At 36.5% G+C, this 138,168-nt stretch overlaps 1 protein-coding gene across 1 annotated transcript; it reads right to left on the bottom strand.

Moving 5' to 3' along the window:
* Positions 1-16,535: 16,535 nt before the first annotated feature.
* On the bottom strand, positions 16,536-130,816 carry LOC123531414 (protein AF-10-like). Its single transcript, XM_045312347.2, has 18 exons — positions 130,469-130,816; positions 106,035-106,114; positions 103,676-103,730; positions 99,819-99,928; positions 98,895-99,001; positions 89,789-89,882; positions 84,846-84,938; positions 80,764-80,965; positions 80,003-80,172; positions 73,474-73,592; positions 55,466-55,693; positions 52,197-52,270; positions 51,144-51,233; positions 43,796-43,892; positions 41,592-41,680; positions 33,378-33,646; positions 27,911-28,021; positions 16,536-23,649 (listed from the first exon to the last, which is right to left on the bottom strand). Exons 1-18 carry the CDS (start codon positions 130,575-130,577, stop codon positions 23,569-23,571), a joined length of 2,178 nt encoding a protein of 725 aa, XP_045168282.1. The 5' UTR covers positions 130,578-130,816; the 3' UTR covers positions 16,536-23,568.
* Between the last annotated feature and the right edge of the window lie 7,352 nt (positions 130,817-138,168).

The following is a 138,168-nucleotide window of genomic DNA, read 5'->3' as shown; positions in this document are numbered from 1 at the left end:
TTAGTTAGATTTCTTGTGCAAAAGTGCACGTGATCTTATTTGCAAACAAATGTTATTAGTTATATTTCTTGTCCAAAGTGCGCCTGATCTCATTTGAAACAAATGTTATTTAGTTATATTTTTGTGCAAAGGTGCACGTGATCTGATTTGAAAACAAATGTTATTAATTATATTTTCTTGTGAAAATTACATTTTGTGCAAAGGTGCGCATGATCTTATTTGAAACTAATGTCATTTAGTTATTTTTTGTGCAAAGGTGCACATAATCTTATTTGGAAACGAATGTTAATAGTTAGATTTCTTGTGCAAAAGTGCACGTGATCGTATTTGAAGACAAACCTTATTCGGTAACTGTTTATTGTGTGTAATGAAAACAAATGTTATTACTTAGATTTTTTTGTGCAAATGTGCACGTGATCGTATTTGAAAATAAACGTTATTAGATAGATTTCTTGTGCAAAAGTGCACGTGATCGTATTTGAAAACAAATGTTTTAGTTAGATTTCTTGTGCAAAAGGGCACGTTATTGTATTTGAAAACAAATATTTTAGTTAGATTTCTTGTGCAAAAGTGCACGTGATCGTATTTGAAAACAAATGTTTTAGTTAGATTTCTTGTGCAAAAGTGCATTTGGTCGTATTTGAAAACAAATGTTTTAGTAAGATTTCTTGTGCAAAAGTGCACGTGATCGTATTTGAAAACAAATGTTTTAGTTAGATTTCTTGTGCAAAAGGGCACTTGATCGTATTTGAAAACAAATGTTTTAGTTAGATTTCTTGTGCAAAAGTGCACGTTATCGTATTTAAAAACAAATGTTTTAGTTAGATTTCTTGTGCAAAAGGGCACGTTATCGTATTTGAAAACAAACATTTTTCGGTAAATGTTCTTGTGTATAATGATGAGTGCGATCATCTTTCATGTGCCAGGATGCACGTGTCAAAATTTGGAAACAAAAAATTACTATTGTGTGCAATCATGCACCTGCAAAACCAAAAAAAAAAATCAAGTGCAGTGGTACGCGTGGTCTTGTTTGCAGATTAATGGTTGCAGATGTCTGGTGAAGCGATGGACGTGGCCATATGTCTACTTTAATGGAAAACGTGATCATATCTTAAAATAATAAATAAATAAAAAGCAAACGAGAATTTCGGCTGCAGATTTCTGTCTGTTACAGTGAAAGACGTCATTACATTTGCAACAAAACAATGAATTTTCAGTTGCAGGTTATTTGTGCAACGCTGAACATGGAAGTGAAGGCAAACTATGAACTTGCAGCGACCAAGATTTTGTTGCAATGTTGCATATGGTGTTATTTCAAAGAAAACGTTTTTTTTTCTCATTTACAAATGTCTTGTGCAAAGATGCACGTGATCATATTTCTAGTGCAATGATGCACGTAATCATATCTCTTGTGCAAAGATGTAAGATATCTTCTTGAAAAGAAAAATCAGTGTTGAATTCCTGGTGATATGATGCACGTGGTCATGGTGATAAAAGAAAACAACAAAAATACTAAGAACAAAAAATCAGAAAAACAAATTTCTCGGCGACAGATATTTTGTGTTATGATGCACGTGAATGTATTTGCAAATCTTGTGCAGACGCGTACGTCATTGTCATATTTGAAAAAAAAAATCAATAAACTTCTTTTGCAATGATGAACACGGGATCACATTTCTTTTAGAATGACAAACGTGGTCGTGTTTGAAAACAGAATACTTGTGCAAAAAGAAACAATGTTGTGCAATTATGCTCATGATTATATGTACAGGAAATAAATTCTGAATTAGAAATTCATTGTGCAATGATGCACGTGATCATATTTGAAAGGAAAATAATTTTCAATAAGAAATTTCTTGTGAAATAGCGCATGTGATCAAGTTTTTTTTTTTTTTTTTTTGCACAGTAATATATTTTATCGGAATTACATCTTTTCAGTCAAGGGTTTCTTATGCAGCGATGGGCGTGATTAAGTTTGCCAAAAAGTGTTTTCAGTACTGGTTTCTTGTAAAATGATGCAAGTGATCATTTGTGCAAAGTTCTTGCGCAATAGTAATCAAAATTGTTAAGACGAATTTTCAGTTACATATTTTCTATCAATGATTCACGATGATGTTTAATGATGTACAGTTTTCGTGGAAAGACGAGTTTTCGTTTGCAAATTTCTTATGCGGTGGCGGACATGATCATATTTGTCAATAAAAAAACAAAACAAAAAAAAAAACAAATGGAAAAACGGGTATCAGCCAGTTTTACATTATCTGCACATGATTTAATAGTGTAGGGAAAGTATGCACAGGAAAGTTCTTGTGAAGCAATTCTGTGGTGAATGTCTTGTGCAGAGATGCACGTGAAAAACTAAAATTCCTTTGAATATTTTTGTGAAAGGATGTTGCAGGGAGAGCTTTTGGTAACATTTCCTTGTCCGGGATGCACATTATAGAAATTGGAGATCTGAGGCAAAATTTTCAATCACAGAGGTTGGATTGTGCTGAGTTCAAGTGGTAAAATTTAAATGTCTTGTTCGAGGATATGCATAGTGATTCATAGTTTATACATATACATTTAAGTAAGAAGTGTGTGATATTGTAAGTACAGTGGTAAGAATGCACCATTTAGCAAGGATTTAGCGTCGAATCAAGTTTGCTAAATATTTGTGTACAAAGAGTATGGGCAAGATATGATGCTTTAAAGACATATGTCATAAATGGCCTGGGAAAGTATCCTGTTTCAAGATGCAATCAATTTGTGTATAAAGTATTGCAGCTGTATAAACATGACTGGATTAAAAATGATCAGTTTGGTTGATGTAGAATATTCCCAGGTTAAGATAACCATTACGTGGTTGCACATGTTGATAGTATATGATTCCAGTCTCTGGTATATGATTATTCATTGTGATTGTGACTGTATGACAATGTCCGTTATAAAATAGTTGAGATTAATGTTTATTTACAGTCTCAGATGTTGGAGACCAAAGTTCAAAATAACAAGTGTATAACATTACCAAGATCAAGATAGATCAAGATGTGTAGAGAATAACTTCAAAGTGTGGCAATTAATGACAGTGAAAGCCACGTATGTTGTGAAGAAAATGCAAAAACGAGAGAAAATTTTATCTAATTTGATTATTTTATCCAGCGTCTGAAAATGAATAAGTTTTCCTTATGTTCAGTTATAATGGTAAACATAACGAAACAATAAAATTTGACAATGAAGAGACACTGAGCAGGACTTTGTAAAGATGCAGCAGAATTAAAGTTTTCAGTTAACTTACATCATCTTAAATAGAGGAGTTGTACAGGGAGACCACAACCACTAATGCTGGTCCCGTGACTGTCAATGACCTCTCCCTTTATACAAAATTTTAATAACTAGATAATGCATGCGGCAAGACTGAACTGAATATTTGCGTGTGTATAAAGCAATTAAAGAATGTTATTTTATGCTGATGCTGTCTTTCATAAAATGCTAAAGATTAATAAGAGGTGGCATTCAACTGAGAATATTCATGTTTTTTAGTCAAATGATGAACAACTTCATATTTTTATAGTCAGAATTATAATGATTTCATTCAGTTGTTTTCTTCTGTGTGATGTGAGAAACTTGCTATTTATCTGACAAAATATATGCAGTATACTTAACAGTCAGTATGTATGTTGTAAGGACAGCCTAAGTTACGGGTCCATTGACACTTTTGTTAAATTTTTAGAAGTTCAAATAGAAAACCTTTATTTGAAGAATTTCTGGAATTAACAGTGAATATTTGACATGTTAAAAAACCAGCCAGGCTATAAATTTAGTCGCGGTACTTCTGGGCCATCGGCTTAGCATTTGTTTTCATCCAAGGCTCTAGAGGGAGCGTTAATGGGAGTTATATTGCTTTGATGTAATCGAAATTATATGGGTGATTTTTATCGAATATCACTTATTAAATAAAACTGATTTTGACTTGCTGTTTTGGTGAAAGGGTTTATTGTTTGTGAATCATTATTGATAGTGTTCAAATGGTGGACCTGTAAACACACGGAATGGAAGAATGAAGTAGTCCAATTCATTGTCAGAAGAAAACAAAACAAGGGAAGTCTTATTTGGGACCTTCATTGCGGTGATGATAAGTGTGACCTTGTATAGAATATATACTGTTGCTGCCATGCTCAATTCAAGTTTTAGCATTGAACTAACTACCATCAGTCAATATGGTTTACTGTTGTTTCAGGAAATAAACACTCGTTTATCTATCATGGGAACTGAAAAGATTTTGGCTGATTGTAAGAGATTATCACATATTTGATCAAAGATTACGTGACAAGTGATAAACAAATAGATACAGAATATATTATTTAACTTTGTACTGTAATTCTGCAAGAGATGAATGACTTAGCTGATAGCAAATGATAACTTATTAAACAGACAATGTTTGCTTATTGTAAGAATGTTACATAATAAATCACAGTACAAAAGTTATTTAAAGGATAGATGAATATCATGTCTACCATTAATTTACAAATGTGTTGGATCCGCAAAATTAGCACATTTTTGATGTATTGGTAGCTCACACAGTTGTGTATTCAATGAATATATGAGTTTTATGTGGTATGCAACTTGAACTGGGGCATGCGGTTGTACACTTGATTGTGGGACTTGCTTTTTGTGAGTATTGGATGTATAGGAGGGTCAAGGGAGAGTTGTAATATAGGATGAATGTTGCACTGTCATTGTAAAGGGAATTCACAGTTTTCTTATATCCAATACTATAATATGAGGGGAAAGAGAGGACACTTGAAATAGAATACTATTTCAAGTGCCCTCTATGTGCCCCGATTATGATAAGCCACTTGGTCAGTTGTTTACTGGACATGCATGATGAAGTCAGATGTTCATGAGCGTAGCCTAGGTGTAAAGTAGCTATCCAGCCTATGTTGAAGTTTTGGATATATATATATTTTTTTTTTCTTTAAAAAAAAAAAAGGAAGAAATAGAAATATGTCAGTGCATGTGTTGATAACACATTGTTATTGTGTCTTTCTCCTTTCCCTCTAACATTTTAAGAAAGCTCACAGTTTTCTTATATCCAATACTATAATATGAGGGGAAAGAGAGGACACTTGAAATAGAATACTATCCCCATTTGTAACAAAATAGCAGGAGACCTTACGATATTGTTACACATCGAGTTTGATAAAAATCCATTACATTTTAGTGGTTAATGCGAAGAAAGGCATATCTACTTTTAGCTATAGTGGTCCCTAATAGGGCCCAAGTTCCTATATAAATAAATTTGGAAGAGGACCTTATAATGATGCTCCAGACCAAGTATGACAAAGATCCACCAAGCTGTTCATGAGACGCTGTATAAAGGCATTTCTAGTTTTAGCTCTAGCAGCCCCTAAAAGGGGTCTAATGTCCCAGCTGAACAAAATTGGCTGCGGGCCTAATAAAGATGCTACAAATCAAGTTTGATTAGAATACATGAGAAAAAATCAATTAAAGGTTTTTTTATTTATTATTTTTATTTTTTTCTAAAATAGGCCAACTGATCCCGCTTTAACAAATGCATATTCGCTATTCGTGAATCTTTGGACAATGACGTCACACCTATAAAAAGTGAAGGTCAAGCAAAACATACAATTATTATTATTTCAATATTTCTGTTTCATAAGCAAATTATGACCGCATAAGCAAAGTTTGACCGTAGTTATATCACATAGATAAACTGTATGCAACGTACCTTCATTTCAGTGTAAAATGAGATTCAGTCATTATATAGCATATATATAATGAAACAGATTTCGACTGAGTTCAATACTTGCATACAATACTAAAAAAAATATTCATATATAACAAATCAGTTAAATAATTTGTAACAAATATATCAAAGCAAACAAGTATTCATTTTAATATGCAAACTGAATAAGTCACAAAAGCAGAAACCTTTTCATATACAGACGACAATTGTAACAAGGAAAATCTTGACCGTATTCAGCTCTTTCTTTAATTTGATATATGTTGGTATTTGAACAGGTTTTTATCATATTTATTAAACTTACTTATTATTTTGAGATATATCAATATTCTTGCTAAATATACTGAGCTAAAGTTGGCTTTAAAACTGTGAGCAGCGTCGTTTAGGATAAACGCTTTGTCTACATTTCACTCAGCGTAGCACAGTCAACAGAGTGAAAGAAATTGACAAATTCGTCCAATCAGGCAGAGTGTTGCATAAATCTTCCGTTTTGATAAGTTATCTATAATGCGTTATCAAGTACTTTGATTGGCAAACTGAAGTCACGTGGCATAGGAAAACGAAAACGAATTTAGACGGCGTCGCCGAAAAATGACGGATGCAAGGTTCGAACCATCAAAACGATCACTACAGAATTATTATATGTCTATCCACTGAACCTACTGCGCCATCAAGCCAACTATTGATCTTACTTCCAATATATTTTGTTTTAAAAGAATTCGCCAAGTACTGATTGTTTATTTACATGTTGCTAAAAATAAAAACGCCATAATACTGTGCGGTACTTATATCAGTCAAATCGAGTCTGCAATATTTACTATTAGTTTTGTCCTCGTTGTCATTAATCATGTTACAATCTAAATATTTTAAGATTTTGTACCAATTGCAAATTAGCTCAGTGGTAAAACATACAGTCCATGTTAAACAAATCTTTTACCGTGTGGGTTCGAAACTCACCATCGACATTATTTTTTTTCTCGTAAACATTTAGATTCCTTCATGAACTATGTGACAACACAACAGAGAAGTATCATAAGCCGATATGGCAGGTAAGAAAAGTTTACCATTATATCAAAGATGATATTGACTAAATGCATGCATTTAAGCAATGCAAATAATAAACATACTGTTGTTTTATATAAAGGCATACATACAAATACAAACCATCAAAGAAAGAAACAAAAATATGGGAATGAAAATGAAAACGAAAAGAAAAAACACAACACACACACACACACACACAAAGACAAAACATGAAAAAAAACTCACGTAGATTCGACCCCACAAAATGATTACGCGCAAGACCAAGACCCCTAGCTCCAAGATCAAGTTTACACTTAGAAGTCAAATGAAATGTTAAAAGGGTATGTTTCATATCCGGTTCGTAACTCTGTCATTAATCAAGAAATTTCGAAATTAATTAGCAGAAATATTCCCCGATAACGAGAAAACGTGTCGTGCATAACAACCAGACCTCTAGCTCCACGATCGATGTCACATTTAGAGGTTAACGGTTTACATGGTGAGTTTCTTGTCAGTTCCATACCTATTTTGTCGATGAAGACATTTTAAAATTACATGGCATAAACGTTCCCTACATTAAAATGACGTGTCAGACGCAAGTCCAAAATCTCTAGTTTCAAAGTCAAAGTCAAACTTAGATTAAAAAGCTAACATTTATGTTTCTTGTCCAGTCAATAACTCTGCCATCATCAAACATTATTTGTCACAATTTTCCCTATGATGAGTTAGTGTGTCATGTTCAAGACCCAGACCCTAGCTCTAAGGTCAAGGTTACCTTCGGAGAATTTTTTTCTCTTGTCGAAAAATTAGTCATACCTTAACTATTCTGGCATATTTTACGCATCGAACTGTAGCATTCTTGGACAAACCTCGGGGGCGTTTGTCACTAATAGTGCCATTTCTTGTTTGAGCTTCAATTCTAACTTTGAGAGTTATATATATTTGTACTTATCCCTTTAAAATGTCAAGGTCAGTAGTGGCTATTGTCAAGTTACCTTAAAGACACACTACTAACTAACTGTAACCTTTTGTATTTCCATAATGCTGTCTGACTAAAGTACATCTCCTATTACGCTATACTTAAATCTGAAGACGTGCTATTGATAGCCTCGTTCTGACGACCATTCCGTTAGCCAGGCAGAAGGCTTACTTACTACATTTTGTAATAATAAAAAATCTGTAAGCGACTGGTCCCGGATTCGAGTCCCTGACAGCCTACACAATTTTACTTACTTACAACATTTTGTAAGAATAAAAAATCTATATTTAGACTGGGTTTTTGATAGTTACATTTTTTATGACGTAAAGTGTCAGCCGGTTAGCTCTGTCGGTAAAGCGTTAGCTCTGTCGGTAGAGCACTTGCTCTGTAAGCGACTGGTTTCGGATTCGAGTCCCCCTGACAGGCTACACATTTTTCTTAATCTTTGACATTCGAACAAATCGTCTCATTGGTTAAAATAAAAAAATAGAATTGCGAAAATAAAAAATAGCAATTCTGGAAATCAAAAATGTACAGAAGACGATTAAGAATGGGTCATTCTCGGATCTTCGTTTAGAAGACCAAGTACTTCAGTCAGATTGTTCCATAATTGTAATTATACATTTTTGTATGGAGAAATGAGAAATAACAAGTGTCTAATTACAGTTTGACAGTAACAGATATTAGGCTAAGACAATGTATTACTAAATATATCATTCAGTTAATGTAGTAGTATGCACGGTACTTCATGTATTTAGGTGAGTTTAGATCACACTTTGTTTCTATATACAGTGTAAGATAGTTATTATTCTATTTTTTTTTTTATAAAACCATACTGAGAAGAGAATGACTGAGTAAGTTTGCAGATGAAGTTATGAAAAACCAGACTGAGCTTGTCCACCTGTCATCTTGTAGAATAGTTGTATGATACCAGTATTACCAGAATTATTTGCACAAAATTCATGTGGGAGGAAAAGTAGACCACTAGGTATTGGTGGGTCCGAGTTTAACTCTTCTAACTTGTTAAATACCGATGGATAAAAATAAATGCTATAGCCTATAATTAACGGTCAATGCGAATACGTTAATGTTACACACCGATAGCCACACGAAAACTACATGCAGATATTTACTTGCCACAGTTCTCTACCGCGAAAATCTAAAGTGGTAATTTTGACCGGGAATTCACGGCATGATATTGAGGTTAAAACACATGTAACATTTGCATCAAGGAATTTCACTTCAAATGGTTTTAATCGACATAAGAGCAGGAAACATGATGTTGGCTTTTCTGGTTTTGCGCAGTTTTTAACTATGTTTCAGTTAAGTTTGGGTGGGCAGTTAACCTAACCGGAGATTCGGTACCCGTAGTAACCTGTTTTCCGTAAGTGCCAACTTCTCCAAATGAGTTGGGGGACAAATGATTTTAGACACGTCTTTTATCACATCGAAGACCGAAAGCCTCACCCGGAATCGAAGTCATAACCCTGCCATACGTAGATCTGCTCTCTCCCTTATCGTTCCTGTTAACTAGTAGTGCGACCTGTGTAGCAACATAACAGCAGGAAGACATCTTTATTTACTCTGACAAAAGAGTGTCCAAAAATGCAAGTTAAACTTCGCTAACAGCATTCCTTAAACATGAAATATTAGATTTGTGTAAATTCAGTCAATGGCATTGGTCAATGTTAGTCCAGAATTGCAAACGTCGCCCATTTATTTGTCTGCTAATTATATAATTATGCAAATCATACAGACCATTGTAACAGCGCGGTTTAAATTTTTTCCTCCTCATAATTACAATAACAGTTTCTAAGGTCCACTGTACCATTTGAACGTACAACAATACAATATGGGTGTTTCATTATCTCCGAGTCCAAATCATGGTCCCATTCTTCTCGATGTATTGTCCCATTCTTCTCGATGTATTATCATATTGTATCGAATAGCAATTTTGCTTTTTTCGAGAAAATTTATTCTTGTGTCATACTGAGCAATATCACAATTTCACATACCTCGATTTCGTTTTTCTATGCGTAGCACCGGCACCGGACGTCGCGCAACCCATTTCAAGCGTTTTCCCAGTATTTGAATTGCGTGTTTACCACCCGTGCTTTAGGTCACCTGAAAAATGACAAAAAAAAAAAACGAAAAACGATTTTCAACAAATTTCACCGTTCCCTGTCTTTTGTATCTCATAAAGACTCCAACGATGACCTAAGGTGTCCAAATCTTTAATAATGTCCATCGTTTCGGGGCAGAATACAGCAGTATCTAAACACCAAAACATGTTCCAATTTAATTATGAGGCCTTCTTTGAATGTCTGCCGTCGGCATCCTGAAAATCCGTCGTCAAAGTAATATGTACTATAATTTGGACAAACATACTGGCAATATACCCACATGGTTTTATTCATCTCCAAGCCCTCCTGGACGCTGTTGAATTAAAGCAGTAACAAGGATTCGGGCCTAGTTGCTGCTACAAAAAATTTCGCTCATATTCCACAATGTCGGTGCAGAGTACTGTAGCAGTATTTGAGCACCAAAACATGCGTCCAGAATATCCGCCGGCGTTGTAACATCTACTACTTTTATAATACCAGCAATATATCGACATCGTGCAAATGCATCCCACTTGAACGACCAGGTTAAATCAAGGGAAAAGCTTGTTAACGCTCTAGAGGTCACAATTTTGGCTTAATCTTAATGAAACTTGGTCAGAATGTTACCCTCAATAAAATCTTGGATGAGTTTGATATTGGGTCATCTAGGATCAAAAACTAGGTCACCAGGTCAAATCAAAGGAAAAGCTTGTTAACACTGTAGTGGCCACATTTATGACCTTATCTTAATGAAACTTGGTCTGAATGTTAATCTTGATGATCTATAGGTCGAGTTAAAATCTGGGTCAGGTGGGGTCAAAAACTAGGTCACTAGGTCAAATAAAAGGAAAAGCTTGTTAACACTCTAGAGGCCACATTTATGACTATATCTTCATGAAACTTAATCAGAATGTTGATCTTAATGATCTTTAGGTCAAGTTTGAATCTGGGTCATGTGGGGTCAAAAACTAGGTCACCGGGTCAAATCAAAGGAAAAGCTAGTTAACACTTTAGAGGCTACATTTATGACCATATCTTAATGAAACTTAGTCAGAATGTTGATCTTTAGATAACAATAGGTCAGGTGAGCGATACAGGGCCTTCATGGCCCTCTTGTTTCTTCTTCATTTCTTGTTTTCCATCAATATTTATTATCAACATGTGAAGTTTTGTACCCTCACCCATCATTGATGGAGTTATGTCCTCTTCCTCTTGCCTAAAAGTGGACATGGTGATGATACACAAGTATTGAAAGTTTCAAAGCTATAGGTCAGGTTTTGTCAAAATGTGGATTGGTATAAAAAACTTAACCAAGATGTGATGCAGACACCGTGGTGAGTAGGATAGCTCTACTTATTTTTCAAATGGCCAAACTAAAGATTGAATAAGCAAATTCGATGAATTGGTATCCCCCGCCGAAAGGGTTTGTGGTGAGGAATGGCAAAAAAATATATCTGGCAAAAAGTTGAGGATGTTACTAAGAAGCAAATAATTTCATTAATCAAAATCAGTTTAACAGAAAATGAATGCTATTTTTTGGGGGGAGGCAGGGGGAGGTGGGGGCAGCGGGTGTGACCGGTCAAGGGTACAAAACATCACATGTTGATCATAAATATTGATGGAAAATTAAAAAAAAAAAGGGGGTGGGGGGCAATGACTGGGTGGAGGAGTGAGGTGGGGGAACGGTACAACTTTGCATGTTGATAAATATTCATGGAAGGTTTGAAAAAAAAATAAAAAGGAATGAATTTTTTTTTTTTTTGGTGGGGAGGGGTTGGGAGGGGAAAGGGTGTGATCAAGGCAAGGTGGTGACCAGGTGAGGGTACACAACTTCACATGTTTATAATAAATGTTCATGGAAAAGAATGAAAGAAGTTTAATGAAATTCTACCAATTGGTTAGTTTAGTATGTACAAATCTGTAGATTTTTAAACAATTAAAGGGCAATAACTATCAAAAAAAAACTTGATGGGCATCATCGCAGTATGTTGGTTCATGTTTTAATTTTAAAATTTTCATGAAATTCTACCTGCTATTTACTGAGAAATGACTGCGGAGGGACGTTTTTGGGCATTTTTCATTAAATCAAGGGCAATAACTCTAAGGGAAATTGACCAATCCCAAAAAAAACTTGACGGGCATCATTGCAGTATGTTGGTTCATGTTTATTTCAAGTTTCATGAAATTCTACCAGCCAGTTACTGAGAAATGGCTGCGGACAGACACACGGACGGACGGACGTGACGGACGGACAATGCCATTTCAATATCCCCCTCCCGATTTCATCGACGGGGGATAAAAAAACCAAAAAAACTTCTCCTCACAAGTCACTTGATGGATCTTCACCAAACTTGGTCTAGCATCACTGTTTAGATCTCTCTCAAATATATTCTCATGGTTTTTCCCTATTTTGGAATGAAGTAGAAGTCTTTAAACATCTCTCCATTATTGATGAATGGCTTGGTTGATCTTCACTCAACTTGGTCTGTAGCATAATTGTTGTATGGACCTCCTCAAGTTTGTTCAAATTATTCCGCTAGGCTTACCCCGAGCTAAAAACAGAAAAATATCTAAACAACCTTTTCTCATGTTCTGTAGCATCCTTGCATAGACCTCTCTATAGTTACTTCAAATGGTGTCTGCTTGACCCCTTTTTAAGTTCACCAAAACTGTAAGTTGAAAAAACTTAATGTTCTCATGAACCACTTGACAGATCTTTTCCAAACATGGTCTGTACTCTGTAGCTCCCTTGTATAGACCTGACCCTAATTTAAAACAACCTTTTCTCATGAACTGAACAGTCAGCCCCATATTTTGAGAACAAAATTTAAACAACAAACCATAGAAAGAAAGGTTGTTTTAGATGAAAATTGAACAGCATATAAAAATGTACTATATTACTTTACAAACCAATCGTCAATTTACAGATACAGTCGAACTTATCATATGTGACTTTCCACGGGGACCATCCATAAAAGATCACATATGACAGGGAGTCTTTTAATTCAGGTTCACTAAATAGCAAGGTTAATTGTTTAATATAACTACATGTAAGCCATTTTTTGGATTCTATTATCTTTTATATGTTTAAGACATAAGATACTGTGTTATCAAATAATTTATTCTAAATTTAAAATATGTTTAAAAATAAATAAATACAATAAAAATATGTTGTGTTTGTATTAAATGACAAGAGTAATGTATAACAAGAGCTGTCCGTAAGACAGCCAAACTCGACTATTCGAAATATTGTCCCAGAAGCAGGAAAATATTACCCAAAAAGGTTAAATATCAAAAGAGTTTTAAGTTCAAAAGGGGGAATAATCTGACCAAAATGCATATCAGTTATGGGACTTGCTGCTATCAACTAGTTTTATAACCCCGAAGGCACATGTGAAGTTTCAATTCAATATCTGCATTAGTTTTGGAGATAATAACTTGCATGTAAAACTTTAACCAAAATTTTCTAAGTCTAAAAGGGGGCATAATTTGCTCAAAAAACATGTCAGAGTTATGGGACTTGACCCAGTGAGGTTGGTAATTGATCTAGAAAAAGAAAAAATAAGTTTCAAATCTATATGCCTTTTAGAAATAGCTGTATGTACTTGCACGCAAAACTTTAACCAGAATTTTCTAAGTCCAAAAGGGGGCATAATTTGGCCAAAATAAAGGTCAGAGTTATGGGACTTGCTGCTATCAACTAGATTTATAACCCTGAAGACACATGTGAAGTTTCAAATCAATATCTGCTTAGTTTTGGAGATAGTAACTTGCATGTAAAACTTTAACCAAAATTTTCTAAGTCTAAAAGGGGGCATAATTTGCTCAAAATACATGTCAGAGTTATGGGTCTTGACCCAGTGAGGTTGGTAATTGATCTAGAAAAAGAAAAAATAAGTTTCAAATCTATATGCCTTTTAGAAATAGCTGTATGTACTTGCACGCAAAACTTTAACCAGAATTTTCTAAGTCCAAAAGGGGGCATAATTTGGTTAAAATGAAAGTCAGAGTTATGGGACTTGCTGCTATCAACTAGTTTTATAACCCCAAAGACACATGTGAAGTTTCAATTCAATATCTGCATTAGTTTTGGAGATAGTAACTTGCATGTAAAACTTTAACCAAAATTTTCTAAGTCCAAAAGGGGGCATAATTTGCTCAAAATACATGTCAGAGTTATGGGACTTGACCCAAAGAGGTTGGTAATTGACCTAGAAAAAGAAAAAATAAGTTTCAAAGCTATATGCCTTTAATTGATGGCTGTATGTACTTGCATGCAAAAACTTAACCAAGGTGTGACGCCAGGGCGAGTAGAATAGCTAGACTATTCTTCAAATAGTCGAGCTAAAAAATCATGATTAAAACTCTGAATACATTGTACAAATGTACAGTCGAAAAGCCCGACACAATTCAACAGACAGCGTACAAACACCCAACAAGTAACCTGGTAACATCCACATTATCAGTTAAAAAAACTGTCATATCAAGTACCACAGTATTTACTTTCATTCACTTCATTGTCTACAGAAGAAGTCTATTTTTGGCATCGCAATATTACGCAATTTTTTGATGATCACTTTCCATTATATAAGGCCATAAATTACAATCCATCGTATACACAAATTGTTGTTTAGGGGAAATCCACATAAATCACGATGTCGTGTGACCTTCATGACCATATACATTTAAAAATATTTAGGTGTTTAATGGTTGTTATTGTTAGAACGAGGAAGGCCCCGCACACTGGCCAGCGGCAAGTAGTTTTCCTAGTAATTTTCCATGACGTAGTGTCGTGCATAGATTGGAAAAATCCCGTGTGAAATTACTCGATAAATTTTAATAGTAACCACATGAAGTTTTACGCAAATATTGATGACGAAATCCCATACTTTGATTAGTAAACATCCGGAATTCGTTTTAAAAATAAAGCGATAGATTATGAGACACGTGGAGAACTTTTTGTTCAAATGGCCAATAATCAAAAATATACATATCTATCCGGTAATCGAAAGACATGGGTCAATTAAATATAACGATGATATGTTTAGCAAACTCTGTGATATCGCTAATTGACTATACCATTACCTCCACTGGCTCCGAAGGCCTGAATCATAATGTAAATAAAGTTGAAAGTTAAAGGCTCCAGAGTCAAGGTTACGAGGTGCGAAAAACATTATTTGCAAACTTCTAGGCTGTGAAAAATGCCAAGGGTCGTTGAAATCAGCCATATAGTCGTCACGGGACGCAAAAATTACGGTCGTTTGTCGCGTCAGACAGGGAGTCGTTTAATTCAGTGACTTGATATAGTGATTTACATTGGGCGGTCTGGAACAGGGTCGTATACGACAGGAAGTCGTTTAATTCAGTGTGTCGCTATGACAAGTTTGACTGTTTATATATTGAATTGAAATGCATAAAGGCCAGGGCAACACTTTCAGGCAGTTCAATGCCTTTTAAAAACTCACTATTTTCATAGAACTGTTATGTATCTTTGCTTTGATGCATTAGCAATATTGTCCCAGTGCTAAAATTTCACATAACTAGGTGAAACGTAGGTTCCAGCGATTGTTTTTTTTTTTATTTCTTTACAAATGGCATTCGTTTTGAGAACATTTTAAAAATATATATTTGTATAGGACAGAACAATAGAACGTGTAGTTCACAGGTAGATTGTTGGTAAAGATGTTGTTTATTTAAGAAATAATATGTTCCCAGTTGTGGTTTATCGTAGAATAACCAGTGTTTTAGATCTTATGCGCAAGAGTATATCACGAAGGCCGTATATTCTTCCGCATAAGAACTCAAAACACGGGTTATTTTACGATAAATCACACTTTGGAACTGGTTATTTCGATTCCAACACGACATACTTGAAACAACAGTCTTAGAAAAAATGGTAACTACTTTTGATGCTCTGAACTACACTTAATGCTACGCACCTGGGTTTGGCTGTTGAAATTTCCTCCCACAAAACTGTAAAAGTTGCAGATTCATTCATAAAACTTTACATGCAGCGTGTAAATGGAATAGCCAAAACATGATGCGCACACAGCACAGTTCAAGGGTGGTTTTTTGCAGAATAACCAGAAATAGATTTTGCTCTACATGTATGTAGGTTATTCGCTGGTCGTGTTAGAATAATAAATATTTCTGTTTTGATGATACACTCTTAAACGTTAACACCAAACATAGTCTTCGGACGGTAAATGACTCTGCTTAACTGAAGTGAAGTGGATTAAGAGCTTCGAAAGAAAAACCTTGAAACAACTCTTGCATGTTTGCCAAACTTGGCCAAAGCATCTTAAAGAAGTGTAACTGATTGCACTAGACTGCCTCATTGAAGTCTTACTTGTCATCAGGATAACTGTTGCTTTATGTGATACAGTGTATTCAAGGCCAGTCAGGTGAGCATCTTTTGTGCTATTTAGCCAACTTTTACTAATGACTATATACTAGCAAGGAACCATACTGCAATGGAAGCACTGGCAAACGTTAGCTTCCTATTCTCTATAGCTAGTTTGAATATTTCACAATTGTTAGTACTGAAATATATTAATTTATTACCCTTAATCAGGCCCATTTAGAATTCTGTCTGACAACTAATCGGATATTTCATCATGACTCCATTCCTATAAAAGTCACAGGTATATCTAGCTTCAGGACAAACTGATGAGAAACAGTAATAGAAAAATCATCAATCGTTTTATTTCATTAATAGCACTAAATATTTTTTAATTTACATGATACAATACAAACGTAACACATGACAATAACAAATAGCATAAAATCAAAGGCAACATATAAAGAGGTCTGCCCTGAGTATTTTTGTACAATTAACTTTTATGCATAACTATTTTGGTCACTCATAAAATGATGTACATGTTATGTTTCCATTTTAAAAAACTAGAGGAGTGTTCATACGACACTGGTGCCCCCCAAATTTCTGTCACTGTATGGTCATGTTACTAAGTTCAAGTTTAACTATGTATATACTAGTTGCATTGTGTAAAATTTCTGTGTCTATTTCTGGGGACAGGGTAGGAGAGATTTAATGCAAGAAAAAATCATTTGAGCCTAACTTTACATCCGGGAACAACATTCCTGTAATGTTTTAAGACTCCAGGTCAAATACTTTTTGAGATACTAGCAACACAAACTTCTTTAAATGCATATTTTTGACTAAGTCATGGGTTATAACTTTGGTCTTGCAGAGTGAAATCCAAAGCAAACCAAAGGCACACAAATTCACAAATATTCCAATATGGTTTCAGGATTCTTAGTCAAATATTTTTATGAACTTAAAGGTCTTTATGCATATTTTACTAGGTCAAGGACAATAATGGATGGATGGACAGACATGAATGAGGGCAAATCTTAGTGCTCCATGAAAAATTTTGTGTGGGGTGGGGTACAAAAATACTTTTAAATGTCTAAATGATCAAAGGGTATTGCATGAAATACAAAAAACTTTGAAAGTATTACTTCACTGAATGAATACATCAGCCTGTTCTCTTGTCAGAAGAGAATGGGTCATTACAATCCAAACAAATATTCAAACAAGCAAATTCGATGAATTGGTATCTGCCGCCGAAAGGGATTGTGGTGAGGAATGGGAAAGCAGTATATCCGGCAATAAGTTAAGGATGTTACTAAGAGGCAAATAATTTCATTAGTCAAAATCAATTTAACAGAAAATGAATGCTATTTTTTGGTGTGGGCATGACTGGGTGGAGGAGTGAGGTGGGGGAACGGTACAACTTTGCATGTTGATAAATATTTATGGAAGGTTTGAAAAAAATACAAAGGAATGAAAAATTATCTTTTTTTTTTGGGTGGGGGGGGGGGGGGGGAGGTTACCAAGGCAAGGTGGTAAAAATGGTTGGTTTGTTATGTACAAATCTGTAGATTTTCAAACAATTAAAGGGGAATAACTCTAAGGAAAATTGACCAATTGAAAAAAAAAAAAGACAGACATCATCGAAGTATGTTGGTTCATATTTGTTTCAAGTTTCATGAAATTCTACCAGCTTGTTACTGAGAAATGACTGCAGACGTGGATTTTTCATTAAATCAAGGGCAATAACTCTCAGGGAAATTGACCAATCAAAAAAAACACTTGACGGGCATCATGGCAGTATGTTGGTTCATGTTTATTTCAAGTTTCATGAAATTCTACCTGCTAGTTACTGAGATATGGCTGCGGACGGACGCACACACACCTGGATGCACAACGCCATTTCAATACCCTCCTCCTGATTTCATCGACGGGGGATAACAATAAACTTTTGTTTGATCCACCTAGTCAATAATTGCATTTTATTATGATCAAAAATGAATTTTTCCCATTGCAAAAATTGGGCACTTTGCAAAATACCTTTTTAAAGAAATGTTTGCATGGAAATGCTGCTCTAATGCTAAGAGATTCTGAATGTCTTGTAAAAATCCACTCACAATAAAGTCAAAATTTATGTTTAGCTTTGATGTCAAGCGGCTGAAATTTTCAATGGAAGATACCCCATCTAAATAGTTTTAATGACAAATTCAAAACTACTCTAAATATTTTGAAAATTCAAAACCTATCTAATATCACCCTCTGAGTTCTTATATTATCAAAGGTTTGTTTTACATTTAAAGATAAAACTGAACAAGAGCTCCGCCAAGCAGGGCAATATACGCCCGAAGGGTTATATCAGAGAATGGATACAAAATTCAAAGAACTTGACTGTTGAAGCCCAAAGGACAGGAAGAACAAAGGGAAGAAATTCAAAAACAAATTTTAAGTGAACAAAAAAAAAATTCTCGGTTTTTTCCTACGGCCAATAATAAAAAAGTTAGAAAATAAGCTATTTATAGTAACATAAAAGGGAAGGAATTCAATATAAAATTATTGTAAGTGAACAAAAAAGTGATCTGCCAAATAAAAACAAGAGCACCACAATACAGAGCAATATACACATGAAACAAAGTCATATGACCTTTGACCCCTAAGTGTGACCTTGACCTTGAAGCAAGCCATCCGAAACATGCGCTCTGCATGTCGTCTTGATGTGGTGAACATTTGTGCCAACTTTCTTTAAAATCCTTCAAGCAGTTCAAGAGTTACAGAGCAGACACAAAACAAAGTCATATGACCTTTGACCCCTAAGTGTGACCTTGACCTTGAAGCGAGCCATACGAAACATTTGCTCTGCACATCGTCTCGATGTGGTGAACATTTGTGCCAAGTGTCTTAGAAATCCTTCAAGGGGTTCAAGAGTTACAGAGCGGACACGAAATTGCTAACGGACGGACACCGGCGTAAAAACATAATATGTCCCTTCGGGTATATAAAAAGTGGATTGACCAGTAAGTGCCATTGCTCGTCTGCAAGTGCTGGTCAGTAAGAAAAAGTGTTATAGTTCAGAACTTCTAAGTACAAAAAAAGGTGATAAGTCTGACAAAATGCAGGTTAGAGTTATGGTTCTTAGCAAACATAGTCGAGTAATAATGATAAACAAGTGTGTAAAGTTTCAAAGCTGTAACTCTTACAGTTTTTGATAAAAGGTGGACCTTAACAAAAATTTTAACCAAGAAACTCAAATTTTCTAAGTACAAAAAGAGCTATAATTCTGACAAAATGCATATCAGAGCTAATCATGTAATGATGATAAACAAGTGTACAAAGTTTCAAAGCTGTAGCCCTTACTGGTTGGGAACTATTTTCTGGACAGGACCAGTTTCCGGACACATGTAATATCCGCTTTATTTCTTTGTTATTCATGTAATTGTTTCATCTAGATCATTTAGATGTTTGTTCCTCATGTCTACAACAAACCACTATTTCATAAGGCTGTATCATGTTTTGGTTTTTGATGATAACTTACCTGCGTTTACAAAGTAACTTTCTGTCTTAACGGGGCATGAAGATAGCATTGCGCATGCGCAGTAGTTCACACATGCCGAGGTATCAAGTGGGGAAGAAATAATCAAACTACATAATGATTGTCTGCTGATAACATGTTCTACTTTTAATTTCATGCTAAAAGTTACTTAAGATGCAGGGCTGTCGATTTTTGCACTAATTTTATTCTATATCTATTGGAATTATCAAGAATTCGTATCAGACGAAATTCGAGTTTTTATAGTCAACCTCGGTTTGCTTTCGTAGCTGTTATTGACCGTCGGGTTATGTTTCATGTGCAATTTTGAAGAGATGAATGATAAAGAAATGTGTAGAAATAGTTTAATTACTTATTTTGATATCAAATTAACAACAAAACACCTTCAAAATATTTGTCCGGATACTGGTTTTCCTGACGGGAAAAATAACTTATTTTAGTGACCCCATTTGAAGCCCCATGGAACCCATATTTTACGTCATAACGCGATGCTGATTACTACATCGGATGTGGAAGGAGCTAAAGTTTGTGCAGTGTGGACTTCATTTATGTCAAATATTTTTTTAAGGGAATAATGGAGCCGAAATATGAAAATGTGTCCGGAAAATGGTTCCCAACCAGTATAGTTTTTGAGAAAAAGTGGACCTAAACAAAAATTTTAACTGGCCGACGATCAAGTGACGACAATACCGCCTAGATTTCAAAAAAAAACAAACAGACAAGCTAACAATGTCTAACAAGAGGGTCATGATGACCCTGGATCGCTCACCTGAGTAATGTGAGCTACATGTTTCAAATGTCAAACTGATGATTTTTAGAAATTTTTTGGAAGATTTTCCGATGTACAATCAAGTAACCCCTGGGGCGGGGCCTATTTCACCCCGGGGATCATGATTTGAATAAACTTTGTAGAAGTCTACTAGGCAATGTTACATATCAAATATCTAAGATCTAGGCCTTCTGGGGTTTTTTTAGCAAATTTATGAAGACTTCCCTATGTACAATCAAGTAACCCCTGGGGCTGGGTCAATTTGACACTGGGGGGGTCAAAATTTGAAAAAATTTTGTAGAGGTCCACTAGGCAATGCTACATGTCAAATATCTAAGCTCTAGGCCTTCTGGTTTATTTTTAGAAAATTTTGAAGATTTTTCTATGTACAATCAAGTAACCCCATGGGGCGGGGTCAATTTTGACCCCAGGGGTCACGATCTGAAGAAATTTTGTAGAGGTCCACTAGGCAATGCTACATGTTAAATATCTAAGCTCTAGGCCTTCTGGTTTATTTTTAGAAAATTTTGAAGATTTTTCTATGTACAATCAAGAAACACCATGGGGCGGGGTCAATTTGACCCCGGGGGTCATGATTTGAACAAATTTTGTAGAAGTCTATTAGGCAATGCTACATGTCAAATATCTAAGATCTAGGCCTTCTGGCTTATTTTTAGAAATTTTTTGAAGATTTTCCGATATAAAATCAAGTGACCCCTGGGGTGGTGTCAATTTTGACCCCGGGGGTCATGATTTGAACAAATTTTGTTGAGGTCCACTAGGCAATGCTACATGTCAAATATCTAAGCTCTACGCCTTCTGGTTTATTTTTTAAATTTTTTTAAAAGATTTTCCTATAGAAATCTATGTAAAATCAAGTGACCCCTGGGGCGGGGTCAATTTTGACCCCGGGGTCATGATTTGAACAAACTTGGTAGAGGTCCAGTAGGCAATGCTTCACACCAAATATCTAAGCTCTAGGGCTTCTTGTTTTTGAGATTTTTTAAATTTTTCCTTTCGGTTGCCATGGCAACTAGAGTTCTGCATGGAATTCAATTCTTTGAACAACTTTTGTAGAGGTTCACCCAAGGAACATTCCTGTGAAGTTTGGATGAAATTGGCCTAGCGGTTTATGAGGAGATGTCGTTTAAAGTAGAAGTTTACGGACGGATGCCGGACAGCGAGTGATCAGAATAGCTCACCCTGAGCCTTTGGCTCTGTTGAGCTAACAAAATAGAAATTCGCTTTCAGTCAGTTGTATAGATGCTGCAAGAAAACTTACATTATTTTGTTTGTACAATCCAGATTACATGTGTAAATCTGACTCATATCTTAGACTCTCCAACCTTTTACTGCATCCTATGTAAACAGAACTTGTGCACAACCAGCTGGCAGTATGAACATGTCTGCTCAAGCATATATAATGCTCACACATATCATGCTCATTAACATACTGTAACTCAATAATGTTTCCCAGTCACCTGCTATAAACTGTATGATTTCTCACACTGGAGTTGAACTGTTCAATTCAAAACTAGCAAGTTCCATGCACTTTTTCCCAATCAGTATTAAACAATACATACTTCTTGTGTTATGACTGGATACCATAAATACCCATGTACAATGCACATCCCCGATTTGTGCCTAAAATCTTGGTGGGGGTGGGAGGACGTTTTTAGTGAAAAAAAAACGAGCTGTCTGTAAGACAGCGCGCTCGACTTTTCTCAAGAGCTTTGCCAGTAAAAAAATTCCAAGTTAAAAAGGGACATAACTCTGTCAAAATTCAAATCAGAGTTATGGGAACTGTGTCTCCTGGTGTAGACTTTGATAGTAAATAACTATTTTGAGTTTCAAGTCAAAAGCTTTAATAGTAACAGAGATATTTGACTTTATCAAAAATTTTAACAAAAAATTCTAAGTTAAAAAGGGGCATAATTCTGTCAAAATTCAAATCAGAGTTATGGGGATTGTTTCTCCTGGTGTAGACTTTGATAGTAAATCACTATTTTAAGTTTCAAATAAAAAACTTTGATAGTAACAGAGATATTTGACTTAATCAAAAACTTCAACCAAAAATTCTAAGTGGCATAATTCTGTTAAAATTCAAATCAGAGTTATGGGGATTGTTTCTCCTGGTGTAGACTTTGATAGTAAATAACTATTTTAAGTTTCAAGTCAATAGCTTTGATAGTAACAGAGATATTTGACTTGATCAGAAATTTAACCAACAGCGACGCCGACGCCAGGGCGAGTACAATAGCTTTTTTTTCTTCGAAAAGTCGAGCTAAAAACATATATGAACTACAATATGCTTTAGTAGAAAAGCACATGTCTCCCACAATGCATAGTAGAAAGAGGCAATAAGTCAATAGGGGATAGGAGCATATGTCTAAAGACACCGATGGTTGGCTGCAATTGGGATTATCTACTCAGCATGTCCATCGTCTAAAGAATTTCAACATTCTGGGCCTAGTGGTTCTCAAGTTATGAACTGGAAATTGTTGTGACCTTGACCTTTGATCGAGCCACTCAAAAATCAATTATCATGTCATTTACTCAAATCATCCTATGAAGTTTCAACATTCTGGGCAAAGTGGTTCTCAAGTTACTGATCGGAAAGAGTTTCCATGTTCAGGCCATAATGAAAACATCCAGAGATCAAATTTACCAAGTTTGAACATGAACGACAATCTTTTCAAGTGTTCACTGTTTGGAGTTTACTAAATGTTCTGTGCCACATCCATGATATGGGGGTGTTTCCAGGAGTATAATATGTGGGAATCAATGGTAATGTTTTTTTTTTAAATAAACCTGGCAATTTACATGCAAAAATGTCAAAAGTATATGGAGAGCTATCCTGCTCAATACATACACAACTGTGCAGTGAAAATCGTCATTTAATGGAATTTTATTATTACTGTGCAACACAACAGTCTCTCCAGTTAAAAGAGTAGCTCTTTCATCAAAGAATCTTTACACTTTTAGTTCAATCAATCATTAAATATATTGCTGCCAAATGGAAATATAATATATATATATATATATATATATATATATGTGAACAAGTTGTTTCAAGTTTTATCCTTTGCTGTAGGATCTTTCACTGATGAACTGTTAGATGAGGTAGAGTTAGTCAGCTGTTCACTGCCATTCTGAAATTGATAAACAACACCCATTAAAATTTAAAACTTACATAAAGGCTTTTGTGTAAGTTCATGCTCGGATTGAAAAAACAAGCGGGCCAAGATGGCCCTTGGTCGCTCACCTGAGTAACACACCATAACAGTGTAATCATGTTTTACCTAGAGATTTCATGGAAACAAATATTCTGACCAATTTTCATTAAGATTGGACCAAAAAACGTGGCCTCTTGAGTGTTCACAAGACTTTCCCTTAATCTGGTCTAGTAACCTAGATTTTGATCCCACATGACCCAGTTTTGAACATTCTGACCAAGTTTCATAAAGATTGGTTCACAGCTGTCGCCTCTAGAGTGTTCACAAGGCGGACAACGTACGCCGGACGATGACCAGTCACAATACCTCACCTTAAAAAAATTGTGATTTCCTCAAAACATAATTTTCATATTACATTTTTATAAACAAATATACACTGTATTTGATCTTTAAATGAAACTATATTACTTGAACAAAACAAGAGCTATCAGTAAACCAATGTTTGCTTCGAAATATATTTTGGACATAGGAAGTGTGCTTATATTTGCATGAAGAACATAAATGAATAACCAAACAAACAATGGAAGTGCATGTTTTTCTGGTAACTAGTGCAGGTAAGGCTTACGTGTATTCAAACATCTATATTTTATAAAGTTTTATTCAATTTCAAGCTTCAAATGTATTAAATGAACAAGAGAGACAGGATGGTCCTTATTGATCAAAATAGCTCAAACATATCTGGAGCTATCACTAAAGGCTATTCATATCTCCTAATGCCACTTTGATTAGGAAAGTAAAAGGTCCTGACCTGAATCTACTGACTATAGGCCAAAGTAGTCTTCATAAATTGAGCAGAAACATATTTCATTCTCAAGGTCACTGTGACTTTTACTTTTTACCCACTAACACCTATAGACCATAGGTAATTATCTTTTTCAATTTTAAGACTGTAGGCCAAAGCAGTCTACTTACTGAGCTGAAACCGGTTTCAAAACTTTAATCAATGTATGGATGTGGAAGGACATGCACTCCATATTGAGCAGGATAGCTCTCCATATACTTTGTGGAGTCGAAAGGCTTTGCTGCACTAGTAACCAAATTATGTCAATAGTTTTATGTTATTAATGGATGGATGGATGGACCCAAAGACACTATGGCAACTATCTGCCCCCCTTTCCCACAATTTTGTAGTCCTGACGATTTGACATTGTGTCTGAAATCATTCCTCCTCTACCTCAGATTCACACTGGGAAGTTGGCAGTTACTTTACCTCTGACCCCTAAGTGTGACCTTGACCTTGAAGGATGCCATCCGAAACATGCGCTCTGCTTGTCATCTTGATGTGGTTAACATTTGTGCCAAGTTTCTTTAAAATCCTTAAAGCAGTTGAAGAGTTACAGAGCAGACACAAAACAAAGTCATATGACCTTTGACACCTAAGTGTGACCTTGACCTAGAAGCGAGTCATCCAAAACCTGTGCTCTGCACGTCGTCTTGATGTGGTGAACATTTGTGTCAAGTTTCCTCGAAATCGTTCAAGGGGTTCAAGCGTTACTGAGTGGACACAAAATTGCTTTGACTCCTAAGTGTGACCTTGACCTTGAAGCGAGCCATCGGAAACATGTGATATGCACATCGTCTCGATGTGGTGAACAAATTTTGTGTCAAGCTTCTTTAAAATCCTTCAAGCAGTTCAAGAGTTACAGAGCGGACTCAAAACAAAGTCATATGACCTTTGACACCTAAGTGTGATCTTGATGCCAGCCATCAAAAACATGTGCTCTGCATGTTGTCTAGATGTGGCAAACATTTGTGTCAAGTTTTTTCAAAATCCTTCAAGGAGTTACAGAGTGGACACGAAATTGCTAACGGACGGACGGACGGACAGGAGTCATAACATAATATGTCCCTTTGGGCGAATAAAAATGGTGTTAAACCCAAAACAAAACAAGAGCTCGTCGAACACGAAATGCCCCCTTTGATGCATTCAGTAATTGCACAAGGAACAGAAATTATATGCTCACTGAAATCAAGTTCTACCATTCTGGTTTAATCTGACCTTGACCTTTAACCTATTAACCTAACAAGAGATTACAGAGTGATCTTGGCACCATCCACTGAGCCATTTTTGAATGTTCCAAATTTCAAGACTAGCTCAAGGTCAAAATCAATGTCAAATTTCATTTCGGTACAAAACAATGTGTATGTGGTCCAAATTTGAAAGCTGTGGCTTGAGAAATGTGAAAGCAGGTCATTAGATCAATTTCAAGGTCAAAGTTCATTTCGGTAGACAGAACTATGCATGTGCTTCAAATTTGAAGGCTGTAACTTGAGAAATGTGAAAGTAGGTAATAGGTAAAAATCAATGTCAAATTTCAATTCAGAACACAAAAATATGCATGCGGTCCAAATTTGAAGCCTGTAGCTTCAGAAATGTGAAAGTAGGTCACTATGTCAATCTCAAGATCAAAGTTCATTTCGGTACACAAAACTATGCATGTGGTTCAAATCTGAAGGCTGTAGCTTGAGAAATGTGAAAGTAGGTCACTAGGCCAAAATCAAGGTCAAATTTTATTTCGGAACACAAAACTATGCAAGTGGTCCAAATTTGAAGCCTGTACCTTCAGAAATGTGAAAGTAGGTCACTAGGTCAATCTCAAGATCAAAGTTCATTTCAGTACACAAAACTATGCTTGTGGTTCAAATCTGAAGGCTGCAGCTTGAGAAATGTGAAAGTAGGTCACTAGGTCAAAATCAAGGTCAAATTTTATTTTGGAATAAAAAAACTATGCACATGGTCCAAATTTGAAGCCTGTACCTTCAAAAATGTGAAAGTAGGTCACTAGGTCAATAACAAGGTCAAAGTTTTTTTCGGTACACAAACCTATGCATGTGGTCCAAATTTGAAAGCTGTAGCTACAGAAATGTGAAAGTAGGTCACTAGGTCAAGATCAAGGTCAACTCATGTCAAGGTTCATCTTGCCACTCAAAACTATACATGTGGTCCAAATTTGAATGATGTAAGTTATGGACATGAGGGTTCTAAGTTTTTCCCTATATAAGTCTATATGAACCATATGACCCCTGGGGCAGGCCCATATTTGACCCTAGAGGGATAATTTGAACAAACTTGGTAGAGAACCACTAAATGATGCTACATTACAAAATATCAAAGCCATAGTCTTTGTGGTTTGGACAAGAAGATTTTCAAAGTTTTTCCCTATATAAGTCTATGTAAACCATTTGACCCCCAGGGCGGAGCAATATTTGACCCTAGGGGAATAATTTGAACAATCTTAGTAGAGGACCACTAGATGATGTCATATACAAAATATCAAAGCCCTAGGGCCTGTGGTTTTGGACAAGAGGTTTTTCAAAGTTTTTTCCTATATAAGTCTATATAAACCATGTGACCCCTGGGGTGGGGCCATATTTGACCCCAGGGAAATAATCTGAACAATCTTGGTAGAGGACCACTAGATTTTGCTACATACCAAATACCAAAGCCCTAGGCCCTATGGTTTTGGACAAGAAGATCAGAAATTGTTTTAACTGTTCCTGGCCAATGTGACCTTGACCTTTGACCTAATGACCTCAAAATCAATAGGGGTCATCTGCTGGTCATGGCCAACCTAACTATCAATTTTCCTGACAATAGGCCCAAGCGTTCTAGAGTTATTGCCTGGAAACCATTTTACTGTTCCTGGTCACTGTGACCTTGACCTTTGACATACTGACCTCAAAATCAATAGGGGTCATCTGCTGGTCATGAACAACCTCCCTATCAACTTTCATGACCCTAGGCCTAAGCGTTCTTGAGTTATCATCCGGAAACCGTTTTACTGTTCAGGGTCACTGTGACCTTGACCTTTAACATACTGACCTCAAAATCAATAGGGGACATCTGCTGGTCATTACCAACCTCCCAATCAACTTTCATGATCCTAAGCCCAAGGGTTCTTGAGTTATCATCCGGAAACCATTTTACTATTCAGGGTCACTGTGACCTTGACCTTTGACATACAGACCTCAAAATCAATAGGGGTCATCTGCTGGTGATGACCAACCTCCCTATCAACTTTCATGATCCTAGGCCCAAGCGTTCTTCAGTTATCATCTGGAAACGGATTGGTCTACATTCCGACCGACCTACTGACCGACATCTCCCCTCCTTCCCCTCCTTCTTCGAAGGGGGGGGGGGGGGGGGGGGGCATAATAATTTTCAAAAGATGTATACCTGTGGTATTAAGCCTGAGGGTGAGGAGAAAAGTTGATGCCGTAATGCTGAATCATGTGAACCATTGCCAACTACTGAGCTGTTTCTACAGTTAGTATCACCTGGTGGGTCCTATAAATATACAGAAATTTGAAAGTACAGCCTTCATTTTCAAAACTTTTTTTATACAATAACATCTGATACAAGAAATTCAACAAGATTAAAATATTATGTTCTTCCATTACCTTCATTCATTGTATCCAGGCAAAATACAAATACAAGTGGGACCAAGACAGGGATCAAGTATTAAAGTATATCAGCTACTGGTAATATTGATTTTTGTAGGGCCCAGACAGGGATTAAGTATCAAAGTATAACAGCAAATACTGGCTTTTGTGGGGGCCAAGACAGGGAGCAAGTATCAAAGTATAACAGCAAAAACTGGTTTTTATGGGGCCCAGACAGGGATTAAGTATCAAAGTATAACAGCAAATATGTTTTTTTGTGGGGCCAAGACAGGGAGTAAGTATCAAAATATAACAGCAAATACTGTTGCTTTTTTGTGGGGTCAAGGCAGGGATTAAGTATCAAAGTATAACAGCAAATACTGGTTTTTGTGGGGGCCCAGACAGAGAGCAAGTATCAAAGTATAACAGCATATACTGGTTTTTGTGGGGGCCCAGACAGGGATTAAGTATCAAAGTATAACAGCAAATACTGGTTTTTGTGGGGGCCCAGACAGGGATTAAGTATCAAAGTATAACAGCAAATACTGGTTTTTGTGGGGGCCCAGACAGGGAGCAAGTATCAAAGTATAACAGCATATACTGGTTTTTGTGGGGGCCCAGACAGGGAGCAAGTATCAAAGTATAACAGCAAATACTGGTTTTTGTGGGGGCCCAGACAGGGAGCAAGTATCAAAGTATAACAGCATATACTGGTTTTTGTGGGGGCCCAGACAGGGATTAAGTATCAAAGTTTAACAGCAAATACTGGTTTTTGTGGGGGCCCAGACAGGGATTAAGTATCAAAGTATAACAGCAAATACTGGTTTTTGTGGGGGCCCAGACAGGGAGCAAGTATCAAAGTATAACAGCATATACTGGTTTTTGTGGGGGCCCAGACAGGGATTAAGTATCAAAGTATAACAGCAAATACTGGTTTTTGTGGGGGCCCAGACAGGGATTAAGTATCAAAGTATAACAGCAAATACTGGTTTTTGTGGGGGCCCAGACAGGGAGCAAGTATCAAAGTATAACATCATATACTGGTTTTTGTGGGGCACAGACAGGGATTAAGTATCAAAGTATATCAGTAAACAGTGGTTTTACGGGGCTTAGACAGGGAGCAAGTACACTCGAAACCCTTTATAACGCTATTCGATATACTGTGGTATTCGGTATAATGCGGTACGCTCTTGGCTCCCAAATTTTCCAAGACCAAAAAAATAAATAAATAAAAAACTATAAAAAATCAGCGCTTGCGGAGGTAATTTATTTTGATCATAACCAGTTATAAAACTACCTGTTTATCTTAACACCTTTTCCATGACAATTGTGACAAAAATAAATAATCGTCTGCTAGCTTACTTGCTTGTGTAATGCCTTTGTTAAACTTTGAATACTGGTTTCAGACCAGTTTCCGATAAAAAATGAGGGTTTTCATTATATCTATTTTTAAATACAAATTGTTAACAAAACTAATCTACAAATCGTTAAACCCTAGTCTTTACTCTTCGCAAGGATGTAAACAATACCAGCCTTATCTGCGCATGCGTCCAAAAACAGGGGCTCCGAAAGGGCTATCTAATTAACGTTAATTGGTTTATCTACAGTACCAGTTTCCGATAAATGGTTTTTTAAGCAGCTTTAAAATTGTTTTGACTGAAAATCTTTTATAATTTTGATTTTAAGTTATGTAATTAACCTTTACTACTTTTCCCCATAAATCGTACAGGGTGTGGCTATCTTCCGTTCCGTTACGTACGGTACCGCACATCACCTGTACAATCATATTATGCAACACTTCAGACAAGCACCTTTCACATCGTGTATTTGTCTAGCTTGTAAACAATAGTTTATTTGATTACTGTATACATTGTACCCCCAGTATATGGGAGTTTTATATTGATTTTAAGTCCTTAAGCTGTGTTATATAGATTTTAAAAAAGTAATAAAGAAAAAGATAAAAGTTTAAGAGGAGGCTGGGATTCGAACCCACGACCTCTCACACCTGAAGCGAGCGCTCTACCTTGTAACTTAATATCCATGTGATGCAATAGCAATATAATTTTTATCTAATTATAAAGAGAGAGTAATTCTACAACGGAGTGCAAATCATAAGCTCAGGATTTACCTCCCTGGAATTGGACAAACATGGGTTTGTCTTCCGCGCATGTGTGTCATGTGGAATCCCTCAGATGTAAACAAAACAGAAAGTTGATTGCTTAATAAAGAAGGTAGAATTTCTCTGTAAACACTTGCCATTGATGAACGAAATTTCGCTTGATGCTTGCTTGTGAAACAGCCTTCCAAAACATATAGTACTCCCTTTATGAAGGGTTACATGAAAGGAGAAATTACGAGAATTCGGATACTGTTACTGTTCGGATACCGATCCGATACCAGTACATGTTTAAGGCATGTGTCAATTAGGCAATCAGGACTGTGTCAAAATTAGATTGTTGGCATAACACGTGTGTAAAATTGGTCAGTCAACTATCAAACCGTTTAAGTTTGCACCAATTAAGCGGGCAACATGAAAAATTGAGTGAATAAAAAGTAAAAAGCATGCCCATTTTTGCAATAAACTGCAGCTGTTTTCGTAATCATCCCATTCATACATTGGAACTAACGAAGATTCGATACACTGAAAAGCCATATTGAGATTGATTCTTTTATCCATTTTCTATTTTAACAATTTCTCTTTCTTATATTTTTATTTATATTCCATGTGTTTAAAAATCCCGCGCTATTGTACTTTTCACAACCGCATGCTTCTCACACAGTTTACATGTTTATTTCCGGGATTCAGAATTTCAACTTTCTTTCAGAATCACGACGAAATGGAAGGCTGACACAGCGTTACAATCTTTTTTTTTTCATATTCTTCAGTAGCATTATATGTTAAATAAATGTCCTGTTTATAAGCATAGAATTTCTCCAACAACATGAAGCAGCTTTCAAAATGCGTCTAATGCATTACAGGTGGGTGGGGTATCGCATATACCGCCAACCCGCGTTATAAATTTAACCCCGCTAAATCCGGGGGTCTCGAACCTTGGACCCCAACAACAGCGTTATAAAGGGGTCCCAGTATATTAAAGTGTAACAGCAAATACCGGTTTTGTGGGACCCAGACATGGATTTCAAGTATCAAAGCTGTATTTTTGGGCCCAGATACCTGTTTTGCAGGGCTCAGACACAGATTCAAGTATCGAAGTTGTATACAGAAAATACTTAATTTGTGGGGCCCAGATAGGGGTTTATTGTACCAAAGCAGTACTAGTACAGACAATACTGTTTTGTTTTGAGGCCCAGACTGGGATTCAAGTATCAAAGTTGTACAGAAAATACTGGATGTGCAGGGCCCAGACAAGGGTTTCAAGTATCAAAGTTGTACAGAAAATACTGGTTTTGCAGGGCCCAGATGGGTTTCAAGTATCAAAGTTGTATAGAAAATACTTGTTCTGCAGGGCCCTGACAGGGGCTTCAAGTATCAAAGTTGTACAGAAAATACTTGTTCTGCAGGGCCCAAACAGGGGTTTCAAGTATCGAAGTTGTACAGAAAATACTGAATTTGCAGGGCCCAGACAGGGGTTTCAAGTATCAAAATTGTACAGAAAATACTGGATTTGCAGGGCCCAGATAGGGGTTTCAAGTATCAAAGTTGTACAGAAAATACTTGTTCTGCAGGGCCCAAACAGGGGTTTCAAGTATCGAGGTTGTACAGAATCTGCAGGGCCCAGACAGGGGTTTCAAGTATCGAGGTTGTACAGAAAATATTTCTTCTGCAGGGCCCAGACAGGGGTTTCAAGTATCGAGGTTGTACAGAAAATACTTGTTCTGCAGGGCCCAGACAGGGGTTTCAAGTATCAAAGTTGTACAGAAAATACTTGTTCTGCAGGGCCCTGACAGGGGTTTCAAGTATCAAAGTTGTACAGAAAATACTTGTTCTGCAGGGCCAAAACAGGGGTTTCAAGTATCGAAGTTGTACAGAAAATACTTGTTCTGCAGGGCCCAGACAGGGGTTTCAAGTATCAAAGTTGTACAGAAAATACTTGTTCTGCAGGGCCCAGACACGGGTTTCAAGTATCGAGGTTGTACAGAAAATACTTGTTCTGCAGGGCCCAGACTGGGATTCAAGAATCAAAGTAGTACATAAAGTACTGCAAGAAAAGCCATATTTTAGCTCTTGATTCTAAAGGTTGAAAAACATCAAAATATTTGATAAATGACAATATACCATTGAATTATTCGATTAAGAGATAATATATCCCAAACAGTGATCTGTTTTTGAATAATATCAATGTTTGGGAGTTCAGATGCAAAAGAATATTATCACGAGGGCACAGCCCAAGTGATATAATAATACTCCTCTAAATGACAATGATTTTATTCAAGAGCAAATCACTGTTTGAGATTATATTAGTTTGATTCTAACACATTATCAATGATATTATGTACATCCTTTGTGTTGTTCTCTTTTCCATCACGCCACTGTGACGTTTGATGCTATGTCCTAATAACTGTGACTTACAACAATGAATTATTATATAATAACACACAGTTTTCAGTCTTCTTGTTTTAATAAGAAAATTGGGTTGTCTTAAAATAAATGATAATATACCTCTGAATTATTCAGCTATTGATAATATAATTCTGAATTTATCAATAAATGATAATATAACCATTGAATCACTCAATAAATGATATTATAATTTTATGACTTTAAAGTTCTGCTTATCTCCTTGGTCAGTAACTGGTCACTTGTAGGTCCACAGAAAGTGATATTCTTGTGAAGAAACTAAAAGGATGAACTATTCTTCAAAATAAACTCAAACAAAGCCAATCATATCTGGTTTCAAAAAACGCATAATCAGATCAGTATTCTTTTAACTTTCAATAAAACTGTGTACCTGCTGCCTGTAAACATTTTTACTTATGGACAATCTAACAGGTACCATCTGCACTGCTATTTTATAAGTGGTCATAAAATAAAAGCTTTACTGTAAGGTAACACTGGTGAATATCCAGGTCTACAGACCTGACCAACCTCATCATCTTACAATACCTGTTAAATATACCACTGAATTACTCAATAAATGATATTTTATGACACGGATTCTGCTGTCTAAATAGTTGGTAACTTGTCACGCTGTCCACAAAAAGTGATTCGCTCCAAAGAAAGTGATGCAGCCCCACTGAATATCATTTGTGTAAAATTCAATATTCACCTTATCATCATATAATTACTGTTTAAAACATACCACCACATTTATAGGACTATCATCATCATCTGAGATGTTATCTATCTTTGGTTCAACATGATCTGGAGTTGTCTCCCCTCTCCCCGCTACATCATTACTATCCCCTTGTGCTCCAGTCGAATTCGCACTTTCGTTCGAGTTGAATGGTAGAGACAGTCTAGCATTGACAGCAAGTAAGTGATCCCGCCGTGACATTAAATTCCGAACATATTCCTCTAGACGTGTGTTTTCTGTTTTTAACTGATGCAGGCAATTTAGTAATGATGCAACTGAAATAGTGGGATTCAAACAATAAGACAGCAGATTAGAAATCAGTAAGGATCCAACACCAAATTGTTACACTTTCACATTAATAGAGGTAACATGTTAAACATTGTAATTTAATAGTTAAACAAAGAATATTTTGTGTTTTGTTAGAACATTATTATTCCCCACTGAAATTGGAGGGATATAGTTTTGGCATTGTCCATCCATCTGTAAGTCTGTCCGTCCGAAACCATGTATGACATGATAGAGTTTTTAAATAAATCATGGTAGAAATGTTAACTGCTGTAGGGAAATGCCACCCTGCAAGTTTCAATCAGATTGCATGAGTAGGACAAGATTTATGGCCCATTTAACATACATTATATAGTGTTTTATTCCATTTTCTGTCCATCTGGAGTCATATCTCAGACAAGGATAGAAGGATTTCAATAAAACACGGTAGTAACGTTGACTGCTATAGGAAAATGTTGCCCTTCTAGTTTCATTTAGATTGGTAAAGGAAGACACGATTCATGACCCTTTGTACTTATAATATATATATTATATAAATAGACCATTTTCTGTCCATCCAGCCAAATACTTTTGAGCTATGAGCATCACAAACAAAAAATCCACTATTTTGGCTATTTCAAGGGCCATAACTCTGTAATAAGCGCAAAGATTCTCAACAAAAATGCCGAATGTGAAAGGCCACATCATGATAAAGACTCAAGCAAGGTTTCATGTATTTACATTAAATACTTTTTGAGCTAGGCACATAATTAGGTGAAAATGTGCATTTTTTTTTACTACTTCAGGGGCCATAACTTTAAAATAGGGGGTGGAGTCGTCCAAAAAACAAAAGGTGTGCAAGTTTATATCATGATAAAGACTTATGCAAGTTTTCAACCATTTACATTAAATACTTTTTGAGCTAGGTGCGTCAAAAGGTGAAAATGTGCATTTTTGACTATTTTAGGGGCCATAACTCTGAAAATAGGAGGCAGAGCAAGACAAAAAATAGGAGGTGCACAAGTTCACACCATGATTAAGACTCATTCAAGGTTTCATGAATCTATATAAAATACTTTTTAAGCTAGGCGTGTCACAAGGTGAAATGTGCATTTTTGACTATTTCAGGGGCCATAACTAAAATTAGGGGGTGGAGCCAGATGAAAAATAGGAGGTGTGCAAGTTCATATCATGATAACGACTCATGCAAGGTTTCATCAATTTATATCAAATACTTTTTGAGCTAGGCACGTCACGAACTTCAGACGGACGGACATGACCAAATCTATATGCCCCCCACCACTCATGGGGGGCACAAAAACAGAAAAGAGTTTTTCTCACAATAACTTTATATAGGAATGAGGTAAAACAACAAAACTTGGTAAATAGGTAGCTTTCACTGAGAACCATTTTTTTGTTTCATTTTAGGTAGGTTGGGTCAAGGTCATTGTTACTAAATATAGAACAGCTGTCAGATGACAGCGCGCTCGACTATTCTCAGTGCTTGATAGTATAATATAAGCTATGAGTAAAACTTTAACATTACAATAAGCATATTCCAAGTCGAAAAGGGGCCGTAATTCAGTCAAAATGCTTGATAGAGTTGCCTCCTCCTTTAACAGACTGGGGTCATGATGGTAAACAAGTATGCAAAATATGAAAGCAATATCTCAATGGACTTTAAAAATATTTGGGGTGGTACGCAAACTTTAACACTACAATAAGCATTCTAAGTCGAAAAGGGGCCATAATTCAGTCAAAATGCTTGATAGAGTTGCCTCCTCCTTTTTACAGACTGGGGTCATGATGGTAAACAAGTACGCAAAATATGAAAGCAATATCTCAATGGACTTTGAAAATATTTGGGGTGGTACGCAAACTTTAACATTACAATAAAGGGGCCATAATTCAGTCAAAATGCTTGACAGAGTTGCCTCCTCCTTTTTACAGACTGGGGTCATGACGGTAAACAAGTATACAAAATATGAAAGCAACATCTCAATGGACTTTGAAAATATTTGGGGTGGTACACAAACTTTAACATTACAATAAAGGGGCCATAATTCAGTCAAAATGCTTGATAGAGTTGCCTCCTCCTTTTTACAGACTAGGGTCATGATGGTAAACAAGTATACAAAATATGAAAGCAATATCTCAATGGACTTTGAAAATATTTGAGGTGGTACGCAAACTTTAACGTTTGTGTGACGCTCACGCCGACGCCGAGGCGAGTCAAAGGACAGCTCCCCTATTCTTTGAATAGTCAAGCTAAAAATGGTTTTCGATCAATAATTTAGAATGAATACCAGTAGCTTTCAAAAAGACTGAAATTCATTTGCATTTATTGCAAGTACTTTTTGCAGTCAGAGAATGCTTCTTCAAAGGTTAAACCTTTATCCTGTCTGGCGGGGGATACCAATTCACTAAATTTGCTTGTTTACTCTTTTACGGTTTGATAAAAATTTCTGTAATACTGTTTTTTTCTCTAATTCCCTTTTAATATCAAACAATATCATTCGCTTCAAACACCATTCCAAACTAGAAGATGCTTTTGTAGAAAAGTGCACGTCTCCCCCCACTGCATAGTCATATAGGCAAGAAGTCAATAGGGAACAAGAGCGAAAGTCATCTACTCTGCATGTCCAATCATCCTACTAAGTTTCAACATTCTGGGTCAAGTGGTTCTCAAGTTATTGACTGGAATGAGTTTTCTATGTTCAGGCCATAGGGGTCATCTACTCTGTAAGTCCTATCACCCTATGAAGTTTGAAGGCTGTAGGTCAAATGGTTCTCGTTATTGATCGGAAATGGAGTGTGATGGACAGATGGCCCCTGTGACATTGACATTTCATGGAGTGACCCCAAAAACATTAGGGGTCATCTACTCTGCAAGTCCAATCAAACTATGAAGTTTAAAGGTTCTAGGTCAGATGGTTCTCAAGTTATTGACCGAAAATGGATTTCCATGTTCAGGCCCCTGTGACCTTGACCTTTAACAGAGTGACCCCAAAATCAATAGGGGTCATCTACGATGCATGTCCAATCATCCTATGAAGTTTCAACATTCTGGTTCAAATGGTTCTAAAGTTATTGATCGGAAATGGTTTTCAATGTTCAGGCCCCTGTGATCTTTGATGAAGTGACCCCAAAAACAATAGGGGTCGTCTACTCCATATGCCCTGCCACCATATGAAGTCTGAAGGTTCTAGGTCAAATGGTTCTCCAGTTATTGATCGGAAATGAAGTGTGACGGACAGACGGACGGATGGACCGGGCAAAAACAGTATGTCTCCCCCAGGGGGGGCGAGACATAATTACTGAGAGGGTGGTAACAGGAACTTTTGATATCATTTAATTTTCAAATTATCACAAAAGCCAATAGCTTATTTCAGTTGCAACTTTCAGGTTATTTAGACATCAGCAAGTTTCTATTTAGACTTTATTTCTTGAAAGACCATTATATCTTAAAATTCAAACAATTTCAAGTACAACCCCAGGAAACCTATATATTGATGTATCACATAAACCTGAGTCTTGTCAAATAAAGCTGCAATTCATAAAAAATCCTCATTATGGACTTGATTAAACATTAAATTCACAACTTGTATTCAAATGAAACATCAGTACATATAAATCCTTGAAATAACATTTGATTTTTAAATTAACAATAAGAATGGTTTTAATATCCTTTCCGCACCTGTAACGTCATAATACGTATAAGTGTCTGATGGCCCTTTCACGCTTTCGTAGAATCAACATTACACAAAATTGATTTTGAAATTATTTCTGAAATGTCTAGGTCTGCAGCTCTAAAATACGGAAATATCTTACATCCGAGACATATACTGACACTTTCAGACAACATCAAAAAGGACCTTTTGAACGATTTGACGAAGTTCCAAAAATCTCCTTATACCCTTGCTCCGTTACAGACCCCTGTGGGATTTGTGTTTATTCCGAGTTGAAATATGTTTTTTCATAGATACAAAGCTGACATGTAGTGCTAAAGCCCAGGTAGTTTCAAATCGTTAGAAAGTGCTGAAAATTGACTCCCCTCTAGCAAAAGAAACAAGAGGACCATGATGGTCCTGAATCGCTCACCTCTTCCCACATGACCCAGTTTTGAGTATGACATCGTTTTTTCTATTATTTGACATAGTGACCTAGGTTTTGAGCTCATGTGACCCAGTTTTGAACTTGACCTAGATATTATCAAGATAAAAATTCTGACCAATTTTCATGAAGATCCATTGAAAAATATGGTCTCTAGAGAGGTCACAAGGTTTTTCTATTATTTGACCAATGGACCTAGTTTTTGAAGGTACGTGACCCTGTTTTGAACTTTACCTAGATATCATCAAGGTGAACATTCTCACTAATTTTCATGAAGATCTCATGAAAAATATGGCCTCTAGAGAGGTCACAAGGTTTTTCTATTTTTATACCTACTGACCTAGTTTTTGACCGCACGTGACCCAGTTTCGAAACTGATCTAGATATCATCAAGGTGAACATTCAGATCAATTTTCATGAAGATCCATTGAAAAATACGGCCTCTAGAGAGGTCAAAAGATTTAAATAATTTTAGACCTACTGACCTAGTTTTTGACCGCAGTTGACCCAGTTTCAAACCTGACCTAGATAACATCAAGATGAACATTCAGACCAACTTTCATACAGATCCCATGAAAAGTATGGCCTCTAGAGAAGTCACAAGGTTTTTTTATTATTTGACCTTCTGACCTAGTTTTTATGGCATGTGACCCAGTTTCAAACTTGACCTAGATATCATCAAGTTGAACTTTCTGACCAATTTTTATGGAGATCCATTCACAAGTATGGCCTCTAGAGAGGTCACAAGGTTTTTCTATTTTTAGACCTACTGACCTAGTTTTTGACCGCACATGACCCTGTTTCGAACTTGACTTAGATATCATCAAGACAAACATTCAGACCAATTTTCATACAGATCCAATGAAAAATATGGCCTTTAGAGAGGTCACAAGGTTTTTCTATTATTTGACCTACTGACCTAGTTTTTGATGGCACGTGACCCACTTTCGAACTTGACCTAGATATCATCAAGATGAACATTCAGATTAACTTTCATACAGATCCCATGAAAAATATGGCCTCTAGAGAGGTCACAAGGTTTTTCTATTATTTGACCTACTGACCTAGTTTTTGATGGTATGTGACCCACTTTCGAACTTGACCTAGATATCATCAAGGTGAACGTTCTGACCAATTTTCATGAAGATGTCATGAAATATATGGCCTCTAGAGAGGTCACAAGGTTTCTTTATTTTTAGACCTACTGACCTAATTTTTGACAGCACGTGACCCAGTTTCGAACTTGACCTAGATATCATCAAGATGAACATTCAGACCAACTTTCATACAGATCCCATGAAAAATATGGCCTTTAGAGAGGTCACAAGGTTTTTCTATTATTTGACCTACTGACTTAGTTTTTGATGGCATGTGACGGAGTTTCGAACTTGACCTAGATATCATCAAGGTGAACGTTCTGACCAATTTTCATGAAGATCTTGCGAAATATATGGCCTCTAGAGAGGTCACAAGGTTTTTCTATTTTTAGACCTACTGACCTAGTTTTTGATGGCACGTGACCCAGTTTCGAACTTGATCTAGATATATTCAAGGTGAATATTCTGACCAATTTTCATGAAGAAATTGTGAACTATATGGCCTCTAGAGAGGTCACAAGGTTTTTCTATTTTTATACCTACTGACCTAGTTTTTGACCGCACGTGACCCAGTTTCGAACTTGACCTAGATATCATCAAGATGAACATTCTGACCAACTTTCATAAAGATCCCATGAAAAATGTGACCTCTAGAGTGGTCACAAGCAAAAGTTTACGGACGGACGCACGACGGACGATGGACACCGCGCGATCACAAAAGCTCACCTTGTCACTTTGTGACAGGTGAGCTAAAAATAAAACAAAACAAGAGGACCATGATGGTCCTGAATCGCTCACCTATCCCCACATGACCCAGTGTTGAACCGAGTATGACGTCGTTATTTCTATTATTTGACAAAGTGACCTAGTTTTTCAGCACATGTGACATAGATATCATCAAGATAAAAAATTCTGACCAATTTTCATGAAGATCCATTGAAAAATATGGCCTCTAGAGAGGTCACAAGGTTTTTCTATTATTTGACCTAATGACCTAGTTTTTGAAGGCACGTGACCCACTTTTAAACTTGACCTAGATATCATCAAGGTGAACATTCTCACCAATTTTCATGAAGATCTCGTGAAAAATATGGCCTCTAGAGAGGTCACAAGGTTTTTCTATTTTTAGACCTACTGACCTAGTTTTTGACCGCATGTGACCCAGTTTCGAACTTGACCTAGATATCATCAAGGTGAACATTCTGATCAATTTTCATGAAGATCCATTGAGAAATATGGCCTCTAGAGAGGTCACAAGGTTTTTCTATTTTTAGACCTACTGACCTAGTTTTTGATCCCACATGACCCAGTATCGAACTTGACCTAGATATCATCAAGGTGAACATTCTGACCAATATTCATGAAGATCTCATGAAAAATATGGCCTCTAGAGAGGTCACAAGGTTTTTCTATTTTTAGACCTACTGACCTAGTTTTTGACCGCACGTGACCCAGTTTCGAACTTGACCTAGATATCATCAAGGTGAACATTCTGATCAATTTTCATGAAGATCCATTGAGAAATATGGCCTCTAGAGAGGTCACAAGGTTTTTCTATTTTTAGACCTACTGACCTAGTTTTTGATCCCACATGACCCAGTATCGAACTTGACCTAGATATCATCAAGGTGAACATTCTGACCAATATTCATGAAGATCTCATGAAAAATATGGCCTCTAGAGAGGTCACAAGGTTTTTCTATTTTTAGATCTACTGACCTAGTTTTTACCCCCACGTGACCCAGTTTCGAACTTGACCTAGATATCATCAAGCTGAACATTCTGACCATTTTCATGAAGATCCATTGAGAAATATGGCCTCAAGAGAGGTCACAAGGTTTTTCTATTTTTAGACCTAATGACCTAGTTTTTGACCCCACGTGACCCAGTTTCGAACTTGACCTAGATATCATCAAGGTGAACATTCTGACCAATACTCTGAAGATCTCATGAAAAATATGGCCTCTAGAGAGGTCACAAGGTTTTTCTATTTTTAGATCTATGACCTAGTTTTTGATCCCACGTGACCCAGTTTCAAAACTTGACCTAGATATCATCAAGGTGAACATTCTGACCAATATTCATGAAGATCCATTGAAAAATATGGCCTCTAGAGAGGTCACAAGGTTTTTCTATTTTTAGACCTACTGACCTAGTTTTTGACCCCACGTGACCCAGTTTCGAACTTGACCTAAATATCATCAAGGTGAACATTCTGACCAATTTTCATGAAGATCTTGTGAAATATATGGCCTCTAGAGAGGTCACAAGGTTTTTCTATTTTTAGACCTACTGACCTAGTTTTTGACGGCACGTGACCCAGTTTCGAACTTGACCTAGATATCATCAAGGTGAACATTCTGACCAATTTTCATAAAGATCCCATGAAAAATGTGACCTCTAGAGTGGTCACAAGCAAAAGTTTACGGACGCACGGACGGACGACGGACGCCGCGCGATCACAAAAGCTCACCTTGTCACTTTGTGACAGGTGAGCTAAAAAACAAGGTCCATGCGCAAACATTTAGACAGGGTGACTCCTGCGTGTGACCCCTGATTATCAACTAATGCAAATGCTTCTTTTGTTTTCAAGTTTGAACTGTCTTCTTTCATTTTCTTTACTTCTGGAAATAGCTGAAGGTCGAGTGACGTCATTTTCTGTGTTGTCAAAAACATACTTATGCCTGGCGGGATTGCATGAAAATGCCCAGTGTCCTAAGGATATACAAAGAATAACTTTACTTACTATCAAAATGTTGTCCTTGCTCCATAAGGAAGTTTGAGCCTTGTTCCCACTGCCTCTCTAGCAGTTCCTCCATACTACCTGGAGTCTCACTGTAATACAAGTCATATTATGCTCCAATAATCTCCTAACATTTCTTACAAGAACAGTTACCATTCTACAGTCGCATTTCAAATGGTTCAGATTAAGCTTTGCAAATATAAATGTGAATAATTTACTTTAACCATTTACCTGGCCTATTGTATATGAAGGTACAGTGTAAAAAGAGCTGGCAAAGGTCAAAAAGCTTAAATTCAAGTCTGCTCCCTACTGTCTCAAGTGCTTGGAAGATTTTCATAAAAGTAGCATCAATATTATTGTTTACCTCATCCAGACAAGATTAAGAGCACAAAACCCAAGTCACTAGGTCAAAAATCAAGGTTACACTTAGAGGTCAAAGGTCAAACAGCTTAACTTTGTGTCGACTCCATATAACCTAAACTGCTAAGCAGATTTTCATAAAACTGGCTTTAACTGTTTACCTCATCAAGGCAACATGCACAGCACATGACCCGGTTCAACAAGTCTAATGTCAAGGTCACATTAAGTGGTCAAAGATCAAATAGCTTAACTTGGTGTCTAGAATTCGTTTCATAATATTAGCAACAATCATCAAACCCATACAGATGACCTGCAGAGTGCACCTCCAGATCACCAGGTCCAAAGTGAAAGTCAATGAGATCAAAGGTCAATTAGCTCAAATCTATGTCCACTCTGTATCTTTTTAACTACTGGAAGAAAACAAGAGCTGTCCATAAGACAGCATGCTCGACTTTTCTCAGTGCTTGACTCTGAATTAGAGCTTTGCCAGTAAAAACTTTATAAGACTTTAACCAAAATATTCTAAGTTAAAAAGGGGCATAACTCTGTCAAATTTCAAACCAGAGTTAGTTAATATCTATTTTAAGTTTCAAGTCAAAAGCTTTGATAGTAACAGAGATATCTGACTTTATCAAAAACTTTAACCAAAAATTCTAAGTTAAAAAGAGGCATAACTCTGTCAAAATTCAAATCAGAGTTATGGGGATTTTTTCCTACTGTACACTTTGATAGTAAATAATTATTTAAGTTTCAAGTGAAAAGCTTGGATTGTAAAACAGAGATATTTGACTTTATCAAAAACTTTAACCAAAAATTCTAAGTTAAAAAGAGGCATAACTCCGTCAAAATTCAAATCAGAGTTATGGGGATTTTTTTTCCTAGTGTAGACTTTGATAGTAAATAACTATTTTCAAGTTTCAAGTCAAAAGCTTGGATTGTAACAGAGATATCTGACTTTATCAGAAACTTTAACCAAAATTCTAAGTTAAAAAGAGGCATAACTCTGTCAAATTCAAATCAGAGTTATAGGATTGTTTCTCCCGGTGTAGACTTTGATAGTAAATAACAATTTTAAGTTTCAAGTCAATAGCTTTGATAGTATCAAACATATTTGACTTTATCAAAAACTTAACTAACGGAAATGGCGACAACGGGGTGAGTGCAACAGTTCCACTTTTTCTTCAAAAAGTCGAGCTAACTAGCATCAACGGTTCCATATGACATGCAAAGTGCACAACCAAGGTCACTAGGTCCAAGGTCCATGTCTCACTTGAACTTGCAACATTTCAATTTCTTTGTATATAAGGCAGTATTAATCTCCTTTACATATAGCTCTAGTTGCATATTTCAGTCATATGCTATCAATTACTCAATATTCTAGTAGGTTAAATAGTCAGAAACTGGAGCTCAAATATCGCAATACCTTGCAACAGGCTTTAATAAAGTCACCAACATTTTTTTTTCTTGTTCGGACAGCGGGTAAAAAAGTTTGAAATCTTGTTAAGGAAAGTTATTATGACAAAGTCAAGTGCAGTTTCTATTCATCTTTAGACCCCTTAACATAATATGATAGATTGTGTGAAGTGCACACCACAATACTTTGATCTTTACATAAAATCTGACAATGTTATGGCCTTGACAAAAGAAGTACAATTCTTTATAACAATTCTGACCCTCTCCTGGTCACGACAGATTCCGTGTATTGCATTTCCACAAAAACTAATGAATGACTTGTGCGAGTTTAAGTAGAAGGACCTTTACAATAAATCAGGCCTCACTGTCATAAACAAGACAACTACTTGGTACTCAAATGTTTGAACTGTTTTTATAGATGTAAGAACCCTTACCTTGATTTTGAATCTGTTGTTAATAAAGACGATGAGTTGAAAGGTTTTGGAGGACCTATCAGTGGCCCATTTGTTATTTTTTCTACTCCTGCAATACCTGAAATATATTTGGACGTCTGAAATGATAATCACTTTTTTCCTTGATGCTGAGGGTGCACTGAAGAGCACTGAGCATGATGTACTTTAATAACAAGAGCTGTCCATAAGACAGACAGTGCTCGACTATTCGAATTGTTGTCACAGAAGCAGTAATATTAATCTAATGTTAAACAAGAAACGTGGAAATTCCATGAAAACCAGGAATTCAATTGCATCATGCCAAAAGGTTCTTTAAAACAAGAGGGCCATGATGGCCCTATATCGCTCACCTGAGTTAAGTTGCTTGCTTGAACAAATTTCTTTGCTAAAGCTTCAAAAACAAGAAAGTAGGTCAGTAGGTCATATTCATGGTCACTGAGTCAGTCTTAAGATTAGTGTGCAAAACTGTACATGTCACCCAAATTTCAAGGCTTTATCTTAAACAAGAGGGTCATGATGACCCTGGATCGCTCACCTGAGTAATATGAGCTACATGTTTCATGATAAAATATTAAGAAAGTCAGTAGGTCACATTCATGGTCAATGAAATTCAGTTTTACGATTTGTGTGCAAAACTGTGTATGTCATCAAAATTTCAAGGCTGTATCTTAAACAAGAGGGTCATGATGACCCTGGATCGCTCAACTGACTAATATGAGCTACATGTTGCAAATGTCAAACTGATAATAAAATATTAAGAAAGTCAGTAGGTCATTCATGGTCAATGAAATTCAGTTTTACGATTTGTGTGCAAAACTGTGTAAGTCATCAATATTTCAAGGCTGTATCTTAAAAAACAAGAAAGTAGGTCAAGGTCACAATCAATTGGCATCATATTACTTGGGGTCATCAGGTAATTATAATTAAATCGTCTTGGAAATAGGATCAGATAATTTTTTAAGTATTTTTCCTATATAACTCACATAATAACTAAGTGACCCCAGGACGGGGCCTTTTTTAACCCCTGGGGCATAATTTGAACAATTTTGGTAGACGACTACTAGACAATGCATCATACCAAATATCAAAAGCCTAGGTCATATTGTTTCTGACAAGATGATTTTCAAAGTTTTCCCTATATAAGTCTATATAAACCATGTGACCCCCGGGGCGGGGCCATATTTGACCCTAGGGGGATAATTTGAAGTACAGGACCATTAGATGATGCTGCACACTAGATATCAAAGCCCTAGGCCCTGTGGTTTTGGACAAGAAGATTTTTAAAGTTTCTTTTTCCTCAGGTCTGAATTCATTACTTGAAAACTTTTGAAGGGGATCCACACAGGGTCTGTGACCTCTTTGTGTAATTACCCAGGTGTCAAGAAGATAAATTTAGAAAGTCAGAGGTATTCTGGTCATGAGCGGTCAAAAGTCACATATTTCAGGCTGACTAAAACACAGAAAGTAGTCAAGGTCACAATCAAGTGCATCATTACTTGGTATCAGGTAAGTATAATTAAACGTCTTGGAAATAGGACGAATTTTTAAGTATTTTTCCTATATAAAATCACATAATAACTAGTGACCCCAGGGCGGGGCCTATTTACCCCTGGGCATAATTTGAACAATTTTGGTAGCGACTACTAGAAATGCCATCTAACATTTCCAAATATTTCAAAAATTTTCCAAAGCACCTAGGGGCCATGATGGTTTTTGTAGCAAGAGATGCTGAAATTATCAAAGTAAGCCTGTGTTTACAGAGTAACCCTATATAAGTCTATATAAAACTTGGACCCCGGGGCGGGGCCATATTTGACCCTAGGGGGATAATTTGAACAATCTTGGTAGAGGACCACTAGATGATGCTACAAACCAAATATCAAAGCCCTAGGCCTGTGGTTTTCGGACAAGAAGATTTTTAAACTTTTTTCCTATATAAGTCTATACAAACATGTGACCCCCGGGGCGGGGCCATATTTGACCCTTTGGGGAAAATTTTGAACAATCTTGGTAGAGGACCACTAGATGATGCTACAACCAATATCAAAGCCCTAGGCCTGTGGTTTTGACAGAGATTTTTAAATTTTCCCTATAAGTCTTAAAACCATGTGACCCGGGCGGGGCCATATTGCCCTGGGGGTAATTTGAACAATTTGGTAGAGGACCACTAGATGATGTACACCGATATCAAGCCTAGGCCCTGTGTTTTGAAAGAAAGTTTTGTTTTTCCTTTTCGGTTGGCCCATGGCACACCTAAGAGTTTTTGTGCATGCAAGGTGATTCAATTCTTTGAACAATTTTGAAAGGGGGCCACCCAAGGATCATTCCTGTGAAGTTTGTGTAATTCTGCCCAGTGGTTTTCAAGAAGAAGATTTTTTTAGAAATTGTTGACGGACGACGCACTATGCACGACTGATGCCGGACATCAAGCGGTCACAATAGCTCACCTTGTCACTTTGTGACAGGTGAGCTAAAAAGTTACAATATAAGTTATTTATAGTAACAACTAAGGAAGTTATCCTTAAAAAAAAAAAAAAAAAAATCCAAAACAAGAGGGTCATTAAACAAGAGCTGTCTGATGACAGCACGCTCGACTATTCAAAGAAATAAATAGATTAGACAAACAATGTTCCTGTATTTCTTTGATTTCAATAAGTCTTGCACTAAATGGCAATATATGAACCAATTTCAAAGTCCAAAAAGGGCCATAATTCAGTCAAAATAGTTTTTTACTCTTGCCTACAGATGGAAATCATAATGATAAACAAGTGTTCAAAGTTTAAAAGCCATATCTCAAATAGTTTTGACAAAACGTGGACTTGTATGAAAACAGAACCAATTTCAAAGTCCAACAAGAGCTGTCACTAATGGTGACAAATGCCCCCGCAGCACCTTGACCTTTGACCTGGTGACCCCAAAGTCAGTAGGGGTGGTGTACTCATAAAGTACTATCAGTATGTAAAGTTTGAAGGTCCTGGGTGAAGTGGTTCGCGAGTAAAGTGCCTTCATGCAAAAAGTTAATGTTGGCCCCTGTGACCTTGACCTTTGACCTGGTGACCCCAAAGTCAGTAGGGGTGGTGTACTCAATAAGTACTATCAGCATGTGAAGTTTGAAGGTCCTGAGTGCAGTGGTTCGCGAGTAAAGTGCCTTCATGCAAAAAGTTAACGTTGGCCCCTGTGACCTTGACCTTTGACCTGGTGACCCAAAGTCATTAGGAGTTGTGTACTCAGTAAGTACTATCAGCATGTGAAGTTTGAAGGTCCTGGGTGCAGTGGTTCTCGAGTAAAGTGCCTTCATGCAAAAAGTTAACGTTGGCCCCTGTGACCTTGACTTTTGACCTGGTGATCCCAAAGTCAGTAGGGGTGGTATACTCAATAAGTAGTATCAGCAGGTGAAGTTTGAATGTCCTGGGTGCAGTGGTTCGCAAGTAAAGTGCCTTCATGCAAAAAGTTAACGTTGTGACTAACGAACGAACTAACGAATGAACGGACGGACAGTTGAAAACTAATATGCCTCCCTTCAGGGGCATAAAAAGGGCCATAATTCAGCCAAAATAGATGACAGAGTTATGTACTCTTTCCCACAGATAGAGACTATTATACTAAACAAGTGATAAAAGTTTCAAAGCCATATGTCAAACACTTTACAAAAAATATGAACTGGTATGGAAAACTTAACCAAGATTTCTAAGTCAAAAAGGGCCATAATTCAGCTAAAATCCATGATGGAGTTATGTACTCTTGCCTATAACTGGATATGGTGATGGTAAACAGGTGTTGAAAGTTTCAAAGCTTTATCTCAAAAGACTGTCAAAATATGAACTGGTACGAAATATTAACCCAGATTTCTAAGTCAAAAAGGGCCATAATTCAGCCAAAATCCTTGATGGAGTTATGTGCTCTTGCCTATAACTGGACATGGTGATGGTAAACAAGTGTTGAAAGTTTCAAAGCTTTATCTCAAAAGACTTTGTCAAAATAGGAACTGGTACGAAAAACTTAACCAAGATTTCTAAGTCGAAAGGGGCCATAATTCAGCCAAAATCCTTGATGGAGTTATGTACTCTTGCCTATAACTGGCCATGGTGGTGGTTTAACAAGTGTTGAAAGTTTCAAAGCTTTATCTCAAAAGACTTTGTCAAAATGTGGACTGGTACGAAAAACTTAATCAAAGTGTGACGCCGACGCCGTGGTGAGTAGGATAGCTCTACTTATTCTTCGAATAGTCGAGCTAAAAAGCGCTCACCTGTATACAAAGGCTTCAAGTGTGTTTGTGTAAGTACAGAGTTAGGTTTCTTCTATGTTGGCCTATATTATATACATGTCACACACACTTTTGAACCTAGGGCAATAATTTGAACAATTATGGTAGACATTACAAATCTGATATCATAGAGCCAAACATCAAGGCTCGGAAAGAACCGAGATCTTATGGTGATACAAGTTGTGTGCAAGTTTGGTTCAAATAAAATTATAAATGAAACCATTATCGTGCAGACAAGAAATTGTTGACAGACGAACGGACGAAGGGTGATCACAAAAGCTCACCTTGTCACTATGTGACAGGTGAGCTAAAAAGTATCAAAATTCACCAGTTTTTGACAGTTTTTTTTAATAAATCTCTTAGATGCATGGTGACCCCAACTTTTTTTCTTTCCATTTTGAAGCATTTTTGTGTGTCATTAAAGCTGCAAAATATTTTTAAAATCTTACCATCAGAATGTTTTTGTAGATCTAAATACATTTTTTCCATTAAAAATAAAGTGGGTGGGGTAATTATGTCAACATGTAACAAGAGCACTGCCTTGCGAGTGTAGACGCTCATCTGATTTTTTTGTCTCTGTATAAAAGAAATATTGTCCTACCCATGATTTTCTAAGTGCAAAAAGGGCCATAATTCTTGCAAAAAGCAAGATGGAGTTATGTTTCTTGCTTTACAGAGTCAGCTTATGATGGTAAACAACTGTTGCAAGTTTCAAAGCAATAGCTTTGATAGTTTAGGAGGAAAGTTTACCTAAACATAAAACTTAACCAAGAAATCTGATATTTTCTAAGTCCAAAAGGGGCCATAATTCTTGCAAAAAGCAGGATGGAGTTACCTTTCTTGCTGTACAGGGTCAGCTTATGATGGTGAACAAGCGTTGCAAGTTTTAAAGCAACAGCTTTGATAGTTTAGGAGAAAAGCTGACCTAAACACAAAACTTAACCAAGGAATCTGATTTTCTAAGTCCAAAAGGGGCCATAATTCTTGCAAAAAGCAGGATGGAGTTATGTTTCTTGCTGTAAAGGGTCAGCTTATGATGGTAAGCAAGTGCTGCAAGTTTCAAAGCAATAGCTTTGATAGTTTAGGAGAAAAGTTTACCTAAACATAAAACTTAAACAAGAAATCTGATATTTTCTAAGTCCAAAAGGGGCCATAATTCTTGCAAAATGCAGGATGGAGTTATTTTTTTTGCTGTACAGGGTCAGCTATTGATGGTGAACAAGTGTTGCAAGTTTCAAAGCAATATCTTTGATAGTTTAGGAGAAAAGCTGACCTAAACATAAAACTTAACCAGGCAACGCCAACGCCGTCGCCGAAGCCGATCAGGTGATGACAATAACTCATCATTTTTTTTTTAAAAATCAGATGAACTAAAAATGAAAGAGATTTGTTAGTGACATTTATGCTAATATAATACTGACATCAACTTGTATTCATATTAACCTGTAAGACATGAAATCCCTATAACATTAAATGGGCTATTACATGTTTTATAAAGTACCACCATTTTTTCAATTTTACAAAATTTCAGAAATGCTTGAACAGTGAGTGAAGAAAATGCCCTATAAAATTAAAACGAGTTTGGTGACCTGTGTTTTTTCTTCTCTTGTTTGTCTTGGAAACTAATGTTCTTCAAGCTCACAGAGTATGAAAAAATTCTTAACGTTAGAAAAAATTCGTTCCTACATCCTACATCCTTCATTCTGTTATATCAATTCATTTCTGAAATTCTTTTTATATAAATTAGTAGATCAAATGAGGTAGCACCCTTTCATGGAGACATACATTAAATACGTGAATGTAATGTCAATATTGCCATGTTTCAAAGAAAATGTTAATGTTTTTATTTCTCATCAGAATTATGTAACTAAACTCTTCTTAAACTGAAGACAAGAGGGCCATGAAGGCCCTGTATCGCTCACCTGACCTACTGACCTAAAGATCATCAAGAATAACATTCTGACCAAGTTTTATTAAGATATGGTCATAACTGTGGTCTCTAAAGTGTAAACTAGCTTTTCCTTTGATTTGACCTGGCGACCTAGTTTTTGAAGCCACCTGACCCAGATTGGAACTTAGCCTTAAGATCATTAAGATTAACATTCTGACCAAGTTTCATAAAGATATGGTCATAAATGTGGCCTCTGTTAAGTAGCTTTTCTTTTGATTTGACCTGATGACCTAGTTTTTGACCCCACATGACCCAGATCTGAACTTGACCTAAAGATCATCAAGATCAACATTCTGACCAAGTTTCATTAAGACATGGTCATAAATGTGGCCTCTACAGTGTTAACTAGCTTTTCCTTCGATTTGACCTGGTGACCTAGCTTTTGATCCTACATGACACAGATTCAAACTGGACCTTGAGACCATCAAGACTAACATTCTGACCAAGATTCATGAAGATACAGTCATAAATGTGGCCTCTACAGTGTTAGCAAGCTTTTCCTTTGATCTGACCTGGTGACCTAGTTTCTGACCCCAGATGACCCAATATCGAACTCGTCCAAGATTTTATTGAGGGGAACATTCTGAGCAAGTTTCATTAAGATTGGGCTAAAATTGTGACCTCTAGAGTGTTAACAAGCTTTTCCTTTGATTTGACCTGGTGACCTAGTTTTTGACCCCAGATGACCCAATATCAAACTTGTCCAAGGTTTTATTGAGGGTAACATTCTGACCAAGTTTCATTAAGATTGGGTCACAAATGTGCTTCTAGAGTGTTAACAAGGCTAATGTTACGCATGATGCCTGTGACCTATGCTTTGCCGCAATGACGGTCCAATACTCACTGACACTGGTAGTCTAAATGTATTATTGAATTCTGACCAAGTTTCATTAAGATTGGGTCACAAATGTGGCTTCTAGAGTGTTAACAAGGCAAATGTTGACGCATGACGCATGCCAACGCATGCCGGACAATGACCGGTCACAATAGCTCACCTTGAGCACTGGTGAGCTAAAAATGTATTCATTCGAATTCTTGACACAACTGGTAGGTAATATAACACAATGTATTCTTTTAGATGATACCAACTTTGGAGGAAAAAAGCTGAGACTAACCTGTGGGAAGGAGTGAAGATATCTGACTGGTTCCCTGTGTGATACCAGTTTCCATCTTTGGTAGGTTGGATACCAGGGTACCGGTCTCAGCTGAAAGGGGAAAACACTGTTTGAAATGCTACAATTAAAGAAAGAGAAACACAGAGTGAAAGAAACCTGAAATAGCGCACATACAAAAACTTTACCAAACACTAATTCGCACACCTGAGAGTCACATCTTGCTTCAACTGTTCTGGTACTGGGTCAAGAAACAAAAATGTGAAATTATTACGAAATTGGGTCTGCATTTTCAAAACACAAAATCATGCACCCCCCCCCCCCCCCAGTTGTATGACCAAAGATGTTTTTTGAGGTTTTAAATTTAAGGGTGAAAATCATACGAAGGTCAGGTCATCTAAATAGTCAATTGAGTCTTGCACAAGGTTTTGAATTGAGTATTACTAATTGGTCATTTAATGACTTAGGCAATGTGTTTAAGGTTTATTTGAAGGTGAGGTCAATGTGGGTCAGGAATGACATCAAATCTCTGATGATTTTATGCTGTGTTGAGACATATGCTGAGGGTGGTAGTAACTAATTCCTATGTGAACTCGAAAGACTCAATGCTTAATCAACTTCAAAATGTTAATTTGGCAACCATATACAAAACTTGTTCAGATTATTCAAGATGTTGGGATATTATCTAGTCAGCCACTTGTATAAAATCAATTAAAACCTAGTGCAGAAAAAAGACGTGTCCCTATATCTGACAAATCAGCCCTACATCAATATAAGCATCATGTGATTGGCAGTCTGAACAGAGATGTGTGAAACTATTCATAGGATAACGTTTCTAAATGCACAAATTACAAAATATTTCAACACATTACATAAAACTGAACCCAACACAAATGGAATTTAAGTTTCATAACACACAAATATTATTAGCTTGCATTAATAATTGAATTATTTCACTACAATAATCATAAGGGTTATTATTAAAGATGAAGTTATCAATATTATTTACTAGATACAGTTATAGACAATTCAATTCTAATCTCAGTTCAAACCTACTGTGAGAGAAAGGTGTCCTTGAAATTGGATTTGGAAAATGAGGTTCTCCACCAAACACATTGGGATTCTGAGGGCTGAAAAGTAAAAGAATTAATTGAAATAGAAATAAACAAAAGAACAGTCAAATCTACAACAGAATTTTAGGTAATAGGTGAAAATGCCCAATATATAGTATTTACCCACGTCAAGTAAATGCCCAATATACAGTATTTACCCACGCCAAGTAAATGCCCAATATACAGTAGTAGGGTAGGAGAAAATGCCCAATACATAGTACTTTCCCAAACTGAGTAGGTGAAAATGCCTAATACAGTACTTACCTGTGTTGAGTAAATGCTCAATATACAGTAGTAGGGTAGGTGAGTTGGGTAGGTGAATATGCCCAATACACAGTACTTTCCCAAACTGAGTAGGTGAAAATGCCTAATACAGTACTTACCTGTGTTGAGTAAATGCTCAATATACAGTAGTAGGGTAGGTGAGTTGGGTAGGTGAATATGCCCAATACACAGTACTTCCCAAACTGAGTAGGTGAAAATGCCTAATACAGTACTTACCTGTGTTGAGTAAATGCTCAATATACAGTAGTAGGGTAGGTGAGTTGGGTAGGTGAAAATGCCCAATACACAGTACTTTCCCAAACTGAGTAGGTGAAAATGCCTAATACAGTACTTACCTGTGTTGAGTAAATGCTCAATATACAGTAGTAGGGTAGGTGAGTTGGGTAGGTGAAAATGCCCAATACATAGTACTTACCCAAGCTGTGTTGGTAAAAATGCCCAATACACAGTACTTACCCAAGCTGTGTTGGTGAAAATGCCCAATACACAGTACTTACCCAAGCTGTGTTGGTGAAAATGCCCAATACACAGTACTTACCCAAGCTGTGTTGGTGAAAATGCCCAATACACAGTACTTACCCAAGCTGAGTAGGTGAAAATGCCTTATACAGTACTTACCTGTGTTGAGTAAATGCTCAATATACAGTAGTAGGGTAGGTGAGTTAGGTAGGTGAAAATGCCAAAAACATAGTACTTACCCAAGCTGAGTTGGTAAAAATGCCCAATACACAGTACTTACCCAAGCTGTGTTGGTGAAAATGCCCAATACACAGTACTTACCCAAGCTGTGTTGGTGAAAATGCCCAATACACAGTACTTACCCAAGCTGTGTTGGTGAAAATGCCCAATACACAGTACTTACCCAAGCTCTGTTGGTGAAAATGCCTAATACACAGTACTTACCCAAGCTGAGTAGGTGAAAATGCCTAATACACAGTACTTACAAAAGCTGAGTAGGTGAAAATGCCCAATACACAGTACTTACCCATGCTGAGTTGGTGAAAATGCCTAATACACAGTACTTACCCAAGCTGAGTAGGTGAAAACACCCAATAAACAGTACTTACCCAAGCTGAGTTCGTGAAAATGCCTAATACTCAGTACTTACTCAAGCTGAGTAGGTGAAAATGCCCAATAAACAGTACTTACCCAAGGTGAGTTGGTGAAAATGCCCAATACACAGTACTTACCCAAGCTGAGTAGGTGAAAATGCCCAATACACATTACTTACCCAAGCTGAGTTAAGTAGGTGAAAATGCCTAATACACAATACTTACCTGTGTTGAGTAAATGCCCAATATACAGTAGTAGGGTAGGTGAGTAGGTAGGTGAAAATGCCCGATACACAGTACTTACCCAAGCTGAGTAGGTGAAAATGCCCAATACGCAGTACTTACCCAAGCTGAGTAGGTGAAAATGCCCAATACGCAGTACTTACCCAAGCTGAGTAGGTGAAAATGCCCAATACGCAGTACTTAACCAAGCTGAGTAGGTGAAAATGCCCAATACGCAGTACTTACCCAAGCTGAGTAGGTGAAAATGCCCAATACACAGTACTTACCAAAGCTGAGTAGGTGAAAATGCCCAATACACAGTACTTACCAAAGCTGAGTAGGTGAAAATGCCCAATACACAGTACTTACTCAAGCTGAGTAGGTGAAAATGCCCAATACACAGTACTTACCCAATTTTCCAGCTTTTGATGGTGGATAAAGACTCTTAATACCCTGCCTAGCATTATTTCATCACAGGCAAGCACTTTGGTAGAACCACTGACCTGGATGGCTTCCTCACATGAAAGAAGTCTAGAGGCAAATATGTGATGTAGACGATAATACACAATATAAAGTATTTATGTGACTTTGGAGAAAGTTTTTAATAATGAGTATTTACTCATCTGGTGTAAATGTAAACACTCAAAATTCAGAATTTACCCATGTGGGTTAAATGAAAATGCCTAAAATACAAGGTTTACCCATGTGGGGGTAGATGAAAATACCAAAAACTCAGTATTTACCAGTGTGTTGTAAATGAAAATGTCTAAAATACAATATTTACCCATGTGGGGGTAGATGAAAATGCCCAATATACAGTATTTACCAGTGTGGTGTAAATGAAAATGCCTAAAATACAATATTTACCCATGTTGGGGTAGATGAAAATGCCCAATATACAGTATTTACCAGTGTGGTGTAAATGAAAATGCCTAAAATACAATATTTACCCATGTGGGGGTAGATGAAAATGCCCAATATACAGTATTTACCAGTGTGGTGTAAATGAAAATGCCTAAAATACAATATTTACCCATGTTGGGGTAGATGAAAATGCCCAATATACAGTATTTACCAGTGTGGTGTAAATGAAAATGCCTAAAATACAATATTTACCCATGTGGGGGTAGATGAAAATGCCCAATATACAGTATTTACCAGTGTGGTGTAAATGAAAATGCCTAAAATACAATATTTACCCATGTTGGGTAGATGAAAATGCCCATATACAGTATTTACCAGTGTGGTGTAAATGAAAATGCCTAAAATACAATATTTACCCATGTTGGGGTAGATGAAAATGCCCAATATACAGTATTTACCAGTGTGGTGTAAATGAAAATGCCTAAAATACAATATTTACCCATGTTGGGGTAGATGAAAATGCCCAATATACAGTATTTACCAGTGTGGTGTAAATGAAAATGCCTAAAATACAATATTTACCCATGTGGGGGTAGATGAAAATGCCCAATATACAGTATTTACCAGTGTGGTGTAAATGAAAATGCCTAAAATACAATATTTACCCATGTTGGGGTAGATGAAAATGCCCAATATACAGTATTTACCAGTGTGGTGTAAATGAAAATGCCTAAAATACAATATTTACCCATGTTGGGGTAGATGAAAATGCCCAATATACAGTATTTACCCATGTGGTGTAGCAGTAGTTGTAGAAGGAATAGAGGAAACAGGAACAGTTGATGTGGATGTTGATGTGATAGGAACATTTGTACTACTCTCTGATTTCTTCCTTGTTCTTTTGTTTGTAGGTGGGGAAGTCTCCTCATTGTCCTCACTAAGGGATGTTTTCATTGTTCGATGACGGGCCGACAAACCAGCCTTGCCCCGTCGGGATTTCTTATCCTTATCAAGAGATCTGTGAAGAAAACAATTATACCATTAGTACTGGTATATGTCCACTATTTGCCTCCCAACAGTAATATCTTTGTTTCTAAAAAGAGGACTGAATGTGTGTGTTCACAGGACACTTGCCATCACTTTATACGGTCATTGTATGGTCACCTGTTACTTGTTGGCAAATAAAGATTATGTAAATTTTCATATTATGGGAGGGGGATATGGATACCATCAAACATCATACAGAAACACAAATTAAAACAAACTGAGTGTATTTTTGGGGGGTTGGGGGTGGGGCAAAGTAAAGTCTAAAACAAAACCCAAGATGCACAACTTCTCATGATAGATAATAATCAGGGCTCACACTATTTGTCACCATTGTCACCATTTGCAATTATTTGATTGAAATGGCAAATGTTTGTCTTAATTTGGCCACAGAAACTGGCGATTACCTTATTTAACGGCTGCATAATTAATTATGCCAAGTAAGAAAATACCCACAGTCGCTAGTGCTGTAACCGAAGTACACAAAATCGATAAAGCAAACTGTTATACCTTGTGTATTTCAACGATGGGTAGAGACTGTGACATTTCCTACGGCGGAAAAATGCAGACAACAATTAAACTGACTATAAAAAGAAGCAATCCGACAGAAATACAAGCTATTAATGTGAAAATCATGTGACACAATGACCGTATTAAAGATGATTTCCAATCAGAATCTAGGATTTTTTATGTTTGATGAAAGAAAATCTTCTGTTTATAGAAGTTTGAAAAGGTGAATATGTCGAAAAATAAGGCCAGATATTTTGTACAGTTTATTTTTGTTACACCAAGACAATTAAATAAAGGTCTGCTTTGCATATGAAACCCAGACATAACCGGGAAAACCAGTCTTATTTCTATATTTAGTAACATGACAAATGGGCAGGGTTCCAGAAATTTTTAAAACTCAACTGATCTGAAACGAAATCACATTGGCGGTACCCCACTCACCGTATTATGCATTATGCATATATTTGTAAAATGTGATAGAGTAGTTAGTATGTCATGCATTAAAAATGATTTACCAGTCACCACATGTTACCATACAATGAAAACAGTCATTCAGTGTTATAATTATTTGAACGTTACTTTGTTTAAATTTCGATGTTTTTCCGAGAAAATACTTGCAAGGATAAAATTGCCGAGGCATTGTTTTCTTGGCATCGTGTTTTTACCTAACTAGTCTAAAAGCCAACACACATGACTGGTAATGGCAGGAACTTTGCGATGTTTACTCATTACTTGACAGATTTTTACAAAATACAATGTGTCAAAGTGATTTACTCAACACATTGTCTCTGCCAAACATCCTTTGTATCTTTTCGAGTACTCTGCCAAATGTGAAGGTAATGTGAACGCGGAGATCGAATTTCCCGTGCATAGGGCACCAAAAGGTCAAGTGGGTTGGCCTTCTTAATCATAGTACCGATCAATCTACATGGATATTTCATTTCACTGGCGTTGTACTTCTATAAGCAACTACGTTTTGTAAACTTATATATTCTTTTCTGATGTAACAAAATTTCATTTTGGAACGTTTTTTTAAGACGATAAACTAGCCTGTCTGCCACTCCGGTTTTCTTTATCATTCAGGTTTGCTAGTCCTCTTTTTTGCACAGTCAGGTTGCAAGGACGATTTTCTGTACTTGCTTCACTCAGACTGCCAAATCTATCATGTAAGTAATTAGAACAAGAGGACCATGATGGTCCTGAATCGCTCACCTCTTCCCACATGATTCAGTTTTGAGTATGACGTCATCTTTTCTATTATTTGACATAGTGACCTAGTTTTTGAGCTCATGTGACCCAGTTTTGAACTTGACATAGACATTATCAAGACAAGAGGACCATGATGGTCCTGAATAGCTCACCTCTTCCCACATGACCCAATTTTGAGTATGACATCGTCTTTTCTATTATTTGACATAGTGACCTAGTTTTTGAGCTCATGTGACCCAGTTTTGAACTTGACCTAGATATTATCAAGATAAAAATTCTGACAAATTTTCATGAAGATCCATTGAAAAATATGGCCTCTAGAGATGTCATAAGGTTTTTTTATTATTTGACCTATTGACCTAGTTTTCGAAGGTACGTGACCCTGTTTTGAACTTAATCTAGATATCATCAAGGTGAACATTCTCACTAATTTTCATGAAGATCTCATGAAAAATATGGCCTCTAGAGAGGTCACAAGGTTTTTCTATTTTTATACTTACTGGCCTAGTTTTTGACCGCACATGACCCATTTTCGAAACTGACCTAGATATCATCAAGGTGAACATTCAGATCAATTTTCATGAAGATCCATTGAAAAATATGGCCTCTAGAGAGGTCAAAAGATTTTAATAATTTTAGACCTACTGACCTAGTTTTTGACCGCAGTTGACTCAGTTTCAAACTTGACCTAGATATCATCAAGATGAACATTCAGACCAACTTTCATACAGATCCCATGAAAAGTATGGCCTCTAGAGAGGTCATAAGGTTTTTTATTATTTGACCTACTGACCTAGTTTTTTAAGGCACGTGACCCTGTTTCAAACCTGATCTAGATATCATCAAGGTGAACATTCTGACCAATTTTTATGGAGATCCATTCACAAGTATGGCCTCTAGAGAGGTCACAAGGTTTTTCTATTTTTAGACCTACTGACCTAGTTTTTGACCCCACATGACCCTGTTTCAAACTTGACCTAGATATCATCAAGATGAACATTCAGACCAATTTTCATACAGATCCAATGAAAAATATGGCCTTTAGAGAGGTCACAAGGTTTTTCATTATTTGACCTACTGACCTAGTTTTTGATGGCACGTGACCCACTTTCGAACTTGACCTAGATATCATCAAGATGAACATTCAGATTAACTTTCTAACAGATCCCATGAAAAATATGGCCTCTAGAGAGGTCACAAGGCTTTTCTATTATTTGACCTACTGACCTAGTTTTTAAAGGCATGTGACCCACTTTCGAACTTGACCTAGATATCATCAAGGTGAACATTCAGACCAATTTTCATACAGATCCCATGAAAAATATGGCCTTTAGAGGGGTTACAAGGTTTTTCTATTATTTGACCTATTGACCTAGTTTTTGAAGGCACGTGTCCGAGTTTCGAACTTCACCTAGATATCATCATGGTGAACGTTCTGACCAATTTTCATGAAGACCTTGTGAAATATATGGCCTCTAGAGAGGTCACAAGGTTTTTCTATTTTTAGACCTACTGACCTAGTTTTTGATGGCACGTGACCCAGTTTCGAACTTGACCTAGATATCATCAAGATGAACATTCTGACCAACTTTCATAAAGATCCCATGAAAAATGTGACCTCTAGAGTGGTCACAAGGTTTTTCTATTTTTAGATCTACTGACCTAGTTTTTGACCGCACGTGAGCCAGTTTCGAACTTGACATAGATATCATCAAGATGAACATTCTGACCAACTTTCATAAAGATCCCATGAAAAATGTGAACTCTAGAGTGGTCACAAGCAAAAGTTTACGGACGCATGCACGGACGATGGACGACGGACACCGCGAGATCACAAAAGCTCACCTTTTCACTTTGTGACAGGTGAGCTAATAAAAATTCTGACCAATTTTCATGAAGATCCATTGAAAAATATTGTCTCCAGAGAGGTCACAAGGTTTTTCTATTACTTGACCTATTGACCTAGTTTTTTAAGGCACGTGACCTAGTTTCAAACTTGACCTAGATATCATCAAGGTGACCATTCTGACCAATTTTCATGAAGATCCATTCAAGGGTATGGCCTCTAGAGAGGTCACAAGGTTTTTCTATAACAAGACCTACTGACCTAGTTTTTGATCGCAGTTGACCCAGTTTCAAACCTGACCTAGATATCATCAAGATAAACATTCAAACCAACTTTCATACAGATCCCATGAAAAATATGGCCTCTAGAGAGGTCACGTTTTTCCATTATTTGACCTACTGACCTACCTTTTAAAGGCACATGACCCACTTTCGAACTTGACCTAGATATCATCAAGATGAACATTCTGACCAATTTTTATGGAGATCCATTCACAAGTATGGCCTCTAGAGAGGTCACAAGGTTTTTCTATTTTTAGACCTACTGACCTAGTTTTTGACCGCACATGACCCTGTTTCGAACTTGACCTTGATATCATCAAGATGAACATTCAGACCAATTTTCATGAAGATCCATTTAAAAATATGGCCTCTTGAGAGGTCACAAGGTTTTTCTATTATTTGACCTACTGACCTAGTTTTTGATGGCACGTGACCCAGTTTCAAACATGACCTAGATATCATCAAGATGAACATTCAGATTAACTTTCATAAAGATCCCATGGAAAATATGGCCACTAGAGAGGTCACAAGGTTTTTCTATTATTTGACCTCCTGACCTAGTTTTTGATGGCACGTGACCCACTTTCGAACTTGACTTAGATATCATCAAGGTGAACATTCTGACCAATTTTCATGAAGATTTCATGAAATATATGGCCTCTAGAGAAGTCACAAGGTTTTTCTATTTTTAGACTTACTGACCTAGTTTCTGACCGCACGTGACCCAATTTCGAACCTGACCTAGATATGATCAAGATGAACATTCAGACCAACTTTCATACAGATCCCATGAAAAAAATGGCCTTTAGAGAGGTCACAAGGTTTTTTTATTATTTCACCTATTGACCTAGTTTTTGATGGCACGTGACCCAGTTTCGAACTTGACCTAGATATCATCAAGGTGAATGTTCTGACAAATTTTCATGAAGATCTTGTGAAATATATGGCCTCTAGAAAGGTCACAAGGTTTTTCTATTTTTATACTTACTGACCTAGTTTTTGAACGCACGTGACCCAGTTTCGAAACTGACCTAGATATCATCAAGATGAACATTCAGACCAACTTTCATAAAGATCCCATGAAAAATATGTCCTCTAGAGAGGTCACAAGGTTTTTCTATTATTTGACCTTCTGACCTAGTTTCTGAAGGCACATGACCCAGTTTCAAACTTGACCTAGATATCATCAAGGTGAACGTTCTGACCAACTTTCACGAAGATCTTGTGAAATATATTGCCTCTAGAGAGGTCACAAGGTTTTTCTATTTTTAGACCTACTGACCTAGATTTTGAAGGCACGTGGCCCAGTTTCGAACTGGACCTAGATATCATCAAGGTGAACATTCTGACCAATTTTCATGAAGATCCATGGAAAATTATGGCCTCTAGAGAGGTCACAAGGTTTTTCTATTTTTAGATCTACTTACCTAGTTTTTGATGGCACATGACCCAGTTTCGAACTCGACCTAGAATTTACCCAGATGAACATTCTGACCCATTTTCATAAAGATCCCATGAAAAATGTGACCTCTAGAGATGTCACAAGGAAAAGTTTACGCACGGACGGACGCAGGGACGACGGACACTGCGCGATCACAAAAGCTCACCTTGTCACTTTGTGACAGGTGAGCTAAAAAATACTGATATTGGTTTCCTGTGTGATATCTCATTAAATGCAATGACCATTTGCTTTTTTGCCTGTTTTCAAACGTAGCCTTTTGAAATAAAACAATCCATCAGCTAATGGTCTAAATAAAAGAAGTGGGTCCACATCAAAAGCATTTGGGTTTAATGAATTGCTGTCAGCTGCCTGCAAACATTAAAGGATGTATGGCGCAAGCACTGTAGTGTCACATGCTAATTACGGACCGATTACCAAGGTGACAATCAGAACGTTTGACACGTTTATTTATTATCTGAAGGTGCTATCAACAATTTCCTGCTTGGCAGGTGATTGTGTATTGAGATTTCAGACCGAAATTTATACTTTTCCATTTTTATCGGACCAATTTTTGTTGTTGTTTTTTTCACTTCAGGAATTGGTCTGAAAAGTCTTAAATCGGTCCAAAACTGACAAAACGGAAAATTTCCAGAGCCCTGCGAATGGGTGCAAGCTAAACAATTCAACAAGTAATACAGTCCCTAAGGGGGGTGTCTGTGTGCACAAGAGGTCCAGAGAAAATGTCTCTAACAAGAGCACCGCCTTGCGGGTGCTGACGCTCATCTGATTTTTTTTTTGTGTAATAGAAATATTGTCCTACCCATGATTTTCTAAGTCTAAAAAGGGCCATCATTCTTGCAAAAAGCAGGATAGAGTTATGTTTCTTGATGTACAGTGTCCACTTATGATGGTGAAAAACTGTTGCAAGTTTTAAAGCAATAGCTTTGATAGTTTATGAGAAAAGTTGACTCAAACATAATACTCAACCAAGAAAATGATTTTCTAAGTCCAAAAGGGGCAATAATTATTGCAAAAAGCAGGATGGAGTTATGTTGCTTGCTGTACAGGGTCAGCTTATGATGGTGAACAAGTGTTGCAAGTTTCAAAGCAATAGCTTTGATAGTTTAAGAGAAAAAGTTGACCTAAACATAAAACTTAAACAAGAAATCTGATATTTTCTAAGTCCAAAAGGGGCCATAAATCTTGCAAAAAGCAGGACGGAGTTATGTTTCTTGTTGTACAGGGTCAACTTATGATGGTGAACAAGTGTTGCAAGTTTTAAAGCAATAGCTTTGATAGTTTAGGATAAAAGCTGACCTAAACATAAAACTTAACCAAGAAAACTGATTTTCTAAGTCCAAAAGGGGCAATAAATCCTGCAAAAAGCAAGATGGAGTTATGTTTCTTGATGTACAGGGTCAGCTTATGATGGTGAACAAGTATTCCAAGTTTCAAAGCAATAGCTTTGATAGTTTAGGAGAAAAGTTGACCTAAACATAAAACTTAACCAAGAAATCTGATATTTTTTAAGTACAAAAGGGGCCATAAATCTTGCAAAAAGCAAGATGGAGTTATGTTTCTTGCTATACAGGGTCAGCTTATGATGGTGAACAAGTATTCCAAGTTTCAAAGCAATAGCTTTGATAGTTTAGGAGAAAAGCTGACCTAAACATAAAACTTAACCAGGCAACGCGGACGCCGACGCCGACGCCGACAACCTCTCAAGTGATGACAATAACTCATAATTTTTTTTCAAAAAATCAGATGAGCTAAAAATGATTAGAGGAACATCTTAGGTACAGGAAATCGAAGGTGATGGTGTCACATTATGGTGCGGTCCAAGAAAATCCAGGATGGCTGCCAAAAAATTAAACAAGAGGGCCATGGAGGCCTTAAGACCACCAAGAATGACATTCTGACCAAGATTCATAAATGTGGTCTCTACAGTGTTAATAAGCTTTTCCTTTAATTTGACCTGGTGACCTAGTTTTTGACCCCAGATGACCCAATATCGAATACTATACATACAATATGTTATAACAAAACACTTGGATTAAAATTTGCATATATAAAAACCTACAGTTGTTTTCATATGGAATTTTTTGGCCGATTATAAAAAAGTTATCAGATTAGTTATTTATAGTAACAGCAAAGTCCATAAAAAACTTCACCAGGTAGAGATAGGTCAAAATACACCTAACAAGAGGACCATGATGGTCCTGAATCGATCACCTCTTCCCACATGACCCAGTTTTGAGTATGACGTTGTTTTTTCTATTATTTGACATAGTGACCTAGTTTTTGAGCTCATGTGACCCAGTTTTGAACTTGACCTAGATATTATCAAGATAAAAATGCTGACCAATTTTCATGAAGATCCATTGAAAAATATGGTCTCTAGAGAGGTCACAAGGCTTTTCTATTATTTGACCTATTGACCTAGTTTTCGAAGGTACGTGACCCTGTTTTGAACTTTATGTAGATATCATCAAGGTGAACACTCTCACTAATTTTCATGAAGATCTCATGAAAAATATGGCCTCTAGAGAGGTCACAAGGTTTTTCTATTTTTATACCTCCTGGCCTAGTTTTTGACTGCACGTGACCCAGTTTCTAAACTGACCTAGATATCATCAAGGTGAACATTCAGATCAATTTTCATGAAGATCCATTGAAAAATATGGCCTCTAGAGAGGTCAAGACTTTCTAATTTTAGACCTACTGACCTAGTTTTTGACAGCAGTTGACCCAATTTCAAACTTGACCTAGATATCATCAAGATGAACATTCAGACCAACTTTCATACAGATCCCATGAAAAGTATGGCCTCTAGAGAGGTCACAAGGTTTTTCTATTATCTGACCTACTGACCTAGTTTTTTAAGGCACGTGACCAATTTCAAACTTGACCTAGATATCATCAAGGTGAACATTCTGACTAATTTTCATGAAGATCCATTCAAGGGTATGGCCTCTAGAGAGGTCACAAGGTTTTTCTATTTCAAGACCTACTGACCTAGTTTTTGATCACAGTTTACCCAGTTTCAAACTTGACCTATATATCATCAAGATCAACATTCAGACCGACTTTCATACAGATCCCATGAAAAATATGGCCTCTAGAGAGGTCACAACGTTTTTTCATTATTTGACCTACTGACCTACTTTTAGATGGCACGTAACCCACTTTCAAATTTGACCTAGATATAATCAAGATGAACACTCAGACCAATTTTTATGGAGACCCATTCACAAGTATGGCCTCTAGAGAGGTCACAAGGTTTTTCTACTTTTAGACCTACTGACCTAGTTTTTGACCGCACATGACCCTGTTTCGAACTCGACCTAGATATCATCAAGATCAACATTCAGACCAACTTTAATACAGATCCCATGAAAAATATGGCCTTTAGAGAGGTCATAAGGTTTTTCTATTATTTGACCTACTGACCTAGTTTTTGAAGTCATGTGACCCAGTTTCGAATTTGACCTAGATATCATCAAGATGAACATTCAGACCAACTTTCATACAGATCCCATGAAAAATATGGCCTCTAGAGAGGTCACAAGGTTTTTCTATTATCTGACCTACTGACCTAGTTTTTGACGGCACGTGACCCACTTTCAAACTTGACCTAGATAAAATCAAGGTGAACATTCAGACCAATTTTCATGAAGATCTCATGAAATATATGGCCTCTAGAGAGGTCACAAGGTTTTTCTATTTTCAGACCTACTGACCTAGTTTTTGATGGCACGTGACCCAGTTTCAAACTTGACCTAGATATCATCAAGATGAACATTCAGACCAACTTTCATGAAGATCCCATGAAAAATATGGCCTTTAGAGAGGTCACAAGGTTTTTCTATTATTTGACCTTCTGACCTAGTTTTTGAAGGCACATGACCCAGTTTCGAACTTGACCTAGAAATCATCATGGTGAACGTTCTGACCAATTTTCATGCAGATCTTGTGAAATATGTGGCCTCTAGAGAGGTCACAAGGTTTTTCTATTTTTAGACCTACTGACCTAGTTTTTGAAGGCACGTGACCCAGTTTAAAACTTGACCTAGATATCATCAAGGTGAACATTCTGACCAATTTTCATGAAGATCTTGTGAAATATATGGCCTCTAGAGAGGTCACAAGGTTTTTCTATTTTTAGACCTACTGACCTAATTTTTGATGGCACGTGACCCAGTTTCGAACTTGACCTAGATATCATCAAGATGAACATTCTGACCAACTTTCATAAAGATCCCACAAAAAATGTGACCTGTAGAGTGGTCACAAGCAAAAGTTTACAGACGCACGGAATGACTGACGGACGGACGATGGACACCGCGCGATCACAAAAGCTCACCTTGTCACTTTGTGACAGGTGAGCTAAAAATTGGATGTAACATGCATGTGGTCTTGATTTTTCCCTACAGCCAGTAATAAAAATGTTACAATATAATCTATTTATAGTAATAACAAAGGGAGGTAATTCTAACAAGAGGACCATGATGGTCCTGAATCGCTCACCTCTTCCCACAAGACCCAGTTTTGAGTATGACGTCGTTTTTTCTATTATCTGACATAGTGACCTAGTTTTTGAGCTCATGTGACCCAGTTTTGAACTTGACCTAGATATTATCAAGATAAAAATTCTGAACATTTTCATGAAGATCCATTGAAAAATATGGTCTCTAGAGAGGTCACAAGGTTTTTCTATTATTTGACCTATTGACCTAGTTTTCGAAGGTACGTGACCCTGTTTTGAACTTAATCTAGATATCATCAAGGTGAACATTCTCACTAATTTTCATGAAGATCTCATGAAAAATATGGCCTCTAGTGAGGTCACAAGGTTTTTCTATTTTTATACCTACTGGCCTAGTTTTTGACCGCACATGACCCAGTCTCAAAAATGACCTAGATATCATCAAGGTGAACATTCAGATCAATTTTCATGAAGATCCATTGAAAAATATGGCCTCTAGAGAGGTCAAAAGATTTTTCTAATTTTAGACCTACTGACCTAATTTTTGACCGCAGTTGACCCAGTTTCAAACTTGACCTAGATATCATCAGGATGAACATTCAGACCAACTTTCATACAGATCCCATGAAAAGTATGGCCTCTAGAGAGGTCACAAGGTTTTATTATTATTTGACCTACTGACCTAGTTTTTGATGGCACGTGACCCAGTTTCGAACTTGACCTAGATATCATCAAGGTGAATGTTCTGACCAATTTTCATGAAGATCTTGTGAAATATATGGCCTCTAGAGAGGTCACAAGGTTTTTCTATTTTTAGACCTACTAACCTAGTTTTTGAAGGCACGTGACCCAGTTTCGAACTAGACCTAGATATCATCAAGGTGAACGTTCTGACCAATTTTCATGAAGATCTCATGAAATATATGGCCTCTAGAGAGGTCACAAGGTTTTTCTATTTTTAGACCTACTGACCTAGTTTTTGACCGCACATGACCCAGTTTCGAACTTGACCTAGATATCATCAAGAAGAACATTCAGACCAACTTTCATACAGATCCCATGAAAAGCATGGCCTTTAGAGAGGTCACAAGGTTTTTCTATTATTTGACCTACTGACCTAGTTTTTGATGGCACGTGACCCACTTTCGAACTTGACCTAGATATCATCAAGATGAACATTCAGACCAACTTTCATACAGATCCCATGAAAAATATGGCCTCTAGAGAGGTCACAAGGTTTTTCTATTATTTGACCTACTGACCTAGTTTTTGATGGCACGTGACCCACTTTCGAACTTGACCTAGATATCATCAAGGTGAACATTCTGACTAATTTTCATGAAGATCTCATGAAATATATGGCCTCTAGAGAGGTCACAAGGTTTTTCTATTTTTAGACCTACTGACCTAGTTTTTGACCGCACATGACCCAGTTTCAAATCTGACCTAGATATCATCAAGATGAACATTCAGACCAACTTTCATACAGATCCCATGAAAAATATGGCCTTTAGAGAGGTCACAAGGTTTTTCTATTATTTGACCTACTGACCTAGTTTTTGAAGGCACATGACCCAGTTTCGAACTTGACCTAGATATCATCCAGGTGAACGTTCTGACCAATTTTCATGAAGATCTTGTGAAATATATAGCCTCTAGAGAGGTCACAAGGTTTTTCTATTTTTAGACCTACTGACCTAGCTTTTGAAGGCACGTGACCCAGTTTCAAACTTGACCTAGATATTATCAAGGTGAACACTCTGACCAATTTTCATGAAGATCTCATGAAATATATGGCCTCTAGAGAGGTCACAAGGTTTGTCTATTTTTAGACCTACTGACCTAGTTTTTGAAGGCACGTGACCCATTTTCGAACTTGACCTAGATATCATCAAGGTGAACATTCTGACCAACTTTCATAAAGATCCCATGAAAAATGTGACCTCTAGAGTGGTCACAAGCAAAAGTTTACGGACGCACGCACGGACGCACGGACTGACGGACAGACGACGGACACCGCGCGATCACAAAAGCTCACCTTGTCACTTTGTGACAGGTGAGCTAAAAACAATGCTACCTCATGGTGGTGAACATTTGTGCCAAGTTACATCAAAATGCCTCCATGCATGAAGAAATGAAGAAGAAATCTCCAGACAAAGTCATTCTTGACTTTGACAATTGATCTCCAAGTGTGACCTTGACCTTTAAACTAGGGTTCTGGGTGTTGCGCATGACACATCGTCTCACCATGGGGTACATTTATGCCAAGTAATATTGTAATACCTTGATGTATGACAGAGTCCTGGACCGGACAGGAAAAAACAACCTATTGACCTTTGACCTCCAATTGAGACCTTGACCTTTGAGCTAGGTGTCCGGGTTTTGCTCAAGACATGTCGTCTCATCATGGGGAACATTGTGCCAAGTAATATTAAAATCCCTTCACGAATGGCAGAGTTATGGACCGGACAGGAAAAAAGTCCTCTTGACCTTTGACCCCCATTTTCTGACCTTGACCTCTGAGCAAGGGGTCCGGGATTTGCGCATAATACGTGGTCTCATCATGGGGAACATTTGTGCCAAGTGATATTAAAATCCCTTGATGAATGACAGAGTTATGGACCAGACACGAAACAGACCCTGTTCATGCCATGTTAACATTTGACTTCCAAGTGTGACCTTGACCTTTGAGCTAGGGGTCTGAAAGTTGTGCATGACATATCGTCTGATTATGAGGTACATTTGTGCCAAGTAATATTAAAATTACTTCACGGATGGCAGAGTTGTGGACCGGACAGGAAAAAAGCCCTGTTGACCTTTGACCTCCAATTGTGACCTTGACCTTTGAGCTAGGGGTCCGGATTTTGCGCATGACACGTCGTCTCATCATGGGGAACACTTGTGCCAAGTAATATTAAAATCCCTTCATGGATGGCAGTTATGAACCGGACAGGAAAAAAGCCCTGTTGACCTTTGACCTCCAGTTGTGACCTTGACATCTAAACTAGGGGTCCGGGTTTTGCGCATGACATGTCGTCTCATCATGGGGAACATTTGTGCCAAGTAATATTAAAATCCCTTCATGGATGGCAGAGTTATGGACCGGACAGGAAAAAAGCCCTGCTGGCCTTTGACCTCCAGTTGTGAACTTGACATCTAAGCTAGGGGTCCGGGTTTTGCACACGACATGTCGTGTCATCATGGGGAACATTTGTGCCAAGTAATATTAAAATCCCTTCATGGATGGCAGAGTTATGGACCGGACAGGAAAAAAGCCCTGCTGACCTTTGACCTCCAATTTTGACCTTGACCTTTGAGCCAGGGGTCTGGGTTTTGCGCATGACACATCGTCTCATCATGGGGAACATTTGTGCCAAATAATATTAAAATCCCTTCATGAATGACAGAGTTATGGACCAGACACAAAATTGTGGACGGACGGAATGACGGACGGAAAAGCGCATTCCTATAGTCCCCAAAACTGGTTTTCAACCAGTAGGGGCCTAATAAAGATATGACAGAAAAACAAAGGTTGCCGAAAAACTTTAACCAAGAAAGGTCACGCCGACGCCGACACCGGGGCGAGTAGAATAGTCCCCCTATTCTCCGAATAGTGGAGCTAAAAACAAAGGTTGCCTAAAAACTTTAACCTTAAAAATAACCTAAGTATAACACCTTGGTGACCTTGACCTTATGTATAATGGGCCCAGCCCCTACACATACTTTGTTTGTATGCTGGACAATGTTTATGTGAAGTTACAGTAAGATATAAGCAATGGTAACAAGGCAGTCTGAAAGACAGCTAAATCCCCCGCCACTGCTACGGATAGTGAAAGGGTAAACCCTTGACCTTTAGCTGTGACCTTGACCTTGAACTGACACGGCTGACTCATGAATTCTGCACTCTTGATGAGGTGTTCATTTGACCAAAGTTTCATGAAAATCCTTCAAGGGGTTTTGGAGATATAGAGCTCAAACCTTTGACCTTGAGTTATGACCTTGAGTTGACATGGCTGACTCATGAGCTCTTGATGAGGTGAACATTTGACCCAAGTTTGATGAAAATCCTTAAAGGGGTTTAGGAGATACAGAGTGGACACAAAATGGAAGGCTCAAACCTTTGACCCTAAGTTGTGACCTTGACCTTGAGCCGGCATGGCTGACCCATAAGTTCTGCACATCGTTTCGATGAGGTGATCATTTGACCCAACTTCTATAAAATTCCTTCAAGGGATTTAGGAGATAGAGAGCGGACACGAAATGGAAGGCTAAAACCTTTGACCTTGAATTTGACCTTGACCTTGAGCCGGCATGGCTGACTCATGAGTTCTGCATATCGCCTTGATGAGGTGATCATTTGATGAAAATCCTTCAAGGGGTTTAGGAGATATAGAGCGGACACAAAATAGAAGGCTCAAACCTTTGACCTAGAGTTGTGACCTTGACCTTGAGCCGACAAGGCTGACTCATGGGTTCTGAACATCGTCTTGATGAGGTGATCATTTGACCCAAGTTTCATGAAAATCCTTCAAGGGGTTTAGGAAATATGGAGCGGACACGAAAGTGTTACGGACAGACGGAAGGACGGACGGAGACCATTCCTATAACCCCCCACCACTTGTGGCGGGGGATTATCAAAGATATGACAAAAAAACAAAGGTTGCCGAAAAACTTTAACCAAGAAAGGTCACGCCAATGCCAGGGTGAGTAGAATAGCCCCCCTATTCTCCGAATAGTGCAGCTAAAAAGGAGTTATAATAACTTTGTGAAAAAGCAAAATAATGTTATAGAACCTGTGAACTGCATGCCATCACAATTAACAAGAGCTGTCTGATGACAGCGCGCACGACTATTCGAAGAATTGATTGAAGAATGGTGTTCAAGTATTTCCACGGATATTCAGACAAAAGAAATAAATAGATTAGACAAACAATGTTCCTGTATTACTTTGATTTCGATAAGTCTTGCACTAAATGGCAATATATGAGCCAATTTCAAAGTCCAAAAAGGGCCATAATTCAGTCAAAATAGTTATGTACTCTTGCCTACAGATAGAGACTATTATACTAAACAAGTGATAAAAGTTTCAAAGCCATATGTCAAACACTTTACAAAACAAGAGGGCCATGAAGGCCCTGTATCGCTCACCTGACCTATTGACCTAAAGATCATCAAGATCAACATTCTGACCAAGTTTCATTAAGATATGGTCATAAATGTAGCCTCTAAAGTGTTAACTAGCTTTTCCTTTGATTTGACCCGGTGACCTAGTTTTTGCCCCCACATGACCCAGATTCGAACTTGACCTAAAGATCATCAAGATTAACATTCTGATTAAGTTTCATGAAGATACAGTCATAAATCTGGCCTCTAGAGTCTTAACAAGCTTTTCCTTTGATTTGACCTAGTGACCTAGTTTTTTAACACACCTGACCCAGATTTAAACTTGACCTATAGATCATCAAGATTAACATTCTGACCAAGTTTCATTAAGATATGGTCATAAATGTGGCCTCTAAAGTGTTAACTAACTATTCCTTTTATTTGACCCCCGTGACCTAGTTTTTGACCCGACATGACCCAGATTCGAACTTGGCCTAAAGACCATCAAGTTTAACATTCTGACTAAGTTTCATGAAGATATAGTCAAAAATGTGGCCTCTAGAGTGTTAACAAGCTTTTCCTTTGATATGACCTAGTGACCTAGTTTTTGACTCCATCTGACCCAGATTTAAACTTGACCTAAAGATTATCAAGATTAACATTCTGACCAAGTTTCATTAAGATATGGTCATAAACGTGGCCTCTACAGTGTTAATTAGCTTTTCCTTTGATTTGACCCGGCGACCTAGTTTTTGACCCGACATGACCCAGATTCAAAATTGCCCTAAAGATCATCAAGTTTAACATTCTGACTAAGTTTCATGAAGATATAGTCATAAATGTGGCCTCTAGAGTGTTAACAAGCTTTTCCTTTGATATGACCTAGTGACCTAGTTTTTGACCCCACCTAATCCAGATTTGAACTTGAGCTATAGATCATCAAGATTTGACCAAGTTTCATTAAGGTATGGTCATAAATGTGGCCTCTAGTGTAAACTAGCTTTTCATTTGATTTGGCTTGGTGACCTAGTTTTTTATCCTACATGACCCAGATTCAAACTGGACCTTAAGATCATCAATATTAACAATCTGACCAAGTTTCATGAAGATACAGTCATAAATGCGGCTTCAACAGTGTTAACAAGCTTTTCCTTTGATTTGACCTGGTGACCTAGTTTATGATCCCAGATAACCAAATATCGAACTCGTCCAAGATTTTATTAAGGGTAACATTCTGACCAAGTTTCATTAAGATTGGGCCAAAAATGTGACCTCTAGAGTGTTAACAAGCTTTTTCTTTGATTTGACCTGGTGACCTAGTTTTTGACCCCAGATGACCCAATATCGAACTCGTCCAAGATTTTATTGAGGGTAACATCCTGACCAAGTTTCATTAAGATTGGGCCAAAATTGTGACCTCTAGAGTGTTAACAAGCTTTTCCTTTGATTTGACCTGATGACCTAGTTTTTGACCCCAGATGACTTAATATCGAACTCGTCCAAGATTTTATTGAGGGTAACATTCTGACCAAGTTTCATTAAGATTGGGCCAAATATGTGACCTCTAGAGTGTTAACAAGCTTTTCCTTTGATTTGACCTGATGACCTAGTTTTTGACCCCAGATGACCCAATATCGAACTCGTCCAAGATTTTATTGAGGGTAACATTCTGACCAAGTTTCATTAAGATTGGGTCAAAAATGTGACCTCTAGAGTGTTAACAGTCAAATTGTTGACGACGGATGGACGGACGGACGGACGACGGACGCCGGACACAGGGTGATCACTAAAGCTCACCTTTGAGCACTTCGTGCTCAGGTGAGCTAAAAATATGAACTGGTACAAAAACTTAACCAAGATTTCTCAGTCAAAAAGGGCCATAATTCAGCCAAAATCCTTGATGGAGTTATGTACTCTTGCCTATAACTGGACATGGTGATGGTAAACAGATGTTGAGAGTTTCAAAGCTTTATCTCAAAAGACTTTGTCAAAATATGAACTGGTAAGAAATATTAACCCAGATTTCTAAGTCAAAAAGGGCCATAATTCAGCCAAAATCCTTGATGGAGTTATGTACTCTTGCCTATAACTGGACATGGTGATGGTAAACAAGTGTTGAAAGTTTCAAAGCTTTATCTCAAAAGACTTTGTCAAAATATGAACTGGTAAGAAATATTAACCCAGATTTCTAAGTCAAAAGGGGCCATAATTCAGTCAAAATCCTTGATGGAGTTATGTGCTCTTGCCTATAACTGGACATGGTGATGGTAAACAAGTGTTGAAAGTTTCAAAGCTTTATCTCAAAAGACTTTGTCAAGATGTGGACTGGTACGAAATATTAACCCAGATTTCTAAGTCAAAAAGGGCCATAATTCAGCCAAAATCCTTGATGGAGTTATGTGCTTTTGCCTATAACTGGACATGGTGATGGTAAACAAGTGTTGAAAGTTTCAAAGCTTTATCTCAAAAGACTTTGTCAAAATATGAACTGGTACGAAAAACTTAACCATGATTTCTAAGTCAAAAGGGGCCATAATTCAGCCAAAATCCTTGATGGAGTTATGTGCTCTTGCCTATAACTGGCCATGATGATGGTAAACAAGTGTTGAAAGTTTCAAAGCTTTACCTCAAAATGTGGATTGGTACGAAAAACTTAACCCAAGGTGTGACGCTGACGCCGTGGTGAGTAGGATAGCACTACTCATTCTTCGAATAGTCGAGCTAAAAAGTATGTTATTCACTCCCAACAGTGGTTACTGGGATACTTGCTTACATACAAGAACTTTACCAAACCGGGATGTGTACGCTGATTAAGGGTCGAGTTCAACAGCTATTCCTGTTCTTCCAATAGGTGAACTAGAGGACCAGAGTTACTCACCCAGCTCTTGATTTCCTAGGTCTGCCGACAGTGAGGCTTTCTGTATCTGTGGTTGGAGTTGAGGTGGCACTATTTACCATACTAGATATCATACCATCTAGAGATGTTGGGAATGCTACCTGGTAACAATAAATGATTATGACACAAGTGTCTTCAAAACTTATTTCTTGATGGCATTGTTTTCATACTGAACAATTTTCAAAACAAAAGCTGCCATCGAATGCATGGACGCATGAACATACACATACACAGATGAACAATGCCATATCTATATCCCTACACCTTTGGCCTAGGATTAAAATGGACAACCAAGATTTTATTAACATGGTTATGTTAGTAAATCTGTTAATTACAGGGATTTTTTTACCATTTCAAACCTGGGGCCAGGGGCCCACTCAATTTGGAAAAATGGCACGCAAAACCTGAAAATTGAGATATTTCAAAAAGAAGTTTTACCATCATACAAACTTATTTCAGCACTGTTATTGTTATATGTTACATTACAAATACAGTTCATTTTTTCTGTTTTGTCCTTTGAAAGTGTCTACTAAATTACACAAAGAAAGTCACAAAAACCTCTCAGACAGTGAAGGGTCACTAAAACCATCAGACTTCGGTGGGTTAGTACCATCGTCACTTGTGTACAGTGTTTTATCAAAGACTTGATCCGAGAATGTGTTTAATTTATCATCGGTGTTCACTGATCTTACCAAATCCTGGGTGGCCTTGTTTCTCAGCACTTGTTTTATTGACAAAGCTGAAGCTATAGACAGCTCTTTGTTGTCAGCACTCAGCACACACTTTCTTTGTATCATATTTACTATTTATTGCTCGGCATATTTTCATTTCCACTAATAATTGGCGAGCTTGATTAAATGTGATGGCGGTCATGTATACGGAACATAGAACAGTTCGAAAGATTTAATCAAATTGGTACCAGAGCAGTTATTCGATTAACACAGGAACAGCGCTAACTCTTTTAAATATAAGGAACAAGTATCAAAACGAAAACTAATCGAATTAGTATCGGAAACCTGAAAATTGAGATTACCACAAAACTGGTATGTTTTGGCAGATTTTGGGGAATTTTGAACCTGAGGATTGGGAAAATAAGCAAATTTCTGCAATTGGGATGGGGTCGAAATTCGGCCCTATAATTGGCCTTAAAAATCCCTGAATTAGAAAACCTTGTGTGAAGTTTCAATCAAATACATGCTGGTGTTAGCAGGATACAGCTTGGTAACTGTATACAAAACTTTGGCTGAATTTTCTAAGTAAAAGAGAATGAGCCAAAATTTACATAAAATTGAACCAGAAGAAACTAAATTTGTCACCATCAGTATATCTGATGATTGGGAAGCCTTATGTGAAGTTTATATCTAATACATGTACTTGTTTGACACATGCCTTATAAAAGCATTTGATAGAATAGTATTTCAAGAGGGCCATGTTGGCCTTATATCATTTACCAGTTTCCGTTAAATCACAGCTCAAAAAGGTGTAACAAGAAACATTTCCTTCAAATTACTTTAAGAACAGACCTTAAGATTTATGAGAGAAGGTTTCCATATAGCCCTATATGGAAAACTAGCACTACCCCTGGCAGTCATTTTTGTGAAAAAATCAAGAGGACTTTAATGGATTTAGTACATGCATACGTTATCAAAGGAACATTTTTGTAGAATTATTTCAAAATATGGCCAGTGCTTTAGGAGAAGACGAGTTTTTCTGTAGATCAGCAGCAAGGCTTTTTGACAAACCAGAATAATATGTATTATCTTGGTAGATTATTACATTTATGATTTTTTAAATATATATACTGGTATGCATATTTTTTTTAATTTTAAGAAAAAAGATTTACAAACATGTATACGGAACAGTGACTAAGCCATGTTTTTGACACATCTTGGTGAAGAAAATATTTTTAAACAAGAGATCACAGTGATCTTGGCACCCACCAATGAGCCATTTTTGAATGTTCCAAATTTCAAGACTAGCTCAGTCAAAATCAAGGTCAAACTAGAAAATGCTTTTGTAAAAAAGCACATGTCTCCCCCAATGCAAAGTCCTATAGGCACGAAGTCAATAGGGGTCAGGAGCGAAAGTCAAAGAGACACTGATGGTTGGCTGCAATAGGGATCAACTTGGCATGTCCAGTCATCCCGCTAAATTTCAACACTAGTGGCCTAGTGGTTCTCAAGTCAATGTTCAGGCTCCTGTGACCTTGACCTTTGATCAAGTGGCCTCAAAATAAATAGGGGTCATCTACTCTGCATGTCCAATCATCCTATTAAGTTTCAACATTGTAGGTCAAGTGGTTCTCAAGTTATTTCCAAAAAATGATTTTACATGAACAGGCCACTGTGACCTTGATCTTTATTAGACTGACCCCAAAATCAATAGGGGTCATCTACTCTGCATGTTCAATCATCCTATGAAATTTCAACATTCTGGGTCAAGTGGTTCTCAAGTTATTGATCGGAAATGGTTATCAATGTTCAGGCCCCTGTGACCTTGACCTTTACCAGAGTGACCCCAAAAACGATAAGGGTCATTTACTCTGCATGAACAATCATCCTATGAAGTTTCAACATCCTGGGTCAAGAGGTTCTCAAGTTATTGATTGGAAATGGTTTTCAATGTTCAGGCCCCTGTGGCCTTGACCTTTAACAGAGTGACCCTAAAATCGTTAGGGTTCATCTACTCTGCATGACCAATCATCCTACGAAGTTTCATCATTCTGGGTCAAATGGTTCTCAAGTTACTGACCGGAAATGGTTTTCAATGTTCGGGCCCCTGTGACCTTGACCTTTCACAGAGTGACCCCAAAATCGTTAAGGGTCATCTACTCTTTATGACCAATCATCCTATTAAGTTTCAACATTCTGGGTCAAGTGGTTCTCTAGTTATTGATTAGAAATGGTTTTCAATGTCCAGGCCCCTGTGACCTTGACCTTTGACGGAGTGACCCCAAAAACAATAGGGGTCGTCTACTCTTTCTGACCAATCATCCTATCAAGTTTCAACATTCTGGGTCAGGTGGTTCTCTAGTTATTGATTGGAAATCGTTTTCAATGTTCAGGCCCCTGTGACCTTGACCTTTGACGGAGTGACCCCAAAATCAATACGGGTCATCTACTCTTCATGTCCAATCATCCTATGAAGTTTCAACATTCTGGGTCAAGTGGTTCTCTAGTTATTGATCGGAAATGGTTTTCAATGTTCAGGCCCCTGTAACCTTGACCTTTGATGGAGTGACCCCAAAAACAATAGGGGTCGTCTACTCCAGCAGCCCTACAACCCTATGAAGTTTGAAGGTTCTAGGTCAAATGGTTCTCCAGTTATTGCTCGGAAATGAAGTGTGACGTACGGACGGACGGACGGACGGACAGGGCAAAAACAATATGTCTCCTGGGGGAGACATAATTTCATTCCGACACAACACTGTGCATGTGGTCAATGCATGTGGTCCAAAATTTGAAAGCTGTAGCTTGAGAAATGTGAAAGTAGGTCACTAGATCATTTTCAAGGTCAAAGTTCATTTTGGTAAACAAAACTATGCATGTGCTTCAAATCTGAAGGCTGTAGCTTGAGAAATGTGAAAGTAGGTACTAGGTAAAAATCAATGTCAAATTTCAATTCAGAACACAAAACTATGCATGTGGTCCAAATTTGAAGCCTGTAGCTTCAGAAATGTGAAAGTAGGTCATTAGGTCAATCTCAAGGTCAAAGTTCATTTTGGTACACAAAACTATGCATGTGGTCCAAATTTGAAGGCTGTAGCTTGAGAAATGTGGAAGTAGGTCAATAGGTAAAAATCAAGGTCAAATTTCATTTCGGAACACAGAACTATGCATGTGGTCCAAATTTGAAGCCTGTACCTTCAAAAATGTGAAAGCAGGTCACCAGGTCAATGTCAAAGTTTGTTTGGGTACACAAACCTATGCAAGTGGTCCAAATTTGAAAGCTGTAGCTTGAGAAACGTGAAAGTAGGTCACTAGGTCAAGATCAAGGTCAACTCATGTTAAGGTTCATCTTGCCACTCAAAACTATACATGTGGTCCAAATTTGAATGTTGTAGGTAATGGACAAGAAGATTTTCAAAGTTCTTCCCTATATAAATCTATGTAAATTATAACAAGAGGGCCATGATGGCCCTATATCACTCACCAGTTATCATTGCACTTGAGGACAAGAAGGTCCTCAGAAAAAATATCTAAGTCCAAAGGACAGGAACAACTAAGGGAAAAAATTAAACCAAAAAGAAAAAAAAATTCTTAAAAGGTACAAATATGTCAAAATACATCTAAAAATTTGAGGTACCATCCATGTTGTATCACAGAAAAGTGGTCTCAGTTTTTCCCTATCCCCAATAATAAACAAGTTACTAAAAACAACCTATTTATAGTAATGTAAAAGGGAATTAATCAAAAACAAAAAAAAAAATGATTGTAAGTTAACAAAAGAAGGATCTGCCAAATAAATCTATTGACATAAATGAAATTTAAGATCAGTATCTTCATTAGTTACGGATATATACTCATGGTTTTTATTTGAAATAAAGGGAGGTAATTTGACATAAAATCAGTCTATAGTTATCTACCCTCATTGGCTCAGTCCAATTAATGACAATAATGAAATTTTAATAAGTCCTGCAAGTACTTACTGATATAAATCCATTTTGATTACAAATGGATCTGATTTGTCATGGAATCCAAGATTTATTGTTGTTGAAGATATTTTGGAAGTTTGTGTCAAATAAAACCATAAATGAAGTCTCTATATGGCTGCAAAAGCCAAAATAGCCAATTTTGGACCTTTAAGGGGCCATAACTCTGGAACCCATGAAGGAATCTGGTCAGCTCAAGAAAGGAACCGAGATCTTGTAGTGATACAAGTTTTGTGCAAGTTTGGTTAAAATCAAATCATAAATGAAGCTGCCATTGGTCAAAAAGCTAATTTTGGCCCTTTCAGGGGCCATAACTCTGGAATCCATAATGGGATCTGGCCGGTTGAAGAAAGGAACCAAGATCTTATGGTGACACAAGTTTTGTGCAAGTTTAATTAAATTCAAATCATAAATGAAGCTGCTATTGTGCAGACAAGGTCAAAATAGCTAATTCTGGCCCTTTAAGGGGCCATCAATCTGGAACCCATAATGGAATCTGGCCAGTTCAAGAAAGGAACCAAGATCATATGCTGATACAAGTTGTGTGCAAGTTTAGTTAAAATAAAATCATAAATGAAACTGCTATTGTGCAGACAAGGTCAAAATAGCTAATTCTGGCCCTTTCAGAGGCATTAACTCTGGAACCCATCAAGGAATCTGACCAGTTCAAGAAAGGAACCAAGATCATATGGTGATACAGGTTGTGTGCCAGTTTGGTAAAAATCAAATCATAGATAAAGCTGCTATTGTGCAGACAAGGTTAAAATAGCTAATTTTGGCCATTTCAGGGGCCATAACTCTGGAACCTATATTGGGATCTGGCCAGTTCAAGAAAGGAACCAAGCTCTTATGGTGATACAAGTTGTGTGCAAGTTTGGTTAAAATAAAATCATAAATGAAACCACTATCGTGCAGACAAGAAATTGTTGACGGACGCACGAGACGCACGACGGACGAAGGGTGATCACAAAAGCTCACCTTGTCATATGTGACAGGTGAGCTAAAAATAAACAAAGGGCCATAACTCACTCAAAAATTGTTTAACCAGTCTGATTTTCAGAGGGGCACAACTAGGGTACCAATACATCATTCTGACAAAGTTTGGTCAAAATGCCCCAGTAATTTCTGAGGAGATGCGATAACGAGAAATTGTTAACGGAAGGACAGACGAAAGGACGATGGACCACGGAGGCAGAGTGATTTGAATAGCCCACCATCTGATGATGGTGGGCTAATAAAGCCAGTCACTTTAAAGTATCTGCTATAGGCATTATAGGTAAACTGGAGGCAATGTTTTTTTTATGAAAAAGAAATAGTTTGAACAATCTAGATAAGGAATAACCCAAAAAACATTTGTGTGAATTATCAAATAATTGGGCCTGCAGTTTCTGATAAAAACACTTTTACATATACACTCAAACTATGTTCACTCAAACTTGAATAATTTTAATGCCACCCTTCGCTCAAGCTCATTGTCAGGTCCCAGCAAAATCCCATTGGATGAGGACCATCCTAGAAACATCAAGGCCAAGTTTCGTTAACTACCAAGAATGATTTCAGAAGATGATATTTGAGGAAATTGTTCATATCCCTTTGGTGGATATTTTTTTTTAAAAATCAAGATGGTGAAATAATTTTGGCAAAAGGCAACAAAGGAACATTTCTGTATATCTATTTTGAAATCAGGTCCACTTTACCTCATGAGACTTTTAAAGTTTTATACATGTAATGCTTTCAGTGATGTCGTTTGAAGAAAGTGTAAACACAACAGTGAACATACAGCAGTGAGTGATCCCAGTAGACCATCTCGAGCATCATGCGCACTCATGAAATAAGATAAAATTTACAATGAATACCCACATGTGTAGTGACAGGTAAAGGCAGTGTAAGCTGGCCTTCAGGAAGGGGAGAGAACAACTTCCCTGTCTCTGTGACTGGTTTATTCTCTGTTACTGTTGTTGTGGTTGATGATGAGGTTGAAGTATTGGCAGCTGTTAAAGATGATGATGTCTTGTCTTGACTTTTAATATCTGATAAAATCAAAAGTAATGGGCATTGTTCACACTGATATTTAAAAAAGTTTGTCTTTAAAAAAAAGACAAAACATGTAGTTAAGTCAAAATGGTGCTTTAGGCTCCTAAATACACTGATCTAATTATTTTTGTTGGGTTTAACATCAAACTTACACAATAATAGATCAGACAGAAACATTCAAACTTTTGATAGTTGAGGAAGACCCCAGGTGCCAATTTGGCATTATTTCAGGCATTGGTGGGCACCTTGGTAGAACTACCGACCTTCTGTAAGCCAGTTCTCACATGAAGTAATTCTAAACTTGAGGTTTTGAGCCCACAATGGTGCGGGGTTAGTGATTTGCTATCAGTAACTTTAACCTGACCTGAAATTAGCTGCATCAATTTTTAAATACACTGTTCTTAACATTACAATGAAGTCAAGATTAAAAGGTCTGCTGTTGTCTTTCCCAAACATTTGTTTTAAATTTGATCAGAATAAATCAATGTAAACTCTATCGAGACGTTTAATCACTCTGTAAAAAACTGAATTAAGTTTGTGAAAATCCATTCAAAGATAATAAAAATGTCTTTCGGCGAATAACATACCTTGTGATTTACTATCTGTATCAATTTTGTTACTAGATTGTATAGGGGGCATCTGACTGGAATTTCTTATATTGTGAGACCTCATAGACAAACTATAATCTCTTCCTTTAGGATCAAACGCTGAACCAGTCAAACCAGACAACTGTCGTGCAGCAAATGACTCTCGGTTCTTGTGCTCAGCTGATATATTGATTTTGATATCCTACAACAGAGAGAAAGCTTCAGTAAATTAAGCTTTATATTTTATATCTGTCTTGTTGTGACTACCAGGGTAACAACATTATTATAAGGCAATATGAGATATATCTATATTACAAAACTGTTACAAAATCTGTTAAAAACCTAATATACAAGTCAATGAAATGTCTACATGTAGATTGTCTACAAAATACTTCCAGGACAAATAAATATATATCAAGAAGAAAATAACAGCCTGTAAATTATTCATTGTTAGATTTGCTGTAAAATGAAAGGCAACATGTATTCTGCAATGATGTGAGCATGCCATGTATGTCATCCTTAATGAAAAATTTCTGAAGAACAGAAAATATCAATTTTCTTACCCAAAATCACAAAAAAAAAAACAATTTGATCCAAAATTATGCAACTGATCTAGTTCCTCAAAGTAATGACTGGACACAGTATAGTGTGTTCTCCCAACGTAACTGACAACTTCTCCCCAATCACTTTGAGGAGTCTAGTTGTCCCTTTAGCAGGACGGCTTATGGAAACAAGGAGTGCGTTTTCAAACGGAAGATCAAGGGGAAGATCATATGAGGGTCAAGGTCATCTATATAAAGGTTATTTTGTAGGTCTTGCCACAAGGACTGTTGAGTGTGAGTATGAACTAAATCGGGTCATTAATGTGGGCTGTAGGCAATCTGATCTGTATGGACAGACACATGGATGGAAGGCCAATTCAATCGCTATATGCCCAGGGCCACAAAAATATGGACAAGTAAAATATAAATTTCAGTAAGCACTTCTTGCAGACAAGAGGGTCATGATGACCCTGGATTGCTCACCTGAGTAATATGAGCTACATGTTTCAAATGTCAAATTGATGCTAAAATATTAAGAAAGTAGGCCAGTAGGTCACATTCATGGTCACTGAAATTCAGTTTTAAGATCAGTGTGCAAAACTGTATTATGTCATCCAAATTTCAAGTCTGTCTCTTAAAAAACAAGAGGACCATGATGGTCCTGAATCGCTCACCTCTTCCCACATGACCCAGTTTTGAGTATGACGTCGTTTTTTCTATTATTTGACATAATGACCTAGTTTTTGAGCTCATGTGACCCAGTTTTGAACTTGACCTAGATATTATCAAGATAAAAATTCTGACCAATTTTCATGAAGATCCATTGAAAAATATGGTCTCTAGAGAGGTCACAAGGTTTTTCTATTATTTGACCTGTTGACCTGGTTTTTTACGGCACGTGACTCAGTTTCAAAATTGACCTAGATATCATCAAGATGAACATTCTGACCAATTTTTATGGAGATCCATACACAAGTATGGCCTCTAGAGAGGTCACAAGGTTTTTCTATTTTTAGACCTACTGACCTAGTTTTTGACCGCACGTGACCCTGTTTCGAACTTGACCTAGATATCATCAAGATGAACATTCAGACCAATTTTCATACAGATCCCATGAAAAATATGGCCTTTAGAGAGGTCACAAGGTTTTTCTACTATTTGACCTACTGACCTAGTTTTTGAGGGCATGTGACCCACTTTGGAACTTGACCTAGATATCATCAAGATGAACATTCAGACCAACTTTCATACAGATCCCATGAAAAATATGGCCTCTAGAGAGGTCACAAGGTTTTTCTATTATTTGACCTACTGACCTAGATTTTGAGGGCACGTGACCCACTTTCGAACCTGACCTAGATATCATCTAGGTGAACGTTCTGACCAATTTTCATGAAGACCTCATGAAATATATGGCCTCTAGAGAGGTCACATGGTTTTTCTATTTTTAGACCTACTGACCTAGTTTTTGACCGCACTTGACCCAGTTTCGAACTTGACCTAGATATCATCAAGATGAACCTTCAGACCAATTTTCATACAGATCCCATGAAAAATATGGCCTCTAGAGAGGTCACAAGGTTTTTCTATTATTTGACCTACTGACCTAGTTTTCGACGGCACGTGACCAAGTTTCAAGCTTGACCTAGATATCATCAAGGTGAACGTTCTGACCAATTTTCATGAAGATCTTGTTAAATATGGCCTCTAGAGAGGTCACAAGGTTTTTCTATTTTAGACCTACTGACCTAGTTTTTGATGGCACGTGACCCAGTTTCGAACTTGACCTAGATATCATCAAGGTGAACATTCTGACCAATTTTCATGAAGATCTTGTGAAATATATGGCCTCTAGAGAGGTCACAAGGTTTTTCTATTTTTAGACCTACTGACCTAGTTTTTGATGGCACGTGACCCAGTTTCGAACTTGACCTAGATATCATCAAGTTGAACATTCTGACCAATTTTAATGAAGATCTTGTGAAATATATGGCCTCTAGAGAGGTCACAAGGTTTTTCTATTATTTGACCTACTGACCTAGTTTTTGATGGCACGTGACCCACTTTCGAACTTGACCTAGATATCATCAAGATGAACATTCTGACCAACTTTCATAAAGATCCCATGAAAAATGTGACCTCTAGAGAGGTCACAAGCAAAAGTTTACGGACGGACGGACGGACGACGGACGCCGCCCGATCACAAAAGCTCACCTTGTCACTTTGTGACAGGTGAGCTAACAAAAGAAGTAGGTCAGTAGGTAAAGGTCAAAGTCAAGTGACCCCTAATTACTTGGGGTCATCAGGAAATTATAATAAAACAGTCTAGGAAATGTAGTCAGATAATTTTTGAAGTATTTTTTACTATATAACTCATAACAAGTGACCCCTGGGGCAGGGACTCTTTTCACCCCAGGGGCATAATTTGAACAATTTTGTTAGAAAACCACTAAGCAATGCTACATACTAAATATGAAAGGCCTAGGCCTTGAACTTTAAGACAAGAAGATTTTTTAATTTTTTTCCAATATATAAGTCTATGTAAAACTTGTAACCCCCAGACGGGGCCTTTTTTCTCCCCAGGGTAATAATCTGAACAATCTTGGTAGAGGACCACAAGGCAATGCTACATACCAAATATCAAAGGCCTAGGTCTTGTGATTTCAGGCAAGAAGATTTTTATTTTTTTCCTACATAATTCTATGTGAAACTTGAGGCCCCCTGGGTGGGGCCTCTTTTCATCTCAGAGGCATAATTTGAACAGTCTTGGAAGAGGATCACTAGGCAATGCAACACGCCAAATATCAAAAGCCTATGCTTGGTACTTATCACTTCTGTGAAGTTTCATCAAAATTGTTTTCCTATATAATTCTATGTGAAACTTGAGGCCCTCTGGGTGGGGCCTCTTTTCATCTCAGAGGCATAATTTGAACAGTCTTGGAAGAGGATCACTAGGCAATGCAACACGCCAAATATCAAAAGCCTAGGCCTTGCAGTTTCAGACAAGTAGATTTTTAAAAAATTTTCCTATACAAGTCTATGTAAAACTTCGGACCCACGGGGAGGGGCCTCTTTTCATTCCAGGGTAATAATTTGAACAACAATGCTACATACCAAATATCAAATGCCTAGGTTTTGTGGTTTCAGACAAGATTTTTAAAGTTTTTTCCTATATAAAACTTGTGACCCCCGGGGCGGGGCTTCTTTTCACCCCAGGGGCATAATTTGAAAAATCTTTATGGGAGGACCATTAGATGATGTCACATGCCAAATATCGAAGCTCTACGCCTTGCGGTTTTGGACAAGAAGATTTTTAAAGTTTTTTCCTTTTTCTGGCAACCAGAGTTCTGTATGGATTTCAATTCTTTGAACAATTTTTAGAGGATCATCCAAGGGACATCCCTGTGAAGTTTCATCAAAATTGGCCTGATGGTTAAGGAGATGTTGTTTAAACGGACGGACGGTGAGCGATCACAGGTGAACTAAAAGTACTCTGAACTGTTCAATGGGAGTTACATATAAAAATAACTTTCAACTTACACTATTCATTTTCTCTGGAGTTGAATCTGGAGTTGCATTATCTGCAGGGATCGGTTTAAATGCTGGAATGGTCTTTATGTTGGAATCCTTTTTCTGTAAACAAATCTTTCATATCAAAGCAAGATCTATATCGTCAGCCTCATTCAAAAAGGACAACCTGCATTTTTGCCAAAAACTTTTTAAGTCATTTTTGAAAAGGTAATGTGTTCCACAGTTCCAGTATCTTTTGTGAAGATACCGGATACAGTGGCCAATCGCAAAGGTCAAAAAGAGCTGTCCGTAAGACAACAATTAAACTGACTATAAAAAGAAGCAATCCAACAAAAATATGAACTATTAATGTAAAAAGGGCTGTCCATAAGACAGCCAATGCTCCACTATTCGAATTATTGTCCCAGAAGCAGGAAAATATTACCCTAAATGTAACAAGAGCTGTCCGTAAGACAGCCAAGCTCGACTATTCAAAATATTGTCTCAGAGGCAGGAAAATATTACCTAACAAGAGTGCAAGAATGTCACAATATACGCCCGTCACAGCAAATTTCTTTACTCTAGCACCTGTATTTGCAAATGGAATTTTAATTTTGTGGTTGTTTAGTAATAACTAAGTGTTTTGTTTTCTAAGTCCACAAAAAAACTCCTTACCAGGTAGAGATACCTTAAAATACACCTAAAATTGGAAAGTAACATCTATGTTGTACCACAGAAAAGTGGTCTTGGTTTTTCCCTACAGTCAATTATAAAAAGTTACAATATAAGTTATTTATGAATACAACTAAGGGAAGTTAATCTTAAAAAAAAAAAAAAAAAAAAAAAAAAAAAAAAAAAAAAAATTGTAAGTCCTCACAAAAATCTTTACCAGGTAGAGACTGGTCAAAATACACCTCAAAATTGGATGTAGCATGCATGTTGTACTACAGAAAAAAGGTCTCGATTTTTCCCTACGACTAGTAATGAAAAAGTTACAATATAAGCTATTTATAGTAACAACAAAGGGAAGTAATTCTAAAGAAGGGAACTGCGCATGACACTTCGTCTCATGATGGTGTATAATTGTGTCAAGTTACATCAAAATCCCTCCATGCATGAAGAAGAAATGCTACGGACAAAGTCATTCTTGTATCTGACCTTTGGCCTCTAAGTGTGACCTTGACCTTAGACCTAGGGACCTGGTTCTTGCGCATGACACTACGTCTCGTGGTGGTATACATTTGTGCCAAGTTATATCAAAATCCCTCTATGCATGAAAAAGAAATGCTCCGGACAAGGTTTTCATTCTTGTATCCTTTGACCTCTAAGTGTGACCTTGACCTTAGACCTAGAGACCTGGTTCTTGCGCATGACACTCCGCCTCATGGTGGTGAACATTTGTGCCAAGTTATATCAAAATCCCTCTATGCATGAAGAAGAAATGCTCCGGACAAAGTTTTAATTCTTGTATCCTTTGACCTCCAAGTGTGACCCTGACCTTAGACCTAGGGACCTGGTTCTTGCGCATGACACTCCTTCTCATGATGATGAACAATTGTGCCAACTTTCATCAAAATCCCTCTATGGATGAAGAAGATATGCTCCGGACAAAGTCATTCTTGAATTTGACCTTTGACCTCTAAGTGTGACCTTGACCTTAGACCTAGGGACCTGGTTCTTGCGCATGACACTCCGTCTCATGATGGTGAACAACTGTGCCAAGTTTCATCAAAATCCCTTCATGCATGTAGAAGATATGCTCCGGACAAGGTCTGTGGACGCCGCCCGCCCGCCCGCCCGCCTGCCAACCCGCCCGCCCGCCCGCCCGCCAGGGGCGTTCCCATAATACGTCCCGTTTTTCAAACGGGCGTATAAAAAGGTTAAATATCAAAAGAGTTTTAAGTTCAAAAGGGGGAATAATTTGACCAAAATGCATATCAGTTATGGGACTTGCTGCTATCAACTAGTTTTATAACTCCTAAGGCACATGTGAAGTTTCAATTCAATATCTGCATTAGTTTTGGAGATAGAAACTCGCATGTAAAACTTTAACCAGAATTTTTATATTCAAAAGGGGACATAATTTGACCAAAATGCATGTCAGAGTTATGGGACTTGATGCAATAAACTAGTTTTATAACCCAAAAGGCATAAGTGAAGTTTCAATTTAATATCTGCATTTGTTCTGCAGATAGTAACTTAAATGCAAAGGTTTAACCAGAATTTTCTAAGTCTAAAAGGGGGCATAATTTGCCCAAAATACATGTCAGAGTTATGGGACTTGACCCAGTGATGTTGGTATTTGATCTAGAAAAATAAAAAATAAGTTTCAAACATATATGCCTTTAAGTAATAGCTGTATGTACTTCACACAAAACTTTAACCAAGATTTTCTAAGTCCAAAAGGGGGCATAATTTGGCCAAAATGCAGGTCAGAGTTATGGGACTTGATGCTATCAGCTAGTTGTAGACGCCAGGGTGAGTAGAATAGCTAGACCATTCTTCGAATAGTCGAGCCAAAAATTGTCACATGAGGAAAGGACATATGATAAATTTCATCGACGTGCAAAAAAACGTATTTGCAATGGAAACGCTATTATGCACAAATTACACAGTTTTCAGTGTTTGTTAAAATAAAATGCAATAAATGAAGCTTTTTGGAATTCTTTTAAATGATACTCATACGGTAGAATGGAATGGTTTTAAGATAGTTTTTGCATATACGTCTTTATGACGCTGATTTTTTTTCAAATTGTGTACTTCTATTTGCAGATATGCTGTTTTTAATTTTCGTTTTTTGTGTCTCCTGAAAAATTGGCATTTTGCAGATACGTGCTTTTCGACTGAGGCTTGCCTTAAAACATGTTTTCTTTTCCTTTTTAATTACAGGATGCTTTCAATAATTATCAGAGACCATCAAGAACAAATTCCCATAAAGCACAAGTTTTCTTAAAAGAGTTTCCTTTTTAATTTCAGTGTGCTTTCACTAATTATCAGAGAACACAAACAAGAGCTGTCTCCATAGGATGACACATGCCCCCGATGGCACTTTAAATGAATAGTTATGGCCGATGTTAGAGTTTAGGATCTTTGACCTACGGAGCTGGGTCTTGCGCGCGACACGTTGTCTTACTGTGTCACACATTCATGCGTAGTTATTTTAAAATCCATGCATGAATGACAAAGATATGGACCGGACACGCCCATCAATGCACTATCCCTTAATGTCTAAGTGTGACCTTGACCTTTGAGCTACGGACCTGGTTCTTGCGCGCGACACGTCGTCTTACTGTGGTACACATTCATGCCAATTTATTTGAAAATCTATCCATCGATGACAAAGATATGGACCGGACACGCCCATCAATGCACTATCACTTAATGTCTAAGTGTGACCTTGACCTTTGAGCTAAGGACCTGGGTCTTGCGCGCGACATGTCGTCTTACTGTGGTACACTTTCATGCCAAGTTATTTGAAAATCCATCCATCGATGACAAAGATATGGACCGGACACGCCCATCAATGCACTATCCTTTAATGTCTAAGTGTGACCTTGACCTTTGAGCTACGGACCTGGGTCTTGCGCGCGACACTTCATCTTACTGTGGTATACATTCATGCCAAGTTGTTTGAAAATCCATCCATCGATGACAAAGATATGGACCGGACACGAAAAATGTGGACAGACTGACAGACCAACAGACAGACAGACAGACGGTTCAAAAACTATATGCCTCCCTTAGGGGGCATAAAAACAAGTTGCCCTATAGCATGTCTTTTCTTAAAATAGTTCTTTTTCTAATTTCAGTGTGCTTTCACTAATTATTAGAGAACACCAAAAACCAGTTGCCCTATAGCATGTCTTTTCTTAAAATAGTTCCTTTTCTAATTTCAGTGTGCTTTCACAAATTATTAGAGAACACCAAAAACAAGTTGCCCTATAGCATGTCTTTTCTTAAAATAGTTCCTTTTCTAATTTCAGTGTGCTTTCACTAATTATTAGAGAACACCAAAAACCAGTTGCCCTATAGCATGTCTTTTCTTAAAATAGTTCCTTTTCTAATTTCAGTGTGCTTTCCCATGAACAATCTGCCCTAGCTTTTTTCTTAAAATGTGTTTACTTAAAACTTGGTATACAATTTGCATACTTTGGGCTAATTTATGGTGGTTCCCCACACCTTGGTTTCGCACCAGGGACATCATTTTAGGTACAAATGACAGAAACTGATTACTTTTCCAGTACTTTTTGCTGTTTCTTGCAAATGATGACAGAAATAAGAAAACTAAGGCCACAGGATACTTGATTTAATGGAAGCTGGCATATTCTTGCCTACCTAGCAGGGAAGACAAGGTTATCCAAGTAGGAGATCACCTTATCATTTCTCTAAGAAAAAGCTACATGTGCGCATACTGCCATCTTAATTTGACGTCGCATTATGACGTCACAGTGTATGAGCAAGGAATATCTACAGTTCGCAAGAAATATAATCTAACCCGACTGCCTGAGTATGGCAGGTGTTTTCCAATCCCCCGCGCAAGCATGGATAAAAACCTCGCTAGCACTTGGCTTTCCATTCCACCCTGCCCCTCACATTTGGGAACACCCTGTATTACACAGGTAGTCATATAAGACCCTTATCTGCTATGCATTAGACACCTTTTGCAGGCGCTTACAACCTATCTTACAGCGCTGGGCATAATTACGACAATAGCAATTCTATCAAACTAAAAGTTACCAAAATTGTTGACAATTTACTTAGGTACCATAATTAACTGCGACAATGATTTTGAAAACTTTGACATTCTTATAGGTACCTAGGTAGTAATTTGAACGATATGCCTCAGTGGTCCACTCAAATGTAGTCCAGATCAGTATACAGTGCCATTTTTCAAATAGTTTTTAGAATTTCAGGGTGCTTTCACTAATTCTCTGAGACAAGACTTAAATGGTTAATGGCTGCTATAGACTTACCAGTTTTTTGTAATGGTGGCTACAGTACCCACAGTACTTCACATTGTCTCCATAGCTACCTGACTCTTCACACAAAAATCCATTGGCTTGGGCACTGAAAATATTAAGATAGTTGATTTGAATGACTTGCATGTATAATATTATCAGAGCTATTAAGGTATTAGGCCCATAATAGAGTACCTCCTTATTGAAAAGTATTCAATTCCTACCATAAACCTACTTTGACTGCAATTTTCAGGGGGGCGTAGGTTCAAGCCCCACTGGGACCAATTTTTCCCCCCTTATTTTCCTTTTCTTCTAGTAAGTTTTTACTTCTTTCAAGACTTATTATTGATTTATTGTACAAAAGTAGAAAAAAAATCATTTAATAAGCGATTTCTTGCTGTTCAAAGTGAATTTACCTCTGAAACAGAAGGGGTAGTGTTAGATATCTTTAAAAATACTGAGTTACATGCGGTAAAAGTTCTCCATTTTGCCTTCATTCTTTAGATAACATATTGTGGAAGAAATGTAGGTAGGTTTTACTTCTGCCCCAAGGTTATTTTTGAATGAAGTGAGCAAAATTCAAAACAGACTCGCAGGATTCGACCTTAATTTTTCAATGTTGGAGTTACAATTCTGTCTCATTAAATCCGTTTACTTGAGGCACCCTAGAAAAATGATATTGACAATTTTACTTTAAGTTTTATAATTGTTTACCAATAGTTTGATGCTTCTTTTATAAAAAATAATGGTATAATGAATTCTCTGCAAACGTTTTGGATAAAGACCATCAGTTTGAAATTTGTCTCTACTTGAGCTCGAGGAAATACCATCAATTATACAAAATTTATAAAAAACGGCACGGTAAAAGTTTCTAAAAATTTGCAACACAGTGCAAAACACGGTCAACTGTAAGAATATACCAAGCAAATGCCATTTTTAAACATTACTATTAGGGGTCTAATACCTTAAGTCATGTTTATAAATCAGTTTTCACACCAAGCATAATAGACGCTTCATCATTTCAACTAAAGGCACACTACAAATGTCTAACCTCATGACGGCCTGTGAGATATTAAAGCAAATAGATTTTAATAATGATAAAAATTTAATGTGGCGATGTGTCACTTACTTCCATGACCATGTTTTAAACACTTTTTTTTAAAACAAGACACTGCTTTTGAAAAAGTACATGGCCCCGCATACTGTTGCATTTGAATGGTGTAAACTGATATGTAAATCTGGCTAAGTTTTGTAAAGTTCTTTATAACATAAAATGCATTAAATACTGGTTAATTTCATTTATATTGCCTATGAAAAATCTTAAATCCATGATGAAAACTATATATATATATACCTCGGTTAGAAGAAACTCATTGAGGTCATAAAAAAGCATTTAATATATCTGAGGTATGCTATATCCACATAGCGAACATACCGTAAAACAGGTTATTTTCACTGCTGTAAAAGTTTACAGATTTGGGGTAAAAACACATGATTTTATTTTATACGATTTTAAAATTTACGAAATCACAAGATCTACCAGTTTACTTGACTTTATGTGGTGAATTTATACGAGGCCAATATTTACAAATCTGATCTGGTCGTAAAAAGTCAGCAGCAGGTAATCAAGAGCTGTCCGTAAGACAGCCAATGCTCGACTATTCGAATTAATGTCCCAGAACCAGGAAAATGTTACCCTAAATGTCTATACTGTTTCAATCCAGTATCTGCATTAGTTTTGCAAAACTTTAACCATAAGTTTTATGTTCAAAAGGGGACATAATTTGACCAAAAAGCAAGTCAGAGTTTTGGGACTTGATGCAATCAACTAGTTTTATAACCCCAAAGGCACAAGTGAAGTTTCAATTTAATATCTGCATTTGTTCTGCAGATAGTAACTTGCACACGAAACTTTAACCAGAACTTTCTAAGTTTAAAAGGGGGCATAATTTGCCCAAAATACATGTCAGAGTTATGGGAGTTGACCCAGTTAGGTTGGTAACTGATCTAGAAAAATAAAAAAGTAAGTTTCAAACCTACATGCCTTTAAGTAATAGCTGTATGTACTTGCATGCAAAACTTTAACCTGGATTTTCTAAGTCCGAAAGGGGGCATAATTTGGCCAAAATGCAGGTCAGAGTTATGGGACTTGATGGTATTAGCTAGATTTATAACCCCGAAGACACAAGTGAAGTTTCAATTCAATATCTGCATTAGTTTTGGAGATAGTAACTTGCATGTAAACTTTAACCAGGATTTTCTAAGTCCAAAAGGGGGCATAATTTGCCCAAAATACATGTCAGAGTTATGGGGCTTGATCCAGTGAGGTTGGTTATTGATCTAGAAAAAGAAAAAATAAGTTTCAAATCTATATGCATTTAAGTAATAGCTGTATGTACTTGCATGCAAAACTTTAACCAGGATTTTCTTAGTCCAAAGGGGGCATAGTTTGGCCAAAATGCAGGTCATAGTTATAGGAATTGATGCTATTATATAGTTTTATAACCCCAAAGACACATGTGAAGTTTCAATTCAATATCTGCATTAGTTTTGGAGATAGTAACTTGCATGTATAACTTGAACCAAGATTTTCTAAGTCCAAAAGGGGGGATAATTTGCTCAAAATACATGTCAGTGTTATGGAACTTTTCCCAGTAAGGTTGGTAATTGACCTAGAAAAAGAAAAAAATAAGTTTCAAAGCTGTATGCCTTTAAATGACAGCTGTATGTACTTGCATGCAAAACTTTAACCAAGGTGTGTATATGGTAGTTCACTACAAATGAACTGCATAACGAACATCTGATGTAGAGCAAACAAGACTGGCAAAACTGTTATTTGAGCCACTGTTTATGTGTTAATTGCTGTTTCATCAAAATAAAGTTATATTTACAAACTTATATTCATCAACAAGAGCACCGCCTTGCGGGTGCTGACGCTCATCTGATTTTTTTTGTATAATAGAAATATTGTCCTACCCATGATTTTCTAAGTCTAAAAAGGGCCATCATTCTTGCAAAAAGCAGGATAGAGTTATGTTTCTTGATGTACAGTGTCCACTTATGATTGTGAAAAACTGTTGCAAGTTTTAAAGCAATAGCTTTGATAGTTTATGAGAAAAGTTGCCTTAAACATAATACTCGAGCAAGAAAATGATTTTCTAAGTCCAAAAGGGGCAATAATTATTGCAAAAAGCAGGATGGAGTTATGTTGCTTGCTGTACAGGGTCAGCTTATGATGGTGAACAAGTGTTGCAAGTTTCAAAGCAATAGCTTTGATAGTTTAAGAGAAAAAGTTGACCTAAACATAAAACTTAACCAAGAAATCTGATATTTTCTAAGTCCAAAAGGGGCCATAAATCTTGCAAAAAGCAGGATGGAGTTATGTTTCTTGCTGTACAGGGTCAGCTTATGATGGTGAACAAGTGTTGCAAGTTTTAAAGCAATAGCTTTGATAGTTTAGGATAAAAGCTAACCTAAACATAAAACTTAACCAAGAAAACTGATTTTCTAAGTCCAAAAGGGGCAATAATTCTTGCAAAAAGCAAGATGGAGTTATGTTTCTTGATGTACAGGGTCTGCTTATGATGGTGAACAAGTATTCCAAGTTTCAAAGCAATAGCTTTGATAGTTTAGGAGAAAAGTTGACCTAAACATAAAACTTAACCAAGAAATCTGATATTTTCTAAGTACAAAAGGGGCCATAAATCTTGCAAAAAGCAAGATGGAGTTACGTTTCTTCCTATACAGGGTCAGTTTATGCTGGTGAACAAGTCTTCCAAGTTTCAAAGCAATAGCTTTGATAGTTTAGGAGAAAAGCTGACCTAAACATAAAACTTAAACAGGCAATGCCGACGCAGACGCCGACACCGACGCCGACGCCGACAACCGCTCAAGTGATGACAATAACAGTGTTCGAAATTCACGGTAGTCCGACAGCCCGTGGCTACCAAATTTCAGCTCGGGCTACCGATTTTCCACAGGTACAAGCCCGACTGGGCTACCGAATTTTTCTCATTTGTTTAAAAAAAAACATGCTAATTAAACGAGTACTGCATCGTGATTTTCCGGACTGAGAAACGCTTATGGAATTATTGGTTTTTGCACTCTTGCGGTTGACAATCAAACACAGTGTCAAAGACGTAACCGCAGCGCTAATTGGCTGAATACAATCATCTCTAGCGTAACGGATAATTTGATTAGCTTTCACACTTCTCGCGAAAATCTCACAAGTACCTGCAGTAGGTGGAGCTTAAATTATGCTATCAGCGTGTGTGTAATGTGTATTCAGCACTCGGTATTACATCTTTAAAATTGTCAACAGTCCGAGTTGCAGTAATTGGCGAGTGCGGGTCCTAAAAAATCGGGCATAACAGTTTAGATTTTGTTTTGGCAAGGAGTGTCATGTCCGATGCTTTTGGACTCTGACGATGCTGATCTGGACTGGAGTATTTCGAATTAAAATTTTTCAAAAACATGGCAAACATGTACTGGCTGTATGTCTTTTTTATTACCTCAAACATGCATAAAGAGATGTCTGTAAAACAAAATGTTATATGGTGCAAAAATTATGTATTTTAAGGTGTTAAAGTTCGGGCTAGTGAAATTGGTGCCGGGCTTGGAAATTTTTTAACCTGGTAGCCCGAACGGGCTATTGGATTCAAATCTGAATTTCGTACACTGCAATAACTCATCATTTTTTTTCAAAAAATCAGATGAGCTAATAAATCAGTCCATATGATTTGTCATTGATTTTTTTTTTTTTTTTTCCAGTACATTTTTTCAGCATTTGTAATAACCGAAAACAAAGAGTTTACATTTTATTCTATTAATTTTTTTTTTTATCTCCATGTGAAGAGTATATCTATCACAAAGGGAAATATGTTCAAACAACTGCTTATTATAATAATAATACTACTACTAATAATAATAATAACAAGAGTGCCAGAATGTCACAATATACGCCCGTCACAGCAAATTTCTTTACACTAGCACCTGTATTTGCAAATGGAATTTTAATTTTGTGGTTGTTTAGTAATTATTGTAATTCTTTTGTTTTTCTAAGTCCACAAAAAAACTCCTTGCCAGGTAGAGAAACCTTAAAATACACCTAAAATTTGAAAGTAACATCTACTGTGAAATCATTTAATTTCGTGGGCATGAAATGTCGTGGTTTCGGTCAAAACGGCTATTTCGTGGGGATATGAATTCATGGATTTCAACTTTTGAACATAAAATGAATGGAAAATTTACTTGTTCGTTGGGATTGCATTTCGTGGATTGACTCAACCACGAAATCCACGAAAATTAGTCCCCCACGAATATTAATGATTTCACAGTATGTTGTACCACAGAAAAGTGGTCTTGGTTTTTCCCTATGGTCAATTATAAAAAAGTTACAACATAAGTTATTTATAGTAACAACTAAGGGAAGTTAATTTAAAAAAAAAAAAAAGAAAAAAAAAATCCAAAAAAAACAATTTGTAAGTCCACACAAAAATCCTTACCAGACACTCTCTGTGCTAAACAATAAACTCCAATGTCAGTCAGCTCGGAAAATCAAATTTTTTGTCCTAAACACAGTTTTTTTTGTATAAAAACATATGGCCCACGGAATGACGTAGCTATATACCATTGCTTTTTTATCATTACATTTGTTTTATCAGTTCACACAAGTCCAAACTAAGATGTTATGTAGACGGAGGGTACTGGCTTGGATGAACATCGTGCGATGTTTATGAAACTTAAATACGACTTTCTTAAATATAGCAAATATCTGGTACCTTAGATGTGAAGTCGTTGATCCCATCTTACTTGTAAACACACTTCAAGTGGATATTTTCATCATGTTTCCTTAAAAACGCTCTACTTTCGATTTCATTGATGCACGGGATCCCTCTCAGTCGGTGCAATTTTGCCTCACAGGATCCCTCTTGACTCTCTCCACCCGGCACGGGAACCCTCTTCGACAAAATTTTCTATCGACACCGGCACCCTCAACTTCAGTGTTAGAATTTTGAGATGGTATTCTTATTGAAAACAACATAGGGTACAGATCTGGGTGTTTTTACTTCCCTTAATATGCTTTTAAATTGAAAATAAATCAGCAATTTCACATAACATTCATATTTAAATTTTATTATCAAATTTACTGATACCTACTGCGAAGCATTAGTGCCAGGTGTATGTCATTTATTAACTCGAAATTTCGAGTTACTTATTTTGAAATTTCGAGTTATTAAGTCAAAATTTCGAGTTACTATGTTGAGATTTCGAGTTACATGTACTAAGTTGAAATTTCGAGTTACTATCTCGAAATTTCAAGTAACTTATCTTGAAATTTCGAGTTACTAACTACAATTGTTTACGTTGATGTGTAAGTCCTGGCCAAGATTAGGTACCTGGTGTAGTCATTAGGTAGCCCTACAGGGTCATATGACAGCGTTTGCTCATAGAAAATATCTCTATTTAAACAATGTTTCTTTATTTATTGATTTTGTTGGGTGTAATGTCGCACCGACACAAGCGCCTTCTCAGCTTTTATGTTGGAGGAAGACCTCTGGTGCTTAAACCATGCCTAAGTCTGGAAAGTTTCCGACCTAGTTTGAACCCATATCTCAATGAAATATAGACATACCTAAATGAAAGTGTAATTATGAGTCTAACCAAGATTGGGTACCTTGACAGACCTTGATTTTGAGGAGAGGTCATAGAAGGTAACCGGGAAGTATTCAAACTTAGAATATTTCACTATTTTGACCATGTCTGGAAGGTTTTCGACCTAGTTCGAGCACCTAACATGAATATATTACACATGTAAATGAGTGTATATATCCTGGATACAGTTTGATAGCTTTAGATGCTATAGTAGGTCATACATTGATGTATGTATCGCTACATACACTGACGCCTGACTTTCATATTGGATGCGTGGCGTAACTGAATGTGTGTCGTGGCATTAACTTTTTTTATTCAGTTCAGTATTGTCAATCTTATTCAGACTATTGAAAATAGAATATAGTGCAGTTACATTACATCGTTTGTGTATGCAATAAAAAGGTTATCATCTTTGCATTGGTAAATATGCACTTGATCGTTCTTTAGCGAAAGAACATTGTGCTCCTAAAGTCGTACTATCTATTTCAGCTGCAAAACTTGTGCATATAGCTAATAACCTATAATTATTGTTTTGCTTTTAAATACAAACACCATTTCATAACTCTAACATTGAAGTTAAATTGAAAGGGCACCTGTGCCGATAGAAAAATAATTGTGTTCGAGAGGGTTCCCATGCCATGTGTAGAGTCAAGAGGGATCCTGTGAGGCAAAACTGTGCCGACTGAGAGGGATCCGGTGCTTTAACGAAATTGAAAGTAGAGCGTTTTTAAGGAAATATGATGAAAATATCCACATATTGAGTATTTACAAATAAGATAGGATCAACAGCTTCACATCTAAGGTACTAGATATTTGCTTTATTCAAGGAAAGTCATATATAAGTTTCATAAACATCGCACAATGTTCATCCAAGCCAGTACCTCCGGCTACATTTCATCTTCGTTTGGACTTGTGTCAGCTGATAAAACAAATGTAACAATAGACAAGCAATGGTATATAGCTATGCCATTCCGTGGGAAATATGTTTTCATGCACAAAAATGTGTTTAGGACGAAAAATTTGATTTTCCGAGCTGACTGACGTTGGAGTTCATTGTTCAGCACAGAGAGTGTCCTGTGCGCGAACAGAGAGGGATCCGTTTTCTCATTTTCTACAGAGAGGGATCCAATATGGGTATATACCGTGGTAGACATCCTTACCGGGTCAAAATACATCTCAAATTTGGATGTAACATGCATGTTGTACTACAGAAAAGTGGTCTCAATTTCGCCCTATGACTAGTAATGAAAAAGTTACAATATAAGCTATTTATAGTAACAACAAAAGGAAGTAATTCAAAAGAAGTGGCCTGTGCATGACACTCCGTCTCATGATGGTGTACAATTGTGCCAAGTTACATCAAAATCCCTCCACGCATGAAGAAGAAATGCTCCGGACAAAGTCATTCTTGTATCTGACCTTTGGCCTCTAAGTGTGACCTTGACCTTAGACCTAGGGACCTGGTTCTTGCGCATGACACTCCGTCTTGTGGTGGTGAACATTTTTGCCAAGTTATATCAAAATCCCTCCATGCATGAAGAAGAAATGCTCCAGACAAAGTTTTCATTTTTGTATCCTTTGACCTCTAAGTGTGACCTTGACCTTAGACCTAGGGACCTGGTTCTTGCGCATGACACTCCGTCTCATGATTGTGAACAACTGTGCCAAGTTTCATCAAAAACCCTCTGTGCATGAAGAAGATATGCTCCGGACAGTCATTCTTGAATTTGACCTTTGACCTCTAAGTGTGACCTTGACCTTAGACCTTGTTCTTGCGAATGACACTCCGTCTCATGATGGTGAACAATTGTGCCAAGTTTCATCAAAATCCCTCCATGCATGAAGAAGATATGCTCCAGACAGTCTGTGGACGCCGCCCGCCCGCCCGGGGCGTTCCCATAATAATAATAACAGAACCTAGTTTTATAACCCCGAAAACACATGTGTGTTTCAAATCAATATCTGCATTAGGTTGGAGACTACATGCAAAACTTTAACCAGGATTTTCTAAGTCAAAAGGGGAATGATTTGGCCAAAATAAAAGTCAGAGAAATGAAACTTGACCCAATGAGGTTCGTAATTGACCTAGAAAAAGAAAAAGTAAGTTTCAAAGCTACATGCCTTAAAGTGATATGTATACGTACTTGCATGCAAAATTTTAACCATTTAGTAAAACAGAGATGGAATGAAAGTGTATAAAAACTTTAACCTGAAATTTTAAGTACAATGGGAGAATAATTCATGAAATGTTCATATGAGAGTTATGGCCCTTCTCTCATTTGATGTGGATGATAATGAGAAACCTTCTGAAATACTATAGTATAGCGAAAATGCATAAAGAGTAACCTGCAGAACTGACAGACAACGCGCAAAGTAGGATAGCTCTCCAGATACTTAGTATAATCTAGCTATGGATGAATTAGGTTATAGCAACAACATAGCTAAGATGGCCTTCACACAGTCTTACCATGTTACATGAAAGTTGAGTTTACATCCATTTCTATTGCACTGCATACAGGCCCCTGTGGAGGCCTTCGATACCTCCTTTCCTTGCTCCTCACAGATATAACACATCTGCAAACAGTTACATTAAACATTTTATAACAGTTCTGTGATACAACATCAAAACATAGTGTTCTTTTCAGGCTCAAAAAAGCAATTCTAACTGATGTTAAGTTTAGCTTACCCAGATACAAGATGTAAATATTATAGAAATAACTTTTTTTGAAGTTACACAATTATATACTGTAACTGGCATCAGACCTCACAGACATGGATTTTCACTAGTGCAGAATTCAACGTTTAAGAGAAAATGACTAAACCTGAAATCTGAAATTGCCCTAAGGGCCTCTTGACTTGCCCTGGTGATTTTTGACTTTCAAAGGCATATGGGCATATCCTGATTTCTAACATGATCTTTAAGACAGTGTGCAACTTTGGAAGAGGACCATAATATATGCTCCAGGTGTTGAAAGTTCCACAGGCAGTATGATTCTACAGACCAAGGTTGGTGAAGATCCATCAAGCCATTCATGATTAGACATTGTTTAAAGGTATTTCTAGTTTTAGCTCTAGCGGCCCCAAAAAACAATAACATTTGGAAAGGACCCTAAAATGATGCTACAAAGTTTGATGAAAACCTATCAAGTACTTAATGAGAACTAGAACTGTGCCCATAGGACACGGATGACCCCACATACTGCACCATCTTTTATGGTCATATTTTTATTATCATACTGATTATTACAAACATGGTTATAAATTTTCAACAAGAACTTTTAGAAAACAACAAAGCTCAGCTATTCAAAAGCATTGCCACTAGAATGATACAGGCGCAGACAAAAGGGCAAGTACAACAGTTCTATTCTTTGAATTATTAAGCTAAGCTTACCCTATTAAATCTATCAGGTGGAACATTTTTCAGCATAATAGGTTCCATTGTCTGTACATTGGCAAACCAGGCCTCAGGAATAAATAACGCACACACCACATGACACCAACCTGATTGTAATAATGATATCATTGCAACAAGAATCAACTCAAGGCATTTTAGTTGTAAAGTAGATCAGCTGACAAATTAAATATTCATTAACATCTATCCTATTATCGTCACATAGACCACAGAAACCGGGAGCATGATAAAAATATATGCACTTCTTTCTCAATCAAACTACCTCATCAAGAAATGTTTGAAATAATACATACAGATTTGTACGGCATAACTGGGACTCTTGAGATCATAAAATTACCATAAAAACTTGAATATGTTACACAGTTTTTTACAATTTTTGTCATTTTCTCAAAGGGGTGCATATTATACACAAAAGTAGAGCTTTGTACATTTTTCTTAGTTTGATAGCACGTAAATATCACCAAAAATCAGACAATTTTTGTCATTTTTGTTACATTATTTGCACCTCCTACTGAAGAGTGCTTTCGGCTGGGTCTTAAAAGCAGGTCAGTGCCGTACGATAAAGTTGCTTTTAATTGCGTGTTTTCTTTTTAAACTTTTAAGATGTAATTAATCATTTAAGCAGCCATTTGTTCACGATGTCAGTCAATTGTCATACATATCCAACAGCGATAGATAATGGGCCAGTAGAATAAACAAGATGCCCACGGGCAACATGTCAAGCCCATCAGCTATCAAAGACTGGGTGTGCAAAAAAAATCTAAGTTCACACAAAAATCCTTACCAGTAGAGATAGGTCATAATACACCACAAAATTGGATGTAACAAACAAGCATGTTATACTACAGAAAAAAGGTCTTTATTTTTCCATATGACCAGTAATAAAGAAGTTACAATATAAGCTATTTATAGCAACAACAAAGGGAAGTAATTCTAGGTTCTTGCGCATGACACTCCTTCTCATGATGGTAAACAGTTGTGCCAAGTTACATCAAAATCCCTCTATGCATAAAAAAGAAATGCTCCGGACAAAGTCATTCTTGTATCATGTGTATCTGACGATGACCTCTAAGTGTGACCTTGACCTTAGACCTAGGGACCTGGTTATTGCGCACGACATCTCATAATGGTGAACAATCATGCCAAGTTACATCAAAATCCAATCATGCATGAAAAAGAAATGCTACTGACAAACTCATTCTTCAATTTGACCTTTGACCTCCATCTGTGACCTTGACCTTTGAGATAGGAACATGGGATTTCCAGACGAAATCGGACGGTTGCACGCACGAAAATACACCAAACCGCATTTTCTGTCAGAGGCTGTTCATATAAAATACAATTAAAACAGTTCAGGGATCATCCTACAGGGCAATTAGAGTGATATCGTCACAGTAAAGTCGGCAACTTCACCTAATTATCGCCTCAAGGCGAAATCCGAATCGCCGAGTTTTTCAAAGTGTTGTAATCTGTTTACTTAAAGTTGTAAAATTTGATGCATATGCTAGATTAAATTACCGATAAATCCATGGTCAACACAATCTACTTGCCTGTCAAACTTATCAATCGTAGCATTAATATCCCACTGTACAGGCTGTCTAGCATACCCTGACAAAAAATTAGGGCTAATTTTATGGCAATTTGTACAAAAAAATAGGGCTAAAATTAGGAATTTGGTACAATTTTAAGGAAATTTTAGGGCTAAATTTAGGAATTTTCAAATTAAAATATGGACTTTAAAGACCATGTAATGTGCTTACCTTTATGTGATTGACATAAAAGTAACTCACAAATAGTGCTTTATTTACAGAAAAGACGTCTACCAGCTTTCCACTGTTTTCAGCTATTGGATCCACTGGTAAACTGCTTTGAACTGTGCTAAACTGTTTTTTTTTTCTGAATTAGAAGAACTTTTAAACAACATTTAAAACATTTTCTCTTTTTGATCATTGCAAAAAAGTTAAAAAATTAGGAATCTTTGTGAAAAAATGGGGCCTTTTTAGGAATTTCCTTTGATTTTTAAAAAAAAAAAAAGGAATTTTAGCCAAATAGAAAAAAAATAAGAAAAGTAGGAATTTTAGGGACGCTAGACAGCCTGCACTGTAGTTAATCAATAATATTGTAAGCCGCCGCAATTTTGAAAATTTTCAATCGGCATGTAAAAAGCTGATAAACTTAACAAGTGCATGATCTTATGCATTAATTGTATATTATTTCTTGATTTTATCAAAAATTACTTCAAAAATTATTTCAAATACTGTAAATGAATTGCCCAGGCATTTTGGATAAAAAACGATTCCGCGGACGTCTGAACTGCCATACAAAATATTGTAAAAAGATCACCAATATCTACAAGTTTGGTATTATTTTCGAAAATATTAATAAATAAATCAATTAAATGTATAAATCTGAACAAGTTGATGCAAGATTAGGCATTATTAAAGCACGAAAATCGAAACATCTATGAAAATTTCCACGGCGTTTCGATCGTGCACCTGATAAATTTACAAGTTTTGGACGTGTAAATTTCGTATAAAAATTTAAAGGCGTCTTTTTCATGGCTCAGTTTGTTCTTTATTTAGAAATTCATGATAATAATAATGCAACAATTCAATTTCCTTAAATAATTACTGTTTATAAGTTATAGCAAGACCCACAGAAAGTGGATATATAGGCGGGGAAACTGAATACCATGCCGAATCTTCTCCTTAAATTCCTGGATTTCTCCCTAAATTCTGTGGAGGGAGAACTCTCAGAAGTCACTTCTCCCTAAATTTTTGACCTAGGATGATCCCTGCAGTTTGTTATTTCTGTATTCCAAGCTAATTAAAATTATTACTAATCAATTCAGTCGATCATAAATTGTTAAACAAACACGCAAATTAACTTGTCCTTTGATGTGCCCGTAATTATGAAATGTTGTTCGCAAGTATATAGCTCACCGAGATACTGACAGTTTGAGAGTCATGTTCTCAGAGTACCTGTAAAAATCTATACCAGATGCTTCCTATGGTAATACTAAAATGTAAACAAAATCTTAACCATCTGTTGTCATGATTTCGGAAAATCTTACCTTGCATTTTGGGAAATATTACTGCCACAGTTGGGAAACAAGAGCTGTCACTAATGGTGACAAATGCCCCCGCAGCGCCTTGACCTTTGACCTGGTGACATTGACCTTTGACCTGGTGACCCCAAAGTCAGTAGGGGTCGTCTACTCAATAAGTACTATCAGCATGTGAAGTTGGAAGGTCCTGGGTGCAGTGGTTCACGAGTAAAGTGCCTTCATGCAAAAAGTTAACGTGACGAACGAACGAATGAACAGACGGACAGTGAAAACTAATATGCCTCCCTTCGGGGGCATAAAAATATATTTTTTGATTGGGAAGTGGCCTAAAATAGGCCTCTGTTATATAAGGATGAAAAATCCTGGCAGAGGATTATTATTTGTGTCACTGATTGATCTCTAGTACTATGTCTACATTTTATCTTGAAAAGCAGAAATCCACAAATTCATATCCCCGCAAAAAAAAGCCACTTTTCTCAAAATCACGAAATGGTGTGCCCTTGATATTTAATGATTTCACAATAATGCTTTGGCAGAAAAAGTTACAAGAAACATGGACATTCCATAAAAAGCCAGTTTTCAAACTTTACATAACACCATCATGTTCTGTTTAAAAAGTTTCATATTCTATTATACATATTTGTCTGCATCCAATCATGGTATTCAGAAATACAGATGCAACAAGCATAAACAATTTCATGACTAAAATGAGTAAAATCATTAATTACTTATTTTATAATTGTGTTTTCTATTTTTTGTAATACTATACCTCCACTATCAGTTCTCTTCAAGGCACCATCCTTCAAGGGACACAACTCACATCTCTGCAACAAACAAGAAAAATAATGTCAACATGTACACACTTGCTTCCTGAAATTATTTAATCATAAATAAAATTCACAACTGGACTGTTGCTCCAGAAAAAACAAGGAGCTGCGTTCAATAAACACTTGATGCCCCCAGTGGCATCCTTGTCGATAGATTTTGCACCTAAGTCCAAAACAAGGTCAAGGTCAAACTGAGGTCAGGTGATGTTTGAAGATGAGGAATGGTCACAGTTTACATCTGTATTAGTATCAATTCATTCTTGTAAGGGGTATTGATGGTAGACGAAATGGTCCCATTTGGTTAACCAAGAGATGGCACATATAAAGCAACCTAAGTCCAAAATGAGGTCAAGGTCAAACTGAGGTCAGGTGATGTCTGAAGATGAGGAATGGTCACAGCTTACATCTGCATTAGTATCAAGTCATTCTAGTAAGGGGTATTGATGCTAGACGAAACAGTCCCGTTTGGTTAACCTCATACAGACGGACGGACAGGACAATCACTATATGCCTCCCGCATCAGTAGATGCTGGGGGCATAAAAAGTACATTTATGCAAGACCTGAAAATGTATACATGTCCACTCCATGCTGATTATATTTCACTTTAATCGGACGGAAACTTTAGGGGGAGTTAAGTACACAAAGTTCTTCTAATGTAGTGTAATATTTCAAAGTCCAAAAGCTTTAACTCCAGAAAGCAATAATCAGACAAAGAAGTACTGAGTTTATGTTCATGTCTATTTCATGTTGATGATAAACACAAACTCAAAGTTTCAATTAAATGAAAACTTTACAAGTTGATTGCACAAGAAGTGTGACAGATGGACTGACTGACAGATGGATGGACAGTTCAAGCACTACATGCCTCCTAAATCTTTGACACCGTGGACATAAATACACTTCTCTAAAACAATAATTCACAATACTAAGAATACAGTCAAAACAAGAGCTTTGCCAAGTGGGGCAATATATGCCCGAAAGGTTATATCAGAGGAGGACAGAAGCAAAATTTAAAGTCAAAAGAATTTAAGTTATGCTCTGGACATGAAATATGACAGGGCACTAGACAACATTTTGGGACAGGTACCCATACCCTCAGGAAGGGGAATTTTTCGACGTTTTAAGACAAAAAGAGGAAGATTTTAGCCATATATATGTTACTACTTTTCACACTTATCAATACTGTTTTCAATCATTTCTAACTAATGTAACTATATTGCAGCAGTAACCTTCCTTAGAGTAACTAAATATTAACTTGAAAGAGAGTTCATATTTAGTTGTATCAAACAACCTGTTATCAGGGGAATTTTCTTCTGTGAAAGGGGAAAAAACATATTATTTTATGAGGGGAATGGGGCCCATATTCGGCCCCAAAAACGGCCAAACGAGTGCCCTGTATGATGGGCAGATTTGAATAAGGTTCAAGCTCTCTGCACGTCAGCCTATATGCCAAGTTTAAAGTCAATACCTTTAATAGTTATAAATTATGCTGTGTGCAAGAATCCTGTGGAACAGACAGACTGACGCACATGCCATCCCATAGTATGTCAGTTTATTTCAAAACAGAAATATAATAAAGAGACATCAGATTATTCATTTTTTACTATGTTGTTATCATTTAAAACATTTAATTAGCATTGGATTAATTCCCACTTTTTCTAATACATGGTTTTGTGTTTTTCAATAATTTTGTAGCTTTTTTGGATATCAAGGTATACCTTTGACCTAAACATCTTTCAAGACTGTCTTTTAGGAACCAATTGTCAAAACAAGAGTTGTCACTAATGGTGACAAATGCCCCTGCAGCACCTTGACCTTTGATCTGGTGACCTTGACCTTTGACCTGGTGAGCCCAAAGTCAATAGGGGCCGTGTAAAGTGCCTTCATGCAAAAAGTTAACACTGGCCCCTGTGACCATGACCTTTGATCTGGTGACCCCAAAGTCAGTAAGGGTGATAAACTCAATAAGTACTATCAGCATGTGAAGTTTGAAGGTCCTGGGTGCAGTGGTTCACGAGTAAAGTGCCTTCATGCAAAAAGTTAACGTTGGCCCCTGTGACCTTGACCTTTGACCTGGTGACCCCAATGTCAGTAGGGGTGGTGTACTCAATAAGTACTATCAGCATGTGAAGTTTGAAGGTCCTTGGTGCAGTGGTTCGCGAGTAAAGTGCCTTCATGCAAAAAGTTAACGTTGTGACGAACGAATGAACAAACGGACGGACAGTTGAAAACTAATATGCCTCCCTTCGGGGGCATAAAAAATTAACATAAGACTTTTTAAACTATGACTGATAACTCACAACACGTGCAGCTCTCTCCTGGGATTCACATTTTCTACAAAACCAAGGTCCAGTTGGTACCTGAATTATTCCATAACAAGCTGAAATACAAAACCAAACATTAACCAACTACATATTGTAATTCTTAACAGCGTCACAGGTATTGTGCATTTTCAAACAAATGGACAACCTAGTAAATATTTTTTCTTGATTCCAAGCAAAGTCAGAAGCTCCAAAGTAACACATTTTCTTCAATTTAAGAAGATTTTTCTAGTACAATCTAAACAAGAGGACCATGATGGTCCTGAATCGCTCACCTCTTCCCACATGACACAGTTTTGAGTATGACGTCGTTTTTTCTATTATTTGACATATTGACCTAGTTTATGAGCTCATGTGACCCAGTTTTGAACTTGACCTAGATATTATCAAGATAAAAATTCTGACCAATTTTCATGAAGATCCATTGAAAAATATGGTCTCTAGAGAGGTCACAAGGTTTTTCTATTATTTGACCTATTGACCTAGTTTTCGAAGGTACGTGACCATGTTTTGAATTTTACCTAGATATCATCAAAGTGAACATTCCCACTAATTTTCATGAAGATCTCATGAAAAATATGGCCTCTAGAGAGGTCACAAGGTTTTTCTATTTTTATACCTACTGGTCTAGTTTTTGAACGCACGTGACCCAGTTTCGCAACTGACCTAGATATCATCAAGGTCAACATTCAGATCAATTTTTATGAAGATCCATTGAAAAATATGGCCTCTAGAGAGGTCAAAATATTTTAATAATTTTAGACCTACTGACCTAGTTTTAGACCGCAGTTGACCCAGTTTCGAACTTGACCTAGATATCATCAAGCAGAACATTCTAACCAATTTTCATGAAGATCTCATGAAATGTATGGCCTCTAGAGAGGTCACAAGGTTTTTCTATTTTTAGACCTACTGACCTAGTTTTTGACCGCAGTTGACCCAGTTTCAAAGATGACCTAGATATCATCAAGATGAACATTCAGACCAATTTTCATACAGATCCCATGAAAAGTATGGCCTCTAGAGAGGTCACAAGGTTTTTTTCATTATTTGACCTACTGACCTAGTTTTAAAAGGCATGTGACCCAGTTTCAAATTTAACCTAGATATCATCAAGGTGAACACTCTGACCAATTTTTATGGAGATCCATTCACAAGTATGGCCTCTAGAGAGGTCACAAGGTTTTTCTATTTTTAGACCTACTGACCTAGTTTTTGACCGCACATGATCCTGTTTCGAACTTGACCTAGGTATCATCAAGATGAACATTCAGACCAATTTTCATACAGATCCCATGAAAAATATGGCCTTTAGAGAGGTCACAAGGTTTTTCTATTATTTGACCTACTGACTTAGTTTTTGAAGGCATGTGACCCATTTTCGATCCTGACCTAGATATCATCAAGATGAACATTCAGACCAACTTTCATACAGATCCCATGAAAAATATTGCCTCTAGAGAGGTCACAAGGTTTTTCTATTATTTGACCTACTGACCTAGTTTTTGACGGCATGTGACCCACTTTCGAACTTGAACTAGATATCATCAAGCTGAGCATTCTGACCAATTTTCATGAAGATCTCATGAAATATATGGCCTCTAGAGAGGTCACAATGTTTTTCTATTTTTAGACCTACTGACCTAGCTTTTTGACCGCACGTGACCCACTTTCGATCTTGACCTAGATATCATCAAGATTAACATTCAGACCAAATTTCATACAGATCCCATGAAAATATGGCCTTTAGAGAGGTCACAAGTTTTTTCTATTATTTGACCTACTGACTTAGTTTTTGAAGGCATGTGACCCACTTTCGATCCTGACCTAGATATCATCAAGATGAACATTCAGACCAACTTTCATACAGATCCCATGAAAAATATGGCCTCTAGAGAGGTCACAATTTTTTTCTATTATTTGACCTACTGACCTAGTTTTTGATGGCATGTGACCCACTTTGGAACTTGAACTAGATATCATCAAGCTGAACATTCTGACCAATTTTCATGAAGATCTCATGAAATATATGGCCTCTAGAGAGGTCACAATGTTTTTCTATTTTTAGACCTACTGATCTAGCTTTTTGACCGCACGTGACCCACTTTCGATCTTGACCTAGATATCATCAAGATTAACATTCAGACCAAATTTCATACAGATCCCATGAAAATATGGCCTTTAGAGAGGTCACGAGGTTTTTCTATTATTTGACCTACTGACCTAGTTTTTGACGGCACGTGACCCAGTTTCGAACTTGACCTAGATATCATCAAGATGAACATTCTGACCAAATTTCATGAAGATCTTGTGAAATATTTGGCCTCTGGAGAGGTCACAAGGTTTTTCTATTTTTAGACCTACTGACCTAGTTTTTGAAGGCACGTGACCCAGTTTCGAACCTGACCTAGATATCATCAAGATGAACATTCTGACCAACTTTCATAAAGATCCCATGAAAAATGTGACCTCTAGCAGGGTTTTTTTTCGGCCGTTTTTATAGCCGTTATTCGGCTATATTCCCAATGCCAAAAAGTATGTGTTTTTCCCAAAATGAGTGCAAAAATTCCCAATCTACATTCTGAAAAAAATTTCATCAAAATTGCACAAAAATTGACCAAATTATGGACAATTTTGTAATGGAAGTATGTTAAAGAGGTTGTACAATGTGAAACAAGTGTATGAGAAAGTGCTTAAACACATCCTTACTCTATCCTATGGGACTAAATATTTCCCAATTTGGAACATTTACGCGTCAAAATTCCCAATTTTGGGGGTATAGGCTATGTTCCCAAATTAGCTAGAAAAAACCCTGTCTAGTGGTCACAAGCAAAAGTTTACGGACGCATGCACGGACGGACGACGGACACCGCGCGATCACAAAAGCTCACCTTGTCACTTTGTGACAGGTGAGCTGACAAGAGGACCATGATGGTCCTGAATCGCTCACCTATCTCCACATGACCCAGTGTTCAACTGAGTATGACATCGTTATTTCTATTATTTGACATAGTGACCTAGTTTTTGAGCACATGTGACCTAGATATCATCAAGATAAAAAATTCTGACCAATTTTCATGAAGATCCATTGAAAAATATGGCCTCTAGAGAGGTCACAAGGTTTTTCTATTATTTGACCTAATGACCTAGTTTTTGAATGGCACGTGACTCACTTTTAAAACTTGACCTAGATATCATCAGGTGAACATTCTCACCAATTTCATGAAGATCTCGTGAAAAATTGGCCTCTAGAGAGGTCACAAGGTTTTTCTATTCTTCGACTACTGACCTAGTTTTTGACGCACATGACCCAGTTACGAACCTGACCTAGATATCATCAAGCTGAACATTCTCACAATTTTCAGAATATCCACTGAGAATATGGCCTCTAGAGAGGTCACAAGGTTTTTTCTATTTTTAGACCTACTGACCTAGTTTTTGACCCCAAGTGACCCAGTTTCGAATCTGACTTAGATATCATCAAGATGAACATTCTGACCAATATTCATGAAGATCTCATGAAAAAATATGGCCTCTAGAGAGGTCACAGGTTTTTCTATTTTTAGATCTACTGACCTAGTTTTTAACTCACGTGACCCAGTTTCGAATCTGATTTAGATATCATCAGATGAACATTCTGACCAATATTCATGAAGATCTCATGAAAAATTGGCCTCTAGAAAGGTCACAAGGTTTTTCTATTTTTAGATCTACTGACCTAGTTTTCAACCCCACGTGACCCAGTTTCGAACTTGACCTAGATATCTTCAAGGTAAACATTCTGACCAATTTTCTTGAAGATCCATTGCAAAATATCGCCTCTAGAGAGGTCACAAGGTTTTTCTATTTTTAGACCTACTGACCTAGTTTTTGACCGCACATGACCCAGTTTCGAACTTGACCTAGATATCATCAAGGTGAACATTCTGACCAATTTTCATGAAGATCCATTGAGAAATATGGCCACTAGAGAGGTCACAAGGTTTTTCTATTTTTAGATCTACTGACCTAGTTTTTAACCCCACGTGACCCAGTTTCGCACTTGGCCTAGATATCATCAAGGTGAACATTCTCACCCATTTTCATGAAGATCCATTGAGAAATATGGCCTCTAGAGAGGTCACAAGGTTTTTCTATTTTTAGATCTACTGACCTAGTTTTTAACCCCACGTGACCCAGTTAAGAACTTGACCTAGATATCATCAAGGTGAACATTCTGACCAATTTTCATGAAGATGCATTGAGAAATATGGCCTCTAAAGAGGTCACAAGGTTTTTCTATTTTTAGACCTAATGACCTAGTTTTTGACCCTACGTGACCCAGTTTCGAACTTGACCTAGATATCATCAAGATAAACATTCTGACCAATATTCATGAAGATCTCATGAAAAATATTGCCTCTAGAGAGGTCACAAGGGTTTTCTATTTTTAGATCTACTGACCTAGTTTTTGACCCCACGTGACCCAGTTTCGAACTTGACCTAGATATCATCAAGGTGAACATTCTGACCAATTTTCATGAAGATCTTGTGAAATATATGGCCTCTAGAGAGGTCACAAGGTTTTTCTATTTTTAGACCTACTGACCTAGTTTTTGATGGCACGTGACCAGTTTCGAACTTGACCTAGATATCATCAAGATGAACATTCTGACCAACTTTCATAAAGATCCCATGAAAAATGTGACCTCTAGAGTGGTCACAAGCAAAAGTTTACGGACGCACGGACGGACGACGGACACCGCGCGATCACAAAAGCTCACCTTGTCACTTTGTGACAGGTGAGCTAATAAAAAGCCAATGAAAAGTCTGCATTTAAGAAAATTATGATCACTGTTGCAAAAGCAGCTCTTATTTTGAAGAATTTGCAGAGAATAAAATCATGCAAAGGCACCAAACTCCACCCACTTTTAGGCAATGTGCAAAATAAGACAACTAAAATATGAATTGCTTAACAAAATCTGTAATGGTTTAGAAGGGGCTCACCACAGCATGCTTAATCTATAAAGGGTCGTATAATGTAGTTATAACAGCATAATTTATGCCATCAGCGTTGATTTATTTTTCCTTTCTTACACTGCATCTTTTATTAGAATTAGCACAGGGTTTTTTCTAGCTAATTTGGGAACATAGCCTAAACCCCCAAAATTGGGAATTTTGACGCGTAAATGTTCCAAATTGGGAAATATTTAGTCCCATAGGATATAGTAAGGATGTGTTTAAGCACTTTCTCATACACTTGTTTCACACTGTACAACCTCTTTAACATACTTCAATTACAAAATTGTCCATAACTTGGTCAATTTTTGTGCAATTTTGATAAAAAAAATTTCAGAATGTAGACTGGGAATTTTTGCACTCATTTTGGGAAAAATACATACCTTTTGGCATTGGGAATATAGCCGAATAACGGCTATAAAAACGGCTGAAAAAAAACCCTGTAGCATGTACCCCATTGGAAATAAGCTTTTAGCTTAATGGGTTATCCAGAAGTCTTTAGCGTTCTCTTTTGAAAGTACAAAATGTATAACACCTGGCTTAGAATTTTCAGCTTTATTAAAAGTATGCATCTTACCCTAGTCTTAAATAAAGATTTGTTTTTGTAACTACTGTGAAATCATTTAATTTCATCGGCACGAAATTTCATGGTTTTGCCCAAAACGGCTGTTTCGTGGGGACATAAATTCCTGGATTTTTAATTTTTGTTAATTTTTTTTTTTTATAATTTCCACAGGAATAGATCTACTAGAACTTCTGTCCTGACATGTGCAACCTACACATGTCAAACAGCGCTTCCATGGTAACCGAAATTGCAATCTAAGCCGCGGTAGATTAGCGAGTGATCATGTGCCAATTAACGACCGCGTTATCTATAATTATACGACCCCTAATTTGCAAAACTTTTTAAAACTGTGAAATATTCAATAAGAAAAGTCAGCGCCAATTAAAAAGCGTCAAAAACATAGCACCTTGCACAATTAGCATTCATAATCGAAACAAATATACAAGTTGATCATTGATCATTTGATCGTGTTTCAAACAAGAACTAGTTATTGTACTGCAAATTATAACAAACTATTATAGATTTAAATAATGTTGTTTTTAGTTTAATCATATTTTATTGTATATATATACATATTTAATACACACACACATACAACAAGCATACATAAATACATCAATGTAAATATACAAAAGGGTTGGGCCAGAAGTTATAACAACATTATAGGGGGCCCTCCCCTGACAAAGCAGACATATGTTATTTAGAAATACTGTGATATATGTGAACAATCAAATCAGGAATTGAACAAGAGGACCATGATTGTCCTGAATCGCTCACCTCTTCCCACATGACCTAGTTTTGAGTATGACGTCTTTTTTTTCTATTATTTGACATAGTGACCTAGTTTTTGAGCTCATGTGACCCAGTTTTGAACCTGACCTAGATATTATCAAGATAAAAATTCTGACCAATTTTCATTGAAAAATATGGTCTCTAGAGAGGTCACAAGGTTTTTCTATTTTTAGACCTACTGACCTAGTTTTTGATTGCACGTGACCCAGTTTCGAACTTGACCTAGATATCATCAAGGTGAACATTCTGACCAATTTTCATGAAGATCTTGTGAAATATATGGCCTCTAGAGAGGTCACAAGGTTTTTCTATTTTTAGACCTACTGACCTAGTTTTTGATGGCACGTGACCCAGTTTCGAACTTGACCTAGATATCATCAAGATGAACATTCTGACCAACTTTCATAAAGATCCCATGAAAAGTATGGCCTCAAGAGAGGTCAAAAGTTTTTTTTATTATTTGACCTACTGACCTAGTTTTTTATGGCACGTGACCCACTTTCGAACTTGACCTAGATATCATCAAGGTGAACATTCTGACTAATTTTTATGGAGATCCATTCACAAGTATGGCCTCTAGAGAGGTCACAAGGTTTTTCTATTTTTAGACCTACTGACCTAGTTTTTGACCGCACATGACCCTGTTTCGAACTTGACCTAGATATCATCAAGATGAACATTCAGACCAATTTTCATACATATCCCATGAAAAATATGGCCTTTAGAGAGGTCACAAGGTTTTTCTACTATTTGACCTACTGACCTAGTTTTTGAAGGCACATGACCCACTTTCGAACTTGACCTAGATATCATCAAGATGAACATTCAGACCAACTTTCATACAGATCCCATGAAAAATATGGCCTCTAGACAGGTCACAAGGTTTTTCTATTATTTGACCTACTGACCTAGTTTTTGAAGGCACGTGACCCACTTTCGAACCTGACCTAGATATCATCAAGGTGAACATTCTGACCAATTTTCATGAAGATCTCATGAAATATATGGCCTCTAGAGAGGTCACAAGGTTTTTCTATTTTTAGACCTACTGACCTAGTTTTTGACCGCACGTGACCCAGTTTCGAACTTGACCTAGATATCATCAAGATGAATGTTCAGACCAACTTTCATACAGATCCCATGAAAAATATGGCCTTTAGAGAGGTCACAAGGTTTTTCTATTATTTGACCTACTGACCTAGTTTTTGATGGCATGTGACCCACTTTCGAACTTGACCTAGATATCATCAAGGTGAACGTTCTGACCAATTTTCATGAAGATTTTATGAAATATATGGCCTCTAGAGAGGTCACAAGGTTTTTCTATTTTTAGACCTACTGACCTAGTTTTTAATGGCACGTGACCCAGTTTCGAACTTGACCTAGATATCATCAAGGTGAACATTCTGACCAATTTTCATGAAGATTTTGTGAAATATATGGCCTCTAGAGAGGTCACAAGGTTTTTCTATTTTTAGACCTACTGACCTAGTTTTTGATGGCACGTGACCCAGTTTCGAACTTGACCTAGATATCATCAAGATGAACATTCTGACCAACTTTCATAAAGATCCCATGAAAAATATGACCTCTAGAGTGGTCACAAGCAAAAGTTTACGGACGGACGGACGCACGCACGGACTGACGATGGACACCGCGCGATCACAAAAGCTCACCTTGTCACTTTGTGACAGGTGAGCTAAAAAGAAAAAAAGAAAATATAGTATGGTACTGCAAAAAAAAAACAGCAACAAAAAAAAAACATTTATATATTACAAAAAAATGTTGTTTTTATGCCATAGTACTAGTATAACCCTAGTAATAGTTACATAAACTATTATAAACTGGTCCTGTTTTTATTTTATTTTATTTTATTTTTTTGCAAAATGAATGGAGCGTCTGCACTTACTCGATTAAATTACAAGCTGTTGAACTTGTGCATGTGTTATTTCCTGCCGAGAAACGTGTAACGTGGATTAATTATAAATGCATAGGACTCAAATCTAGCAATTAGATTCTCTAATTTAATAGTTCCAAAGTCGTAGTATTTTACTACAAAAATAAAGACTAGCGTATAAACATTGCATATCGGACCGAAAAAATCAATAACAGCCGTTTTATAGTGCGGTTGGCACGTGACGCTACATCAAACTGCTATTTTAAGTACCTACTTTTACTTTGACAAGCATGTTATAAACAATGCACGGGTACATTTAAATGCATTTCTAAATGAAATAGTTGGTTTTGTTTCCACGCATACCAATATTTATCGTTGATGGAGCCTTCATAAAGTACACGAAAGCTGCAGGTTAGTACTGCCGCATGCATACAACTACGGATCAGATCGAATGGCTATGGTGTCTTTTTTTTTTTTGGCGACTTTGTGTACAATTAAAATTATCGTGGGTACAATTTGTTCGTTGGGACTTCAATTCGTGGTTGAGCTCAACCACGAAATCCACGAAAATTAATCCTCCACGAATAATAATAATGATTTCACAGTATGTAAAGAAATTGTTTTTTATATGCTGGGATATTATATTTATTGCCTTGTGTTGTGTTTTATGCTACTGATCTTAAATATCAATAAATAAATAGATTTGCATTACAAGCTGTTGGAAATTCGGATTCGGTACGACAGATTCGGATAACACTCGATCGTGCATCAAAATATTGCATTAGACTTCATGACAATATTAATTCGGCCTCCTTTCCAATAACATAACACATTTTGAATTGGATTCATACCAAATTTCAGTGTCCGACAAATTTATAATCTTGCTGGTAGCCGGGCTACCAGAATTTTTTTCTAGCAACAAAAATGACCTAATTTAAGAGTGAAGAACAACAAAGACGAAAAAACCCATCTTCGAAGAAAACATCGTACGGCCCCACTGGAAGCCTCAATTCTCTATTTTTGGTAACTTTCCATGAAATGAACGTATTTTAACCTTCAAACAAGAGGACCATGATGGTCCTGAATCGCTCACCTGTCCCCACATGAACTGGGTATGACGTCGTTTTTTAGCTCACCTGTCACATAGTGACAAGGTGAGCTTTTGTGATCACGCAGCGTCCGTCGTCCGTCCGTCCGTAAACTTTTGCTTGTGACCACTCTAGAGGTCACATTTTTCGTAGGATCTTTATGAAAGTTGGTCAGAATGTTCATCTTCATGATATCTAGGTCAAGTTCGAAACTGGGTCACGTGCCGTCAAAAACTAGGTCAGTAGTTCTAAAAATAGAAAAACCTTGTGACCTCTCTAGAGGCCATAAATTTCAAAAGATCTTCATGAAAATTGGTCAGAATGTTCACCTTGATGATATCTAGGTCAAGTTTGAAAATGGGTCACGTGGGGTTGAAAACTAGGTCAGTAGGTCTAAAAATAGAAAAACCTTGTGACCTCTCTAGAGGCCATATTTTACATGAGATCTTCATGAATATTGGTCGAAAAGTTCACCTTGATGATATCTAGGTCAAGTTTGAAACTGGGTCATGTGGGGTCAAAAACTAGGTCATTAGGTCTAAAAATAGAAAAACCTTGTGACCTCTCTAGAGGCCATATTTCTCAATGGATCTTCATGAAAATTGGTCAGAATGTTCACCTTGATGATATCTAGGTCAAGTTCGAAACTGGGTCACATGCGGTCAAAAACTAGGTCAGTAGGTCTAAAAATAGAAAAACCTTGTGACCTCTCTAGAGGCCATATTTTTCAATGGATCTTCATGAAAATTGGTCAGAATGTTTACCTTGATGATATCTAGGTCAAGTTTGAAACTGGGTCATGTAGGGTTAAAAACTAGGTCAGTAGATCTAAAAATAGAAAAACCTTGTGACCTCTCTAGAGGCCATATTTTTCATGAGATCTTCATGAATATTGGTCAGAATGTTCACCTTGATGATGTCTAGGTCAAATTCGAAACTGGGTCATGTGGGGTCAAAAACTAGGTCGTTGGGTCTAAAAATAGAAAAACCTTGTGACCTTTCTAGAGGCCATATTTCTCAATTGATCTTCATGAAAATTGGTCAGAATGTTCACCTTGATGATATCTAGGTCAAGTTCGAAACTGGGTCACGTGCGGTCAAAAACTAGGTCAGTAGGTCTAAAAATAGAAAAACCTTGTGACCTCTCTAGAGGCCATATTTTTCAATGGATCTTCATGAAAATTGGTCACAATGTTTACCTTGATGATATCTAGGTCAAGTTCGAAACTGGGTCACGTGGGGTTAAAAACTAGGTCAGTAGATCTAAAAATAGAAAAACTTTGTGACCTCTCTAGAGGCCATATTTTTCATGAGATCTTCATGAATATTGGTCAGAATGTTCACCTTGATGATATCTAGGTCAAGTTCGAAACTGGGTCACGTGGGATCAAAAACTAGGCCAGTAGGTCTGAAAATAGAAAAACCTTGTGACCTCTCTAGAGGCCATATTTCTCAATGGATCTTCATGAAAATGGGTTAGAATGTTCAGCTTGATGATATCTAGGTCTTGTTCGTAACTGGGTCATGTGCGGTCAAAAACTAGGTCAGTAGGTCGAAAAATAGAAAAACCTTGTGACCTCTCTGGAGGCCATATTTTTCAAGAGATCTTCATGAAAATTGGTGAGAATGTTTACCTTGATGATATCTAGGTCAAGTTTAAAAGTGGGTCACGTGCCTTCAAAAAAAATTGGTCATTAGGTCAAATAATAGAAAAACCTTGTGACCTCTCTAGAGGCCATATTTTTCAATGGATCTTCATGAAAATTGGTCAGAATTTTTTATCTTGATAATATCTGGGTCACATGTGCTCAAAAACTAGGTCACTATGTCAAATAATAGAAATAAAGACGTCATACTCAGTTCAACACTGGGTCATGTGGGGATAGGTGAGCGATTCAGGACCATCATGGTCCTCTTGTTCTATTATTTGACATAGTGACCTAGTTTTAGAGCTCATGTGAACTAGTTCTGAACTTGACCTAGATATCATCAAGATAAAAATTCTGACCAATTTTCGTGAAGATCCATTGAAAAATATGGCCTCTAGAGAGGTCACAAGGTTTTTCTATTATTTGAAATAATGAACTAGTTTTTGAAGGCATATGACCCAGTTTTGTATTTTACCTAGATATCATCAAGGTGAACATTCTCACCAATTTTCATGAAGATACATTGAAAAATATGGCCTCTATAGAGGTCACAAGGTTTTTCTATGTTTAGACCTAGTGACCTAGTTTTTGACCACAGTTGACCCAGTTTCAAACTTGACCTAGATATCATCAAGATGAACATTCAGACCAACTTTCATAAAGATCCCATGAAAAATATGGCCTCTAGAGAGGTCACAAGTTTTTTCTATTATTTGACCTACTGACCTAGTTTTTGATAACATGTGACCCAGTTTCAATCTTGACCTAGATATTATCAAGATGAACATTCTGACCAATTTTCATGCAGATCCCATGAAATATCTGGCCTCTACAGAGGCCACAAGGTTTTTCTATTATCTGACCTACTGACCTAGTTTTTGAATGCACGTAACCCAGTTTCGAACTTGACTTAGATATCATCAAGATGAACATTCTGACCAATTTTCATGCAGATCCCATGAAAACTATGACCTCTAGAGAGGTCACAAGGTTTTTCTATTATTTGACCTACTGACCTAGTTTTTGACTGCACATGACCCAGTTTCAAAACTTGACCTAGATATCATCAAGGTGAACATTCTCACCAATTTTCATGAAGATCCATTGAAAAATATGGCCTCTAGGGAGGTCAAAAGGATTTTCTATTTTTAGACCTACTGACCTAGTTTTGGAACGCAGTTGACCCAGTTTCGAACTTGACCTATATATCATCAAGGTGAACATTCTGACCAATTTTCATGCAGATCCCATGAAATATATGGCCTCTACAGAGGTCACAAGGTTTTTCTATTATTTGACCTAGTGACCTAGTTTTTTAAGGCACGTGACCCAGTTTCGAACTTGACCTAGATATCATCCAGATGAACATTCTGACCAATTTTCATGCAGATCCCATGAAAAATAAGACCTCTAGAGAGGTAACAAGGATTTTCTATTATTTGACCTACTGACCTAGTTTTTGACCGCAGTCGACCCAGTTTCAAACTTGACCTAGATATCATGAAGATAAACATTCTGGCCAATTTTAATGCAGATCCCATGAAAAATACGGCTTCTACAGAGGTCACAAAGTTTTTCTATTATTTGACCTACTGACCTAGTTTTGGACCGGACGTGACCCAGTTTCGAACTTGACCTAGATATCATCAAGATGAACATTCTGACTAATTTTCATGCAGATCCCATGAAAAATATGACCTCTAGAGAGGTCACAAGGATTTTCTATTATTTGACCTACTGACCTAGTTTTTGACCGCAGTTGACCCAGTTTCAAACTTGACCTAGATATCATCAAGATGAACATTCTGATCAATTTTCATGAAGATCCATTGAAAAATCTGGCCTCTAGAGAGGTCACAAGGTTTTTCTATTTTTAGACCTACTGACCTAGTTTTCGACCGCACATGACCCAGTTTCGAACTTGACCTAGATATCATCAAGGTGAACATTCTGACCAACTTTCATAAAAATCCCATGAAAAATGTGACCTCTAGAGAGGTCACAAGCAAAAAGTTTACGCACGGACGGACGGACGGACGACGGACGACGGACGCTGCGCGATCACAAAAGCTCACCTTGTCACTTTGTGACAGGTGAGCTAAAAATGGGATTTTCCTACGATGTGATACGACGCAGTGTAAAAAAATGGCGGACACAGACCGGTGTAATGAAATTGTTACACGAGTTAGTGGTATTTTTTATCAATTATTGGAAGGTTTAAACTAAAGACTTTTATACAAATAAGTTAGGAAGTGTCTAGCCGTCCAGTAACCAGACGCCTAGCCTGCGTTCTAGTCGTCCGGTTACCAGACGGCTAGCAAATCCTCAGGTGATTTTCTAGTCGTCTGGTGATTGATTTCTTAATGAATAAGTAATGATTTTATAAAGTTTTAAATGTTATTTACTTAAAATATCAATACTTATCTATTTTTCAGTCGATCAAACACAAGAGATTGTGTTTGTTTACAAATCCGTTGATATTCTATTTTTAGAAATGATAAAACATTGATCGCCAAACATCCATATGCTATTTTGTAAAAAGTGATGTTTTTTCTAACAGCCTAAGCTTTAATTATTAAAACACAAATTCATATATATTTTTTAAAAATGGAAAGCTTAATAAAAGCAATTCATTCATCAATTTTGAATATAATTATTTCAAAATAAAATGGATTAATTATGAACACTTAACTACTGTTTTTCTTAAAGTTTTGAACATCAAACTGCCGCTTTTGAAATTAGATGTCATTTTAATTTTGAAAATCCACTGAAAACAATGTTGGCAAAAAGCCGGTCAATATGAGTATTGACCGGGCCGGCGGTCAATACTGGTTAAAACCGGTCAATACTGGTCGATTCAATACTATGGTCACTCTTGGGTGATCAATACTGGTTTATTCAACACTTTTACATAATGTACAGTCACAGATTAGCACAGGCTGTAAAAGTAATGTAACAAGAGCACCGCCTTGCGGGTGCCGACGCTCATCTGATTTTTTTTTGTATAATAGAAATATTGTCCTACCCATCATTTTCTAAGTCTAAAAAGGGCCATCATTCTTGCAAAAAGCAGGATAGAGTTATGTTTCTTGATGTACAGTGTCCACTTATGATTGTGAAAAACTGTTGCAAGTTTTAAAGCAATAGCTTTGATAGTTTATGAGAAAAGTTGCCTTAAACATAATATTCAACCAAGAAAATGATTTTCTAAGTCCAAAAGGGGCAATAATTATTGCAAAAAGCAGGATGGAGTTATGTTGCTTGCTGTACAGGGTCAGCTTATGATGGTGAACAAGTGTTGCAAGTTTCAAAGCAATAGCTTTGATAGTTTAAGAGAGAAAAAGTTGACCTAAACATAAAACTTAACCAAGAAATCTGATATTTTCTAAGTCCAAAAGGGGCCATAAATCTTGCAAAAAGCAGGATGGAGTTATGTTTCTTGCTGTACAGGGTCAGCTTTTGATGGTGAACAAGTGTTGCAAGTTTTAAAGCAATAGCTTTGATAGTTTAGGATAAAAGCTGACCTAAACATAAAACTTAACCAAGAAAACTGATTTTCTAAGTCCAAAAGGGGCAATAATTCTTGCAAAAGCAAGATGGAGTTATGTTTCTTGATGTACAGGGTCTGCTTATGATGGTGAACAAGTATTCCAAGTTTCAAAGCAATAGCTTTGATAGTTTAGGAGAAAAGTTGACCTAAACATAAAACTTAACCAAGAAATCTGATATTTTCTAAGTACAAAAGGGGCCATAAATCTTGCAAAAAGCAAGATGGAGTTATGTTTCTTGCTATACAGGGTCAGCTTATGATGGTGAACAAGTCTTCCAAGTTTCAAAGCAATAGCTTTGATAGTTTAGGAGAAAAGCTGACCTAAACATAAAACTTAACCAGGCAACGCCGACGCAGACGCCGACGCCGACGCCGACAACCGCTCAAGTGATGACAATAACTCATCATTTTTTTTCAAAAAATCAGATGAGCTAAAAATAATAAAGAAATTTGAATAATTTAAAATTTTGTTCATTAAAAAGTATAGTGGTCAATACTGGTCAATTCACTTTTGGTCCTTGGCAATGTGTCCTAAATTTTCAGGTCAGGTCCAATTTTGGACAATATACTTAGAATGGTCAGTGGTCAATACTAGTTTATTCAATGCTTTTATCTTCTTACAGTAGCCTTTATTTTGATTTAATGTAAGATTTTATTGCTGTAAATTACACTCATTGAAATGGACAGTACTGGTCAATTCAAATTTTGGTCCTACGCAATATCCCTGATCAATACATATAAAAGTGGTCAATACTGGTCAGTTGAATACTTTGATTGCATAATTATTTTTTTTAAATAAAGTTACTATGTTCAAGCATCTCAATAATACAGTGGGATTATTGATCATGACAGCTAATTAGTGACTAGATAGCCGGGCCTACAACATTATAATTTATTGTATATTGTATGACATGGTGTCAATTAAACAGTGTGTCAGTTGCTACCAAAACACAATTAAACCACTTCCATGAAAGGGTTCAGATGTTCACAGCAACTTTTCATTAAATTATTTATACCAGTAAAAATAATTAGATGTATCACTTGTGAATCAAACACTTACTGCTGCAGTTTATGAAATACTTTCTACAAATTCAGGGGTTTTTTCAGCCGTTTTTATAGCCGTTATTCGGCTATATTCCCAATGCCAAAAGGTATGTATTTTTCCCAAAATGAGTGCAAAAATTCCCAATCTACATTCTGAAAATTTTTTTTATCAAAATTGCACAAAAATTGACCAAGTTATGGACAATTTTGTAATTGAAGTATGTTAAAGAGGTTGTACAGTGTGAAACAAGTGTATGAGAAAGTGCTTAAACACATCCTTACTATATCCTATGGGACTAAATATTTCCCAATTTGGAACATTTACGCGTCAAAATTCCCAATTTTGGGGGTTTAGGCTATGTTCCCAAATTAGCTAGAAAAAACCCTGAAATTAAGTTTAGTCAAATTAGCAGTTTTTCCACTTATTGTGACATTTTTGTAGAAAAATAATATATCTTTGTAATCTAATCTAATAGAAAATGTTTAATGACCAGTATCAACCAGTATTGACCAATCGACCACTTCTGACCAATTTGCGAGTACTGATTTGGTTGCTTTAGCTAAATAATAATGCCTGCATTCACCTTAATCAAGCCCCAGATGCTCTTGAACAGTCATTATTTTACTGTTCATAAACTCTGTAAAATATCTTAACAATCAGTAATGACTAATTGACCAGTATTGACCAATCGACCAGTATTGACCGGTATTGACCACTTCAGGGAGTATTGACCGGGGCGGTTTTAACCGCCCAACACTGAGTGAAAAAGTTCCGATCCCATAAAAGCCTAAAGATGAACAGATTTTAGTAAGTGACGCCATGTCGATCTCGCCATTATTGAGTTTGGCAAACTTCCATTTTATCGGCTGAATAATGCAGTGATTTTTTGTTTATAGCATGTATTTACACAAAATTTTGTTTGCAGATACGTATCGATATCTTAATGAAATAACATTAAAACTATATAAAATCATGTCTTATTCATTAGGAAATCAATTGCCGGACGACTAGTAAATCCCCTGAGGATTTGCTAGCCGTCCGGTCATAGTGAAAAGCCCGCAAGTGGTTATTCCTATGGCAGTTTTGTATTACAATACATTGTACTGAAGTCATTCAACCGATATATTTTCAACCAATTTGGTCATAGTGTTACAAATAAAATGCCAAGTCTGAATTGATGCAAACATGTCAAGCTGATGTGTGACAAATATCAAGTATAAAACTAAATTTAAAGTGTGCAATAAACATGTTTAAAGTGGTAAGAGATTTGTACTGATGTGGAAAAAATCCATGTATATACACAAAACACTGATCAATAATATATAATAACTGGTTTATTTGGAAAGTTGGCAATTACTTGCGGAGAACATGGTTTATATTTGATTAAACATGAAACTTGAATGAAATCTTGCTGTGGATTCTCTCTTTAAATAATAATTTTAATATTGAATATTATTCAACAACCAACATTTATATTTCAAACTAAAACCAAGTAAAAGCACACTGGCCAGGAATATGATTTGCATCTTTGATCTGCATTGAGATTAATACCATCACCCCTTACCCCAGTCTAAAATTCTGGATTAACTGGAAATGCCAGACAACAGAGTTTTGACTGGTATGCCCAAATTGTGAATAAAGCTGCAAGTGGTTGTTCAACGTCTTACTAAGTACTATAAATCCCATCTAAAACCTGACTTTTCAGACTCTGCAGGCCTCTTTAGTGGACCTCCAATTCTATCACATAAATTGTGATGTTGTAGACGTCATAACTTCATATGACTCAAAGAAACAGGACTTATTTCTAAAATAATTAAAAATGGAAGACTGTAGCAATCTGTTATACCGAAAAATAATTATTCTGAAGTGTCCCAAAATCTGGACACAATAATCATCATCCACCCGACGTTGACCCGTGTTGAAAGTGAGAAAAAAAACATTAACAATTATCGGTAATCATTCTGATGATAAACTAAGTAATTAGCCTTGTTTTCATCACCAATTAACACCCCCTCAAAGAGCTAAAAGAAGTGTGTCGGTTATTATGGCATCTGAAGTGGAGATCAAAGCGGTATAGTTGTCCAAGATTGTCATGGCATTACGTCATGTTTTCGCGCCATGTGACACATCACTGTCTGATCGTACTTTCTCAATTCCTTAAATTGTTGAGAAGAAATCATTAAAAAAGTTTTTTCTTTATCTTTTTTTTTAAAAGCGAATGTGCAATATCCCGAATAAACTGACATATAAATGTGTCAAATCATGAATGATGATAGCAGATAGCCTACCTCTGTGACCTATTTGCCCGCAAGGAATTTACATTATTGTTTGAAAAGAATATCTAACAAAGTGTTGTGTCAAAAAATACATGTACAATGAATAATTTAAAACTTATTAAAATCCGCAACAACATCATATTGCTTTATTTTAAAACCACATTTCTATTTACGTTCACGAGGTTACGTAACCTATTCTGACGTGCTAACAGAAATCTGTTTGCAAAAAATCGTTTTACTCCATGTATCTAAATTGCTGCCGCTTTTTCATTATTTAAGATTTTGTAATTGTGTTTTTTGTACATTCTGGTCAAGAGTCTGAATTTTATTACCATAGTATGTACCGTTTATTTACTTTAAGAAAGAAATAAATAATCAAGACCGAGCTGTTTGAAATTTTACAAAACATTATATGAAAATCTGATAGTTTTTAAAGAATTTTGCCTACATTCCTGTCGATATCTTATCAAAATTGTTATAGAACTCAAACTGTATTAGTTCTCGAGCGGTGTTGAAAATTTGAAGCGATTATATTAAAAAATGAATGCACTACGCGCGTTTTTTGCGTCAAAAGTAACCGCGATGTAAATTAGATATTATGACAGGGCGCACGTGTTTTTGGAATGGAAAATTACCAGCATGACGTTTTGATATTTTTACGATTCGCGGGTAAATTCCAGTCAATCCAGGTAATTTTGCCTGATGTAATTTCTCAATTTGGTAAAGTTACCACGTAAAAACCACTCGCCCAATTGGTGGAGTAGTCTATTCGTGCAAAGAGCTATAAAAATAATAATATACTTATCTGCAAAAATATGCGGCCCGATTTTACCGCTAAAGAAGTTTAGGGTCGGCGGTAAAAAAATAGGGTAGGTCGGGCCACCCGAAACAATTTTTTTTTTTACGCCTAATCATAATTTGTACGGGAGAGCTGTAGAAATAGACATCTGCAGGCTTTCCACAATTCTTACGGGAGAGCCGTAAGAATAGCCTGCGAGACTATTCCTACGGGACAGTAAGAATCGCCACTTCCTATCCAGTAAGTTATTTAATCATTTCCCCTTTATTTTTATACAAATATTTTATTACTTTTATTCAAAATATATGGTTAATCGGCATTGAAAATCCAATACAGCCTTCCGTTTGTGGTTGCTATTTTAACTGCTTGCAGTTGCAGGCTCGAATTTCGAGATTCTGGCCTTCGGTAGACCACAGGAGCCTGAAATTCTATCCAAAAGCCATGAAAAGTCTGTATATGAAAAAAGACCCCCCTTCTATATAATAAAAAACACCAGGAATGAAACGCATTCACACCCCACCCACCACGAGAAAACATGAAAATTTCAAAGTAAGTAGTGCGAGTGTTCTCGAGTGTCATAATTATCTAAAGGCAACTAAAATGTATGCGGGACTGTGCTTACTGGTCGCTTCACAGTATTAACTTACACGAAATCAACGATTTCAACAACATTTTGTTCATCGTCCAAACCATTGCGTGACGTCACACCTTCATGTATATTTCTGCACCAAAATTAATAATGCTGTTGTGTAAATGCCAGTATCCGGTCCGATCCGTACACAATTTAGAACAGAACAGAACAGCATCGTGTAAACAATGTCATTTGTCATTTACAACACGATTAATCAGGGTTTTCCCTCGGGTTTTTTATTTGGGAGTCCATGGACTCCCATGGCTGCTAATTTAAGGGTCCCTAATAATTTTTGGGGGTCCACAAATTATTGATCTTGAAAATGGACATTATCACTAAAAAAAATTTATCCTAAAACCGAATGAACTTGTATCTTTTTAATTTAGATAGCAGCTGATTCAGTATTTCGGAATGGTATCTTTCAAAATGGCATGAGCTTCTCAATCCAGACTGATAACAAAAGGTGTGACAGTCTTTTTGTTATGATCAAATAGCCAGTAATTACCGGCAATTAAGTGTCAACTCGTGTCAATTATGTTGTTCACAGTTTGATCTTAGTTAAAGATAATACTCGATCCTTAATTAGTATCATAATTTTTGTGATTTATTAATATTTTTTCATCAAAATACTTTAAATTTATATGAAATTAATTTTGTTTAATAGAAAAATAAACCATTCGATCTTTTACGGAATGTAACAGCAATCTTAGATTTTAGCAGTGTCAGTTAGCGCGGAGAGTAGTTTCCCTTTACCAAAATGGCGAACATCGGTAACAAAACTTGTTTTGAAGTTGGAAAATCGTCTATACCTGTGTATAATGAGCACCCACGATTCGGGGATGGTCCCGGTGGTAAAAAACTGCGCATTTTACATGGGTATCTGCGCAAAGGAAGCTTCAGTGCAAAGGAGTTTCTTGACTAATTTTGCGGGTCCAGTGGACGCAGAGGCACTACAAAATGCGAGTCCAAAGCAGTCAAAGTGCGTCAGGGACGCAGAAAACCTGCGTCCGGGAAAACTCTGCAATTAATATTTGATATCAGAAAACTCATTCCGTATCACCAAGCGTAGCTGAGCAGCCATGATATTCTTTTTTTCTGTTATGCGCTGCTTCCGTCAATGGTTGAGTTACTTTCCCTCTTTTGTCAATGCTAGAGTTAGTTCCCATAATGGGTTTTTTCCAACATGATATGCCTAATTCTTTTATTATTTAATGGTTAAAGAAATTCAAAGATGTAATATTTATTGAAAGAAATATTAATAATAAAACATGACATATACTAGAGATAGTACCTAAGTTTTTCAAATCATAGGTTTGAAGTTAAAAAGCTTTGAAATGAAGAGAAATGTCCATATATTTCTCAAAAACAGAAATATAGACAATATTTTAACCAGAAGTGCGGAGTTATGAGCATTTAATATTTTCATGATAACGAAAATTTTGTGATCAAGGAAATGTAACTCTTCTTGAACATGGAGAGCATAAACATCAAAGGGACATAATATAGTCAATATTTTCTAATTGGGTGCATTTGATTTAACATTCAACTTTGATCTGGATTGCTAAATACTGATCCATGATACTGTGTGCTAAAAATTTAGAACATCTGGAACAGTCTATTAACAGCAAAACTATGCTTTAGCAGAATCTAAATAGAGTAAAGCTCTAACTGGGACTCGAACCCAGGACCTCTCACCCCTAAGGCAGACACTCTACCACTTCCCTATAACAGCAGTAGCTAATAGCTATGCAGTTTAATTGCTGGATTACATTGCGTGAACTGGAACAATAATCGGTGAACTCCGGATTATCGGCGTATTCGCTTTGTTACCTAACGGCAATTTTTGTGTAAAGAAAAAATATAATCTAATGCTGCCAACGTCATAATTGGTCAAATCTGCCCAAATTTCTCTGACGTGTTGTTCAGAGTATGAACTTACTAACTGGCAGTACCAGTGAAATATTACTTACACTGAATCTTTTATATTTGCCCTTTTTGCAGCTGCCGAACGGCAAAGACGATGAGATTTGTCCAAATATAAGTAATTATTTTACCAGTTTTGAGAGGATTTCAATTGATGGGAAATTACAGTTACAAACTAAATACCTTTCTGCAACACATGAAGTCATTAGCATTCACTGTCAATCAGTATTATGACTGAGATCGACTGTCATTCATTCATTTCAAAGTTTCATAGACAGAGTCCGTTGTTTACATTTTTATCGTAACCGGTGCACTTGTAAAAATCACTTTAGTTTGAAAAATCAAAGTATGCGAAGAGCTATGGTACGGTCTCTACATATACAGATATTTTTTACCTGGTTCTTGAAATTATTTTGTATTCTCTCCGGCGCAGAAATATACATGAAGGTGTGACGTCACGCAATGGTTTGGACGATGAACGAAATGTTGTTGAAATCGTTGATTTCGTGTTGGTTAATACGGTGAAGCGACCACAGGCTGTCAACCAGGTCTTCTCCAAAATATAGGAAGAATATAGGAATATTTTCACAACAAATATAGGAGTTTTTGGATAGTTTTGAGGCAAAATATAGGAGTTTTCAACAACATATTTTTTCATTTACTGGTACCTATACTATCAACTCTTACCTGTACACTTACTGTCTTACTGTTTCTACATTAATCAATGTCTAGAATGTCTACCATTCTCTTCAACAGCATCACAATCCAGACAAGACAGAAGACTGCTATAAAGCCCACAACATATTCTTCTGTACCTTTCACTGCTCTCAAGCTGTTTTCGTGCAGACTTGGATTTCATTGATTTTGGAAGTTGGACAGTGAAATAATCCACATTTACCCTCCAGTTCGTTAATACTCTGGTCATGGCTGGCAACAATGTCAACCATCTGCTTGGTACATGTCTTAGGAACAGGCTCTCATCCATGTCATACTCCAGTTGAAGGTCTTTAAAATCTTCTCTTCTGACTGGCTGCTGCTTGAAGAACTGATACAAGTTAACTCTTCTGCATCACTTCGAAAACAGTTGAGACCTTTTCTAAAAGCATTGTGCACTGTATGGAGGTTGCAGGGCTCAAAGTCAAGCAAACACGGGTTGCCATCTGCTTTCAAACTTTCATTGACTTTTCTGTGAATGGATTTGTTGACATCTGGGAGATGAGAGACTTATCAAATTCTTCATGGGTAGGTCTACTTCAAAATCATTCCCTAATTTAAGGAAAGCTTCACTTACAATGTCAGCTGTTGCATGGCCAAAGTGAAAAGCTTTCAAAAACCTCACAGACACTTCTCCCTCAATATTGCTCCAAAATCTTATCAGTATGTCCATTTGTCTACATTGCTGTGCTGTTGTAGTTTCATCAAACATAAGAACATACCCTAAATTTCCATCTATAACTTCCTTCACAATTGCTTCTGTCAAAAATGGTCTTATGGCTTCTGAAACTATGTATGATGCTTTTGTCCTTGACAAAGAAAACCGATCAGCAATATCACACTTGAACATCTTCTGAAACACTTTGTCAAGGCCATCACATGATCTGAATGAAAAATCAGCAGCTGCTACTTTAAAACACCACAACAGCTCAGATTCTGTGACTTGATGTTTCAAAGGGTGACTTGTGAATACATGTTGTATTTGCCTCTGCTCAATATCACTTGAACCTACAGTAGCTGGTTTATTAGATGCTCCAGAGGCTGTAGCAGTCACTGTTTTACCGTCACCCTTGGTCAACACTTTTTGGGCAGTGTGTTTACCAAAACGAGTATCTGAGATCTGTTTGTGTTTTGTTGATTTACAGTGCTGTTTAACCTGAATGAAACCACTGTTGCTTACAGAAAATTGCTTACAGCATAAAATGCAGTAAGCAACTTCAGTATTTCCTTTTACAGGTTTACACCATTTAAACAATTTAACACCAATGTCGTCCTCTAAATCAAGCCACTTGTCATTCCAATGTGTCTTTCCTCCAGGCATTGTCTTACTATTACAAGGTAGTGACACTCACAGGCTGAATGGTTTTTTTCAACATGGTTGTCTTATGGCTCAACTGTAAAACTTAAATGTTGAAAATATTTATCTTACCATGTCAACAGACTACATGTGCTGACTACATGTGCTGTTAAAAATAAAAATTGTTTTAATAGCACAAACAGTCTGCCTATGTGCTTCGATTCCAGTTTGGAAGAGCAGGCATGGTCCCCTCAGTATGTAGATAAGTCTCTGAGAAAATCTTCCTGTTGACAATTCAGTAAATGAAGACTTTGAACTTTGGTAAAACTGCATGAACTGTATATTTAAAACAGACATGGTACTTCTGCACCAGTTTGTCATCTTTACTATACTTTTTTGATGTCAGAGATCTCAGAGATTTGTCTTGTAGTTCATCATTGGGGAGTATCTGAAAGAAAACATCTGAACGAGACTTTGAAAGACCCATGTCCTGTTTCACTGCCTTGCAAAGTGACCATACAGATGAGGAAGAAGAGCAAAACAACATTATCTTAAGGATGGTGATAGTGTGGCAGACATGGGAATTTTCTTACCTATAAAATAAAGAATCCAAAAGCAGTATCAAACCAAGATTTACTCTCTTATTCATCGGCAAGAACTTTACTAAAAAATATAGGAATATTTTTCAAAATATAGGAAAATATAGGAAATATAGGAGGTTTTTCAGAATATAGGATTTTGATCCAAAATATAGGAAAATATAGGAATATAGGAATCAGTTGACAGCCTGCGACCAGTAAGCACAGTCCCGCATATATTTTAGTTGCCTTTAGATAATTACGCCATCCGAGAACACTTGCACTGCTTACTTTGAAATTTTCATGTTTTCTCGTGGTGGGTGGGGTGTGAATGCGTTTCATTCCTGGTGTTTTTTATTATATAGAAGGGGGGTCTTTTTTCATATACAGACTTTTCATGGCTTTTGCCAGTTTTGGATAGAATTTCAGGCTCCTGTGGGTAGACAGATAAAGTATGATTAAATTTAAAATTAAAGTCGGCTAGAAGGCAACATTACAACAATTGGACTCATTTATGATGAAAACATGGGGGCAGCCAATATGTGATTTTATTAGTGTCGTTTTTTTTTTCCGTCTAAGTCCTATCAACACGATTTTCATGCTAGTTTTACCTTGGTGGACGGCAACATTACAACCGTGTCCATCGCAATAAACGAGCGGATTCTCTGCCCAACCCCTCTCGTCTGAACAAACGCAGCAACCTCCTACCATCTCTTTCATTTTTGCGTATATAATTAACTAAATTATTGACACAATCACGTAGATTTTGTCAAAAAATTATGGGTTGTTTTGATTCCGCCATATTTTTCATATCCATTGCGCACGCGCAATTGGCCGGTGTGATATGAGAGTTATTTCATCGTAATTAAAGAACTTTCGATCAAAAACCACGGAACAGAATACTTTGCAGACAAGTACTGCAGACACTATACACAAAGAAGGATTTTGCAGACAACATAGGTAAAGAAGGATATTGGATTTTGCAGACACTATATGTAAAGAACAAAAGGTGTGGATGTATAAAGGGATGGTTGAGTGAACTGATAATGTTTTTATTATGTCACTGATTTTGTACTATTATACTTTAAGACCAAGATTTAAATGAGACTTATGGTTTATAAAATATTCAAAATATTATTTACAGTTAATAATAATGATAGATGGTAATAATGATAGAAATTTAATATTAATAACATAATCATTATTTGTTCTTATTATTAATGGTTTATTTTATTAATTGTATTATTTAAAATAACATTTTGAATATAATCTATAACTATAATTCTCATTTAAATTTTATTATTAATAACAGATAAATATCAAAAGGGTATAAGGTCCTATGAGGGAGTTACTAACACTTTGATGTATTCAAATAAGACAAGAAAAGTGAATGTTTCTGGTTTCTTTTACTCTGATCTTTTTAAAACATTTATTCTTTATTCTTACCTGTCTGCAAAATTCAACTGATATATGACAGAATTGCATAGGTTTATTCTTACTTGTCTGCAAAATTTTACTGATATATCACTACATTATTATATCAGTGTATGCTTTATTTCTACTTGTCTGCAAAATTCAACTGATATATACATGTACATTATTATATCAGTCTATGCTCTATTTCTACTTGTCTGCAAGATTCAAGTGTATGCTTTATTTCTACTTGTCTGCAAAAATCAACTGAAATCTATCTGCAAAATGCAGTTACTGTTGATATATGTACAGTATTCCATAACTTTAGTGTTTATTCTTACTTGTCTGCAAAATTCAAGTGCAGTCTGTCTGCAAAAAAACAGTTAATATTGCGGTTTTATTATTAAATCAATTTATTCTTTATTTCTACTTGTCTGCAAAATTCAACTGATGTATGACAGAAATACATAGGTTTATTCTTTATTCTTACTAGTCTGCAAAATGCAACTGATATATGATAGAAATGCATAGGTTTATTCTTACTTGTCTGCAAAATTCAAGTGTATGCTTTATTTCTACTTGTCTGCAAAATTCAACTGAAATCTTTCTGCAAAATGCAGTTACTGTTGATATATGTACAGTATTCCATAACTTTATTATTTATTTTTACTTGTCTGCAAAATTCAACTGATATATGATACATAGGGTTATTCTTTATTCTTACTTGTCTGAAAAATTCAACTGATGTATGATAGAAATACAAAGGTTTATTCTTTATTCTTATTTGTCTGCAGAATTCAAGTGTATGCTTTATTTCTACTTGTCTTCAAAATTCAGCTGAAATCTGCAGTTACTGTTGATATATGTACAGTATTCCATAACTTATTATTCTTACTTGTCTGCAAAATTCAACTGATGTATGATAGAAATACTTTCTTTATTCTTACTTGTCTGCAAAATTCAACTGATTTATGATAGAAATGCATCTATAGGTTTATTCTTTATTCTTACTTGTCTGCTAATTCAACTGATATATTGATATCGGTCTATGCTCTATTCCTGCTTCAATGTCTGCAAAATTCATCTGAAATCGGTCTGCAAAATGTAGTTATTGTTTATATATATACGGTATTCATTAAGTTTATTCTTTATCCTTACTTGTCTGCAAAATTTAACTGCAGTCTGTCTGCAAAATGCAGTTAATGTTGCAGTTTTATTATATTATATCAATTTAATCATTATTTCTACTTGTCCGCAAAATTAAACAGAAATCAGTCTGCAAAATGCAATTACTGTTGTATTAATATATCATATCAGTTTTTGCATTATTTCTACTTTTCTTCAGAATTCTTAAAGGCCTAGATTTTGGCAGTGGGCCAAGGGATTTCTGTCTTCACCTGCACAGTTGGGGGCTAATGACCATCACAGTATGGTTCCAACAAACAAGGGTCATTGTTTATTTGAGAGTCAGTCTACCTTACAAGTGTATCAATTAGTGAGAAGTGGCAACAATGTAATTTATTTTAAATTTATGAAAAATTGATAACTTTTAAAGTTACACTAGTTTTTTTTGGCATTTCTATGTGAAGAAAAATATTTGTTAATCAAACACAATAATAAAATAATCAGAAACTTATTTCCACAATAATGAATTAATGAGAAACTTACTTAAAGAAATATGCAAGTTTTTATTTTTTCAAATTCTTTCTGGAGAATTGTGATATTGCAGAAAAATGTGACTTTCACTCATCTATAGCTTGCAGAATACTGTAAATAACATTTGTCTAAAACTGAAAACAGAATGTGCATTTCAAAGTTACAAAGCAAAGCATGAAAAAGTCACTTTTGGAAACATACTGAAAATGAAAATTGAGTATAGATGGAACACAATAATTTTATATTCAAATAATGTTGATTACATGAATACAAGAAAATCAATTTCCAGTTGGAAAAAATATTGTTTGTCAGCACAAAGAACTCATGAAGTTTTCACTATACTTGTGTTTTGTTATCATTATTATTTTCAATATTATTACTGTATATTTTATCATACTATATAATACTAATAATAATAATGATGATTATTTTTATTATTATTATCATTATTATAACATTAAAGTAATAGTTATTATATCATATAATATCAAAATAATAACTTTTATTATTATCATTCCACATTCACTGAAGAAAAATTAATTTCTTTCAACTCCACTGCACACATCTTCATGGTCTAGTTAGGGTCCCTGCTGTGCTAATTGCCCTCTAATCAGTTACTGTTACATAATCGCTGATAAGCAGCAGATAAGATGGGAGTTGTATATTGGATTTTGGGGGGGGGGGGGGGGGGGGGGGGGGACACTTATATAGTAGTGAATCTAGGCCTTTAAATTTTAATTAAAATAAAGACATTGATAAAATAGGACTCTCCATATATGCATATTGATCACTATCTGACCTTATCAGACAGGACTTGTTTATTCCTGGGGCAATAAAGTAATTAAAGGCCTAGATTCACTACTATATAAGTGTCCCCCCCCCCCACCAAATCCAATATACAACTCCCATCTTATCTGCTGCTTATCAGCGATTATGTAATAGCAACTGATTAGAGGGCAATTAGCACAGCAGGGACCCTAACTAGACCATGAAGATGTGTGCAGTGGAGTTGAAAGAAGTTAATTTTTCTTCATAATAATTATAATAATTATTATTTTGATATTTTGTAGATGATAATAACTGTCACTTTAATGTTATAATAATGAAAATAATAATAATAGAAATAATCATAATAATAATTATTATTATTATATTATCATTAGTATATTATTATTATTATTATTATATTACATATAGGATGATAAAAGATACAGTAATAATATTGAAAATAATAATGATAATAAAACACAAGTACAGTGAAAACTTCCTGAGTTCTTTGTGCTGACAAACAATATTTTTCGATGTGGAAATTGATTTTCATGTATTCATGTAATCAACATTATTTGAATATAAAATTGTGTTCCATCTATCATCATTTTTATGTCATACAATGCGAATGTATTTTTCCTTGGGTATTGATTACATTTATCGGACTTTTCTTAGCTACCTGTGTAAAATCTAAAACTTTTAATAATAAGGTTTTAATTGTATATATCAATGAACTTCAAGTTTGTTTGTAGCATATTGGCTGTGCAGTGAAAAAATTATTGATTTTAATTGTGAATATTAAGTCACTATGTCATTGTAATATACTATTTACCAGTGAAACTGCAGGTACTCGAAATGGCTCTTGATTGTCAGTTAGAACTTATGTACGTGATTCTGATTAATTATGATATCGATTATTTCATATGTGCTAGGATTTATCATGTTGTGTAACTTGAAATTCACATTTTTTCAATTTACAATGTTATTACATTTCTGCAGCTTAGAGAGGAAAGTCACATTTCGAAAATCACATTCTTATTGTGAAATAGTTTCTATTATTTATAGTTGATACATATTTTCTAATAGAATCAAAAAATGTTAATTAAGTTATCATTATTATAATTTCATAAATACATCTTTTCCCCTTTTCACTAATAGATACACTTGTAAGGTAGACTGACTCTCCAATAAACAATGACCCTTGTTTATTGGAGTCATACTGTGATGGTCATTAGCCCCCAACTGTGCTGGTGAAGACAAAAATCCCTTGGCCCACTGCCAAAATCTAGGCCTTTAAGAAATTAGCTTATTTATGGTGGGTGCATCTAATCTAATTTAATTAAGTTGTGGAAGATGTTCCAGTAAGTGGCATACATGTCTCTTCTGTATATCTGAATAGCCTGGGGCAAACATTTTAAATCCTTTTATCTCCTACAGCCACTTGCAGACAAGAGTTTTTAACTGTCTCAACCAAATGTGTCTTGTTTGACTGATTTTGCAGACAAGTTAGAATAAACAGTAAAAACTTTTTATGTAATACTGTACATTATATTAGTTGAATTTTGCAGACAAGTAAAAATAAAGAATAAATTGATATAATAATAAAACCGCAACAATAACAGTTACTGTATTTTGCAGACAGACAGCAGTTGAATTTTGAAGAAAAGTAAGAATAAAGAATATATAAAGTTATGGAATACTGTACATATATCAACAGTAACTGCATTTTAGAGAAGATTTCAGTTGATTAAACTTAAATAATACTGTACATATATATCAGTTGAATTTTGCAGACGAGTAGAAATACAGCATAAACTTAAATAATACTGTACATATATCAGTTGAATTTAAATAATGTACATATATCAGTTGAATTTTGCAGACGAGTAGAAATACAGCATAAACTTAAATAATACTGTACAGATTTCAGTTGAATTTTGCAGACGAGTAGAAATACAGCATAAACTTAAACAATACTGTACAGATTTCAGTTGAATTTTGCAGACAAGTAGAAATACAGCATAAACTTAAATAATACTGTACAGATTTCAGTTGAATTTTGCAGACAAGTAGAAATAAAGCATACACTTGAATTTGAATTATAATAATGTACATGATACATCAGTTAAATTTTGCAGACAAGTAAGACTAAAGATTAAACCTATGTAATTCTGTCACTGAAGACAAGTAGAAATAAAGAAAAAATGATATATTATAATAAAACCGCAACATTAACTGCATTTTGCAGACAGACTACAGTAACTGTTGGATTTTGCAGACAAGTAATAATAAAGGGGAAAAAATGGAATGCTGTACATAAATCAACAGTAACTACATTTTGCAGACAGATTTCAGTTGAATTTTGCAGACATGTATAAATAAATAAAAGATGGTATAATATAATTTTGAAGACAAGCAGAAATAAGCATAGACTGATATAATACTGTACATGATATATCAGTAGAATTTTGCAGACAGGTAAGAATAAAGAATAAACATTTGGAATACTGTACATATATCAACAGTAACAGTATTTTGCAGACAGATTTCTGTTGAATTTTGCAGACAAGTAGAAATAAGCAAAGACTGATATGATACTGTACATGATATATCAGTAGAATTTTGCAGACAGGTAAGAATAAAGAATAAACATTTGGAATACTGTACATATATCAACAGTAACAGTATTTTGCAGACAAATTTCAGTTGAATTTTGCAGAAAAGTAGAAATAAGCAAAGACTGATATAATACTGTACATGATATATCAGTAGAATTTTGCAGACAGGTAAGAATAAAGAATAATTGTTTTAAAAAGATAATATCAAAGTAAAAGAAAGCAGAAACATTCACTTTGCTTGTCTTATTTGAATACGTCAAAGTTTTAGTAACTCCCTTATATGACATTATACCCTTTTAATATTTATCTGTTATTAATAATAAGATTTAAATGAGAATTATGGTTATAGAATATTAAAAATGTTATTCTAAATAAAACAATTAATAATAAAAACCATTAATAATAATAACAAATAATGATTTCTATCAATATTACCATCTATTATTGTTATTATTAATTGTAAATGATATTTTGAATATTTTATAAACCATAATTCTCATTTAAATCTTGGTCTTAAAATATAGTACAAAATCAGTGACATATAATAAAAACATTATCAGTTCACTCAACCATCCCTTTATACATCCACACCTTTTGTTCTTGCAAAATCCAATATCCTTCTTTACCTATGTTGTCTGCAAAATCCTTCTTTGTGTATAGTGTCTGCAGTACTTGTCTACAAAGTATACCGTTCCAAAAACCACTACCAGTACCAGAAAAAGGATAAATCAAAAGGCGTAATGTGTATATCTGTGTAAAAAGATACTGTTTCACTAAAACACGTATTTTTGCAAATCTATTCAGTGTTACTGAAATCAAAGAATTTTTGCTCATCTATTAGGTGTTACTGAAAGCAACGAGTTAATAAACAAGTTCTTAGTTCTCCCGAGTCTGCAATGAAGTATTCAAAAGTCAAGAATAATTCTTTAGCCAGCAGTCATGTTCACAACTATCTGATCCAATGCTCAATATTTAACAGTGTCTCGAAATAAAGCTGAATATGTCTTTCAAAAATAATTTAAATACTGCTAGTAACAAGAGCTGTCACTAATGGTGACAAATGCCCCCGCAGGACCTTGACCTTTGACCTGGTGACCCCAAAGTCAGTAGGGGTGGTGTACTCAATAAGTACTATCAGCATGTGAAGTTTTGAAGGTCCTGAATGAAGTGGTTTGCATGTAAAGTGCCTTCATGCAAAAAGTTAACACTGGCCCCTGTGACCTTGACCTTTGACCTGGTGACTCCAAAGTCAGTAGGGTTGCTATACTCATAAAGTACTATCAGCATGTAAAGTTTGAAGGTCCTGGGTGAAGTGGTTCACAAGAAAAGTGCCTTCATGCAAAAAATTAACGTTGGCCCCTGTGACCTTGACCTTTGATCTGGTGACCCCAAAATTAGTAGGAGTGGTGTACTTAATAAGTACTATCAGCATGTGAAGTTTCAAGGTCATGGGCGCAGTGGTTCGCGAGTAAAGTGCCTTCATGCAAGAAGTTAACGTTGGCCCCTGTGACCTTGACTTTTGACCTGGTGATCCAAAGGTCAGTAGGAGTGGTGTACTCAATAAGTACTATCAGCGTGTGAAGTTTGAAGGTCCTGGGTGCAGTGATTCGCGAGTAAAGTGCCTTCATGCAAAAAGTTAACGTTGGCCCCTGTGACCTTGACCTTTGATCTGGTGACCCCAAAGTCAGTAAGGGTGATAAACTCAATAAGTACTATCAGCATGTGAAGTTTGAAGGTCCTGGATGCAGTGGTTCGCGAGTAAAGTGCCTTCATGCAAAAAGTTAACGTTGGCCCCTGTGACCTTGACCTTTGACCTGGTGACCCCAATGTCAGTAGAGGTGGTGTACTCAATAAGT

Source organism: Mercenaria mercenaria, chromosome 11 (genome assembly GCF_021730395.1).
Source record: "Mercenaria mercenaria strain notata chromosome 11, MADL_Memer_1, whole genome shotgun sequence".
Taxonomy (NCBI): Eukaryota; Metazoa; Mollusca; class Bivalvia; order Venerida; family Veneridae; genus Mercenaria; species Mercenaria mercenaria.
This window is presented reverse-complemented; position numbering and strand designations above follow the sequence as displayed.

Bases quoted from the DNA above. Each gene is read 5' to 3' on its own strand.
- LOC123531414 (XM_045312347.2), bottom strand. From the start codon at position 130,577: ATGAAAGAGATGGTAGGAGGTTGCTGCGTTTGTTCAGACGAGAGGGGT. The intron at 28,022-33,377 runs GTATGTTTTAAA...GTATATTTATAG, and splicing joins ATAGTCCTATAAATGTGGTG to GACCCACCAGGTGATACTAA. The intron at 23,650-27,910 runs GTATACATCTTT...TATCAATTTCAG, and splicing joins CCTCAGGCTTAATACCACAG to AATGGCAGTGAACAGCTGAC.